The sequence below is a fragment of the Artemia franciscana genome, chromosome 11 (assembly GCF_032884065.1).
Source record: "Artemia franciscana chromosome 11, ASM3288406v1, whole genome shotgun sequence".
Lineage (NCBI taxonomy): Eukaryota > Metazoa > Arthropoda > Branchiopoda > Anostraca > Artemiidae > Artemia > Artemia franciscana.
The window spans coordinates 43,027,449-43,171,627 of record NC_088873.1 but is presented as its reverse complement, the minus strand read 5'-3'; the positions used below and the strand labels follow the sequence as shown (position 1 = coordinate 43,171,627).

The window sequence follows — 144,179 nt, the reverse complement described above, 5'->3', positions numbered from 1 at the left end:
TGCTTGACCACTCTGTGCCATTTCCTGGGATCAGTGTGCCTAAGACTGTCCAAAAATTTCTCAGGCCCTTAGTCTTTCTTCGCACTTCTCGTGAGAGGTAATGTAATATTGCGATTTCTTCGCGTTTTGCCAATCTCCTTCTTGGAAAAGCTTGCACTTCTTTTGGATAAGTTTCTTGGTTTGGGGGGTTATCCACGGTTTATCACTTTCACATCTAGTGAAAGTTTTTTCAGGAAAAATCTCAAGGTATTTGGCGTAAAGCTTCGGTGAACAGTTGGCATTTATTATCGAGGCTTCCGTCTCCATATACCTCTGGAAAAGGGTAGGTGGCTATCCATCAACAATAGGTGCTAATTGCCGAGTCGGGACTTGTCATGTTCAAAATTAGGTTTGGGTATTGAAGCGGCAGCTGACCAGAGCACAACGTTGTGATCAGAATTGGCAAATGGCCCAAGAGATTCAGGGATTTGGTAATATGTCTAACAGTTAGTCAGGATTAAATCCAGTATGCTGCCGGAATCCTGTGTTGAGAAATTTGCAACCTGCTTGACGGAAAGGTACGACACTAGCCAGCTTTTCTTTGTTTGGTTGAAATCCCAAGCCAGAAACAATAGCAGGTTTCCATAAACAGCACAAAGGTGGTCGACCATATTTTAGAGGTATGGTACAAGATAATGGTGGTTTCTTGTGCTTACAGGGTAATATATTGACGCAAAGATGAAGCATGAGTAAGCACGCGGCATGGCTAATGGTTTGAACCAAACCCACACAGCTTCGAATTCACGTAGCTCCTTCATGAGGATATCTTTACGCACGTAAAGGGTTACTCCACCGCCGAGTCCCTGGTTCCCAAGAGCTTGTCTTGTTCTGAGATATAGGGCATGACCGGTGAATTTTCCTGTCAATTCATTCAGGTTCAAAGTTTCTGTTATGGCTGCTATGGCAACATTGCTCTGCCGTAATATTACGTTGATCTCATCTGTTTTATTACAAAGAGAACGGGTGTTACAAAGCAGGAATATGGGAGAACACTTCTTTGTATTGTACGCGACAGGAGACAGAGCTGGTGGGGACACCCTAGAGCTCTTTGGGTGTGGGTCTGCGTAATATCTAGCGAGATAGGGCAGAAGTTTCTAATTTGAAACGTTTACTTCTATATAGAACCAGTCTCTTTGTTGTCGGCAATTGGGCGTTCTGGCAGAGACAATTGTCTCAATCACTTTACTTGGGTGGTCCCTTTGTCTAATTTTAATTTGAATTCCAGCCCTTTTCCTACGCCGCCTTCTTATTTTTTTGTCCGTACAGAGTAACGCATCCTGGCGAAGCCTTCAGCAGTCCAAGTTTGCTCAAAGGAATGAAGGTAGCTGGCGCTAGTGGTGAAAATGGATGAAGCCTAATTTTAATGAGCGTTTTCACTAAACTGCTGATACCTGTGACATCAGCTTGCGGTAGCCATCTAGTGGAACTTTCAGGAGTCAAAGTAGATGGCGCCATCACCAAGCGAGGTAAATAAAATTCGGATAGGGTGATCTTCTCGAATTTAATTTTCATGATAATGGAACTAAACGAAAGTCAGGAATACTAAATCTTTGGTTACTTGCACAATCACTTCAGGAAACTCGGAAAAACCAACACTAAACAATCTAAACTAAGATGACAAAGGGTCAGCTATTTCATAGCACCATCCCATAAGCGTGAGAACAACTTACGAGCCTGAGAAAAGTTACAAGCCTGAGAAAATTTGCCTTATTTAGAGAAAATAGGGGGAAACACTCCCTAAGTCATAAAATCTTAACGAAAATCACACCATCACATTCAGCGTATCAGAGAACCCTCCTGAAGAAGTTTCAAGTTTCTATCAACAAAAATGTGGAATTTTGTACTTTTAGCCAGAAGACAGATCACGGATGCGTGTTGAACTATTTGTTGTTTTTTTTTCAGTGGTGATCGTATCCAGTGGTCCTAGAATGTCGTGAGATGGCTCATTTTAACGAGAATTAACAGTTTTAGTGCCCTTTTTAAGTAACCAGAAAAATTGGAAGGCACCTAGGCCACCTCCCACCTACATTTTTTCCCAAAAGTCACCGGATCAAAATTTTTAGATAGTTATTCTGTTCCGCTTAGTCAAAAACCTAATTTCAACTATTTATTCTATAGCCTTTGTGATTTAGGGGTCATTCTTAAAGAATTGGGACAAAATTCAAGCTCTAGTGCAAAGAGCATGTATTGACGAGGGGGCGAACCTCTCATATACGTAATTAAAAAAACAAGTTTTTTTAACTGCAAGTAAAAAGTGACATTAAAACTTAAAACGAACAGAAATTATTCCGTATTTAAAAGAGATTGACCCTCCTCAACAACTCACTCTTTACGCTAAATTTTGACTCTTTCTCACAACTCTTACTTTTTAAAACAATAAAAACTTCCGTCGGAATGAGCCCTCTCGCGAAATTCTAGGACAACTCTGAAAAAAAATGAATAAAATAAATAAATAAAATAAACATGCATCCGTGATGTGTCTTTTGGCAAAAACTACAATATTCCACATTTTTGTTGATGGAAGCTTGAAACTTCTACAGTAGGATCCTCTTGTACGATGAACCCGATACGCTGAATCCGATGGTTAATATTCTATGACTTTTAGAGTGGGTGTTCCCCCATTTTCCAAAACAAGTCGAATTTTCTCAGAATCGTAACTTTTGATAGGTAAGACTGAACTTGATGAAACTTTATTTGAAATTAGCATTAAAATTCTATTATTGTTTAAAAGTTTTTTTTTATTGTTTTAAAAAGTAGAGTTGTGACAGAGTCAAACTTTAGCGTAAAGAGCGAGGGGTTTAGGAGGGGACAACCCCATTCACATACGGAACAATTTCTGTTCGTTTTGAGTTTTAACGTCACTCCTTACTTGCAGCTAAAAAAAACTTGTTTTCTTTATTTAATGTTAAAGGAGGTTGAGTTTTTTTAACACAATTTTGAAAAAGGTTCTGATACCTCGAATTCTTCTTGTCTTTTTTAATGGTGTTTGCTTCTCTTTGCTAATGGTGTATATGTATGTTTTTATTTGTATACTGTAGTCTATTTGTTTATAGCTGTGCACAATGTTTATCCTAAATAAGTATGTCATTGTATGAGGTTAATGGAAAAATTCTCCCATTAACCGTTAATAGAACTTATCTAAGCCCATGCACAAAAGAGCAACTACGGCAGGCAATATTTGCATATGGTCCAAATTAGCAATTTCATTTTTAGTTATGTTCACACATGATTTTAGATCATTCAAAATTGTGTACTTCCATTGTTTTAATCAACACCTGTAACTTCTTTGACTCCTGTTATTACTTAAAAAAATCCAGGGAGATTCCTATAGTTACTTCCCAATAGCTTTATTTTTTATCAACTACAGTATTTTTTATGATAACTGAAATTATTGAACTTGGCAAATAAATTGCAGTACCAAACAGATACTGTTTCTGCATCAACATATTCACGAACCTAAGGTTACCAAGAAAGCCTATGTTTCTTTTCCCTCTTTTGGCACTGATAAAAAGGGAGTCAGAGGAATTGGGAGAGGGGCAATTTGTAAAACTACATGTTTTTTTCCGCCTATAATGTACCAAAGATGACTTTCAAACAAGTTTGGGAGAGCCTCCCCCCTCCCCCGTAAAAATGAGTATGTGCATCATTTGTGTCAAATCTATATTTTTATATTTAGCTGTAATTAGCTGTTTATTAGCTGTAATTCAATTTGGAATTACTTTAAATCTCTGCTATATTTTGCGATCTCATCTATTGCTTTGCAACTATGTTCCCAGTAGCCTAAACTCTATAAATAAAAACTGCTACCGCACAGGAACAGTTTCGATAAATTACAAAAATAACCAAAAATAATAAAGAAGGTAGATAATTTCATTAAACCCATCTATAAACAAGAGCTAATAGCTCATATGGCACTTGTGACGAGGCAAGAAGAGCTAAGAGCCAAGATCTCATATGGTATGAGCTCTAAGAAAATTCTAAGAATCAACAGATTGATTTCAGAAAAGGAAAATCAGAGGCTTAATGCCGGTCAGGATTTAAAATAAGAGCTTTGAGTCAAGATATCCTTCTAAATATCAAATTCATTAAGATTCGATCACCCACTCATAAGTTATAAATACCTAATTTTTTCTAATTTTTTCTCTCCCTTTAGCCCCCCAGATGGTCGAATCTGGGAAAACGATTTTATCAAGTCAATTTGTGCAGCTCCCTGACACGCCTACCAATTTTCATCGTCCTAGCACGTCCAGAAGTACCAAACTCGACAAATCAATGAACCCCTCCCCCCAACTCCCACGAAGAGAGCGAATCCAGAACAGTTCCGTCAATCACGTATCAAGGACATTTGCTTATTCTATCCATCAGGCTTCATCCCGATTTCTCCACTCCAAGTGTTTTCCAAGATTTCCCCCTCCAACTCCCCCCAATGTCAAAAAATCTTGTCGGGATTTGAAAAAAGAGCTCTGAGACGTGGATTCCTTCTAAATATCAAATTTCATTAAGATCCGATCACCTATTCGTAAGATAAAAATACCCCAATTTTTACGTTTTCCAAGAATTCTTTTTCCCCCTCAAACTCCCCTCAATGTCACAGGATCTGGTCAGAATTTAAAATTAGAGCTTTAAAGCACAAGATCCTTCTAAATATCAAATTTCATTAAGATCTGGTCACCCTTTTGTAAGTTACAAATACCTGAATTTTCATATTTACCAGATCCAGATCGGTTATGTCAGTCACATATCTTAGACAGGTTTTTATTCTTCCCATTCAGTTTCATCCTGATTTCTCTGCTTTAAGTATTTTCTAAGATTTCCGGTCCCCCCCCCCCAACTGCCTCCCCCCCCCCCTGTGACGCTGGATCTGGTTGAAATTTAAAATGAGAAATCTGAGTTACGAGGTCCTTCTAAATATGAAGTTTCATGAAGATCCGATCGCTCCTTCGTAAATTAAAAATAAGTCATTTTTTTCTAATTTTTCAGAATTAGCCCCACCCCCCCACCCCCCGAATAGAGCGGATCCGTTCCAATTATTTAAATCCCTTATATAAGACTTTTGCTTATTTTTTCCACCAAGTTTCATTAAGATCCCTCCAATCTAAGCGTTTTCCATGATTTTAGGTTCCCCTGCCCCAAACTCCCCCCAATGTCACCAGATTCGGTCAGGATTTAAAATAAGAGCTTAGAGACACGATATCCTTTTAAATATCAAATTTCATTGAAATCTGATCACCCTTCCTAAGTTTAAAATACCTCATTTTTTCTAATTTTTCAGAATTAACCCCCCACTAACTACCCCAAAGAGAGCGGATTCGTTCCGGTTATGTCAATCATGTATCTAAGACTTGTACTTATTTTTCCCACCAAGTTTCATCCCGATCCCTCCACTATAAGTGTTTTCCAAGATTTTAGGTTTCCCCTCCCAACTCCCCCCCCCAGTCACCAGATCCAGTCGGGATTTAAAATAAGAGCTCTAAGACACGGTATCCTTCTAAATATCAAATTTCATTGAGATCCGATCATCCGTTCGTAAGTTAAAAACACCTCATTTTTTCTAATTTTTCATAATTACCCCCCCCCCCCCAACTACCCCAAAGAGAGCAGATCCATTCTGGTTATGTCAATCATATATCTAGGACTTGTGATTATTTTTCCCACCAAGTTTCATGCTGATCCCTCCACTCTAAGTTTTTTCCAAGATTTTAGGCTTCCCCCTCCCAACACCCCCCCCCCAAATGTCACCCGATCCAGTGGGTATTTAGAATAACAGCTCTGAGACACAATATCCTTCCAAACATCAAATTTCATTAAGATCTGATCAACCGTTCGTAAGTTAAAAATACTTCTATTTTTCTATTTTTTCCGAATTAACGGGCCCCCCACTCCCACCCAGATGGTCAAATCGGGATGTCAATGACAATCATGTATCTAGGACTTGTGATTATTTTTCCCACCAAGTTTCATCCCGATCCCTCCACTCTAAGTTTTTTCCAAGATTTTAGGCTTCCCCCTCCCAACTCCCCCCCCCCCCCAATGTCACCCAATCCAGTTGGGATTTAAAATAACAGCTCTGAGACACGATATCCTTCCAAACATCAAATTTCATTAAGATCTGATCAACCGTTCGTAAGTTAAAAATACTTCAATTTTTCTATTTTTTCCGAATTAACGGGCCCCCAACTCCCACCCAGATGGTCAAATCGGGATAACGACTATTTCTAATTTAATCTGGTCGGGTCCCTGATACGCCTGCCCAATTTCTTCGTCCTAGCTTACCTGGAAGTGCCTAAAGTAGACAAATCGAGACCGACAGACAGACAGACAGACATTTGCGATTGCTATATGTCACTTGGTTACCAAGTGCCCTAAAAAGACAATTATAACAAAATACAATTGAAAATGTTTGAAACACATTGTTCAAATGATAAATGATATCAATATTATTTTTCATTGCCAGAAATGAATTTGGTAAATGATTCAGTAACAGCAAAGACTTATAGAGAAGATCAATTATTCAATAAGTGAGCTCTGGCCCAACAAATACACGACACTTCTATTCCATTAGAATACAAGGTTTTATAACCTTCCCAAACAACTCAGCCTGAGGACGACAATAACTAAGACTAGTGTTAATGATACTAATAACGCTTTCATATTCCCACTTTCATCAGAAAGTAAGGCCAAATAATTAGTCAAGAGGTCAATACATGGGAGAGGGGGGAAAATGTAAGTTACAAAAATAGATTAATTATACGAAAATATAAGGAATTATAGAAATCACTTGAAAAGCTTGAGATTTTGGGGAGATGGGAGGAGCTACAGCCCGGAGGCCCACAAGCTCTCATGTCACACCTGAGTAAGATGAATATTAAAAAGAATTGACAAAAGTTATTGCTTTATATACTCTAGGTTGACAAAATGAATTATAATTTGACACTAGTAAACATTAAGGTCACAATGACTGACGAGGAAGACAAATCAGACGATGTAGTACCTATTTTTTTTCTTGACTTAGCTCAAGCACTAAGTAAAAAATGTTCTTTGTAAGGCTGATGAACAGTCTTTTATCTACGAGAACGCCAGAAAAATCAGATAAGAAAGGCAAATTTAATAATTGTAATAATTAATTTAATCGTGAGTATAAAAAAATCATATGAAGGCTCTTTAAAATTCTAAAGATGCAAACTCTCCCATAAAGGAAGAAAAACGTGATATGAGCATGAAAAAAAACATGACTGTAGTCTTCCCCCTCCCTTGGTAAGCCAATGCAAGGAGCCAATATTTAAAGCTGAATCTCTCCCGGTATTGGAGGAAGTAAAAATAAAACCTTGCTATTCACACAGACAACCTGCAGAGCATCCTCTATGAGGCAACCATCCAGGGACTCGAGGCAGTTGTTGACCAGGATTGGGAAGAAGCGGAGTGGATGTTAAACAGGAATACCATCCAAACACAATGAATCTCTGTAACAGTTCACATAGAGATGTATCCTTCTATTATACATGAAAATCAATGACAAAAGGCTCTAGATAGCTCAATCACATATACAGCGACCGTCATCAGCCGATTTGTTCTTTCTTCGTCATGAAAAGGAAGTGTGGTCTTCAAAAATACATAAAACATAGTATAGCTACACCAGGAGCAACACGTCTTTAAGGGGCCATTCTACCACATATTGCTGGTAATTCAAATTAAGGCAGCACAAAATGGATTCATGGCAATTATCTATGAAAAGATCTGACTAAGTTAGTGTTAGTTAAAAAGTAACATGTTATTAAAGCACTTGTAAGGGTGGAAAATTACCCCCTTTCCCTCCCAAATGTGGAGGTTTGGTGCTTACCATCTTTTAGATTCCATGATCCATCAAAATTATGTTGAAGTGGCCGAAAAACACATCCATCTTTAGTGCCTTCACATCCCAGCTGACTATTCTCCGTTTTACCCCAACAAAACATTGCAGTCAGCAATCAAGTCTGAAACAAAAAGAAAAAGAAAAGATTGAAGGATTAAGAAAGGGAAAAAATGGCCTCTGTCTTGAAAAATCTTTACTGTTTCCTCCTCTATATGCCACTAATATCCTACTTAATATTGAATGCTTCAATAACTTGAACATAAACTGAATTTAGTTTGAATACTACAATTTGGATGATTTGAGTTCATTTATATTTTGAAATTAGATCAAATTATAAATTTTTTTTCTTTCTTTCTTGCACTAAAGAAAAAATATGTTTATATATATATATATATATATATATATATATATATATATATATATATATATATATATATATATATATATGGCAAACCTGAGCCCCAATGGTATAAAATCGGTAATTTTACAAAAATATTTACTCTTTCACAGTACCTTAGAGCCTAGATGAGTACTTTTTCTACAAACAAAGGCCTAACAATGAAACTTCGAAGATATGATTTAAAAGTGGCAAAAAAGTGAAAATACAATGATGATTCTTTGGGAAAACTTAGTCATATTCAATAAAAATCTGTCAAACTTATTCATTTACTCTAAATAACGATGAAGAAATTTTGTCAATATTTTTGTTATTGATAACAATATTAATAAGAATGTACAAACATTGAAAATATTAGAAAATTCGATTTGCAAGTTAAATGTTGCAAAGGAATCATATTTCATATTTCACTATAATTTTCAAATGAAAAAAAGTTCCTGCAAAACAAAGCCTTGTGAAAACTTGTTTTTTTTTTCCTATAAAGCAGAAAAACTTCGAAATTGTACCCATGATGAAAAAATTTTCATAGGGCATCCAAGGGATTTTGACTTTTTTTCTGATCAAAAGAAAACTTTTCACAAGACTGGAAATGTGAATTTTATTTACCCTCGTTCCTCCAACAATTCCCAGTTTTCTAAAAAAAAAAACTCAAAAAGCACCTTCTATATCACATTTCTTTAAATACATCAGTATTTTTCAGTGTTCTTATATATTATTGGTTTACACCCATACCACACTTTTGCAAAAGAAATCACATTATTCTTTCAGCAACTGTCATAAATAGAAGCAAAATTGCCCTGGCTTGAAAATTTGATTAATTCTTATTTGGTCCTGTGTAAAATTTTAAGCAAGAAAAAAGAATAAATAGTTAAAATCTGCCAGATTAGTTCTCTAATGAAATTTTAAGCCAGTAAAGATTTTTTCTTTTTTTAGTTACAGAATTTTTTTCCAAGCAATACCTCAATTTTCTCATGGTTGAAGTCATTCATACACAATTATTTATTTAGACATTAGAAATATTCCAGGGAAATTAATTTATTAATGATTGAGACTGTCACATATGTTTTTACAAAATCTGGTCATTTACATCTACTCCTATTCCTTGGAACACATTTAATCATGTGAAACAATACAATATCCCAAAGGAAACTTAATTTCTCAGGGATCTTAATTTTACAAATAGTTCAAGTATCTTTGGTAAGAGTATTTTGATGAATGAATATTTTGACAGTATAGAAAAATAACACTAAAATTGAGAAAGTTTTCCATGTTTTCAAGAAAAATAGTCTAAGGGTAGATTTGGGTACTTTTTTGAGCAATTGTATATTATGGTCCTCACATCAGAAGAGACTTCATAAACACCCATATTTCATCCACAAATTATTTTGGTCTTGTGACATGGAATGGATAATTGTAGAAAATATAGAGATCATTTGATCACAAATTCTATCATAAAATGGCATTTCAAGTGCCAAAAATAATAAGAGGGCGTCTAGCCATGCTTTCAAGACCTATTGTATACCACGCACGTTTAAAGTCCCAAAAGTTGTTTGAATAGAATTTCATATAAGCTACTCATTTCAACAAAAATAATATTACACAAAAATCAAACATGGCATCTTATAGTTATTCATAACAAACCTTATAGCTAAGATTTGTATCACCTTATTACTATTCACAGCGAAAATTGCGCTTTTCTTATTATCTCCAAACCAGTATATCATAGGAGAGAAATAGGATAAGAAACAAATATACCATTTCTATTCAGCATTCTTTCAAAATTCATAGAAAAATTATAGGCCTACACTCAGTAATCATAAAACAAAATAAGGAACATAAAATAAGGAATATAATGGCAGCCTAGGTCTACAACTTTCAATTGCTTTGAAAGTTTACTTCAAAACTGAACAGCCACTACAGATTTACCCTGGAAATTCTTTTGTGTGAAAGTATTCCATCAGGGTAGTTGATTCATGACAAACCTTGTCAAATGCTTTGGACAGATAAAGAAGAATCATGTCAACAGGAAGACCCTTATCAAGCAGTAGTCACTAATTTATATGTTTGGATGAGGTTAGTGTCCACAGATCTGAATCCATGTTGTGATGTGGAAAGGATGTTATTGAACTCAAGATGTTCAATTTGAGCTTTGTTGACAAATCTCTCAAGCACCTTAACAACTGAAGAAGTGATGCTTATAGGATGATAATTTTCTGCAGAGTCTCATTGTCCCTTTTTATGGATTGGGGCTATATAAGAGGTTTTCCAATCATGCGGTAGTTCCCCATTTTGAAGAGATAACCCGAGCAGCATGCACAGGGGAGAACTGAGAGCTTTACAACACTCATTACAATGATGTGGATGTACTATCCACATGTTACATCCACATCATAGTAGGATGTGGATCCTACAATGAAGTAGGATCCACAAATATTAATAAATAAGTCAAAGGGTCTGGTCCCTTTGACTTTGTTACATCAAGTGTTTCCAAGCTCTAGATTTCACTTAGAAACACTTAATGAGGAAGGGAATTGTTTTAGGCTGTTTTCTAAAAAAACCCTTAAGTGTTTCTTTTCCAGAGCAAGGAGTTTTTTTTTAATTTAACCAAGAGTTATTGATGTCACTGGTGATAAGTATTGGCCAGTTTACAGATGAAAGTTCCTGCTGTATTGCCTCATAGTTGGTGAAAGTCTGAGGACAAAATTTAGGTTGAGGACAACTATTTAGAGACAACACAGACAGAACAACTAGGTGGTTGCTACTAGCAATTGGCAGTAAATAATCATTACAAATGAGGGAATCAGGATCCCACCTTCTCTCCCTGAAGAGCCTTACAATATTGAGCTGGATACATGGACCAGAGCCAAAATACTGAAAGCAATCAAGACCCTAAAAAACTACAAAGCCCCAGGTGAAGACAACCTCCCCCCAGAACTATACAAACAATGAACTGAGATCACTACTGAACAGCTCCATGGCATTCTCAAAGGAGTGTGGAGGACCAACTCTTTTCCAAAAGATTGGAAGACATCAGTCATCCTCCCTTTCTATAAAAAAGGAGATAAAACTGAATGCAAAAATTACCGCAGAATAAGTCTCATAGACATTGCAGTCAAAATATCTGGAATCATACTCTTGAACCACTTCAAAGAGGCAAGGGAGGAAAAAACTTGAGAAAATCAAGCCAGCTTTTGACCAGGTAGATACTGTACTGATAAAATCTTTGCCTTTCACCTCATTATCAAGCAGTTTGAAAGGTACAACCTACCCCTGATCTTGATGTTCCTGGACTTCATTGCTGCCTTTGACTCTGTCACTTGCAAAAAACTTTGGAAGCTCCTAGAGAATGACAGAATGCTGCTGAAGTTTGTTGAACTGATGAAGGCATACTATGATGCATCAGTGAGCCCAGTTGGAGTCTATGGCAAAGAATTCCTGGTTGAGTTTGAAGTAAAACAAGACTGTGTCCTCTCTCCAACTCTGTTCAATTACTGCATCAATTGGGTGCTTGAAAATGCTCTGTCATCTTATCCAGGAGCACAGATTGGACAGAATCTCTTGCTGACTGACCTCAACTATGCATATGATGATGACTTTGATAGACACACCCAAGTTACAATTTTTTATTAGCAATGAAGATATCAAGCATACACTTTCAATCAAAGATATATCAACCATAAAAGGATTTACAACACTAACTTGGATACTGTCTCTTACATAAACACCAACTCTTCTTTGACAATTTGGGTGCTCTAAGTTGCTAAATAGTTGATATCCCCAGATCTGTAGGGATGTTTCAGTAGCTGCAAATAGACTATTTTTAGTAACAGTTCAACAAAACCAACAACATCTGCAGCTTCTTCCTTAAGAAACACTCTGAATCAAAGAAACATTTTTGTCAGACAGTCAACATTGCTTGAAAGAATGCAGAAAATATTTCCAGAAAGGGGCTTTTGACACACAAAATGTGGCTGTTGAGACTCAGGGGTAACTCAAGATATGGCACTTAAAAACTTGAATCTGCTGAACTCTGACATGACATGAACATTATTAGATAGAACATTTGAATTATCATCAGCAGAACAAAAAAAAAAATTAGATGAACATGAGAAATGTTTGGAGAAGGATTGGATGAAGCTTCACAAGGAATATCAACTGATGGTTTATCAAAACAACCAATAAAACCAGGCAATGGAGAAACAAAACTATTTACATGGAGAGACAATGATGTAACTAGGTTTCCATTGCAGATTGGTTTAGAGGGGGCTGGGGCTTCCCAACAGCAATGAGCAGCCTCCTATTTTGCAACAATTTGGCCCTTGAAGATCATGGGGTTAGGCTCACTTGAGCTTGTTCTTCTTTTCAGCTCTTCAGCTATGGCCTTTCTCCTGTTTTGGATGCATCACCACTAAATTGTATATCCTTGTAGAGCTCACAGGAGCAGTTGATGGTTAACCTTTAGATGTCCAAACTTGGGACAGTAAAAAGGACAAAAGAGCATGTAGATGGCAGAGTTATTAGGGATTGGAAGTCTTCTCATATTATTGATGTGAACGTCTCTGAGCTCGTTCTGTGAACGTCTCTACTTTTGATCAAGATAAAACTTGTAAATTACTGTAATATGTAAATAATTGAGTATACAGCTCAAGATAAAAACCCAGCCAGGTCACTGGGTTGTTGAGACTCCATGCCTCTCCCTTTCTTTGGAAAAGAGGAGATGGATCTCACTATCAAGATTCTGGGTAAGATCATCTTTGATACTTGTTATCTCTTGAGGAACTGCTGTCTGGACTTTGGAACACATTTCAAAGAGCAAGCCTTTTTCAGACACCCAGGTTTCTAGTGCTGATGCTTGTGATTTTATTTCAACTATAGTTTGTGACATCTCAGCTTTTAGAGACGTTTCCAAGTATTTTAAAGATGAATGAAGAATTTCTTGGAAGGCTGCTTGATATGAGAATTTGTCAATGATCTCATTTTCCATGCTATTTCTTGTCGCTTGTACAACATTCTCAACACTTGGATTTTCAGTGTTAAATGATTTTGATGGGTATTTATATGCTGGGCATTATATACAAATATCTACATGTTTGGAGATTTTTGTGATAAGCACATATTCAGGTTCAGGCATGTCTAGACCCTTGGTATATATCCACTTGTTGCACCCATCACAAAGAATGGCATGAGAATCACCTTCTAATGCAATTATGCAGGCAAGCCATTTGTTGGATCCCTTTTTTGGACTAATATTAAATAACAGTAAGTAATATTTAAATCATAGAATATGTTGTCTGGCTGTGTTGTTATGATAAATAATATTATATCTTTGTTGAAACTTCTTTTTCAAGAAAAGGCAATACCTCTTTACAAAGGAAGTATGTAGAACCATAGCTGATATTTGTGGTATAAGTAGGGTATACTTTACTTATTGTAAGCTTATTGCAGATAAACAATTTGGCTACATATTGCAACTGAGTCAATTGGTTTTTAAATTTGATCAACATAGTGGAAGTGAATAAAGACTTGAGAGCCAAGTCATGGCTATTTAGAGTAAAAACAAGACAGATAGTTTCTGTGATGGGTATAACTAGTATTGCTTTTTCAGTTGTTTAGAAATGATTCAAGTTCACTTGTCAAAGATCATATCTAGACTAACATCCTTCCTAAGGCAAAAATAAGGTAAATACAAATAAATTAAGGGTAATTAAAATAGTCCATCAGTTCTGTGAGCCATTTGAAGGCAATTAGAGACAAAATTATGATTCAAATATTTATTAACAACCATGCCTACAGGACTTTGAAGGCAAGCAGATACCTTAGACTGTTCAAGGGGAGCCCCTGTTTCCTAAGGGAGCCCCAGTGGATTGTTTTCCTAGTAAATTTTGAGCCAAGAATGTACTCTAGGAAGGTATTGCCAAGTGTCCATGTTAATCCCTTTTCATTTCTGTGATCAACACTTTGTGTCTCATTCATTCAATACTTGTCTTTTGCTACTATTTAGAGTTGGGCTTAGGACTGACTGACCCATGACCACTGTTCCCATGGAACCATTCCCCACAAGTATTAGAATTTTACCTTAATTTATAGTTATTAATTAATTTTTCTGCAGTTTTAGCTCTGAGAATACAATCCATGTTGTTTGAGCAGAATTTTAACCCATATAAAGTTTTTTTGGTAAAATTCTAGTTGATTGACTTTTGGCTATCTCAGAAAGAGGTTAGGCTAGAAAAATGAAACTTTCAGGGATGGGTCTAAAGGCTAAAATATGTCCCAGGAATATATTTAGAAGTACCACCTCTACTCCTTCTCCCTCTAGAGGGCCCTGAAATTCCCCTAAATGACAGGTCTATACATTTAGAAATTTTGACAAAGCAACATTTTACCTTAATTTTCAGTTAACAGTTTGCCTTTACTCTGCATTTAGTTCTGAAAACGCAATTTCTGTTATTTGAGCAGAATTCTGAGCCATATCAATATTTTTTTTTCAAAATTTGGGATATGTATTTGTATATCTTTGAAACCTTATAAATTGTAATTGAGCAAAGTTGTGAAGCTGAAAACAATTTTGTTGTACTTCATTCTAGGAGAAGATCTATTTTGCAAGGTTTTACTTTTATAACACACTTATTTTTAAAGGTCATCAAAGGTCAGGGCTCTCTGGAGGGAGAGTGGAGGTGAGCACTTGAAAATACCTTCCTGGGACAAACTTTACCCTTTAGACTCATCCATGAAAGTTTCATTTTCCTAACTTAACCCCTTTCCAAGATAGCCAAGGGTCAATCAACTAGAATTTTACCAGTTTTTTTCTAAATTTTGGCTACTTACATATCTTTGAATCCTTACAAATTAGGATTGAGCAAAGTTGTGGAGCAGAAAAGTTTGCTTGTTCTTAATTTAAGCTAAAGATCTGTTTTGCAAAGTTTCATTTTCATAAAGCTAAATTTATTTCTTAACCTAATGCCTTTCCAAGATAGCTAAACTAGTATTATACCAAAGAAAATCAAAATCCTTTCAAAGGTTGTTTTCCCATTTTTTTTTTCATGGGAGGGGCTGTCACTTTATTGAAGGTGTTGGTAGCTGGTTAACCTTAACTTGTAGCTTGGAGCAGTCTAAGGATTTTAAAACCCTATTCCTTTGTTTGAAGCTGTTTAAAATCTTTAATCATAGTCTAGGATTCAATTTCTTACATTGGATGGGAGGAGAATTTTAGCCTAACTTTTTGCTATTTTAGTTTTAGCATACCTTAGTTTGAAGAATGGGTCAAAATATTTAAGACACATCTTCTCTAGACTACCACAAAAACAAAGATTATTAAAGCCTATTACATCAGATATAGAATTTCTAGCAACACAGGCAAACCTGTAGCAAATAATATGGATAAATATAATTTGTCTTAAATTCACTTCAATAATTCCTTTATTCTTTTCATCTAGTATTTTACTCCATGTTTGTTAACTTGTCTGATTACTAATCTGACTAATCCAAGCGTTTTATGAGCGTGTCCGTAAGCTCAAGTATGCAGAATAAGGCCTTTTTTTGCGAAAACCAAAGAGACTGTTTTAGCTCAACCACTTGGTGTGGTTGAGCTCAACTGCTGTTTTTGCATGAAACAGTGACAAACCAGGTTGTCATGAAAAGTGTTTTTGCGTGAAACAATTGACTGGTTGAACTCTAGTTTAACCAGAACTGTCATTGTTTTAACCTTAGGGTTCTACCATTCGTAGGGTGTGTTCCAGCTGACAGTTTTCTAGTAACTGCACGGTAACTGTCCATTTCTAACTGCAGTAGAGCCAGTGGGAACGGCACAGTAAGCTGACTAGCAGTAGCGTCATTTTCGAATTAAATGCATGTGTTTAAATTTAAGGGACAGTTTAATGCTGATTAGTATAATTTTTTTATTCCTTCTGTTTCAGAGAATTTAGAGAGGTTCTAAGCCAACCATGGGCATTTGGCTATCACAAATGATTTTGCTTAAGTGAGCTGGTGAAAAATAAATAGATCATATACTTTTTCTCTTTTTTTATTATTTGAAGACTAGAATATCACATAACTAAGCATTCAAATAGCTTGATTGTATCTTAAGCATATACAATCCCTGATGGAGTTTTGTTGATACCTGTCTTAAATTGATTTGTCTAAATAAAATGGGCCTATAGCATTTACAGGATAGTAGTGGGACAACTATAGCAAGTTTTTTTTTCAATATTCTACTTTTTTAAAAATAATTATTATTCTCTGGTCAAATTTGTGTTCCTTGCTAAGTGGTAGGCACTCTGGGCTGGAATGCTTTGTCCAAGGGGTACAGGACCATGAAAATTATAGAAACAGTGCCTGGAGGGGAGAAACTATTGATTATAGGAGATTTAAATGTGCACAATGGTCTTTGGTGTGGATGAGGAAATGATAATAGAAATGGAAAAACAATCCTTGAATTTTTAGTTAAAACATCAGATATCTGCCTGCTTACCCCAAAGGATTTACCAACTAGAATCAATAACAGAACGGGAAGATCAGTGACCATAGGGTCAGCTTCATTAGAAGCTTCATCATTTCACTCCAAAAGTTTCAATAATAAGTGATAAGGAATCTACCCAATATAGTGATCATTTTCCCATTTTGGTACATATTTCTCTAGATAATAGTATATACACAAATTATGAAGAACCTAGTAAAGTTAATTTGAAGAAAATTAACTGGGAAGCTTTTAAGAATAAATTACAAGAAACAGACATCAAGTCACAAGTGAACTGTTATGAAAATGTCGATGGGAAAATAGAGACATTTCAAAATTCACTCCTAGGAATTGCACAAGAACTGACTAAATAGTGAAAGAGTTCCTAGTCACTGTAAACTGAGTTTTCAGTGGAACAATGAATGTACAATTGCAAAGAAACAGTTATTAGAGGCAAGAAGAAGGTACATGCAGTTCCCAAACTTTCTAATGTGTCAAAGACAATATGCAGCCTTTGGTCATCATTTATTGGGTCATCTGCTGTATTGATCCAACCAATCCCAATTTGATAAAAACACAAATATTTAGACATTTAGTCAAAATTTAAGATTCTTTAACTTAATCATGACAAACTGGTACTGGTAAAATTCTAGTTTAGTGACTTCTTACTATCTTGGAAAGCAGTTAGGTTAGAAAAATGAAACTTTCAGGGATGGGACTACAGACTAAAGTATATCCCAGGAAGGTATTTTAAAGTACCCACATCTACTCTTTCCCCCTCTAGAGGGCCCTGAAATTTGCCTACATGACAGGTCAATACCTATTGAAACTTTGACAAAACACTTTTTAACCTAAATTTTCAGCTAAAAGTTGCTTTTTCTCTGCCTTTAGTTCTGAAAATGTAATTTCTGTTATTTCGGTAGAATTCTGAGGCATATCAAAAATTTTTTCTTCAAAATTTAGGAAATGTATTAGCATATCTTTAGAACCTTATTAATGGGATTGAGCAATGTGAAGCTGAAAACAATTTTGTTGTACTTCATTCAAGCAGAAGATCTATTTTGCAAGGTTTCACTTTTATAACAAATATAATTTTAAAGGTCATCAAAGAATAGGACCCTCTAGAGGGAAAGAGAGTGGAGTTAGGTAGTTCAGAATACTTTCCTGGGACATAATCTGGCCTGTAAACCCATCCCTGAAAGTTTCATTTGGTAGAACTCTAGTTAATTGACTTCTTGCTATCTTGGAAAGAGTTTAGGTTAGGAAAATGAAACTTTCAGTGATAGGTCTACAGGCTAAATTATGTCCTGGGAAGACATTTTAAAGTACCCAACTCCCCTCCTTCTCCCACTAGAGGGCCCTGAAATTTGCCTACATGACAGGTCTATACCAATTGAAATTTTGACAAAACAACATTTTACCTTAATTTTCAGTTACTAGTTGCTTTTTCTCTGCCTTTAGTTATGAAAATGCAATTCCTGTTATCTGAGTAGAATTTGGAGCCATATCAATGTTTTTTTTTCAAAATTTAGAAAATTTATTTGTATATCTTTAAAACCTTATAAAAGGAATTTAACAAAGTCATGAACCTGAATATAATTTTGTTGTACTTGAATTAAGCAGAAGATATATTTTGCAGGGTTTTAATTTTATAAAACACATATTTACAAAGGTCAGGGCCCTCTAGAGGGAGGAGTGGAGGTAGTTGCTTCAAAATACCTTCCCAGGATATACTTTAATCTGTAGATTCATCCCTGAAAGTTTCATTTTCTTAACCTAAACTCTTTCTGAGATAGCAAGAAGTCAATTAACTAGAATTTTACCTTCCCAACCTAACCCCTTTCCAAGATAGCAAGAAGTCACTTTACTAGAATTTTACCTTAATGCTTATTACACCTTAAAAACGAATCTATAATAAAACAATAAGTTTGAAAGTTTGATGCCAATGATTTAACCCATTTAGGGACCAAAAAACTGAAGAGAAATTTATTATTTTCAAGGATATATAAAGTGCTTAAAACAAAATGTAAACTAAACAGCCAAATTTGTAAATAACAAAAAAAAAGCATGAAGTGGTAACCTATACTCTTTAATTTAAAGTAAGAAATATACACTATCCCATATTTACCAAAAAGCCTTGTTTTACTTGATCGAGAACAATGAATTTGGATTCAGTACGCAATGCAAGGTATATATTTGCACATTAATTGGGTGGAGTCTGACCTCTGTTAATATAGGCTAATCATACACACCAAAGGCCTGCAGCTTTTGTCAGCCTAGTTTTCCATTAAAACAAGTTGACTATACATCTATAAAAGGTACAAAGAGCTTTATACTTACCAGTTTTATTTATTTTACTAGTCTCAGCCAGCCAAAGGGCTGGCTGAAACGGCAGCCCAAGTGCTAAGGCAAAATGTCCGAAAGCTTGATGATGGTGATGGAGGGAATATCCGAACAGAGTTGCAACGTTTTCTGTCTATGAATATGTTCCCGGAGTATCGTAAATGTCACACTTAAGCCCTGTCTTAATTGATGTGTTGGCTTGCCTTTAATTGGTAGATTAAATAAGCCGTGGCTTTTTGACTTAAATATAAAGAATTGTCAGTTCATTCACATCAGCAAAATGAATCCTTGTCAATTCTATTTTCTTTGAAGCCATCCAATCCTCTTTGTAAATAACGAGCGACATCTTTTATTTACGGTGAACTAAATTTCAGCACCCATGCTAAGAAATCTGTGGCTAGTTAAGTATAACCTTTCCAATTCGTCTCCTAAATCCATAAGCCTTCCGTGTAATGGACTTTTGGTTTTAAGCTCGAAGCTATAATGTCTATATCCTCCCCATATTAAAAAAAATACAACGGTTTTGAAAGACGTGCCACCAAACTTATATCCAGGAGGTCGAAGGTTTTCTATCCTTGAACACCAGCCTAGCTAGCTCTCCAAACACTTGTATAAAGAAAAAATTGATATGATACCATACAGCCAATAATATCATATGAGCTTAGCTATGCGAGAAACGGACAATCAAGATAAACTGATAATTTCCCCGATGCTGAATTTTGTTCAAAGGAGTTTTAACACGGGAATTAATAAAAATGACATTATCCGTTATGGTTTGGCCTCTTTTGATAGCACTGAAATTTTCAAAGTGAAGCATAATCTTTGAAGTAAGAATTTAGCAAATGACTGGGTCTTTAAGTGGTTTGGAACTAATGCAAAACTGAATAATCTGAAAACATTTTTGACCCTTTCAGCAAATGTGATGCTAATACTACCTACTTCCCCAATTTCGTAGTTTACCACCCAACCGATGTACCCTATACTCCAGAAGTGACTTACTCTCACCCCTCATCTAAAGGTAATACGTGTGAGCAACTTCTTTATGTCGTTTCGACTCAGTTGGCTGGTTACATTGAATACTCTCCTAAGCTTTCATCAGGTGCGATGGTGAATTCTATAATCTCTGTTGACGTTACTTTTGCAATAAACAAGTTACCTGCTGAAGTGAAAAATCCAGCAAGGTGTAAAAAATTACTTGATAGCCTTTCTGGTCATTATTCAATGACTAGTGTCTAGGCAAATCGGGAAAAATTAGTGATTAAGCTGGATAAAACCGTCTCCAAAGATTTCTGTAATGCCATACCAAATATATTGGAAAATGCTACTACAAAAGTCATCGCTTGTAAGTACCTTAGCTTGCTGTCTATTTCGCCGCTTACTTTGATGTTTTGCTTTTTAAAGGGTGCCCAGGAGTCGAAGAGACTGTGAGGTTCAGGAGCTCTTTTGCTGTAAAACAAAGTTTTGCTAATGCTCAATCGCTGGAGCTGTTACTAAGAGATGGTATGAAAGTCAAAAAATTTTTGTCTGCAAGTGACAATCATTACAATTATGGGTAGCATAAATAAATTGAAATCTAAAATATCATAGCAATGGATTTATTGTTGCCACATCCGATTTTATTTATTGGAATTTTTTTAGTATATATAGGTTAGAAAAATCATAATAGTGAACAAAATGTAGGATAACTGTAAGAAATATATGATGGCAACAAATTTATTTTCCATAAAAGAAAAGAAAGAGGAAACATGGAAGGGATTTACATTTAGATTATCTCAGAATAGAACAATCATCACAGGATAAAAGAAAAAAAAGAATTAGACAAAAAGTAGATTAAAATTTTTCTTTTGAATAATATACCTATCTATAAAAAACCCTCTTTCAACGATCATTTTCGGCAATATTTAAGAGTGGTTTGCAGGACACTCCTAGTTTTTCGTAAAAATTCTGTAGAGTTCTTTTGTAGCATAGTTGAGATTCTTCTATAGTATTTTCATTAGCGTTTCTATCTTGGAATTTTGCTCTGGCCTTCAAAACAGAACTTAGCGATACCCATCAAAAAACAACTAGTATTCCAGCTTTGAACACTTCTCCGTCTACCTGATTCTATCACCAACATAAAAGCACTGTTTACACAAATACGATGCTATTTCAAAAAAAAAAATCAATCAAATTAAAATTATGCTTTCTTTTCAGCATAAAGAAGACACAATTTTAAAAATTACGAGCATAAATGCACTCCTGTAAGTAATCAAACTGAAAGAATCGCTTTTACAATTAACTGCACTATAATTATATTTGAAGTAAGAGACTATTTTATTTATTTTATAATTATTAATCTATTAATTTAGCAGTATAGATTAAAAAGCGCAAGGATACTGCACTTCTTTTTCTAAGATAAAAAACAATGACGAATTCTAGGATTAGGATTATGAGCAAGATTGTCTTTCCAATTTATTCAATCTTTTTATCTGGGTCTCTTCTGTAAAACCTAACTCTAAGGACATGAAGTAGTAAGTATATGATAAGCTATAAGAAAACGATATAATAAAGTTCTACTTCAACAAGTTTTTCAATTATTATTAAAATAAAGGAAAAATAAAATGTCCTGGATTCTTTATTTTTACTGTTTTTTGAATCCAAAAGCGGTTTCTTAGCTTAGGAAGGCCATACAATGAACAAAAGGAGCATACATGCCATACAAGGAGCAAAAGGAACATACAGGCCACATAAGGATCAAAAGTAGTATACAGGTCATAAAGGAGTAAAAGAGCTTGGATGAGCAGTAAATTCTTTTAGTGAGGGGAGAGCAAAAAAGATAATTTATTCCAAAAATTTAAAGAGTTCTGTTTCTTTTAAAATTTGAGAAGGGGAGAGAAAGGAGCAAAAGCAAGAATTTCACGGATGATTTAATGAATTTAAGATTGAAAACCCTTGATTTTTATTTGAATTTTACAATTACTTGATGCCTGTTATGTTGCAACGACTTTTTATGTAAAAATAAACGCCATTACGCAAAAAGAGCTAAGAGCTCATATGGCACTTGTAACGAGGCGAGAAGAGCTAAGAGCCAAGAGATCACATGGTATGAGCTCTAACAAAATTCTATGAATCAATAGATTGATTTAAAAAGAAAAATAAGAGGCTTAATGCCGGTCAAGATTTAAAATAAGAGCCCTGAGTCACAAAGTCCTTCTAAATATCAAAATTCATTAAGATCCGATCGCCCACTCGTAAGTTATAAATACCTAATTTTTTTCTAATTTTTCCTCTCCCTTTTGCCCCCCAGATGGTCGAATCTGGGGAAAACGACTTTATCAGGTCAAATTGTGCAGCTCCCTAACACGCCTACCAATTTTCATCGCCTTAGCACGTCCAGAAGCACCGAACTCGCCAAATCACTGAACCCCTCCCCCCAACTCCCCCAAAGAGAGCGAATCCAGTACGATTCTGTCAATCACGTATCAAGGACATTTGTTTATTCTATCCACCAAGTTTCATCCCGATTCCTCCACTCCAAGTGTTTTTCCAAGATTTCCCCCTCCAACTCCCCCCAATGTCAAAAGATCTGGTCGGGATTTGAAATATGAGCTCTGAGACATGAATTCCTTCTAAAAATCAAATTTCATTACGATCCGATCATCTATTCATAAGATAAAAATACCCCAATTTTCATGTTTTCCAAGAATTCCGGTTTCCCCCTCCAACTACCCCGAATGTCACGGGATCTGGTCGGAATTTGAAATAAGAACTTTAAAGCCCAAGATCCTTCTAAATATCAAATTTCATTAAGATCTGGTCACCCTTTCTTAAGTTAGAAATACCTCATATTTCAAAATTACCCCCCCCCCCCCAAATTCCACCAAAAAGAGCAAATCCGGTCCAGTTATGTCAGTCACGTATCTTAGACAGGTTTCTATTCTTCCCATCCAGTTTAATCCTGATCTCACCGCTTGAAGTATTTTCTAAGATTTCCGGTCCCCCCAACTGCCTCCCCCCAATTACGCTTGATCCGGTTGAGATTTAAAATAAGATATCTGAGTTACGAGGTCCTTCTAAATATGAAGTTTCATGAAGATCCGATCACTCCTTCGTAAGTTAAAAATACGTCATTTTTTCTTATTTTTCAGAATTACCCCCCCCCCCCCCCAATTGAGCGGATCCGTTCCAATTATGTAAATCACGTATGCAAGACTTCTGCTTATTTTTCCAACCAAGTTTCATCACAATCCCTCCAATCTAAGCGTTTTCCATCATTTTAGGTTTCCCCACCCCAAACCTCCCCCAATGTCACCAGATCCGGTCAGGATTTAAAATAATTGCTTTTAGATCACTATATCCTTCTAAATATCAAATTTCATGGAGATCCAATCACCCGTTCGTGAGTTAAAAATACCTCATTTTTTCTAATTTTTCAGAATTACCCCCCCCCCCCAACTACCCCAAAGAGAGCGGATCCGTTCTGGTTATGTCAATCATGTATCTAGGACTCGTGTTTTTTCCACCAAGTTTCATCCCGATCCCTCCACTCTAGGTGTTTTCCAAGTGTTAGGTTTCCCCCTCCCAACTCCCCCCCCCCAATGTCTCCAGATCCGGTCGGGTTTAAAATAAGAGCTCTGAGCCACGATATCATTCTAAATATCAAATTTCATTGAGATCCGATCACCCGTTTGTAAGTTAAAAATACCTAATTTTTAACATTTTTCAGAAATACCCCCTCCCCCCCAACTACCCCAAAGAGAGCAGATCCGTTCTGTTTATGTCAATCATCTATCTAGGACTTGTGTTTATTTTTCCACCATGTTTCATCTCGATCCCTCCGCTCTATGTGTTTTCCAAGTTTTAGGTTTCCCCCTTCCAACTCCCCGCCCCCGTCACCAGATCCGGCCGGGATTTAAAATAAGAGCTCTGAGACACGATATCGTTTTAAACATCAAATTTCATTGAGATCCGATCACCCGTTCGTAAGTTGAAAATACCTCATTTTTTCTAAATTTTAAGAATTACCCCCCCCCCCCCGAATTAACTGTCCGAATTTTTCCGAATTAACTGTCCCCCCACTCCATTCTAGACAGTCGAATCGGGGGAACAACTATTTCTAATTTAATCTGGTCTGGTCCCTGATACGCACGCTAAATTTGGTCGTCCTAGCTTATCTGGAAGTGCCGAAAATAGCAAAACTGGGACAGACAGACAGACAGACCGACAGACAGACAGAAACTGCGCTCGCTATATGTCACTTGGTAGATACCAAGTGCCAGAAAAATTATTGCTTTGCAGTTTATGTAACTCATTTTTACACTGAATCTTCATGTTCCCTTATGTTTAAAGAATTCAGGAAAACATAGCGCTTTACTGAAAACACAAAACCAGCTAAACAAAACAGGATTCGGAACAGACAAATTCTTAAATAGCTTACAGAAAAAAAAAACTCATTTATAATGCTTTCAATAGTGGTCTATTGAGTTTTTAAAACCAATAGTGGTTTTGGGTTTCTACCGGTCATGAAACCCAAAAATTTTACAATAAAGTTTTATTTTTTTAATAAACTCAGGCAATCCTAATTTTGAGTAAAGTCCTAGTTTTTAAGTTTTTCAGTTGCTAAATTTTAAAGGGGAAAATCTAGTTTTTGCATGCAAGCACTGAAGTGCCTTCTTTTTTCTTCTTCTTCTTCTTTTCGCCACTAGAAGTGTGCGAGAAAGTCAATACTTATTTTTAAAAAATTGAAATTATCCAAGATTTAAACATGGGCAACGACCTGGGTACAACCAAAAGTCTTGACCACTAGATTATTACCCTTTGTTTAACAGCATTCTTTTTATTCTTTTTCTGTTTCCGATCACTCGTTGAATACGCACTAGAATTTATAACAATAAAGTAGCCTAGAACTCAAAGTTCTTTCACTAGCCGATACGTCTTTTGTATGCTCTTTTCAAATATAAATCTACATAAAAGAACATCGATAAAATCAAGAGCTTTTTTATTGAGCCTTTAAACATCTCTCTACGATATTACGAGTTGCCTACAAGCTTCATTGGCGTCAATTGGGTGGGGGGGGGGTGTTATACCTTAAAGGCATAATTAAGGATTAAAGGAGGCATATTAAAGGATTTATTGGTTTCCTCCACAGGTTTGCAGAATATTTTGTGGAGGGTGTTCATTGAAAATCAATCTTTCTTGACATTTTCATTAAAAAATTTGAAAAAGAATGAACTAGCCCCCCCAGATGTTAAAATTTATTTTTGTCCGTATACTCCATTTTTTTTTTAGTTGATACCACTAGGCCTGCCTGGAACAAGCCTAGCCATTTCAATTAGTCTAGTTTTGCTGGTCAGCAGACGACCTACAAAATTCATTAAGGGGACTGGGAGGGTGACTACACAAATGTTGCGGTCCTCAGGTTTGAGTTTCTCGACCATGCAGATCATGATAGTACCCAATCATTCTTTCAGCCTTTTAGCTCCAGAAGAGGCACTCCAAGACCCATGTTTAGGTGTCAATTTTCTCTATGATGACATTAACATTTCAAATCAAAGACGAAGGTATAGCATTGCCTGCAGAAAAACCCAAATGGCTGCAATGTTTTTTGTTTTTTTTTCCAGAGGCCTTTCATGTGGAACGGGTGTTCATATAACCTGCAGAGGGGGCCCATTCGATTGGAAATCCGAAGCTCATGTGCCCTATTTAAGAGTCAAAAGTGATCAAAGTCAAAAGTGAGCTCATGCGCGCCTTTTTTTTCCGCAAATGTATCCGATCAAACAGTCCGATCCGATCCAGATCGGCGGGCAAAAAGCCCCCCTCACACCCTTTTCACCAAACCAATCTGGTAAAAATTTTTAGACAGCCGTTTAAAAAAAAAATCTAACACTAGATAACAAAAGCTCCTGGGTTTTGGACTCATCCTCAGAGCCCAGTTTAAGCTGTGCCCCAGTGGCATATATGTTTTTTTTTGTAATTTTTGGTCGTACAAACTTCAAAAGCTGCTCATTCGATTGAAAATTAAGAGTTTTAGTTACTTCTTTATGATTGAAAATGGATCAGAGGACACCTACCCCCCCCCCCACAAATGCACCCTTGTTTCTCACAATGCATCTGGTCAAAATTTTGAGATTGGTAGTGTGTTGGAAATAGTCCAACGATCACAAAACAAAATTTGGGGATCAAATACCCCCCCCCCCTCCCAAATCATAGGGGAAAGATTGTAATTTATATCCTGTGGGTATAAAAGATTTTATGGAAGAAGCGATCGCGTAAGCCTCAGAGGGGACTCAATGAATAGAAAATGATAAGAGTCAAAATGATCCTTTGGCAACTACCCCCCCCCCCTCCCAACCCTCTTTTCTCGAAATATCTCTGATCAAATTTTTATGTAGCCACTACATTCAAAATAAACCAAGGATCATATCAGAAACTCCAAGGATAGCGCAGCCTTCTAGATCCTGGGGGCAAGTGTTGTAATATATGCCCCCGTGGCATATAAGGTTTTTATGGGAGGGATGATCGTATAAAATTCCGAGAAGCTAATTCAATTATAAATTGGAATTTATAGAGCCCTTTTTAAGAGTAAAGAGTGAAAGTAGGGTAACAAGCCCCCTCCCTCCTAGGCCCTTTTCCCCAAATGCGTCCGATTAAATTTGGAGATCGCCATTTTGTTCAAAGTAGTTTAAAGATCAAATAACAAAACTGGGTAGCCAACACGATCCCCCCAGAGCCCAGGGGAACTGTCGTAAGCTATGCACCGGGGGAATATTAGGTGTTCTGTAAGGGGTGGTTGTATAAACATATTTGATGTTTCATTTAAGTTTCATTTAAATTTAAGTTTCTAAATTACCTTTTTAAGAGTAATCAAAAGGATCGGCGGGCATATACTTCCTCCCCTCACACCCTTTTCCCCAAATACATCTGACCAAAATTTTGAGACAGCCATTTTGTCTGAAATAGTCCAACAATCAGATGACAAAGCTTTTGGGGTCCACAGATCTCCCCCCCCCCCAAAAAAAAACAAAGGGAAGAATTATAACTTATATCCGGGGGCATATAAGGTTTCATGGAAGAGGCGGTCGTATAAACTTCGAAGGGTACACAAATGATTAGACATTGAAAGTTTTAATTCCCTTTTTAAGAGTCAGAAGTGATCCGAGGACCATGCTAACTAGCCTCATACCTAAATCCCTCGAGCCTTGGGGCGGGTATTTTAGGCTATGGCCTTGGGGCATATATGGCTCTTCTGGAAGGGGTGCTCATATAAAATTAGAGGGGGTTCATTTGATTGGAGATTGAAAACTATAGTTCATTTTTTAAGATTTAGAAGCGATCAGAGGTCAACTAGCCCCCTCACACCCTTTTTTCCCCAAACCCATCCGATAAATATTTTGAGATAGACATTAGTTTTGAAAATAATTCTATTATCTGATAACAAACTTCGGGATCAACACAGTCCCTGGCAAGTGTCTTAAGTTATGCCCCAGGGGCATATTAGATTTTTACATAAGGGTTATTGGTATAGAATTCAGAGGTAGCTCATTTGATTAGAATTGAATGTTCCAGTTACATTTTTAAGAGTCAAAAGTGATCTGAGGGCATCTACTAAGCATCGGCAAAGTTTCTGTTTCTGTTTTGCCTAAGCCGTTTCTGTTTCTCTTAAAAAAAAAAAAAAAAAAAAAAAAAAAAAAAAAAAAAAAAAAAAAAAAAACAGAACAGAACAGAAAACAGACATCTATTTTTGTCGGAATTGTTCCTGTTTATGTTCTGTTCCTGTTCTTTCTTCTTCTTTTTTTAACCAAGTGCTTGCGTTTACAATATTGTTAAAGCTTGCTACCCTAGGGTGATTGAAAGGTCTTCATACTTAAGTCAGCTACTTTACCTTTGTGTAACCAGTGCTCTCAAGTTTTGCCTAACCCGTTTCTGTTTCTCTTTAAAAAAAAAAGAAAAAAAAAAGAACAGAACAGAACAGAAAACAGACATCTATTTTTGTTGGACTTGTTCCTGTTTCTGTTCTATTCCTGTTCCTGTTCTTTCTTCTTCTTTTTTATCCAAGTGCTTGCGTTTACAATATTGTTAAAGCTTGCTACCTTAGGGTGATTGAAAGGTCTTAAAACTTAAGTCAGCTACTTCACCTTTGTGCAACCAGTGCTCTCAATTTTTGCCTAACCCGCTTCGGTTTCCCTTAAAAAAAAAAAAAAAAAACAAACAGAAAACAGACATCTAGTTTTGTTGGAATTGTTCCTGTTTCTGTTCTTTTCCTTTTTTTTTTTTTTTTTTTTTTTTACCGAAGTGCCTGCGTTTACACTATTGCTAAAACTTGCTACATTAGGGTGATTGAAAGGTCTTCATAATTAAGTCACCTCCTTCACCTTTGTGTAACCACTATTCTCAAGTTTTGGGGAGAATTTGATGTAGAGCAAGTAGTTAGCCTATAATAACCGAAAATAAAAAATATGTTTTTAGAAAATCATTCTATACAAAAAATTATTTGATGCTGATTCAGCAATGTTAATTACTACTTCCATTAAACCTCAATGTTAATCTTAGCACAAAAAATCCCTTATTTTAAAAAAAAAAAGCCGAAAATGGCATCTGACCGAAACAAAAAAGTAAATGATTAAAATCGCTAAGGTCTAAAACCCCTGACCGGAGGTATACAGCCCCCACCCCAAAAACCCAAGAACTTTGTATTTTAGCATACATTGATCAAGCAATCCAATGTGCAAGAATAACTGATGTAACACTCGAAACAAGGAAGTTTCGGAAGTTTCTCAATGCCAACTTCAAAGCTTGAACTTCAGTTTGTTTTCCATTTCATTCAAAGCTGTTGTGCTTTTGTATTTGAAAGAACAGTTTGTTCCTTTTATTGTATACTCTGTTATTCAATATCTTAAGGTGGCAAGGACAAAATTGTGCTTTACCCAGCCTCTAATCAAACAGTTCGTGGTAACGAACTGTAGTAAGGAGCAACCCGGCTCAATAGAAACCAAAACTCTAAAAGATGGAACTTTGATACCAATAGCTACATCAAAAGAATCAAATTTTAATGCTTATTTTAAATATATAAGTTTCATTAAGTTTAGTCTTACACATCAAAAGTTACGAGCCTGAGAAAATTTGAGTTATTTTAGAAAATAGAGGGAAACACCCCCTAAAAGATATAGAATCCTAACGAAAATTACACCATCAGATTCAGCGTATCAGAGAACTCTACTGTAGAAGTTTCAAGCTCATATCTACAAAAATGTGGAATTTTGTATTTTTTGCCAGAAGGCAGATCAAGGATGCGTGTTTATTTGTTTGTTTGTTTTTTTTTTTTTTTTTTTCCAGGGGTGATCGTATCGACCCAGTTGTCCTAGAATGTCGCGAGAGGGCTCATTCTAACGGAAATGAAATGTTCTAGTGCCCTTTTTGAGTGACCAAATAAATTGGAGGGCACCTAGGCCCCCTCCCACGCTAATTATTTTTCCAAAGTCATTGGACCAAAGTTCTGAGATAGCCATGTTATTCAGCGTAGTCGAAAAACCTTATAACTATGTCCTTGGAGACGACTTACTCCTCCACAGTCCCCATGGGAGGGGCTAAAAGTTACAAACTTTGACCAGTGCTTACATATAGTAATGGTTATTGGGAAGTGTACAGGCGTTTTCAGGAGGATTGTTTGGTTGGGGGAGGGGTTGAGAATAGGGGGATATACTGGGGGAACTTTCCATCGAGGAATTTGTCATGGGGGAAGAAAATTTCCATGAAGGGAGCACAGGATTTACTAGCATTATTTAAAAAAAAAATGAAAAAATAAATATGAAAAAGTTTTTTTCAGCTGGAAGTAAGGAGCAGCATTAAAATTTAAAACTAACAGAAATTATTACCCATATGAGGGACTCACCTCCTCCTAATACCTGGCTCTTTATGCTAAAGTATTTTTAGTAATGTCAACCATTTATTCTACGGCTTTTGTGATTCAGGAGTCATTCTTAATGAATTGGGACAAAATTTAAGATTTAGTGTAAAGAGAGAGGTACTGACGAGGGGGCAAACCCTCTCATATGTATAATAAAAACATAAGAATAAAAAGTTCTTTACGTCAGCTAATTTATAAGTTACGTAAATCTTTTACTAATAAAAAGATTCGTAAAAAATTAAAAGTTCTAGTTGCCTTTTTAATTAAGCAAAAAATAGGAGGGCAACTAGGCCTCCTATTTAATTTTAATTAAATTATTGAGTTTTAATTTAATCAAAATTATGAGACAGCCATTTAGCCAAAAAACAAAAATGCAAATTTCGTTTTAATTATTCCTCTGCGGAGAGCCAAAATCAAAACAGGCATTGATTCAAAAATGTTCAGAAATTAAATAAAAAAAAACAAGTTTTTTCAACTGAAAGTAAGGAGCGACATTAAAACTCAAAACGAACAAAAATTGCGTCGTATATGAAAGGGCCTACTTCCTCATCAACGCCCCGCTCTTTATGCTAAAGTTTTTTACTGTTTTAAAAAGAAGAGTTGAGAGAAAGAGTCAAACTTTAGCGTAAAGAGCGGGGCGTTGATGAGGAAGCAGCCCCTTTCATATACGAAGGAATTTCTGTTCGTTTTGAGTTTTAATGTTGCTCCTTACTTTCAGTTGAAAAAACTTGTTTTTTTATTTAATAGGTTGTAGAATCGCCAGCTCAGTCGGAGTCGTATTGTTTGCATGTAGTTGATTAAAAATAGGATTGATTAGTGGAATTGGGATGGTTTCAAGGTGGTTTCTTTATGTAAGCCTCGGAATTACAGCGTGTAACTCACTCAGTATAGATGACAGGATGCAGCATCTTAAAAAGGGGGAAGATAAACAAAAAAAACACCTATTTTTCTTATAAAAACAGCTGTTTTCTGTTTTTCTAAAAAAAAGTAGAAGCAGGTCACACGTTTTTGAAGAACCTGTTTCTGTTTCTGTTCTATTTTTTTCATTTTTTTTTGTTTCTGAAACAGAAACAGAAACAGTGCTGGTGATATACATCTACCCCCCCCCCCCCCACACACACACACAGACCCTCTTTTCCTTAAATGCATCCGATCAATTTGATATACGTGTTTTCTTGAAATCGTCTAACGATCAAATAACTAAAACTTCAGGATCAAAATACCTTCCCCCCGAACTCGGGGGAACTAAGGATTGTAACTTGTGCCCCTGGGGCTTATGGAAGAGGTGGTCACATAAACTTTGGAGGGGACTCAAATGATTAGAAATTCAAAGTTTAAGTTCCCTTTTTGGGAGTCAAAAGCGATCCGATGGAAACTAGCAACCCCCCATCCACCATCCCTTTTTCCCCAAATGCATCCGATAAAATTTTTATACGGCCATTTTGCTCAAAATAGGCCATAAAATCATACAATAAAACTCCAGGAATAACACAGCTCCCCCTCCCAGGAGCCCAGGGGCAAGTGTTGCATATAAAGTTCTTATGGAAGTGGTGGTAGTATAAACTTTGGAGGGTACTCATTTGATTGTAAATCTGAATTTCTAGTGTCGTTTTTAAGTCAAAAGTGATCGGAGGGCAACTAAACCTCTCCCCCCTCCCGCAAGGACCTTTTTTCCCTAAATGTATCTGATCAGAATTTTGAGAAGTCCATTTTGTTCAAAACAGTTTAAAGATAAAATAACAAAACTCTGGGGTTGACACAACCCCTCAGAACCCGGGGCTTAAGACAGTGTTGTAAGTTTTGCAACGGGGGCTCATAGGGTTTTTATATAAGGAGTGGTTGTATAAACTTCAGAGGTGGATTATTTGATTAGAAATTGAAAGTTCCAGTGTAGTATTAAAAGTCAAAAGTGAACGGAGAGTATCTACCTCCCCCCCCTTCACACACACCCTCTGTTCCCCAGACGCGTTTCATCAAAATTTTGAAATAGCCATTTCATTTGAAATAGTCCAAAGATCAGAAGAAAACCCGTTCGGGTTAACATGCCCCCCATAGCCCGAGGGAAGGATTCTAACTTGTGCCCGGGGGGTTTTATCAGGGTCCATTTTGTCGGAAATTTAAAGTTCTAGTTCCCTTTATAAGAGTTAAAAGGGACCACAGGGCAACTAGCCTTCTGCCCTCTTTACCCCAAGTTCATCCGATCAAATTTTTGATATAGCCATTTCGTTATAACAAGTCAAAAGATCAGATAACAAAACTCCAGGGTCAACAAAAACACCTAGAGCCCTGGGGGCAAGTATTATATGCTATGTCCTGGGGGCATATAAGTTCTTGTGCGAGGATTTTGAAAATAGTTCAAAGATCAGATATGTCAGACCCCCCCCCCCACAAAAAAATTATAATCCTCTCACCATCTATGGCCCGAAACCCCTCCTTCCCCCCAAAAAATTATCAATGATTGGTTAATCATGGGAGCAGACCCTTGGCCCTCCCTCCATGGCCTGAGACCCTCCTCCAAAAAAAATGAAATTATTAACGACATTTTATTCCAAAAATAATGGGAGCTGACCCCTAGCCCTCCCTCCATGGCCCTCCGTTCTGCCAATAAAAACAATTAACGATATTTTTTCCCAAATAACTGGGAAATCTGTTTATAAGCTCTTTCCAAAATTGTTCGAGATACCTATATTTTTTGCAAAAAAATACGAGTTTTGCTACTAATCGTTTCCTTAACGGTAAAAGCATAAGGCCTATTGCGCATTTGGTGCTTTACTTAATAGAATTATATTACAAATATTTTCTTTTATATTTATTACAAAATCAAAAATAAAATGAAACTTGTAGTGAGACCAAACCAGACCAGCATTCACCAATAGGCCCGGTAGGTCCTACGGCTTTCACTATTCTCGAAGTTTCAGGGATACCCCGAAAATCTTGGAAAAACGGAGTGACAAAAACGATTGGGCCTAGAAGTGTCAAAGCTTCGAATCCAGCCCTGAGTGAAACAAACTCTTGAATTAGTAAGCTTTCAGCAATTAATATCATTACATATCAAATATACAGTTTATGTATGTATGTATGTATATATGTATGTATTTATAACCCATCATACACAATAATGAAGTGATGGAGTACATTGAAAAAAAAGCAGAAAAAGAAGAAAGAAACAACATTTCGTTATTACATTCAAAAATACAAACAAAAATAATTCCAAGTCAAAAAACAACATTTTGCCATTCATGGCCGGTTTGCTTATTGCACATGTGCACATTCAGCTTAGCTAACTTAGCACACGGGTCAGACAAGCTATATTTTTTCATCAAAATAGGAGTTACGGGTCCACGGAGGAACTCGCAACAGAAACTTGGCAAATTTGAAGAAAACGTGCTTCATCCTAAGATGGTCAGATTAACTAAATATAGGGTAAAACGGTACTAAATACAGAATATGTGGCAGGACGACACTATTGTGGGTTTCTCCTCCCTCCTTTGAAGTGTGGAAACCAGTACGACTGGAATATATCTCTTTTTCAAACGAAAAGTAAAGCGGAACGAGAAGTCTGACAATAAGATTTTCAGTTTTCCCCTTTTTGTTATTCAAAACTCTCGAACATTTGTTTGATACTTACGGAGTTGTCACTCAATAATGTCATAACCACAATAACACCGTATCCCTTCCTACTTTAGTGTTGGATTTAATGTTAAGGTGTTCTTACTTCTTAAAGCGTCAGTTTTCCTTCTTTTACTGTTGCACCTCTGCATTTTTATACAGGTTAAACATAGATCATCATTTTCGTGATCTGTGGGTGAAAAAGTGCTGCTGAGATATTTCTCTCATTTGCTTCACCGTCGCACAGATTTCCGAGATTTTCCGAGGTTGTTTCGAGGTCAATTTCCGAGGTTGTTTTAACATTCTAGTATGCTTAAGAATTAAAGCCTTAGAGTGAAGTTACATAGTACTATTGAAACTTACTTTGTAGAATGAATTTTGTCAACAACTAAAACGAGGTTATCTTGCTGTCGATCCAGCTTAACTTCATGCCAGCCAAGGTCATTTAGCTTTAATCCTCTTGGGGTCGATAATTCAGTTTCACCTGATCCTAGGTTTAATCTCACCTGAATAAGAGACACAAGTATTAATAAAATAAACAATATCAGGACATCATCAACGGATCAGAATTAATCTCTGATATTATAATAGGCTTCAGTAGGATGGCCGAAAAATGTGGTTTAATCCCATGATATGGGGACATAATTAAACAAGAATTAAAATGGTTCGTTTCCGTCTTATGGATGAAGGATAATAAACTACCAAGGCCTGTAGATCTTGGCTATCCATCTAGAACCACATGAGAATCATGTAGTGCTTCTATGAGATTTGGTAAATAATTCTGAGACCACACTGGCTAATTATGACAAAACGAGGAAACGGGAGAAAACAATACAAAACGGGGTAAATTACATGCAGCGCTTTTTTTCTTTCTTTTATTTAGGTTTGTCTTTTATCCTTTAATGTGGACCTATTTCTACATTTATTTTTAATTTTTTATTGCGCCGAGGTTAGTTGAGTGGAGGTCTCTGCCGAAATATTTGCTTTTGTTCTGTTTTTTCAACTGGCTGCGAATTACTCCTTTTTTTTCGTTCTCCCTATTTTTCTCATTTTGAAGATAGGAACCCATGGGAGGAAGAGATCCAAAGATCAACGAGGACATTGTGGAAGAGGAGTAGTGTTTAACTGGGTTTGCCTCTGGTTTCGTGCCGCATTGAGTTGTCAATAGGAGTAGGAGGCTAGAAAATATTATATAAAAAGAATAAACTTACAATGCTGTTCCGAACTTTTTCGCAGAGTATTACTAGGAAACCAAATTAACAGGAGATTTTTTTCCCTTAAAAAAAATGTGAAATTTGCGTATTCTCCTTCATACTAATTTCTTTAAAGGGATACTCATTAAAAACTTCGTCGACCTCCAAAAATAAACAAATAAGCTATGCAAAAATTAAAGTGGCTGCATAAGTAAGTAAAAAATCAAGTAGTAAGTGACTTAAATTGCCCTTGTAAAGAAAAAAAAAGAAGAAAACACCGTTTTACCTTTATTTTGTTAACAAGTCAAATTAAACTATAAAAAGAATCAAACATCTGCAATGTATTTTGTGCGTAGCATTAAAAAAGAGAAACACTAGAAGAGGTGCAACCGTTCCTAAGGAAAGGTAATTCCCCAAGGAAAGACCATTTTACCTTTATTTTGTTAACAAGCCAAATTAAACTATAAGAAGAAGCAAACATCTGCAATGCATATTGTGTGTAGCATTCAACAAGACAAGTACTACAAGAGGTGAAACCGTTCCCAGGGAAAGGTAATTTTCTATGGATTAATGAAAGAATTTTGCTGCTACCTTCCTCCCCCAATCAATGAAATCAAATTTGATAGTAACGAAAAAGTAGGATTCTGTTTTTCCTTGGTTATCCTTACTAACCCATCCGTCTTAAATCCTACCTCAATCCCAGTCTGTGTTCTTTAACAAACCTTCTGATCCAATTTCAATGTTTCTTTTAGAGTATAAACAATATTGAAAAAAAATTAAACTAAAAAATTTAATCTTGAGCGATCATATTGACTAGTAACCTTTACAGTATGGACGGATATAATTCTTAAATTACTATTTGCTTTCCTAGTTAGTTTTGTCCCTCCCAATAAAACAAGTTTTAGACACATAACTTCAGTAAACTTATAATTTCACCCGAAAAATTCAAAATAATTTCTTGTTGAAAAACTGAAAGAAACATTGCTTATGGTCTTTCAAAACTTAAATAAGAGTTAAAGTCGTTGTTTCACAAAATTCTTGGTGACAGAATTTTCAGCATAATAAAATTCTGACAAATATTCGTTAGGTTTATTCAATCAAAATTAGCCCATAAGAAATAGCTTTGATCTTCAAATTATAAAAACTAAACTAGGTTCTGCCTCTGCAACTTTTACTATTCCCTTATTTAGCCTCAAATGAAAAGGTAGTATAGGTTGTTATTATCCAAGGCCGTATCCAGGAGGGAGGAGTTTCAGAGTTTTACCCCCCCCCCCTCCAAATTTGTGCTTGATTCATAAAAACATAGTAAAAATATTTATGAACAAGTTTTCGATACATTTTTTTTGTGAACCCCCCTCCCCCGAAATCCCTTATGTCTGCGTAAGTAAACTACATGCCAGATATGCGGAATTAAGAAAAAAATCTCTCGAATCACAATATTTGTGGGGGTCACCTCGTAGTCACCTTTCTTCGAACTTGCCAGTCAACGGGACGAGTAAACTGCTACAGCTTTTCAGAAGAATGATATAAATGTATACAAAATTTTAGGTAGTGGTACTTATGAGAAGAACTTTAAACACAAATAATCTGTTTAGCCTAAGCTAAATCACCTTAGATTTTTTTTGCCGAGACCAGAACAAAACTTGTTCGAGACCAGAGAAACTTGCAGTGAGACCAGACCAGACCAAGATTCACCAACAGGCCCGCTACGTCCTACGGCTTTCACTATTCTCGAAGTTTCACGGATACCCCGAAAATCTTGGAAAAACGGAGCGACAAAAACGATTGGGCCTAGAAGTGTCAAAGCTTCGAGTCCAGCCCTGAGTTAAACAAAATCTTGAATTAGTGAGCTTTTTACAAAATAATCTGTTTTTGCCTAAGCTAAATCACCTTGGATGTTTTTGCCCCTCCCCCCAACTTTGAAAAACACTTTTTTTTTAAATATTGTCAATGAAAAACACCCTTTTAGGGTCATTTCAATAGATAAAAAGCTGCATCTCTTGATTAAAACAAATTAATCCTCCAACATTATTGGGAATTGGCGCCACTGGTCGAGATTAATAATAGCTCTGTTTTATGACAGCAAATGTATATGACACAAAGGGGGCATTCCAATTAACAAACAAATAGGTAGATCACAAAAAGACTGAAACCCAGGGTCCATGGTAAAATTAAGCCTCTGGAAGTTACCAGAAATAGATTACAAAACAAACTAGCTTTTGGAAGGAAGCGTGTGGACATTAACTAAGAGGCTATGTGCTTTACAGGTGACGACTTTGCACCTATACTGTCTACTGTTTCGCGATAGAGAAAGTAAATTAATAGAAAGTCATGTTGGTTGGGATTTATGAGACCATGCATTTATGCAAAGTGGTTTTCACACTGTGTGAATATTATTTTTTTTTTTAAATGATTAATATTCTTTTCGTTGAGCAAAGATGCATCTAAGAGAATACTACATATGACCCCCCACCTCCTCTTCCTCCCAAAGACATTGTCCCACTCGTAAAAGGGTAAAAAAAAAAGTACATATAAACAAATTTTGGATGTCTTTTGTAATATATGTTTTTGAAAAAAAAACAAAAAAACATACCCTCCCCAATCAAAAATCCTGGATATGGCCTTGACTTTAAGCATAATCTTTCATACTTAAGCAAGTTCTTTCACACTAAGAGAACTTAAAAATCCACAAAACCAGGATAAGCTTCGTCAAAAATCATTAAATCATCATAAGGAGACTATCTAACAATAAAAATCAAACAGTTCGTGGTAAACAGTTCGCGACCCGGCTCAATTGTAACCGGAACTCTAAAAACGGAATTTTGATACCAATAGATCTATCAAAAATCCCACCATCAGATTCAGCGTATCAGAAAATCCTATTGTAGAGGTTTCAAGCTCCTTTCTGCACAAATTGGGAATTTTTTTTTTTTTGCCAGAAGTTTATTAGTTTTTTTTTTCCAGGAGTTATCTTATCAACCCATTAGTCCTAGAATTTTGCGAGACGGCAAACTAAAAAAAAAATTAAAAGTTAGTGCAAAATTTCTTTAATTTCTGTTCTCATTTTCCCTCTTTTGTATCTCCTTGTTTGACAACAGCACAAGTCAAGTAAGAAAACTGTTTAGTCGCTACTTAGGATGCATTATACAACGACTACCATACTTAGCGTCGCAACCGGGTCAACAGCAGCTGAATTTGGTGGAAAAATTTGTGTGTCGTGTCGCAACCAAAAATCGAGGTTTACACCAGGTTAGTTATTTGTATAAAAAAAACTTAACGTGCAAATCAGACATTAGTCTCTGATAAACAAGAGAAAATTTGACATAAAATATCCCTGTTTTTTTATATTTTTTAAATCAAGATTGATGCCATTACTGTTACCTGTTGAAAAGCCTCGTCGTTTGAGAGTTTTCTGAAATAGCATAGCCCTGAAGTTGAAACCACCATCATACCCGTCAGCCCCCCCCCCCCCATTTCCCGCTTGACTCTGGACACCCCTGCCCCAACGGTGTCGGATAGCCTCTCTTATTAAAAAAAGTTGACATGTCCAATAAACACAACTTTGGGAATGGCATGATACACTCAACACCAAGGGCAGGGCTTTATATTATCTAAATTTCTCATCACTTGAACATAGGTTTTATCTGATCGATCTGAAAAAGTAAGCCATATACTTTGTTTTTTGATAATATTTCTCAATAAAACTTGACCTTCAGTTCCCAGGTCACGGCTCCTTTGAATCTAAAGCCGGGAATAGCAGCTCGCTTACGGGACCAAGAGGTATCTAAAGTCAAGCTGACAGGCAAAAATAGATGTCGCGAGGGAATCTCAATATAAACACGGTAGCGCAGCCATCTATATTTCTTAGCAAAATTAAATACCTAGCTGTTATAAATTCACATCTTTACTTCTTTCAGGGTGAGGGTATCTCTAGTTCTTGTAGGGGGAAGGGGGAATCAAGAGAGGTTTTCCCTTTGTTTTTCCTAGCAAAACAATTTCAGCAAGTATGATCCCACTAATACGATGCATGACATCAGTGGGCAGATTGCCTATTTTATAATAATTTTAAGTTTCTTAGATACCGAAATTAAGGGCTGCATAAATGTACCCTTTTTGAAGTTGAAAATGATTGTATTTTTTTCGGTGTATTTTTCGCCACCTCTTCAACTAAAATCTCTTTCTAGATGAACATTTTGAAATTTTGCAAAACATTTTGCGTAAAAAATCTCATTTTGAGCTTTTTTACGCTGACTTCTATAAATGTTGATCTGAACATTCTCGCAGAACTACGTAATAACTGACATAATATATTTCTTAATTGCAAGGCCAAGCAGACTGTTTTGCTGAGTTTTATGCTTCAGAAACTTTAAATAATTTTCCTAGAATATGCTACTTTTTCTCCAAAAAAAGTCCGTTTATCATTCGCACATGTAAACTCTTAAGTGCTGCAGGGACGCTATGTCTGTGCTGCAAGGACTCTCTTAAGTGCTATAAGGACGCTGAACAGCAAGCTCTTCCTGTGACTTTAGAACCAAAAAGCCCTGTCCGGGTAGCAAAGAGCCGATCTGGTTTTAACACCTGGAAAGATATTGGGAAACAACAAAACAGCAACAACAAAAAGAAACGTAAACCATTTTTATGATACTGATAGTCACCAAAAACACAAAAATTAATCCCCGGACGGCTCTTAATTTTAACGCACCCACACAACTTAAATTACATTATTATTATGAATATTATGCTCAAATTTCATCTCTATGTAACTTTTTGCTTTGAGAAACTGCTGGCTTCTCCTCGTGCAACAGTCGATGACAAGGTAGCCTTTATATCTGCTCAACTTCGCTCTTTCATAGATGGCTTGGAAAAAGAGTGTAAAGATGGCTCTGGATTCCCAAATAACAATCATTTAGATTCAGAAATACTTGAAGAATTTTGCAACATTGCTAGGTATCTATGGCTAATATTTCAGGTTATTGTGGTACTGCAGAAAGTGCCATATCACCTAGCAGAACTGCAAAACAAAATGCATATAAGATTTTTTCTTCTAAAAAGCTAAAACAAATTTAAACTACCACCTCCGCAAAAAAATTAAAATATGCACTAATTACAGCTTTATTTCATTTCTGCATTACGATATTGGACTTTATATCTTCTCTTTATCTATTTTTACATTTTTTCGACAAAAAAATTTTTTGTCGAAGACGTTTATAAATCTACACACACAGACGTCAGTAATGCATATTTGTAAAGCTCTCGAAATAAAACAACATTTTTTTTCACCCTTTAATTCCTACTTTCTACTATTCCCTGTAAAGATTTGCTCTTTCAGCCAGAAGCGGTTTTTTTTTTTTTTTTTTTTTTTTTAACTTAGATTTTCTTATAAGCATGTTAGCACATAAAGAACTTCACTCTTTCATAGATGGCTTGCAAAATAAGCTGCAAAGATAGCACCTGTACACCTTTTATTTTCCAAACAGAAGTCAGTTAGGTGCGGAAATACATGAAAAAATATTTGAAAAGTACTTGACTTTATGTGGCTTTGGAGGGCAAGAGCCCGTTTCGAAGTTTCTACGAGACAGTATCGGATGATTTGGCCTCATCCATACATTGCACTCTTGGTCGAAGGCAAAGAATCCAGAGGTTGGAAACTCGAGTAAAATTAGCCCAATTTGGACTAATCATTAGGATTAGCATAATCCATGAAAGACTGTTAATCATTAATCCAAAACGAAAATGTAACCTCAGGAAACAGCCAATGCTTTTCAGGGGAGGATAACTAGAAAACAAACAAAATAAACTTATTTTTATTAAGTTTAAAGGGGGGGAGAAATGTCCCCCCCCTCGTGGCTTACCAAAAGACAGTAAAGATAGCTCGGGCTTCGCAAGTAAAAGGCAATTAGATTAGTCTTGAAGAATTTTGAAATATTACTACGTATTTCTGGCAAATATCTCACATAATTATATTTCAGCCAAAAGTGCCAAATTTCCTAGCCATGCTAGAAAAATTCAGAAAAGCTTAATTATATGTATCCAGTTAGTCTACCAATTTGATTTAAATAAAACCTGAAATTTTACAAAAATATTCGGATTCTTTTTGCTCTTAAACGTATTTATTAATAATAATAAACAGAAATGACTATTCATTGGTGATTAGGGCTTACTTGATAATATTACTAAGTAATATTACTTAGTAATTGTAATATTAAAAATGGATTTACGTAAAAATAAAACTAAATATTCTCCCGAATATTGGATTTTGTTACTCTCAAGATCAAACGTTCTAATGACCTTTGGCCAAGGTCCTGTTCCTTATGACTGGGTTGACCTTATTTCTTGTTTTAAATAAAACTTACCTAATTTCTCATCCTTTTACGTTTCACTATAGTGAAAAAGGTATATGTTAATAAGTTTGGATTCCGAATAATCCCCGTATTATTGAAGATGCTAATAATATTCACCCTAAGACCAGTTTTGTTATTAAGCTTAGATTTAATATAATATAATTAGCTTATATAATTCCTAAAATGACATACTGCTTTCCGTTAAGCAAGATTAATTAACTTTCTAACCGTCTTATTAAGTCTAGAACTATGTCTGTTTTTAACTAGGCATTCTAGATTTGAAATTAGTATTAATTAGACATACACTCCTTCACAAGGCTGACTTACCTGGTCTTCACAAAATACAAACAAAGAAACAAACATATATTAAATCGCTACGACTTATACATTTCGACAAAGTACGGGGTAAGCGAGTTTCGAAGCCAATTTGTATCTGTCTATTTTCGATTTTGTTCAAGCTCGGGCATACACTTCAGCATTAAGTGTTAATATGTGGCGGTTCCAATGTGAGGCAAACACCTTTTTCCTGGAGGACATTATTAAGTGGCCACGCCAATCACGCAATGATTCAAGGCTCGGAGTTTCAAGTATTTTGATATAATCTCGTACTCCTTTTCTGATTATGATTGCTGTTGAATTTTTCTGCATAGCTCCAATTTCGTCCCATAAGTAGATGGTATTCTGGACGAAAGGGACTAGAACAGGCGAAGCGTGAGCAAATTGCGGTCTTAGATAAGATAGATAGACACTGTTGCTGTCTCGTCGAAATATATATATATATATATATATATATATATATATATATATATATATATATATATATATATATATATATATGTAGGTAAGCGTATTATACTTATTATCAATTCTGGTACCCCCCTTTTTTTGAGATCCTTTGAAATCAAATTTAGTCAGGTCTTCCGGGATGGTGAGAAGGGTGCTGAACTGTATGAGAGTCAGGAAGGTGTACTACGTGTAACAAGGTCGTAAGAAAGACGCATTTGCACTATCAAGAACGGCTCAGGAGCGACTAAGGCCCAGCGGCCACGGGACAACTGTTTCCGATTCGAAATCGGATCATTGCAGCAAGAGTTAGGATAGATGTGTTAAGGGCTTTTAATAGCTTATCAACGTGCTCGGGAAACTTTAATCAGATGTAAGCACAAATCCGAGTTCGGGGCTACAAACTTGAGTTTCCTCTTTAGGGGGGCAAACCTGATGATATTCAACGGTGCTGAAAGCTAATCTATATTCTTTAAAATCATAAAAGAAGGACTATGGGAGGTTATTACTGAACTGCAGCTCTATCACTTGGTTAGAAACTAAGAACTTAAGATTAAAATACCCGCTTGACATCTACCAACTTGAATCTTTTATCGGATTCTGCTGGAACAAAGCTGATCAGCCAGAGTCGATTGTGGGGCTCTGCACGTTATACTTTTCTATCCTAAGGTAGTGTCCCCTTCAAACCGAAAAGTGTTTGATTATTGTGTTCGATCTTCAGAAAACTGAGAAAAAACATACAAAGATATATTGGTATATTATAATACATAGACAGCTTTTGTGCCCAAAAGAAAAACTATTCCGTTCCAAGACCAATATCCTTAACAGTACTTATTGAATAACAATAATATCACATAATATTATTAAGTCAGTAAGAAGAATTCAATCAAAACCAATTTTGCCAGTTGAAAACCAGCTGAAAACTCATGAAACCAGTTCACATGCGAATGAAATCATGAAATCGTATACAAAAGAAAATTCGCATTTTTTTCGAACCTCCTTTGCCACACATTTTTTTTTAGATTTTTTTCAATGATTTCTCGTCAGCTAACTAAATTTCAACACGCATAGGTTGTCTTGTGAGAATCACTGCCACACTGCCACACTAAACAACAGTGGAGTTTTGTGGCAGCAGGGACAAAAAAATGTACACACACATACACAGATAAAATATATCCCTTTCATAACTGTTCTGCGCATTTGGTCGTACCAATTGAGCGCTGCACAAACGATTGCACAAACTGCACCAACCAATTAAGCGCTCAATACAAATATACACTGTTCTGAGCCTATTCAGCACGAAATCAGAGAAACTTCGTCTTTTCAAGTATGATACAGTGCAACAGATACTGAAACAAAAAATAAAAGAGCTTTTGGAACTGCAAGATGATTTTTTTTTTAGCATGAAAAACATTTGTGACAGTAAAGCCTTACAGCCTGTTACTGTCGCATGGATAGAACTCATTATGTGGTATATATCATAATGTGATAGATGTCAGTATGGCATCAGCTAGAGATGTCATCTAGTAGAATCAAGTTCAGAAAAGAACTCTTTGAAACCTGTGATAAAGAAATAATAATTTGACCTCTTGTAGATGCTAGCCAGATAAAGTAATTTTATCTAAAAACATGAAATATCTTTTTTAAAATAGAAGTTATAGACGATAAACAATTTTCTAAATTATAATTAAATCTGATCGAACATCGAACTCTTTACATAACATTTTTCTACGGTTAATTACTATTTTCTTAATATTGAAGATTCTGAAGATATTACTTAGTAAATAAAAACCCTCCTATTTATTTATAATATTTTCAGCTCTTTTTTTGCAGTGAAACAGACTTTGAGCGGCTGTTAGCCTTACATACTGAAGTTGAGCCGAATTGTTCACTGCAATTTTTGTTTGGAAGAAAGTTTTCTGACCACACAAAGCTACCACTTCCCGTTATTTGTGAAGAAGGAAGGCTGGACTTATTGAAAAAGGCATGCCTTTTAAATGGACATGGGTCACCTCATATCGTAGAAAAACCATGTTCCTCTTAGCAAGTGTGCCACAAAGGAAGGACTTAGGGGGCTATGACTACCCCTGTTAAACAAGATGATATTCTAAAAAGATACTATATAGGGGAGGTAATTCAGAAATAATCATGCTTGAATACAGGTAAATACAATCACCCCTTATTACCTACTCCTCCCCCAAGACATTTTTGGAAGTGCTTTTGCTTCCTAGTATCTATGCACATGGTATTATAGTTTTTGAGAGAATAAATTCGTTATTTATCTTTAAATTTAAACTAGGAACAAGGTATGAAATAAGATTTAAAAATAGTTAAGTCTTTTTTTTTTTGTTGATGATTGGGGTAAACAATGGCCTTCTGGACACCGAACATTTGGTACGAGTGTGACCAGTTCGTACTACGCATTACGGCGGCCTGTATGGTGCATTCGTTGATTCACCTAATAGAGGACATGACTCCATTTCAGACAGCACTAAAACCATCTCCAGACCAAGGACAGTAAGACATAGGCAAGAGTTGAGATGAGCCTTTGAATAAGTAAATTTATTTATCGAGTTTGACGGAGTTCAAATGTGAAAAGCAATATCTTTCTATTATGACTTTATTCTTCTTGAGAAGATTCACAGCAATTTTTAAAAAAAGAAAATTTTGTTGATTCATTATTCGTTCGACAAGAAGGAATTACCCTTTGAGCATTCAATACCCATGAAGGAACAAGTTGCAATATTTGTCTCAAAAGAATCTACAGAATTCTCACGTTGTTCATTTTGTATCCATACTCAAGACTAGTTACTAATTTATTTGTTTAATAAAACATCTTCAATTTGTTAAATACGCTGGAAAAAAAATTCCATTACGATGGATACTAAGGGCTCTAAGGTTTACGAACTTTTTAAAACTGTTTACCGCTCTTTTTGCTTGCTATACAATTTAGATTAAATATTAAAATACCAAGGAGAGAGAAAATAAATGATTGTTCAAACTAATTAAAAGGAAACTTATACAGGCATATACAACTTGAAAAATTAGGAAAAATCGGGAATTCATTTTCTAACAAAAAGAGCCTCCATATTTTTTACAGTAGCAGGTGCCGAATTAAAAACAAAAAACAAAGTGAGTAAATAATCAGCAAAAAATCCGCCAAAAGCACCCAACATCTTAGGAAGGTTTAGCCTTCCTTTGAAAGTGTAGTGGTGTTAGAAATGAACAGATTTGTAATATTTGAATTTTTACGCATGAACAGCATTGCCAAATAGAAATAAAAAGATTTACTAATTTATTTTCACAGTTAACAGTGGCAGCACTGGCCAAAATGTGATCATGCCCTAAAGGCTTCAGAATTTTGAAACAACCATAAGAAAGTTTTAGGAAATAGTAACGTTCAGACATGAACAGACCTAAATGGGCCCTGGGGACAAAAATGTTTTTATATGAATTTCGGACTTTTTTTATATGGACTTTAAAGAAAGTATTATCCGAAAAAACTGTTCAGCCCTATTAGCAACATTTTCACTCTTAGAAAAACAACAACTTCGTTCTTTTCCTTGATTCTTTTTTATTTCTAACAGCAGTGATAGGAAAACTGTCAGCTGATTTTTAGTTTTTTTCCAAGCAGTTACGATAGAGCAATTTTTAGAGATTGCCTTCTTCTGAACTTAAGGACTCCAAAATACGATCGGAAATTAAATATTTTTCTTTCAACTGAAAGCTAGGAACGTCATTATAACTTAAGATGAATAAAAATTATCCCGTATAAGAAGGGGCTGCCCCTCCCTGAAAAAAATAAAAAGATAATTGCAATGTTACTTCTGCATTAAATTTAAATTAAAAACGGGCAAAGATCCATTTAAGAATTTTTTTTTGATGAAAGTAAAGAGCGAAGTTGAAACTTAAAACGAACAAAGATTATCGCTTCACAGTCTATCTACGTATATCAGTAAACTAGTACAGATAAAACAAATAAACATATTTCCTTATCTTTGTAGGATTATAGAAAATTACTGCTTTACTGAAAACACAAAACAATAGGAGTTATAATCGAAAAAAAAAAACAAAATACTTCTATCTTCAGCACAAAACGAACAAAATTAAATGGGCTTACTAAAATTTATGGGAAAGTAAGTGTCAGCTTTTAATTTTATATCGTTTATTCGGATCTCTTATCCAAGATCTACAAGTTATCGTATGCTCACTCAATCAAAATAAAATGATAAAAAAATTATAATGGACGAGAAAGGATAGTCTTTTCAGGTATCGATTCCCCCAATATAAAAAATTAGAAAGTGAATAAAGGATTTAAATGAAACTTGATAGGCCATGTATATTAAGGTAAGATTTATTCATTATGGAATGCACATACAATATTACCCTATACTATTCCCTCTAAGGCTCGTTGGTTTGTAAAAAAGGGGGAAAGATACAAGAGTCAATAGCTGAGAGTAAAAAAATCCCTTACTTACTTACAGAGAGGAAACCAAAGGAAAAGTTGAAATGATGAAAATAAAAATAAGATTATAAACTATCGAACTATAAAGAAACTATGTAAAGTAAATTGTAAGAAAATAAAAAGCAAAAATGCAAAAAGAAAATAGACACAAATTTTTTTGGGTGATTTAATGCTATCTTTTTTCAGCATTTAAAATTAATAGATATCTTTGTTTTAAAAACTATTCTCGTTTTCCAATTCAGTGATTTTACAAATTTACTAATTTGTTTGCCCATATCTACTATTAGCAGGCATAAGCTCAATTAATTCGAAATTTCTGTAAATACAAGCGATTCCGCGTTTTCATACAAGTTGCGATTAATCATCATCGATTTAAAAAAAATAAACTGAATGGAGTTGTATTGAAATGTTTCTACAATTAGTTTACCAATGACCCCATAGAAAAAAATACCCTTAGATATTTTTGTCGACCTAGCTCGCGCTCCAACACTGGTGTCCTTGTGGCCCAAGTTAGACTCAGGAGTATGTGCATGGTTTGTTATTCCAAAAGTTTACCGGGATATCCCTGGAGTAAAATTATTGTTCTTTGCAAAGAAACTGGAGAAACTCTTAAGAGTACAAACTGGTGCTACTGTCGAATAAAAAATATAAAAAAAAAACAAAAAAAAACTATCTAGCATTTGGCAACCGTTTCTGACTCATTTTTTGACCTTAAATGATTCTTGGACTAAAAATACTGATTAACCAATAGAGAGAAATTGTATCTTTAATCGTGTTGCTCTATAGATTATTCATTTCAAATATCCAATTTTCTTAGAAATTCTTTACCTTTTTTAGTGAAGCTGCTAGACTCTATACTATAAGCGGCTCTTGTAGTTTTTAATCCTATTAGTCCCTACCTTCCCATCACCAAAGAACCACTCTGATTCTGCGTACAAAAGGTGATTAGAAATTAGGAATTTAGATAATCAAAAATGTTTGAGTGTTACAGCATCCATGTTACAGTAAATATCAAATAGCTCTGATTTACACAAAATTTTTAAGCTTTATTTTTGAAGTGCAACTTCTGACGTCACACTTTGACCGCTTTTAACTGGAATATGTGTCTAGTTGAATTAAAAATTCTTTTAATTTAGTTAAAAGACTACATAGCCATTGTTAAACAAGCCTATTAAGAGCGCATAAAAAAAAGTGAAAAAAAAGTTGCTACGCCCTTCCTCTATGAGACCTTCCCTTACATTTTAGTGACAAAACCTGCAGCTTCCTGCTAATAAATTATGACTGAAATCTGGTGAATATCAAGACCATTGCCAGAATCACCGAAGCAAATTTGCTTTCACCACATCAACGCGAAAGTGACTTCCAGCTCTCACTACCAGACAACTCATTTTATCAGCTACCAAGTACAACTCATTTTATTTCAGTGCCTAAATCAGAGGATTTTCTTTGGATGAGTCGGAGGAGAGGGTTGAAACATGATAAGGCTGCATATTAAGCCGATATTTTTGTATTTTGAAGAGGGTGGTATGTTCCCTCCTCAACGTCCCGCTCTTTACGCTAAAGTTTGACTCTTTCTCTCAATTCTACTTTATAAAATAGTAAATAACTTTAGCGTAAAGAGCGGGACGTTGAGAAGGGAACAGCCCCTTTCATAAACGGAGTAATTTCTGTTCATTTTAAGTTTTAATGTCGCTTTTAAGTTTTAATTCCGCCATTCATTTTTAAGGATGACAGTTCATTCCACTATTTATTTTGAATGATGACAATTCATTCCACCATTCAATTTGAATGGTGACAATCGATTTCACAATGTCAAGTTTTGTTTTTGGTAATACGCTTTGTTGTCAGGAAAAGGTCGTGTTAAAGACTAGAAAACCAAAAAAAAACCTAAAGAAAAGAAAACAATAACAATAACAGCCAGTGAAAAACAGAAAACTAATCCCTTATCAGGTACTGTACTATTAGAGATCCTATTAGACTGCGAAATATCATTTTGTGGATAGATATAAAAACCATTGGAATTAAAAAATTTCATTATAAATGGAGCTCAGATAAGTTTCTGAAACAATTGCTGCAACAGTAGCAATTAATTTCTTTGAAGGTGAACCATAAAGAAATGTGAGAATTAAACTTAGCCAGATTGGTTTCTGAAAGGTTCATAAATATAAGCATAAAATTCAATCACGCTGTTTCAATCAAGACAAAAATACATAAAAAGAAATTCAGATACTCATAAAATTTAAATCAAAGGAACTTTGAAATACTGAATAAAAGATATGGTTTATAACTTAATTATGTTGCACAGCAACTCAACTACATTAGTAGCTCTTCTTTAACACGATCATAATTTGTACCACAGTAGTATTAAGAATAGAAATTCAAGATACGTGTCTTCTATAAACTATATTCTTCAATAAAATAATCTGCTGAGGTTTATAATTAAAAAAGACGTACATTTTTGTTCACAACGTTCAAATATTCTGATTGTGATTGCAACGTCTTCTTTTATATGGCAAAATAATTCAAGAAACTTGCCTTCTATAAACTTAAATTAAGGAGGATAAAATAATCTGCTGAGGTTTATAATTAAAAAAGACGTACATTTTTGTTCACTACGTTCAAATATTCTGATTGTGATTGCAACGTCTTCTTTTATATGGCAAAATAATTCAAGAAACTTGTCTTCTATAAACTTAAATTAAGGAGGATAAAATAACCTGCAGATGTTTATAATTAGAAAAAGACGCAAATTTTGTTCACAACGTTCAAATGTTCTAATCATGATCACAACAACTGGTTCTATAAGGAAAATAAAACTTGCCTTTTATGGAAAAAGTTTAAATTAGTGAAAACCGAATAATCGGCAGAGATTATAAATCAACAAGAGAGTAAACTTTGTTGCCGACACTCAAATGTTCGAATTGTGGTTACAGCCTGTGGTCACATACGACAAAAAATATTAAGAAAACTTATGTTTTTTTTTCAACTGAAAGTAAGGAGCACCATTAAAACTTAAAATGAACAGAAATTATTACGTACATGAAGGGGGTTCCCCATTCCTCAACACCCCACTCTTTACGCTAAAGTTTTTTAGTACTTTTAAAAAAGCGTTTTAAAGAATTAAAGAATTGGGACAAAATTAAAACTTTAGCTTAAAGAATGAGGTGTTGAGAAGGGGGCAAACCTCTTCATATACGCAATAATTTCTGTTCGCTTTAAGTCTTAATGTTGCTCCTTAGTTTCAGTTGAAAAAACTTACTTTTTTCATTTAATTTCTGATAGTTTTTTAAAAAATGCCAGGAAATCTGACCTCATCTTCATCAAGAAACCCCCTCACCATGGAAATATCCTCTAGACTACCCCGAAAAATGACTCTTAACCACTCCGCGCGTGAAATTGACACGGAAAAGAGAAAACAAGACATATAAAAAATTTGTATAACGAAATTTACACATTTGAAATCAGCCTAAAAAGCCAAATTTTTTAATATACCTATTGGTATCAACATCCTTTTATTAAACGTTTTTAAGAGTTTCGGTTACTATTGAGCCAGGTCGCTTCTTACTTACAGTTCGTTACCACGAACGTTTTGACCTGCAGTTTTCTCATATTTTTTTTTGGTTGTTATTACGTAAGTGAGGGATTTGCCCCCTCCTCAGTATCTAACTCTTTAAAGTAAAGTGTTTGTGAATTTGTAAAAAGATTATTATTCTAATAAAAAGGTCCTTGTGTGTCAGAGTCATTCTTAAATAATTGGAAAAAAAGTCAAACATTAGCGTAAAAAGTGAAGTACTGAGAAGCGGGCAACCCCTTCATATCTGTAACAATTTCTGTTCGTTTTAAGTTTTAATGTTGTTTCTTACTTTCAGTTGAGAAAAACTTTTTTTTTTTTATTTGATAACAACCACAAGCCGAAGTCAAGCAATATCTTTTGTTTATTGTCACATAAAAAGCATAAGAAGCTGCTTAAGATAATATTAAATGCTAAGATTGGCCAAAAAATAACACAAAAACTCGTTGTTTATAACGGCCATTATTTGACAAAATTCTAACTTTAGCGTAAAGAGCAAGGTGCTGACGAGGGGAAGAAACTCCTTCATATACGTAACCTGAGGGGATTCACCCCGTCGTCAATACCTCGTTCTTTACGCTAGCTTTTGAATTTTGTTCCAATTCTTTAAATATACCCCTGAATCCCAAAGGCCGTTTAACTAGAATAAATAGCTCTTTTGAAATTACTAAAGATATTTTAGCGTAAAGAGCGAGATATTGACAAGGGGACCAGCCCCTTCATATATAAATTAACTTATGTTCGTTTTAAGTTTTAATGGTGCTTCTTACTTTCAGCTGAAAAAAACTTTTTTTTTTCAAATTTAATTTGTGATTGTTTTTTGAATAATGCTGGGAAATCCAGGAGCCCCTTCTTTGAAATTCTCTTCCCGCATGAAAAATTCCTCCATGGGAAGATCCTCCAATGCAACCGTCTTTCCCGACTCCCCCACCAGAAAAAATATAACTGAAAATGTCTGTATACTTCCCATTAACCAATACTATATGTAAACAATGGGCAAAGTTCATAACTTGAAGCCCTTCCCCCGGGAACTGTGGAGGATTAAGTCGCCCTCACAGACATTGTCCTAAGATTTTCCACTATGTTGAACAAAATGTCAATCTCAAAATATTGTTCCGGTGACTTTGGAAAAAAATGAGCATGAGAGGAGACCTAGTTGCCCTCCAATTTTTGGTCACTGAAAATGGGGAACTGGAATTTTTCACTTCCGTTTGATTCAGCCCTCTCATGACATTCTAGGACCATTGAGTAGATACGACCACCCTTGGGAGAAAAAAACAACAAATAAACACGCATCCGTGATCTTTCTACTGGCAAAAAATATAAAATTCCATATTTTTGCAGATAGGAGCTTGAAACCTCTACAATAAGGTTCTCTGATACGCTGAATCTGACGGTGTGATGCTCATTAATACTCAATGACTTTTAGGGGCTGTTTCCCTCTTTTTTCGAAAATAAGGTAAATTTTATCAGGCTCAACTCTTTTTATGGGTAGAACTAAACTTGATGACTTATATATTTAAAATCAGCAGAAAAATCCAATTCTTTTGCTGTATCTATTTGTATCAAAACTGCTTTTTTAGAATTTCGGTTACTATTGAGCCGGTCGCTCCTTACTCACAGTTCGTTACAACTAAATATTTGATTAAATTGCGAAGCACAGGGTGGTCAGTATAGGCTTAAAATTAGAAAAAGGGAGAAAATTTTGACCCAAAGTTCGGATTTTCAAATTATGATCACAACCTCTTATTTTACGCGAAAAAATATATATATTTTTCATTTTTTTAATTTGCCTTTTATATACAAGCTTTAATTACAGACAACAGGGTAATCTGAACAGGCCCAGGATTAAAAAAAGGAAAAGAGTAAAATCTGTTCCCGAAGTTCTAAAATTCGAATGGTGATTACGACCTCTAATTTGTATACGACCAAACAATTTAAAAAAAATTACAAAATTAAAGTACGGAGCACTGGATAATCAGTATAGGCTTAGAACAAAAAAAAGAAAAGCTTAGTTCCTGACGTGCAGACGTTCGAACTGTGATCACAGCTGCTTATTTAATATGGACAAAATTATTCAAGAAACTTACCTTTTACAAAGGTAAGTTTCAAGGTAAGTTTTACTTTTTAAAAGATAATTTGCTTTGTTTGTTGTTATATAGGTTTTGTCTACATATGAGATTCATTTCATTGTTGTTGTTTTTTCTCTTTTAGGAATCGTTAGTTAGGTTAGGATTTGTGTGCTTTCTTTGATTCCTCATGTTTCGTCCAAGCTAGGATTTCAACCCCTCGAAGGGGTTCCCCCAGGTTCAGATTCTTTTTAATAATAAAATAAGTTACAAAATGTTCAGAGCCCGGCTGAGAAGACAAATTCGTAATGCACGTGATGGAAAAAAAACTTCTTTAAATAAATACAACATCCATACTTCGCTACATGCAATTCATACAAGTGCAATTAAACATATTCTCCCGTCAATTGCCCGGTCAACAACACCGCCCGTTGACAAGTCCAGCGAAATAAACATAATAATAAGCTTTCTAACATAAAAGGCTTTCTAACCCCTCGGAAAAGGCTTCCAAATCTGAAGACAAAACATTCGGACTTTATTTTTTACCATATTACAAAATTTATATTGATTATTTTAAACATATGTAATCAATCTTGCATCTTTAGCTACTTTAAACTTTAAAACTTAGCTTTTACAAGTTTAAACTATGAAGCACAGGGTAGTCAGCACACATTTCCTCAAGAGTCTTGGCTAATTCAGGGTCACCTTTCTTTTCTTCCATCATTTGCTTCATACTTGTTATTTTTTCAAGCCATTTTCTATCTACAGCATCTATAGCCGCATTGGAATCTTCGTTTATCTTCTTGGCCTCATCAATACAACAATTAGTTAACTGCACCAATTCCTCCCCCAGCTTTTTGTCTAATTCAGATGTTTCCTTGAGAGTACCCTCTTTTTGAGCGGCCAAATTCTGCAAAGTAGAAAAAGTAAGGATCCATCTGGGGTCAAGCAAAAAGCAGGTCATCCCCTAAATGAGGTGAAAAAAATTATTAAGAAAGGATTAAAACAAACTTTATGAGAGGCGTTGAAGAGTACAACCTTCATTTGAAGGATTGGAGGCGGCGGGTCCTCAACTGGGGAGCTTGGTACTACTAAAAGTTTCTGACAGAAGTAGTATAAACCTCCTTGAGACAAATTCCCACAATTACCAACAATATTCCATATAAAAAATAATAGTTCAAATAGAGATAAATCCTTTTATTAGACAGTGAAAAAATAATAAAAAAAAATTACTGGCACGTATACAGTGACCGTCATCAGCAAACAAACTACCAACAATTATGACCATCATGTATACTGCGACATATATAACCGTCATATATAGATACAATATGCTGATGAGTATATCTTCTGATGAAAGTCACTGTCATCACCAACCATTATGTCATACACCAACAATTATGACCATCTTGTATACTGCATCATACATAACCATCATACCGTCATATATACATATAATATACTGATGAGTACATCTTCTAATGACAGTCACTGTCATCACCAACCATTATGTCAGGCACCAACAATTATGACCATCATGTACACTGCGTCATATATAACCGTCATATATACATACAATATTCTGATGAGTATATCTTCTGATGACAGTTACTGTATATATGATCGAAATATCCAGTATCTTTTATTGTTTTTTCACTCTCTAATAAAAGGATTTATCCCTATTTGAACTGTTATTTATTGACAGGGAAAGGTGTGGTCTTCAAAAATACCTAAGATTCAACGATAAACAATAAATAAATTTACAATAAATAATTTACAATAAATTACAACAATGAATTTACAACAAATAATTTACAATAAATTACAGCAATATATTTAAAACAAATAATTTACAACAAATTACAACAATAAATTTACAACAAAAAAACTTAAGCATAGTTTCACTCCTTGGCACGAAAAGAAGATTTTTCTCTTCTGGCCTCCGTGGCCAGAGGAGTAAACAATTTACCAACAAAAAACGAAAACTTATCTCCCACTTCGAAATTTCCTAAAATCACGATTTAGTTAGGAAGGTAGCGCATTTCATATTAAACATTCAATAGAATTCCAGTGACTAATTCTGAAATAAATATCAAAACTTGATCTAGAACCATCAACCCAAGGGGAAACCCTAAAAAAAAAAAATATTAATTAGTATTTCTTCAACATTCTTCGTGAAGATGCCAGAAAATTATTGGCTTCGTCCAGACTCTGGGAGCGTGTTCCAGGTCGTATTGCAATCAATCATAGTTGAAGTCAGACCGCAATGACGAAATATAAGGAATCAGCAAGTTTTTGGAAGTGCGAAGGTGATAAGATGACTGATGAAAAATAACCTATATTTTATTACGGTGGGCTGAAGGAGCATCAACAATAGAAAAGTCGATGAAGAACAAGACAGAAAATAAAGATATTTCAAAACAAGCAAAGGTTTAAATGAAGATCGGTTAGTATCCTGAATAATATTGCTTGCTTTATCATAATTCTTCCGGGCTTGACTTCAGCGACGAGTGAAAAGATGACATCCAAGTAATAGGACAATATAAGCATAAGACTGGACTAGGCTATAGAAAAGGATTCTAAGAACAATCCATAGAAATATGCGTTTTCGTCTTCTAAAGATTCTGAGATCCCGAATATTTTCATCGTGATCAGGTCAATATGATAATTGTCCCGTTATAACTTAAGAAAATTAGAAAGCATACTTCTCCAGCATTTAAAGGAAGGTAATTTACATCTAACAATAGGATAATTCTTTCAAGAAGGATTTTCACTTTCGAACTAAGATAAGTCTCGGCTCTAACAACTGTGCCAACAGTTCGATCATCAGCAAAAGCAGTAAATGCAACTGGAAAAGACGAGCGCTTGTCACAGCTATTGTTAGAAGCTGTTTGACAAGGAGGACAGAAAATTGTTGGTTTTTAATTTTTAACTACTTTAATAAGGTAATTACGATAAATTAAAAAGAGTATCGGCCCAATGACAAATCCTTGCGGGACGCCAAACTCTAATTCTGAAGGGTTACAAACGAGCAGATCAACCAAAATGAATCAACCAAATATTTTTGAAAGAAACCAAGAATAAGCAGTGCTTATTAAGAGCATATTATGAAGGAATGCTTATTAAGTACTCCCTCTAATATCAATATGGGATAGGCTTCGAAGAAGAATCTTGAGTGTAGATGAGTTATATGATCTATGTACATCGAGAATAGGATCAGTAGATATCAGACCAGAGTCAAGAGCTGAATGCAAGTAATTCAAGAGAACCGTACGTGCATGTTCAGTTGAGTGCTTTTCCCTATAAACCAAACTTAAAATCGTGGTAAAAAATATTTAAAATGAAGAAGTCAAGAAAGCATAGCTTCTTCGAACATTCACTTATTAATTTTGGAAGCAAAATGAATTTTTTATTTTGGAAGCAAATACTAAGTCTTAATAGATTCAAAAGTGTGCATATACATTCAATTTCAAGAAGAAAGTACTAATTTCAGATGGCAAAATCACACATCTAAATAAACTTAAAAAAACAATATTAAGATAGACATAATGACAAAAGTAAAAAAAATACAAGAACAGAAAATTTAGTCCTAAAAAGAAAACTAAATATAAGGACTATACAAGTCCTATATATAAGGTCCTAAATATAACGATAAAAAAATAATTTTACCTATAGATTGTGAATATCTGATTTTATCGATAAAAAGCACTGCTAAATTCAACTTTTTAGTTCGCTAATATATTTTCACGGTTCAACACAGACAAAAGTGTGATAATACCCTAAAAACTCACAACCTTGAAATAATCCAAAGGAATACCATGGAAAATCGCAAATTTCCAGCACGAATTTTGATACTCATGGTGTTTTAAAATATGAGGATTCTTCCCTTTTCGTAGTAATACTGCCTCTGTTGAAGTTTTATCAACCATGAATATTCTTTTTAGTATAATTAAAGCACAAAGGACAGTGAAAAGACATATTATTGTTCGAACTTGGGCTAAGCACAGCGCAGCCATATATCATATAAAGCAAATAGATCAGATAAAGCCTATCCATAGAGAAGAGCCATAAAGCAGATAAAGCACATCGACCAGATAAAGCACAGCCATAGAGCACAACCATATCCAATTGAATAGTTAAAGTACATCGAGCAGATAAAGTAGAGACAATGAGGAGAGACACATAGTAGATAAAGCACAGCTACAGAGATGCCCCATATAGCAGATAAAGCAAATTGAGCAGATAAAGCACAACCATATCCAACAGAGTAGTTAAAGTACATCGAGCACATAAAGTAGAGACAATGAGGAGAGACACATAGTAAATAAAGCACAGCTATAGAGATGACCCATATAGCAGATAAAGCAAATTGAGCAGATAAAGCACAACCATATCCAATAGAGTAGTTAAAGTACATCGAGCAGATAAAGTAGAGACAATGAGGAGAGACACATAGTAGATAAAGCACAGCTATAGAGATGACCCATATAGCAGATAAAGCAAATTGAGCAGATAAAGCACAACCATATCCAATAGAGTAGCTAAAGTACATCGAGCAGATAAAGTAGAGACAATGAGGAGAGACACATAGTAAATAAAGCACAGCTATAGAGATGACCCATATAGCAGATAAAGCAAATTGAGCAGATAAAGCTCAACCTTATCCAACAGAGTAGTTAAAGTACATCGAGCAGATAAAGTAGAGACAATGAGGAGAGACACATAGTAGATAAAGCACAGCTATAGAGATGACCCATATAGCAGATAAAGCAAATTGAGCAGATAAAGCACAACCATATCCAATAGAGTAGTTAAAGTACATCGAGCAGATAAAGTAGAGACAATGAGGAGAGACACATAGTAAATAAAGCACAGCTATAGAGATGACCCATATAGCAGATAAAGCAAATTGAGCAGATAAAGCACAACCATATCCAACAGAGTAGTTAAAGTACATCGAGCAGATAAAGTAGAGACAATGAGGAGAGACACATAGTAGATAAAGCACAGCTATAGAGATGACCCATATAGCAGATAAAGCAAATTGAGCAGATAAAGCACAACCATATCCAATAGAGTAGTTAAAGTACATCGAGCAGATAAAGTAGAGACAATGAGGAAAGACACATAGTAAATAAAGCACAGCTATAGAGATGACCCATATAGCAGATAAAGCAAATTGAGCAGATAAAGCACAACCATATCCAATAGAGTAGTTAAAGTACATCGAGCAGATAAAGTAGAGACAATGAGGAGAGACACATAGTAGATAAAGCACAGCTATAGAGATGACCCATATAGCAGATAAAGCAAATTGAGCAGATAAAGCACAACCATATCCAATAGAGTAGTTAAAGTACATCGAGCAGATAAAGTAGAGACAATGAGGAGAGACACATAGTAAATAAAGCACAGCTATAGAGATGACCCATATAGCAGATAAAGCAAATTGAGCAGATAAAGCACAACCATATCCAACAGAGTAGTTAAAGTACATCGAGCAGATAAAGTAGAGACAATGAGGAGAGACACATAGTAAATAAAGCACAGCTATAGAGATGACCATGTGATCATCTAATTATAATGATGTCTAATCATAACCATGTGAGCATCCCTAACTTCCAGAATCATGCTGCTGTCTAATTATCAAACAGTTCGTGGTAACGAACTAGTAAGGAGCGACCCGGCTCAATAGTAACCAAAACTCTAAAAAATTGAATTTTGATATCAATAGCTACATCAAAAGAATCGCATTTTAATGCTGATTTTAAATATATAAGTTTAATCAAGTTTAATCTTACCCATCAAAAGTTACGAGCCTGAGAAAATTTGCCTTATTTAAGAAAATAGGGAGAAACACCCCCTAAAAGTCGTAGGATCTTAACGAAAATGACACCATCAGATTCAGCGTATCAGAGAACCCTACTATAGAAGTTTCAAGCTCCTATCTACAAAAATGTGGAATTTTGTATTTTTTGCCAGAAGACAAATCACGGGTGCGTGTTTATTTGTTTGTTTTTTTTTTTTTGTTTTTTTTTTTTTTTCTTTTCCCCAGGGGTCATCGTATCGACCAAGTGGTCCTAGAATGTCGCAAGAGGGCTCATTCTAACGGAAATGAAAAGTTCTAGTGCCCTTTTTAAGTGACCAAAAAAATTGGAGGGCATCTAGGCCCCCTCCCACGCTCATTTTTTCCCCAAAGTCAACGGATCAAAATTTTGAGATAGCCATTTTGTTCAGCATAGTCGAAAACCATAATAACTATGTCTTTGGGGATGACTTACTCCCCCACAATCCCTGGGGGAGGGGCTGCAAGTTACAAACTTTGACCAGTGTTTACATATAGTAATGGTTATTGGGAAGTGTACAGACGTTTTCAGGGGGATTTTATTTTGTTTGGGGGTGGGGCTGAGGAGAGGGGGCTATGTTGGAGGATCTTTCCTTGGAGGAATCTGTCATGAGGGAAGAAAAATTTAATGAAAAGGGCGCAGGGTTCTCTAGCACTACTATAAGAAAACAATGAAAAATAAACATGAAAACGTTTTTTCAAATGAAAGGAAGAAGTAGCATTGAAACCTAAAACGAACAGAGATAATTACGCATATGAGGGGTTCTAAAAATACTTTAGTATAAAGAGCGAGGTATTTAGGAGGAGATAAATACCTTGCTCTTTATGCTAAAGTATTTTTAGTAATTTCAACTATTTATTCTACGGCCTTTCTGATTCAGGGGTCATTCTTAAAGAATTGGGACAAAACTTACGATTTAGTGTAAAGAGCGAGGTATTAACGAGGGTAAAAACCCCCTCGTATACATAATAAAAATATAAGGTTATGAAAGTTTGTTATGTAAGTTAATTCTTAAGCTACGTGTATTTCTTACTAATAAAAACGTTCATTAAAAATTAAAAGTTCTAGTTGCCATTTTAAGTGACCGAAAAATTGGAGGGCAACTAGGCCTCCTTCTCCACCCCTTGTTTCTCAAAATCGTCTGATCAAAACTAAGAGAAAGCCATTTAGCCAAAAAAAGAATTAATATACAAGTTTCATTTTAATAATTTATGTGCGGAGAGCCAAAACCAAACATGCATTAATTCAAAAACGTTCAGAAATTAAATAAAAAAAACTAATTTTTTTAGCTGAAAGTAAGGAGCGACATTAAAACTTAAAACGAACAGAAATTACTCCGTATATGAAATGGGTTGTCCCCTCCGCAATCCCTCGCTCTTTACGCTGAAGTTTGACTATTTGCCACAATTCTACTTTTTAAAACAATTAAAAGCTTTAGCGTAAAGAGCGAGGGATTGCGGAGGGGACAACCCATTTCATATACGGAGTAATTTCTGTTCGTTTTAAGTTTTAATGTCGCTCCTTACTTTCAGCTAAAAAAATTAGTTTTTTTTATTTAATAATTCTATATAACCAGTCTAACCATAGCCAAATATAACCAAGTCTAATTATAACCATGTAAATATCCCTAGCTTCCAGAATCATGTTGCTGTCTAATTATAATTCTATATAACCAGTCTAACCATAGCCATATATGACCAAGTCTAATTATAACCATGTAAATATCCCTAGCTTCCAGAATCATGTTGCTGTCTAATTATAATTCTATATAACCAGTCTAACCATAGCCATATATAACCGAGTCTAATTATAACCATGTAAATATCCCTAGTTTCCAGAATCATGTTGCTGTCTAATTATAATTCTATATAACCAGTCTAACCATAGACATATATAACCTAATCTAATTATAACCATGTGAATAGCTTCCATCATGTTGCTGCAGGTACTCTTTGTTATGATAATTGCGAAACTATGTCATTGTGGTGCATTTTTACACATAATTCTTTAAAACTTTTGTCCTAGTAAAGGGTTAGGAATTGGCCTTAAGAGTTCTGAGCTGATCAGGAAACCAAGACCATACATGGCCACGTTCTATACAATCTATACTTGCAGCTTTTTTTCGGACTTTTTCGTAGCAAGATGCAGCTTTTGTCCAAAACTGCATTTGTTTTGATATTATAAATTTGTTATGTTTGCATTTTAACGCCTTAAGAGTTCATTAAGTCATAAAGTTATATTTAGATCATACCGGAGTATGTATTAGTCTGGTAGCGTGGTAACTCGGTAGCGTGGTGGCCGGCCCGACCTAAAGGGTCTTTACTGTCGGAGGCATACGGGTCCGCTTTGGGGCTAGTGAAACCTTGCAATATCCTACCCAAAGCGAGCCCTACAAATAACACTCAAGATATAAAAAAACTTACTTTATTATTCACTTTACTATAGTCCGCTTTCCAATTCAATATCTGATATCGTTCTAGTCTCAATGAGATCTGCTCTGGTTTAAGTCTCTTCAAGATCTGCCTTTTTTTTTCCAGATCTCCAGAACCCATTTCGACAACTCTCTTTCCGCGGTTTCTTATCTCATTAGGACATCCGTAGCTCTCGCATACCCAGGGGATATCAATTCGTTACAAATTTAGTACTTAGATGTAGGAATTTTTTTAAATGAGCCCCTAAACGTTTCTCTATGATGTTTTACTAGAGGCGATGAATAGCAGAAAAAGAATAAAAAAGAATAAAAAAAGATAAATCCCTTCTTCTCAAGCAAAAAAGTTTTTGGCAAGACGGGCAAGTTGCCCTTGTTGGCCAAGACGGGGGACTGCAATTCTCCTAAACGGAGTTTTCAGATATAATGATTCCAACGGTGCAGTTTTCATTTCGATCTAACGCCACTTTTGTGGGGTTCAGGGCTATATTTCGGAATTCCCGTAATTTTTTTTTCTAACGGACTTCGATCATTAAGACTAATCAAGATAACTAGTAACATTCTCAAATCAGATTCTGAACTTCAAATCAGATAATAACTTCTCAAGTCTATACGAAGCGCTTGAGCCGCACTAGAGACGGACATCGACCTCCAGTTGAATGGAGGGGTCGTGCAACCCTTGGGCTATCTGTTCGCTATTTTTTTTTTTTTTTTTTTTTTTTTTTTTTTTTTTTTTTTTTTTTTTTTTTTTTTTTTTTTTTTTTTTTTTTTTTTTTTTAGTACTGTCATAGAAAAGTTCCTTTTGTATCGGTTTTCTTTTGTTTCTGTTACTCCAATTTATTACCATGTTGGTGGGTCAAAAATAAATTATTTTATAATTGTACGAAATAAGCAAGGGTAAAGAAAAATCCTTGTCAATTTGACAGATAGTCACTTGGTAGTTTTTTTACGTCTTTCAAAATTTTGCATTACTATTGGCTAGGGTTTGATCTTTACTTGGTTGCTCTGAAAGAATAACGTGGAAAGGCCTCCGTTTGCAGTCTTTCAGTTTTTAGTGGAAGCCGGCACCAAACTTAAATATAAAAAAAACCTAACTTCTTTATAAGTATTTTTTAAGAAAACGAAGCTTTTTACAGTATTTTTTAGAAAACGCAACAATTTTATTGTATTTTTTAAGAAAACACAACTTTTTATAGGACATTTTTTTAATGCAACTTTTTATAGTTGCTTTTACAAAAACGTGACTTTTTATAGTAATTTTTAAAAAACTTAACTTTTTTATAGTAATTTTTAAAAACGTAACATTTTTATAATAGTTTTTAGAAAACGCGCATTTTTTATTGTATTTTTTTAAAAATATAGCTTTTTATAGTAATTAAAAAAAACGTCGTTTTTATAGTGTTTTTTTTTAGAAAACGTAGCTTTTGTATAGTATTTTTTTTTTTAAACCGTAAAATTTTTATAGTAATTTTTTAGGAAAACGTAGCTTTTTTATAGTAATTTCTAAAAAACATCATTTTTTATAATAAAAAACACACGTTTTTTGAAAAAAAAGTAAGTGAAAATCAGCCATCATAAAGTTAAAAACACTAAGCCCCAAACAGTTTAAGAAAGTTAAGCTTTCCTATGAAGGTTTAGTTGGGGTTTTGGAAATCAACAATTTGACAATGTTCGAATTTTCACGAACGAAAAGCGTTGTCAAATTTAGATAATTAATTTTCCAACGTGGCAAAACTGACCAAAAGGTGACAATACAGTATGATAATTATATTATTATTATAGAATTATAAAAATTGTCTATATACATAAATTATATTATAAAATTATATTATTTTAAAATATTAAATATAATATATTATAATTTTATATTAAATATATTATAATTTTTTCTTAAAGTAAGATTTAGGATTATTAGCTATGATGTTTCGTAGTTTAGCTTATCTATGTTAGCATTGTTGATGTTTCCGAGCGTATTTCGGAATTTTCATCTAAAACATGTGATTTAAGATGTTCACACATCCTGTTTGATGATTTAGCTTGTCTCTGTTAGCTTTGTTGGTGCTTTGGTTGGCTGCGTTGTTCGTTTCGAAGGTTTTAAATACTGGTTTCAGGATTATAATATTTTAGAAGTAAATGTTTACCAGCGTCATCGGAGCTGCGGTGGTACTGATTGTTTTCGTGACACATCAAGTCACCATCTTTTCCAGTTAGCTTAACAAAACGTCCCAAAGGACTTTTTTAAACCGACTTTTGCAATTGATTGGAGCCTCTAACCCCTAGGACGTTGAACAAAACAAAATACTTACAGAATAAGCATCTCATCTTGTTTGAGAGCACTGGCCAATGGAATTCTTCTTAGCCAGTACGATCGAAAAAATTTTTTTCGTTCCTGCCCTGCTTCTTGTGAACTGTATAGGGGAGGCTACAGTTCGATGATAAAATCCAAGGACTCTAAAGCAATTGATCAGGTACGATCACTCTGTTTCTCAATTCTATCGATCTAGCTTACGATAGCATTTTCGCAGAAAATGTTTATATTTTCGATGTTTATACTAGGCTTGGGGATTCCTTAGACCTCAAATCTGCCTGTGCCCCCAGATACACCCAGGGCATCAAGAAGGAGCCACCAATCTTCCCATAAATTTGCTGCTGCCAGTGTATCCTCCCAATGAGGCTTGATTGAGGAGTTAGTTTTCACAGATCTGTATGTTACGTTCAGTGCATGGTGTTTCTGGGTCTGCCTCTGCGGCATGTACCGATGGTTGCCAGTGGAGCTCTGAATGCGGTAATCAGGGATTGTCCATACGTGGTATGTAGAACTCATAATTTTAAAACGGCCAAAATCTTAGAAAACCACGGTTCTCAGGCATGAATAGACCCAAGATCTATCCAGGGACATACATTTATTTTTATTTTAATGTTCTGTGTATTAAAAAAATAAAATAAAGAGGATTCATCCTCTTTCGTAACAATACTACCTCTCATAAAATATTAAAACCAATATCATTTTTAATGCAATTAGAATAAAATATCTAAAATTCTTAGTTTGTTTTCATTTTTGCTTCTAGTCGACGTTATTTACTTACTAAAATTTGTGAAAAAAAAGATTATTGGCAGTGTTTCCCACACATATACAGGGAATGTGCTTCCCATAGACACATCCTAAACATACATACAAGGTATATTCCATCCCGTACATACATATACAAACATAGGATAAACACTGCTTAAAATATGAGATACTTACATTAAGCATTTCATTTAGTTTCTGGATATTCTGCTCCTTGTTATCAACTTCCTTTCTTAATTCTGCATACATTTTGCGATGACGCCCCAGCTCCTCTGTCTGGAAGATAATTGTTCATTTATCGTAAGAAAAAATGGTTCCCCAAAAGTCCTCTTTCGTTCAAAGTTGCCACCCCTAGTGATTGATCTCTAGTGACAATCCACCACTAGTAACTATGGCTTTCTCTTAACTTGGCGTAATGTTTTTACTACTTACCAAAGTTTTTGTGTTAATTATTTACAAAACTTCAAAAACTAGACATAGATCATTGAATTATTAACCATCAGTTTCCCCAATAATTTGGAGAAAAATTGTTATATAGCCCATGCCCTTTGACTCTCTGGACGTGGTTCCTTTTTTTAAGATTTTTTTAAAAGATTTTTACGATGACGCCCAAGCTCCTCTGTCTGGAAGATAATTGTCCATTCATTTGTGTTAATGAATGAGAAAATTTTGAAAATCAAAAGGTTTGTAAAGGTTTTAGACAAAAAAAAACCTGCCAACCTTTTGTTTGTCACATTCTTTATTTGAATTGTACAGGAGGCATATTTTCAGCGGTTCCTCTACATTAGAAAATAAAACCTAATACAACTTCAAACAAATGGCAAAATAGTTTTGGCAAAAGTGGCAAAATGGGGCTATAGTTTTGGCAAAAGTGACGCAAGGCTGGATAGACATGAACCTGTGACCAGCCACGTACGAAAGATTTATTTCAGGGAGTGGGGGGGGGTGCAACGATAATTTGAATAAGAAATGTCCATAAATAAAGAAAATATAGGATTTGAGGAAGACCGGGTCTCAGTAACCCCCTTCCCTACTTACACCCCTACCTCTGAAAGTGTCTGAATAATTGCAAAAAAAGACATTATTTCTGTTGTAATTTGCAGCATTCAGCGTTTTAACGCCTTTAATAGTTTTCTTAACGATATTAGAGTATATTAATGATTTAATAGTAATTTAAACTATAGTTTTGTCGTTAAAGAGTTAAGGCAGATCCATCTTCAAATTCTTCTTCTGATTATCCTTAATACCCTAGGCAAGGAACAAAACACGATAACCATTTGAGTTTTAATTTTGCTCTTTACTTTCAGTTGAAAAAACTCGTTTTTATTTATTTAATTTCTGTGAACATAATGTCCTGTTTTTTAGCTAATAAATCTGCTTTACCTGACTGAACTCTGATCTTACCTCTGAGATTTTTTTTTTTTTTTTTTTTTTTTTTTGAGGCGACTTTCTTACTTTTGAGGTTGATTTTTTCATTCTTTAAGATTAGTGATCTAAGGACTAAGAAAAAATGTAATCAATCCTCTCTCAATAGCCTTTTACATGGCAGAATGGTGCTTCGCTTGGCAATATGTGGCATAGGGTTCAATTCCGGCCAGCGAGAAGTTAGGCGACCGGCATACTACCTATAATTGTAAAAACAACCCAGCAACTGAAGCGAAAAGTTGTTTTTCTGTTTCTATTCGCTTATTCGTATTTTTACTACTGAGATGCGTATTCAAATTTTATTTTTCAGCCTTAGGCATGTTCAGAGTTGTTTTTATAAGGTCAAACAAATGCAAAACAGTAACTCTGAAAATCATTTCTCTTCACGAATAAAATCTCAATAAACAGGCCTAAGGTTCAGATTACGTCCTGAAAAAAAAAATTCAAATTCTTTATTTATTCTATTTTTGATTTCATTCGAACAATTTGAGCTAACAAATATACATTAAGTATCGCTAATTTTCTGCCTCAAGGTCGTTTCTGATATTTTCACAGTCCTAAGGTAATTGCAAAATACAGTTGGCTAAGCTGTTCTAAAAGGGAGGTTCCCCCTTCTAAAAGGGGGTCTAAAAGTGGGGTTCTGCACAAGTTGCGGGGGTCTGCCCAGTAAACTGTTTTTGACATTTTTTTTTTTTTTTAAGAAGAATCAAAATATCAGTACATTTAGACATAACACGAGCAATATGTATACAGTACTTAACAATATAATAATAATAATAATTTATTTATCACCCACTTCACAAAACAGAGGTTAAGTAGAGTAAAATACAAAAGAAACAAATTTAATCACATAGAGAAAAAAGACGGATAAGGCAATGAAAACATCATAGCCTATAAAGCGCTTCAATAGCTAGCTTCGCAGATAATTTTTCGAAAGCACCAGTAATATCTGTCGCACAATACTTTTTAACCAGTTTTGTATTCCGGTAAGAACGAGGTAGATATAAAAGAAATTTGCAGTACCGGTAATAATTTATGCGAATACGTTTTAGATCACCAGTCAACAGAAGTGGCCTAATACTAGAACAGAAGAGCACAGAATAATCACAGAAATTTGAGTAAAGCCGAGTTAGCGATCTTCTCCTTATTCAAATTTTCAGCCTATTCAAATTTTATTTTTCAGCCTTAGGCATGTTCAGAGTTGTTTTTATAAGGTCAAACAAATGCAAAACAGTAACTCTGAAAATCATTTCTCTTCACGAATAAAATCTCAATAAACAGGCCTAAGGTTCAGATTACGTCCTGAAAAAAAAAATTCAAATTCTTTATTTATTCTATTTTTGATTTCATTCGAACAATTTGAGCTAACAAATATACATTAAGTATCGCTAATTTTCTGCCTCAAGGTCGTTTCTGATATTTTCACAGTCCTAAGATAATTGCAAAATACAGTTGGCTAAGCTGTTCTAAAAGGGAGGTTCCCCCTTCTAAAAGGGGGTCTAAAAGTGGGGTTCTGCACAAGTTGCGGGGGTCTGCCCAGTAAACTGTTTTTGACATTTTTTTTTTTTTAAGAAGAATCAAAATATCAGTACATTTAGACATAACACGAGCAATATGTATACAGTACTTAACAATATAATAATAATAATAATTTATTTATCACCCACTTCACAAAACAGAGGTTAAGTAGAGTAAAATACAAAAGAAACAAATTTAATCACATACAGAAAAAAGACGGACAAGGCGATGAAAACATCATAGCCTATAAAGCGCTTCAATAGCTAGCTTCGCAGATAATTTTTCGAAAGCACCAGTAATATCTGTCGCACAATACTTTTTAACCAGTTTTGTATTCCGGTAAGAACGAGGTAGATATAAAAGAAATTTGCAGTACCGGTAATAATTTATGCGAATACGTTTTAGATCACCAGTCAACAGAAGTGGCCTAATACTAGAACAGAAGAGCACAGAATAATCACAGAAATTTGAGTAAAGCCGAGTTAGCGCTCTTCTCCTATAGTGTCCACGATTTGCTACAATCTTAGAGTAACCGAGCCTCAGCTTATCACTAATATCTTTGACAGCACGAGACCGGAGAGCATTCATAGAATCGCAAACTATTATACCAAGCCAACGAAACGATTTAACACGAGGAATACTAAAACCACCGCAGTATAGTGATTCTGAACAATTATTACCGTTGAAAACAAGAAACTCGCACTTGTCAATATTTAGGTACAGGCCGATATCACGGAAAGCAGAAGTAATTGACTTCACTGAACGGGCAAGACCAGACTCAGTTTGACTAATCAGAAGAAGGTCATCCACATAAGCCAGATATGAGATATCAGATAGTCCTAGTAGCCACGTAGTCGAGATTTACAATACAAGCATTAAAAATATACGGCGAAAGAACTCCCCCTTGTCTTACACCACAACGAACAGGGATATGACCAAAATAAGAATTATCTAATGACTTAAGGCGAAGGTAGGAATGGGAGTACCAAAAACGAAGCACGTGAATTACCGACGGATTTACTCCTCTCTGGCATAATGCTGTCCATGCTTGAGTATGACAAATACTGTCAAATGCTTTACGACAAGTCTAGGGTTGCGAAATGAAGTACGCAACGAGTGCGATGGGCATCTTTTAATAAAGAAGTCAAAGCACGGTGAGCATCCTGACAGCCTAGCCCAGATCTAAAACCAAATTGATTATCATCATTTAGAGCAAGCTTAGTGATATAAGGTAGTAGGAGGTGTTCAAAATGCTTGCTAAGAGTACAAGCTACCGTTATGGGCCTATAAGAACTACAAGAAACCGGATCTTTTCCTTTTTTTAGAAGTGACGTAACGCTACCGCATAAGAACGAGTCGGGCACACACGAACTAATTAATCACATTTGAAAAAACAGTTGGAGATGAGATACCAGTTCAAAAGAATTCGGAACAAGATTCAAAACACTAATCCCATCAATATCCAAAGATTTTGATTTTAAACCCTTAATACCTTTAACAATAGCCCACTTTACAACTGGAATCACATGTCTCTGACATAAACGTGACGACAAATTTTTTTTCAAGTAAACATGAGAAACGATTATGCACTGCATAATTAACTTTCGAAAATATTTTTGAATAATGTTCGATCCAAGATGGACGAGATATAATATCACTAGAACTTGCATCCGGAAACTGCACGAGAATGGCGTTTATATTCTAGTTTCGTCTTTTGTTTTAGATCAAACACAGTACCCCGAGAAGGTCGACCACAGGCAGACCAGATTCTTAACCAGAATTTGGCCTTATTCTTGACCTTTCTCAGCAAAGGATCACATTTCCAAATTGGTTTTTGGGTATTCCGCCTGACAAGGATCAGCGGGATGGCCACATCTTCAGCTTGCTTTATACATAAGATAATGACACGATAATAGCGATTCAAATCAGCACGAGCATTGTCAATAATAGGGTACGCATTTGTGCAAAGAAGATGGAAAGGGACACGTACGGTGGACAGTAGAGCTCCAAGTGTAGCAAGGTAAAGAGGCATGTTCGCACTAGACCAATCACGTTTTTCAAACCACTTATGCGACACTGAGGAATGGTTCAAGTATATGTCAGAAGTAACCATAATATCAAAATACAGAGGTAAACGATCATAATCTCTCTCATCTTCATCAACATGTACTGCTGAAGTTTTTTAATGAATGGTAGCAGATACAGTGGTCTAAATTTGAGACAGAACCACTGCAGTGGATACATGTAAACCTGAGGTCTTTCGTTAGGACCTTAAATATTGAGGGTAGACACTGAAAAAGCGCTTCCTTTCGTGTCGAGGAAACGGTGATGTCACAGTTTAAGTCGCCTATAAGCACCCACTTGTATCCCAGACGCTCAATACCAGATATGAGAGTCTTTAATTTATTGTAGGCATTTGCATAGCTGGAGAAGCAAGAAACAGATCTTCTATCATGGGGCAAATAGGCGTTGATTATGATCAAGTCTGCAAGCCGGATTGCAAGATAGTGTTCACAGGATTGGTAGCAGTTAGGAGACAAATAGCTAGGCAGAGATCGCTTAATTATACAGACAAGACCGCCAGAAGGCCTGCCTCGGGTACGTCGGGCATTCGTGATGAAAACAGCATGTTGATAACTTCGCCTTAGAAAGTTTACACTGCAACTTGGCAGCAGGTGTTCTTGTAAGAGAACAACATCATGATTAGCTAGTTTCTCATCAAGGCTTAACACTTTATCCTTTGTCCCATTGATGTTGAAAGAGCACACTGAGACTTTATACTCATTCATGATTGCAAGCGAGAAGGTCGTGAAACTTTGGAATTAGCAAAAGCCTTTAGTTTGGAGCAGCGAAAACTGTAAGCAACATGATCTCCACTACAATTTGCACACTTTGGGGTGTTACTGCAAGGTGAGTCACTGGAGTTCATATGGGGACCAGAGCACCGTGAGCATTTGTAGTTTTGATCGGGACATTTTGCAGCAAGGTGGTCAGGGGATTGACATTTCCTGCAGCACCTAGGAATTCGCCGATATCATATGATACACTCGGAATAGTTCATAGCCTATCTTCAGTCCAGATTTAAGGGCCGAGGAAAGAGAAATTTCGTCTTCGAATGTAATTTTCACACAATTTGAGCTCCCAATTCTAATAGCGTCTCGAACACCCCTGCAATCTTTAAGAGGCACAAGATCAAGATCTTGTGCAACGCCTTTCATGATACCAAAAGACTTTTTCTCCGCCATGTTTGCTTCACAATCACGAAAAACCGAGCGCGCAGATTTGCAAAAGTCAGCAACGGCCATGCTATCGATCTTCACAATCAATTTATCACCAGAGGCTCGCACAGTATCAATGCACTCGCGACCAGAAATACAGTCAATTCTTTCCTTCCGTTTAGATGCATTATCGATTTCACGCGGTACATTCATGATAATAACAATGGAATGGCTTATATCACTACCAGTAGCACTGCTCGGGAGGCTGGGGAAATTCACATCATAAGCTGACATTTTCTCATTAAATTGCGAAAGAGTCTGTTGAATTCCATTAAGCTTAGAAGCTATCCTGGAGTAAGCAACTGCTGGAATACAGGGAACTTCGGCTGGGGAACGGATAACAAAGAAAGGCATGTCCTCAGAAGCACTCTGAATTTGAAGAAGTTCTAACATGTCTTTCAAATGATTCAAAGCTGCGTTTGAACCCGTGCGCCTTGGATAGGGCTTGGTCGATTTCGGCAGCGAACCCCCCATAGGATTTTCTTCGATTTGGCAATATCACTTGACTCGAAGAATTCGACAGCAAATTTTAAGATCACTGTAGCTTCGACACCTTTTTCATTATTATACTGCAAAAAGTTCAGAACCGGGGCATAAACAAGCAGTCCGTATCTGAATCAGAGTCCATTTTCATGAAAATAGTCTGTTAATCCAATTCCGAGTCAAAAACATAACCATGGGCAAAACACGTCTTAACCGCACAAAAGCTGAATGGTAGTTGGCTTAATGCTAATATAGAAAAAAAGGTGAAAATAAGGAAAGGATGACAAAGAAAGACCAACAATTTTTACCAGTATCTTACAATTTCCTGAAATTTTTGCATATGGTCATGCAAGAATATCAGCTCCATTTAATCAAAAAGCAAAATCCATACATTCAGGTGATGTAAGTTTCTCTAAAACCGAATATATCTATCTGAGATTTTTCTGAGATTTCTGAGAGAGTAGGTGTCGGCTTCTATTTATCTGTCATTTATTTGAATCTCTTATTAAAGCTAACCTAACCAGTAACTTACAATTTCCTGACATTTTTGCATATGGTCATGCATTGCTGATTCCATGAATTGCATGTCGAATTCACTTTGCTTAACTATCTCTTGACTCATATCCCTTTTTGCGCTGTCTTCCTCTATTTCTTCTTCGATCCTAAAATTGAAGGATAAATGAGAAAAAGTTTTCCTTCTTTTAGTGCGAAAGAGGGAGGGGGGAGAGAGCGAGAGACAGAGAGAAAACAACAAAGAGAGATAACGCGGATATATTTCACCAGGGGACAAGATTACCTACTAGACCAAAAACAGTTGCTTCAATACTAGCTTACAAGAGGATTATTTCGCAACAGAATAGTTAACTAAGTTTCAATTTTCATTTATTATTGTTAACTTTATTTTATAATAGTTAACTAAGTTCAATTGTATTTATTATTATTGGTGTTGGTTTTATTTGTTTTAGTTTAGTGTTTCTTTTCTTTTTATCTTGTGCTGAGGACGCCTAGTTTGGATACAGGCGAAATATCCGCGTTATTTTAGTCTTTCCTCTCTACTGGCCGTAGTCCCGTTTGAGGTTTTTTTTTATGGAGTTTTATCTCTCTTTGTTGTTTATTGTCATGTCTGGCCAGTTCGGCTTAAAAACTTTCATTCGACAGAGAGAAACGAAAAAATATAGTAATAAGATTTCGCTAGGAGAACTATGTCATTAGAATTCATACATTAAGAAGAAAAAAATATACAAGACAAAAGCAAATGGACCGCATACTTGCCGTCCAATATTTAGGGGTGATACTGGACGATTTTTATGGGGAAGGAGGGCGACAAGAAAACAACCAAAACTTATGTTTTTAGGACAAAATGTTCCTGGAGGGGTCCTTTGGAACGATCTTAGGGGAGATCATCTTTATCCAACCCTGTGTCCAGACGTGATTTACGGGAACTAGCTTACGGTTGAAACATTCACTTAAAATACAGTTCTAGCAGGGTAACAAAAATCTGAAACTATACCTTCAGTTAAAAATGACAAAGAAAAGCAACAGAAACCAATTAAAAAAGAACAAGACATGCTCTTAAATTTAAACCACCCCCCCTAAAAAAAAATTGAAAAACAAGAGCTAAGAACTCATATGGCACTTGTGACGAGGTTGGAAGAGCCAAGAACTCATATGGTATGAGCTCTAGCAAAATTCTGAGAATGAATAGATGGCTTTAAAAGGAAAATCAGAGGCTTAATGCCGGTCGGGATTTAAAATAAGAGCTCTGAGTCACGAGGTCCTTCTAAATATCAAAATTCGTTAAGATCCGATCACCCGCTCGTAAGTTAAAAACACCTCAATTTTTCTAATTTTTCCTCTCCCTTAAGCCCCCCAGATGGTCAAATCGGGGAAAACGACTTTATCAAGTCAATTTGTACAGCTCCCTGACACACCTACCAATTTTCATTGTCCTAGCATGTCCAGAAGCACCAAACTCGCCAAAGCACTGAACCCCGGCACCTAACTCCCCCAAAGAGAGCGGATCCAGTCCGGTTAAGCCAATCACGTATCTAAGACATTTATAAGCGTTTTTCAAGATTTCCAGTTCCCCCCTCAAACTCCCCCCAATGTTAACAGATCTGGTCGGGATTTGAAATCAGAGCTCTGAGACATGGGTTCTTTCTAATTATCAAATTTCATTAAGATCCGGTCACCCGTTCTTAAGCAAAAATACCTCAATTTTTCTAATTTTTCCGAATTAACAACACCCAGCTCCCCCAAAGAGAACGGATTCGTACCAATTATATCAATCTCGTATCTACATCTTGTGCTTATTATTCGTGCCAATTCTTGATTGTGCCAATCAAGTTTCATCCTGATCTCTCCACTCTAAGCGTTTTCCAAGATTTCCGGTTTCCAAGGTTTCTGTTTCCTCCCTCCAACCCTCTATGTCCCCAGATCCAATTCAAATTGAAAATGGAGCATCTGAGACATAAGATTCCTCTATATATCAAGTTTTATTAAGATCCGATCACCCATTCGAAAGATTCCTCGATTTTCACGTTTTCTAAGAATTCCGGTTTTCCACTCCAACTCAGTTCAATGTCACCGGATCTGGTCGTAAAACGAGAGTTCTAAAGCACAAGATCCTTCTAGATATCAAATTTCATTAAGATCTGATCACCCGTTCGTAAGTTACAAATACCTCATTTTTTCTAACTTTTCCGAATTACACCCCCCCCCCCCCAACTCCACCAAAGAGAGCGGATCCGATCCGGTTATGTCAATCACCTGTCTTGGACTTGTGCTTATTCTTTCCAACAAGTTTCATCCTGATCTCTCCACTTTAAGCGTTTTCCAAGATTTCTGCCCCCCCCCCCCCCCCCTAGTGACACTGGATCCGGTCGGGATGTAAAATAAGAGATCTGAGTTTCGAAGTCCTTCTAAATATGAAATTTCATTAAGATACGATCACTCTTTCGTAAGTTAAAAATACCTCATTTTTTCTAATTTTTTTAAATTAACCCTCCAACCCAACTCTTCCAAAGAGAGCTGATTTATTCCGGTTATGTCAATCCTGTATCTAGGACTTGTGCTTATTTTTCCCACCAAGTTTCATCCCGATCCCTCCACTCTAAGCATTTTCCAAGATTTTAGGTTCCGCAACCCCCCCCCCCCCCCCCATCACCCTCCAACTTCCCTTTCACCGGATCCGGTCAGGATTTAAATAAGATACGCTAAAGTATTTTTTAGTAATTTCAACTATTTATTCTACAGCCTTTGTGATTCAGGGGTCATTCTTAAAGATTAGGACAAAATCCAAGCTTTAGCGGAAAGAGTGAGGTATTGACGAGGGGGCGAACCCCCTCATATACGTAATAAAAATACACAAATATAGAAGTTCGTTACGTAAGTTAATTCGTAAGGTACGTATATTTATTACTAACAAAAATGTTCGTAAAAAAAATCTATTTGCAGTTTTAAGTAACCAAAAATTGGAAGGCGACTAGGCCTCCTCCCCCACCCCTTTTTTAATCAAAATAGTCCGATCAAAACTATGAGAAAGTCATTCAGCAAAAAGGAAAAAATAGTGTGCAAATTTCGTTTTATTTATTCATATACATAGTTTTTTAATTGTTTTAAAAAGTAGAGTTGTGACAGAGAGTCCAACTTTAGCGTAAAGAGAGAGGCGTTGATGAGGGGACAGCCCCTTTCACATACGGAATAATTTTTGTTCGTTTTAAGTTTTAATGTCGCTCTCTTCTTGCAGTTAAAAAAACTTGTTTTTTTTTAGTTAATTTATACAAAGACCTTATCATTATATCTTTTAATCTTATTGTACTAAGTTAAATACCATCCAGCCACTGGTCTCGCCCAGTAGTTGATCATAAGCCAGGGTAATTTGTTGAATACGCTGCCGAGGTTAGATAAATTGAAGCCAGTAATGGCTGCCAAATCATACTGGGAGGGCTTCAAACCCCCTGGAACTACGAAATGTCGACCGTGGCCCAAGAAAAGATGCCTTGCGGAGCAATCCAGGGTAGAAGAAAGAAGCTAGGACCGATTCTAAAGATCAGGTGTTGGTTGCTGCTGATGGTTAACGAGTGGTGAGTGGCTCTCAGGATAGGGGGAAACAATGGGAAACATCGAGATAACCATTAAATGTTCATCTACAAAGTGAAAAAGACAGGGAAGCCCTGTCTCAAAGTACCATGCCCTCGGGGGGAGGGGAGGGGGCACCAATATCCCAGCAATTATTGTCTTATTTTATTTTTTTGCTGTGGAGGCAATGGGCATGCATGGCCTGAACCTTGAGTAAATTTTTTCCGTCCTTCCCCCCCCCCCAAAAAAAAGATAATAAGTAAGTTAATTGACTTAACTAAGTAGATGAGAAGTCGGAAACATATTGATTAGAATACAAAAGTACTTAACATATTTCTTTGTTTAGAATGTAACTAAGCAAATTCTCTTTTGTATGTATGACTTTTAACTCACCCTCTCTGGATTAAGTTTTGTTTTTCTTTTTTTTTTGGGGGGGGGGTGAGCCTCTCGGGGTATTATTATAATTTATCAGTATTTTCGTTTACTTGTAAGATTTTTTCTTTTACTCTGCCTCTTTCTGTTAAGTGTTTTGTTTTGTTTTTTTGACTAGGGGGGAGGAGGAGTCGAGCCTCTTAGGATATTATAACTTATTAGTGTTATCGTTTATTTGTAAAGTATATGGTATCGAAAAGGAAAGTATTGTAGCAGTATATGGAATTTACCACTCCATCAGACAAGTTTTTGCTTTCCGGGCTGTTGTTACTTTTTACGTTTTTTTATATATATAATAAATTTCTTACTGCCTCTCCATATCGATGAATAAAAGAAGTGGGAGCCTGGTGGATATGAGTTGACTTCAAAAAAAGATTTTCGGGTTTGCCAAGCTGATAAATTTTTTCCTGGGAGGATAGGGGAATAAAATTTTGTGTCAGAAAATTATATTGATCTCTAAATTGCAAAATATTGTGCTTCTTATTCAATTTTCTACTCTTGGGGGGGAGAGGATTGTAAAATTTACAATTGTCCTTCATAAAAATTATATATGTTGTTCTAAGTCTTTCTCTTCTCATTGCTTACTTTTAAGATAAAGTTTGTTCCTTATAAAGCTATCACCCTTTGATTTTCATTAAAAGTAAAAAGGCTCATAATAACAAACCTTTTGATTTTATTCAGTAATTCATCCAAGCGTTGCTTCTTTTCCAAGAGAATACTTCGTAGCGCTGGTTGAACAACATTTTTCCATCGTTCGAGCATATTCGAATTTCCTATGTACTCCTGTGGGTCGAAGCTGATATCTCCTGTTTGAGGCATTAACCCAATGGAACGGGCTAGCGATCGAAAGTTTTGAACAGCAGCATTACACTTGAAAAGAAAAATTATATCTATTTATTCAACAAGGACATATTAAGGGGGGGGGGGGGTAAACTTCCTTACCATACTAACACACTATAGTCCGTTTAATTAAGGGAAGTAGTGATTAGTAAAATTAGACTTAGATTTGACTTTATTAAACAAGAAACGATATACATAAATCTTATATAATGGAGACAGGGAGACAACTCGTTTTGTCTGTAAAATGATGAGACTAAACTGTTAGTTATGTATGAGGGTTCTCCTCCCTCAAGTACCGTTTAAAATGACCAAAGCTCGAGTGTTCTCCATTCGCTCATAATGTTGAGCCAATGAGTATTTGAAACTGATAGGATTAAACAAGTTATTAAACAAGTTTTCGAATATCATGTTTAGTTTTGTTTATTTATCACCAAAACATCACAAGGTATCAACAGTTACTCTTTATGTATTCACTGCACCCGAGAAAAGCTGCTGGTGTCATGCTTTGTCCAACAGCTGATAACATTCTAATCTTTAGTTTAAATTAAAAAATTACCCGAGGAAAAAATAAAGAGAAGATAAATAATATACAAGATTAACAGATATACTCATCAAGTGCACAGAATAACAGCAAGAAAAAAATTTGCAAAACGTCAATAAAAATAAAACTTATGGAGCCAATTCTTAGTCTACGAACAGGTCATTTATTAATATTTTTTCGTTTTGATAGGTCTCACAAGTTCTCATATTTCTGTCACTTCTTACTAGTTCTCATATGTGCCTTTATGGTAATTAAAGGATTTGCTCTTTTTTGGCAGTTTTTGATTGGTTTTTTGTTATAAAAATGTCATTTTGAAATAGGTTTAATTCTTCGTACGATTTTATTCAAAAATTGTGCATCAAAATTTCAGGGAGTCAAGCCTCTCGCAATTTCTTATGCTAATTCTAGGTTTTAATACTACCCTTTCCATTACTTTGAAAATTATTTTTGGCAAACAGTGTCTAAAAGTTGTCATGCACAGGCTTTTAGTTACGTGTCGTGTTTTGAAATTTTACGTGTCGACATTTGAAAAATGTCGTGCATAGAAATTTTAATTAATTAGTTTTTTTTTAATTAATTAGTTTAAAAGTTGTCATGCACAGGCTTTTAGTGAGGTGTCGTGCATTGAAATTTTAAGCAGTACAACCGAGTCGGGATTTGATGGGGGGACAGGGATTTTTTCATGAAGGTACAAAGAAAAGTATTTGTGAATTCCAATTCTGAGAGGGGGGAGGGGGGATTTCTGTGTTTTTATATGTGTCTTATAATTTTAATATGTGTATAATGTTATAATTATAATTATATAATTGTGTTAGAATTTATGTCTGTTTATAAATCCTAGGGAGAATTCCCAGCATTTTTATAACCTCATTGACATTTTGAAATTTCTTTTTTTTTTCCTAACTAGTAATATTTTATTGGCTGGCTCTTTTTTTTATTTTGTGTTTATTGACTCGAAAATGTGAATTCGGCTCATCTGGGTCTATTAAAGGAATTTTCCAGAAATAAATCTTATTTTAAAGTTGCCGTAAAAATCCGAAGACGTATATACAAAACCTATAGCTTAAAGTGTCTACATTGTTTTTCCCTTCTGTAAATCCTTTAGGACCCTAGGGTGTATAAGCAGTACACATTTGTGTTTGTTGGTTTTAGTTTGGTTGTAGCCTTGAAAAAAAGTTTTAATTTTTGTTTAAATCCTTGAAAACTTAAAGAAGTTGAAAAATCCAAGCGAATTTCGCCTCCCAAGTCCCTAAAAAACTCACATAGTACTAGGTAAAGCAGCTTATCATTCTTTAAAGTACTCAGCTTATTTGGGCGTTTTCCTTTTTATTTCCTCTTTCCTCACTTGGAAAAACGTTTTTCCCGTTTCCTCACTTGGGCGTTTTCTTCTCTGTTATTATTTTCCCTCAGCTTACAGCCCCTTCGACAATCGAAAGAATCATCGAGCTCAAATTTTTTTACCTTTTCAAGAGCTTTATTATAAGAGGTTTCAGAGAGACCGATTTCTCTCTCAATAGACGGAGGTGTATCTTATTCTGAATCCACCTCACTCAAAAGCTTATTTAACTTTCACCTTTCCCAATAACTAAAGAGGTTTTTATTTACCTTTTCAAGAGCTTTATTATAAGAGGTTTCAGAGAGACCGATTTCTTTCTCAATAGATGCAAATGTATCTTATTCTGAATTCATCTCACTCAAAAGCTTCTTTAACTTTTACCTTTCCCAATAACTTGGGAGGTTTTTATTTACCTTTTCAAGAGCTTTATTATAAGAGGTTTCAGAGAGACCGATTTCTCTCTCAATAGACGGAGGTGTATCTTATTCTGAATCCACCTCACTCAAAAACTTATTTAACTTTTACCTTTTCCAATAACTTGGGAGGTTTTTATTTACCTTTTCAAGAGCTTTATTATAAGAGGTTTCAGATAGACCAATTTCTCTCTCAATAGACGCACGGGTATCTTTTTGTAAAGCCACCTCACTCCAAAGCTTATTTACCTTTAACCTTTCCAAATAAATTCGAAGGTTTTTATTTACCTGTTCAAGAGCTTTATTATAAGAGGTTTCAGAGAGACCAATTTCTCTCTCAATAGATGCACGGGTATCTTTTTCTAAAGCCACCTCACTTCGAAGCTGAACAAGTTGTTGCCGTTGGCTTTCAAATTCTAACTTTGTAAATGGCTGACTTTCTTTGGCTTTCTTTAATTCATTGATTTGGCCATGGAGATCAAGTAATCTATTACCTATAAAAAAAGGACAGTACATTAATGATCATGATAAAATCAATACGAAAAAGCACAATTTAAAATTACATTTAGAAGTGAAGCTAAATGTACGGTGCTTGGGCAACGTGAGGTGTTGCACCAATCTCAAGTCGGATTCACCGAGGAAAATTTGGCTCAGAAAAATTTCGGATTGGCTAAGAAAAACTGTAGCAACAATCAATGACATTAAGATAATAATAATAGACATAAGAAATACCAAGGATGGACTATCTTATATTTGGAATGAGGGACTAGGACCACCAAAAAAGGATGAATAACATTTGTCTCGACTTTGGAATAGAATGGAAGACGTTGAAATCCAGATTTGAAACCAGGCAGTCAGGAAGTTAGAGACGTTGAATTTTATGTTCAGATTAAAGAAGTGTTCAGTAATAATTATTATTAAATGAAAAAAACAAGTTTTTTTAAATGAAAGTAAGGAGCGACATTAAAACTTAAAACGAACAGAAATTACTCCGTATATGAAAGGGGCTTTTCCTCCTCGACACCCCGCTCTTTAAAATAAAGTTTTTTATTGTTTTAAAAAGTAGAGTTGCGAGAAAGAATCAAACTTTAGCGCAAGGAGCGGGGTGTCGAGGAGGAAAAGCCCCTTTCATATACGGAGTAATTTCTGTTCGTTTTAAGTTTTAATGTCGCTCCTTACTTTCATTTAAAAAAACTTGTTTTTTTTCATTTAATTTCTGAAAGTTTTTGAATTAATGCATGTCTGATTTTGGCTCTCCGTACATAAATTATTAAAATGAAATTTGCATATTAATTCTTTTTTTGGCTAAATGGCTTTCACTTAGTTCTGATCAGACGATTTTGAGAAATAAGGGGTGGAGAAGGAGGCCTAGCTGCCCTCCAATTTTTCGGTTACTTAAAAAGGCAACTAGATCTTTTAATTTTTAACGAACGTTTTTATTAGTAAAAAAAGTACGTTACTTAAGAATTAACTTACGTAACAAACTTTTATATTCTTATATTCTTGATTATATATATGAGGGGGTTGGTCCCCTCGTTAATACCTCGCTCTTCACACTATATCTTGTTTTATCCCAATTCTTTAAGAGTGACCCCTGAATCAGAAAGGCCGTAGAATAAATAGTTGAAATTATTTAAAAACTTTTTAGCATAAAGAGCGAAGTATTTATCTCCTCCTAAATACCTCGCTGTTTATGCTAAAGTATTTTTAGAACCCCTCATATGCGTAATAATATCTGTTCGTTTTAAGTTTTATTACTTTTCCTTACTTTCAATTGAAAAAACTTTTTCATGTTTATATTTCCATTGTTTTTTATAGTAATGCTAGAAAGTCCTGCGCCCTTTCCATTGAATTTCTCTTCCCCCATGAAATATTCCTCCAAGGTAAGATCCTCCCATATAGCCCCCTCCCCTGAACCCCACACCCAAACCAAAAAAATCCCCCTGATAACGTCGGTACACTCCCAGTAACCATTACTGTATGTAAACATTGGTCAAAGTTTGTAACTTGCAGCCCCTCCCCCAGGGACTGTGGGGGGTAAGTCATCCCCAATGACATAGTTATTACGGTTTTCGACTATGCGGAACAAAATGGCTATCTCAATATTTTGATTCGTTGACATTGGGAAAAAAATGAGCGTGGGAGGGGGCTTAGGTGCCATCCAATTTTTTTGGTCACTTAAAAAGGGCACTAGAACTTTTCATTTCCGTTAGAGTGAGCCCTCTTGCAACACTCTAGGACCACTTGGTCGATACGATGACCCCTGGGGAAAAAAAAAAAAAAAAATAAACACGCACCCGTGATTTGTCTTCTGGCAAAAAATACGAAATTCCACATTTTTGTAGATTGGACCTTGAAATTTTTTCTGTAGGGTTCTCTGATACGCTGAATACGATAGTGTAATTTTCGTTAAGATCCTATGACTTTTAGGGGGTGTTACCCCCTATTTTCCAAAATAAGGCAAATTTTCTCAGGCTCGTAACTTTTGATGAAAGAAACTAAATTTGATGAAACTTATATATTTAAAATCAGCATAAAAAACCGATTCTTTTGATATATCTTTTAGCATCGAACTTCCGTTTTTTAGAGTTTCGTTTACTGTTGAGCCGGGTCGCTCCTTACTACAGTTCGTTACCACGAACTGTTTGATGCAAATATTATTTATTATTTAAAACAGAAACATGGTGTTTGATAGAAAAAGGCTGACATCAGACGCAGATAATTCTTGCCCTAAATGTAATTTAGCAGTAATGGAAGTGGCATAAATTCTAGCAGGGTACCAGCAGCTTACTCATTTACGGGGTAATTTTTTTAAGGAGATATCCTGGGATTCCCGGGGACCCAACAGATGACTTTGAAAAGGAAAATCTTGCAGGTTTGCAAATATATTAATGAAGTGATAAAAAAAAGTTTAATTTAATTTGAAGAACGAATTTGAACTTAAATGGCAAAAATTGGTTTAGAAAACTTGCATTGAGATTATTTATTTTTTCTTCTGTATCACCCACTAATATTATATCACTGCATCTTTGAAAACTTGATTAATTCAAGTTTGTATTTTTTCCTGTGTTGTTTATTTGGGAGGGGGAGGGAAGAGATGATTATTTTTTTAAGTCCCTATATTGTGATGTGTGGTTTAGGATACCTTTTAGTATGACCTTATTCAGCTTATAATAAAACTTATTATAAGAAATGATAAGGTAATAAGAAAAAAGTACAGCCTATTTAATTTTCTTTTGAAGAAACACTGACAGGGGTTTCAATCTAAATGCAATGGTTGTACTTGTGCAAAACACAAAAACCATAATTATGTACTTAAGAACTACTTTGGCTACTTTTGCTTGAAACACTACTTAAGACTTCACAATACTACTTCATAACAGCCTGCACTGCGACTTCCCAACACTGCTTCAAAACAGCCTTAGCATCATTACTTCAATAAACTTTAACCAGGACTGACAAATAAAATGACGTGAGATGATAAAATTGTTTCAAAAGAATAAAATAATTAAATACATTTAAGGAGATTAAGAAGACCTTTAAGGCTTGCTGCCAAAAAAGCAAGATTAGATTTGAAACCTTGTATTTAATTATTCAATTTTGTTTGAAAGAAATTTATCATCTCATATCATTTAATTTATTGGTCCTGGTTGAACTTCGTCGAAGTAATGATGCTAGGGCTGTTTAAAAGTTTTATAAAAACATTTTTAGTTTCAAAGTTTGCATTTTAATGTAAGTTTTTTCTTCTGTATCACCTACCAATATTATATCACTGCATCTTTGAAAACTTGATTAATTCAAGTTTGTATTTTTTCCTGTGTTGTTTATTTGGGAGGGGGAGGGAAGAGATGATTATTTTTTTAAGTCCCTATATTGTGATGTGTGGTTTAGGATACCTTTTAGTATGACCTTATTCAGCTTATAATAAAACTTATTATAAGAAATGATAAGGTAATAAGAAAAAAGTACAGCCTATTTAATTTTCTTTTGAAGAAACACTGACAGGGGTTTCAATCTAAATGCAATGGTTGTACTTGTGCAAAACACAAAAACCATAATTATGTACTTAAGAACTACTTTGGCTACTTTTGCTTGAAACACTACTTAAGACTTCACAATACTACTTCATAACAGCCTGCACTGCGACTTCCCAACACTGCTTCAAAACAGCCCTCGCATCATTACTTCAACAAATTTCAACAAGGACTGATAAATAAAATGACATGAGATGATAAAATTCTTTTAAACGCAATAAAATAATTAAATACATTTGAGATTAAGAAGACCATTAAGGCTTGCTGCCAAAAAAGCAAGATTAGATTTGAAACCTTGTATTTAATTATTCCATTTTGTTTGAAAGAAATTTATCATCTCATATCATTTAATTTGTCGGTCCGGGTTGAACTTCGTCGAAGTAATGATGCTAGGGCTGTTTAAAAGTTTTATAAAAACATTTTTATTTTTAAAGTTTGCATTTTAATGTTTTCTATATATTTTTTTATGGTGTTGTGCTGAAGACGGCTCTTGGACATAGGGTCAAAATATCTACTGTCTTGAGTTCCATGGCCTTGAGAAAAACTTTCCCTATTGTTTCTAAGTATGTTTGTTTATTCCTGTAATAGTTTCTTCTTTATGTTGTTCATACTTATCACGGGAAATCCCCAACTCATACATGAATTTGGACCAGGCAGTCACCACCCACACTCTCCATTGAACAAATAAGAGCATACAAAAAAATATACATAAAATAATATATAAATATATAAAATATCTGAAGCATAGAAACATATAATATCTAAAGCATAAAAACACATAAATAATCTCGATTTGTCTTTTTAACTTTTATGGATTTAGCCTTGAATTGGTACCTGATCGTTTTGATTGAAGTCGCCCACATTACTAATCGATGTGTTAGTCATTACTAAATATTTTAACTTTCTCTCATTTGTCGTATTAGTCCCATTTAGTTAAGGGACTGAAAACACCAATTCTGGGGAATTTTCCCCTCAAATTGTATTATATATCTATTCAGGATTCATTCGAATGTCATTTTATTGTGTTGCAAGTGAACCTTAATACGACTACCAGGGTTCGTCTTAATAACGAGTCATAAGGATTCTTCACCTTAGAAATATGCATAAATATTTGCATAGTGATACAAGACTTGCGCATTTCCTCTTCTTGTGGTTCACTTCAAAAGGTTAGATTTCGTCTTTATTGTTTGTTTTTCCTGAGAAATGAGGACAACTTGACGGAGGTCCTTGTCGAAATATTTGCTTGCTTTCGTTTTCATAATTTACTACTGGATGATAAAATCCTCGTTTTTTCTCCCCTATTTGATTTTAATTTATTATATGCTTTCTTTTCTTTGTTTCCTATTTCATGTATAGCCAATGTGGTCTTAGAATGTATTTGCACAAAGGTTCTAGGCGTTTACACCTTTAAAAACACCCCCAGCATTTACCCCCCGGAAAATAATCCCCGTGGAAAACACTGATCCCTTGGAAAATAAGGCTTTCCAAATTTGAGAATTTTATTTTACTTTGTTTTTTATTTTCCGTAAGGGGAAGGAATTCCGCTGTGTAAAACTCGAGAACAAACCGGTTTCTTCGTTCGTTTCTTTCAGCTTAGCGTGAGACAAGACAAAGATAAGTGAGGGAATAGATGGAAAATATACAATTTGGGCTATATTTTAGTACAAGAAGGGGGGGGTAAAGAATTTGAACAGTTTGAAGTCAGAAAACAATTCTTGCTTCATAATATGCAAAATAGTTGTACCTAACAAATTTTACATGCAGACCCGCTATCCTCCCCCCCCCCGGCATAGCCTAAGTTTGTTTCTAAAGTAAGGAAGAAACTAACGAAGAAACTGGTTTTTTCTCGAGTTTTACACATCGTAAACTTGAGTAAGTAGCGTATAATACACAAGTACCCGAATTTTTCATGGAGAGAGAGCCGGATTTTCTGGTATGGTTTTAAAACGATCAGAAATTAAATTTTTAAATTTAAAAAAAAAGTTTTTTCAACTGAAATTAAGGAGCAACATCAAAACTTCCAAAAGAACAGAAATTATTGCGTTCAAGAAAGGAGTTGCCCCTTACACAAGAACTTGCTGTTTACGCTAAAGTTTTGACTTTTTGCCCTAATTCTTTAAGAACGATTCCTGAAACACAATCCCCGTTTATTTAGAATAATAAGCTTTGTTTTAAAATTCTATAGAAAAAACTTTAGCATAAAGAGCGAAGTCATATGGATGAGTCAACCCCTTTCATATAAGCAATAATTTCTGTTAGTTTTAAGGTTCGATGTTGCTCCTTACTTTCAGTTGAAAATCTAGTTGTTTTCATTTTCCTTGGGGGTGAGGGGGTATTTTTCGGGGGGTATCTTCCTCGTGGGGTATTTTCCAGGAAGCTGGAAGCACCAGCCACCTGCATAAAGATGCACAAATTTTGGACGGCAGATTTTGCCGTGACTTAGTTTCATTTCCACCTCTTCTTTATTAGTTTCCTTAAAAGTAGATATTAGACGACAAGAAGTGGCCACACCTTTCTCTTTTACCGCACCAGTGGCCATTCTGAACTTGTAGCCAGGTATTACATCAGCATTAAGATGAATAATAAAAATAGAACGGTGTTTTGACGTTAATGGCACTGTTCGGCTTACTCACGTTATTAATCTAAAAAAAAAACTTTTCCAGAAAAAAAAAATTCAGAAAAATAAATAACTTTTTTAAACCAAAGATGAGCAGAAAAAAGTTAAAAGAAACTACACTTTTTCTTCTTCCGAACAAGTGGCAATTCTGAATCTCTAGCCAGGTATTGATTAAATATTATGACAAATAAAAAAATTAGAACGGTTTTCTGCTTTAACGTTATTAAATAAAAAGAAAAAATCAAATGAAAGAAAGCGCGACATTAAAACTTAAAACCAACAGAAATTATTCCGTTTACGAAGGAGACGGTCCCCTCCAAAGATGCGCTTTATTTCCATTATTTTATGTCTGCCACGTATCTTTGTAACCAAATCACACTATTTCTTAAGCGGGTTAGTTATGTTAAGCGCTAAGAAAGACTAACGAGGAAATTTAATTTCTGGAGAGACAAGCAAACATTAATAATGCAAATACAGATAGATATATAGGAGAGATAAAAACAGACAAATACGATATTGCCTTTTGAAAATCTGGTTGGCTCCTCAACGTGAAAATCTGAGCCAGTAAAAAGAGCCAAAACAGTTTATTTTTGCTTTAATAATCTTAATTGGAGACCTGTAGTACAGCCAGTTTAAGCTAATATTTTTTTAAAGGAACTGAAAACTTTTCTTTCAATATAAGGGGAAATATTAGACCTTATGGAGTAAAAAAGGAAAATCTCACGTTTTTCTGCATTCAATTGTTTAATCCTTTCAATTACCGCCCTTTGCTCTTTATTGTATTTGTATATGTCTTCTAGGTATTCCTGCAGCCCATTTTTGTCCTTAGTGAGGGCTTCACATTCTGGCGCTAAGCCCGATTGTTGCTGTAAAATATGCGAATAGACATTAGAAAACAAGAACGGAACAAAGAAGCATAAAGCTAGCATCAGTAGTTTAAACATAAAAACTTGTAAAAGCTTAACATGTGATAACTTAAAAGAAAGTGTAATCACCCTAAAGTTGACTCTAATCATCCTATAAGAGAAGCTAGCATCAACGAGGTAAGTATGAATAACCTTTAACTTACATCAAAAGTATAATCATCCTATAACAGCTGCTATTCATCCCGTAGCAGAGACCAATCATCCTATAGCAGAAGCTTGGATTTCTAATGTCCACATTTGCTCCTCGGCATTTCGCTTTTCATACCATATCTTACCCAAAACACAATTTTAACTAAGGTAATCCATATCTTTTTCTGATACATTAAGGTGAGATGAATTCGTTCATTAAATGTATAATTTTATTCATTATATCAATTTGGATTTTTTTTTTTTTTTTTTTTTTTTAAGGAAGGAAAATGCGAGAATGTGAAATTAACCAAATAAGACGAAAAATCAATTTAATTTTCGATGAAAAATAATATTCTTATTCTAAGAATAGAATTATGAAGAGGCGTTAGAACACAAAAAAAAAATGGCATAAAGGTAGGAACAACAAGGCAAGCATAAACACGGGTAGATCCACAAAAAACCCTAACTTACAACATAAGCTTAATCATCCTTAATCAAGCTCCTCCAGTAGGAGCTAATCGTCCTACAGCAGAAGCTAGGATCAACAAGGTAAACATAAATACGTGTAGGAGCACAATAAGCCCGAACTTACGACAAAAGATTAATCATAGCATTACAGATACTATTCGTTCTATAGCTGGGGCTAGTCATCCTACAGCCGAAGCTTGCCTGAAAATGCCAACATATATACGTACAGAAGCACAATAAGTCCTAACGTACAACAGAAGTATGATCATCCTATAGCAGGAGCTTGCATGAACAAGGTAAATATTTTGTGTAAAAGAATAGTAAGTCACTGCTTCTGACAAAGGTATAATCATCCAATAACAAAAGTTAGCAGGTAAGTCACGGGAAATAAATAAAATGGCACAGATGCAGTCGGTTCTACACGGAATTGAAAGAAAAAGGAATTAAAGCAAAAGAAATAAAAGCAATAAGTTTCCAAATGGAAGGAAAGTTTAAAGTTACAACTTAAAATAAATAACAACCGAAAGGAGTTTGTTGCCCTCCCTTTTTAATGAAGATATTTTGATCACACTTTATATTAAAAAAGGGACAGTTTTAGCGTTAGCTATCTTTGTCACGATACTTCAAGAATGAATCGACTTATATAGGTGTACTGTCTTCAGTATATAAATTTTTTTTCAATTTTATACTTAGCCGAATACACCTTAACCACAGTTGGAGTCTAGTGATATAAGGTCTTGGTTTGCAATGTAAAAAACCATGCAAAATTATAATTAGTAACCTGTAACTTCAGACGATCATCTTTGATTTTTGCCAATTCTTCCCTTTTGCTCCGAACGTTATTGAGGGAAGACTCGAATGATTCTTGAGAAACACCAACTCCATCTAAAAAGAAAAATATATTCATTGAAGGCTCAGCAAGTCTGTGGTTTTTTAAACAGTAGCAACTGGCAGTTTACCTTAGTTTCCCCCTTTCTCCTACCTCTAACTCTGCCTCTCCTTCCTCAAACTGTGTTACTCCTAGCTCCAGCTCTCTTTCTCCTTCTCCTAGCCTTGTCTCTCTTCCCTCTAAGTTTCTTTCTCCATCATCTTACTCTATCTCTCCTTCCTCCAACGCTGTCTCTCCTTCCTTTAACTCTGTCTACCCTTCCCCTAGCTTTAACTCTCCTTTCTTCAACTCTGTCTCTCCATCTTCTAACTCGTCGCTCCTTGCTCTAGCTCTCGTTCTCTTATCTCTTACCCTGTCTCTCCTTCTCCTAACTCTCTTTCTCCATCATCTAACTCTGCCTCTCCTTCCTCTAACTTTGCCTCCCCTTCCTCTAACTCTGTCTCTCCATCTTCTAACTCAACAAACAAGTAAGAGAGATAAGACTAAAAAAAAAAAAAAAAATTCAAACGAGACTGCAGCCAGTAGAGAGAAAAGAGTTAAAAGACTAAAACAACGCGGATATTTCGCCTGTGTGTAAACTAGGCGTCTTCAGCACAAGATAAAAAGAAAAAAACACTAAACTAAAAACAAATAAAACTACCACCAATATTAATAAATACAATGATGATCCACGTAGGAAAAAGAAGCTATTAGAGTTACTTCAATGAGAACATCAAAGCAACTGAGGAAAAATTAAAAAAAAAATGAAACTAAGTTTTAAAGCGACATTTTCAGACCTCCAAGCGGTTGTTTGTTAACGTACCATACAACGTACGGTTTAACTTTTTGAATGTAAATCCAGTAGTCGTAGTAAATTAGATCCCCACATTCAATATAATCCACATCCAACTGTAAATTTGATCCCCATATTTAGCATCACTTTCATCACCACCAATAGTTGTACCACTGTCTTTCCCACCTTCACTTACATCTTGACGAAAAGCATCGTTATGTATTACAGGATATCCCAAAAATAAAATCGCCTTGCTGCAAACCACTCCCTTACCTATCTACAAAACGTAAAGGCTTTCCCTGAAGTTTTCCTGGAGAAAATTTGGTTCTCCAACATCTCCCCAAGAACTGAAGATAACAAATGATTTTTATTTCATATTAGCGTTTCATATTAAAGTCATATTAATCTTAATTTTAGGGAGATCTTGCAGTAGCAATTTTTTTTCGGGGGGAATCCCAAAAGCACTGGTGTCCAGCAAGATCATTTGTTATCTATGAATTGTTTGTCCCAATTTAAATCTAAAACTTAAATAATTAAGTAAAGTTTTTCAGGGTTTCCCAAAAGCTTTCCTGAAGAATATGTGGTATACCGAAGTCTCTCCGAGAGCTAATGTTAACATAAATCAATGATGTATATTTCATATTAACGTTTGTTTACCTACGAACCTTAATGTTCAGGGGGATTTTGTAGAACCAAATTTTCTGTGTGAGATATTTGGGGAATCCCGGAAGCACTGATGTGCAGCAAGATCCCCATGGGATCTTGTATATCCCATGGGATATATTATATCCCATAGAATATATCCCATGGGATATATTATTCCATGGCATAAACAAACTGGGATATATTATTCATGAATTGTTTATCCCAGTTTTCAAAATAAAACTTAAATAATTAAACATAAACTTTTTTTTTGCATAATCTCAGTAAACAGACCGCAAATTGTATTTTCGGATAACTAAACCTAATACATTACAACTAGTAATTTATATTTGTGTTCTGAGCCTTATTGTTTTTCTTAATTTTGCAATATGGCTATGCTCTGGATTGCAAATCAATTGTTTCAAGTTGTTTCGGAGTGGAACAGGGGCAAGGGTTAACGACTATGAAGATTTCCCCTTTTAGTTACAGCAGCAAAATAAAAAAAAGTGACAAAGATCCACCAAAATCATTTCTGGCACACACGGCCTCGAATTAACGTTTCAGTTACTGGGTCTTTTCTACAGGGGTAGGTGGCTCCCGACCTTGTCTCCTGACCCTGCGGCAGCGATCGTCGATCCCTGAGCCCCGTTTTGCCAAGCAGCACATCAATCCACTGTCCTACCACAAAATATATCAGTTAAGTGCGTAATTTGAATAATATTCCATGTTTCCTGTAAGGGAGGGGGATGATGCCAGAGCCTTCATCTCCCCGAAAGTTTTCAAGCTATTCTAGAAAATCAGCTTTTCAGCCAACAGAATTTTTTTTGTTTTACATTTTACTGTCCAGTTTTCCAAACTTTATTGTTTTAAACTCATTAGAGTCATTTACTTCAAAAAAGCTTTCATATTCTTTGACAAAACCCGCAAACTAAGTGGCACCGAGAAGAAGATAAAGCTTTAATATTAGTGCCTTTTATTAAGTGGTGAAGTCGTATTTCGCAGGCTGATTCGGGAGAGACCAGCTGAAATACTTTAGGAAGAGAATTTAGCAAGGGTTTCTCTCAAAGTAAATCTGGACAGCCTTACCTTACCACAACTTACCATAACTATCGCTACAATTATAACAGCAGAAAGTAGTACGTTGAGTGACATACCCTGAGAAAGCCTTACCTTACCACAACAATCGCTACATATGATTTAAAAAAGTCGTTCCGTGATCGACTTACCCAGGAAAAGCTTTACCTTACTACAGCTAAATAAAAATAGCGCTATAACCATAACAGAAGAAAGCCATTTGTTGAGCAACTTACCAAGGAAAAGAATCCATTCATTATATTCAGCATCGAAATTTTCTTGTCCTTTCATCCATGGTGCATATAAAGATCTCACTTTTTCTTGAAAACTCTACAAAAAAATAAAATACAACCATTAGTAATAATCATCTGAATATGAAATAAAAAATAAGAACTTTCCTTTATGATATAAATTATATATAAAATATAGTACTAATTATAATTATATATTATTGTGTTATATATATTTATATCTATATATATAAAAATAAGTTGTCTGTCTGTGGATGGATCAGGTGACGTCACCTGAAAAAACTGGATCAGGTGACGTCAAAACTGAAAAAACTAAAAAAAGGCAAAAACTACAAAAAAAACTAATAAAAAAAATAAAAAAGCTAAAAAACTAAAAAAACTAAAAAAAGGCAAAAACTACAAAAAAAGCTAAAAAACTAAAAAAACTAAAAAAAGGCAAAAACTACAAAAAAAACTAAAAACTAATAAAAAAAATAAAAAAGCTAAAAAACTAAAAAAACTAAAAAAACTAAAAAAAGGTAAAAAACTAAAAAAACTAAAAACTAAAAAAAAACTAAAAAAAAAGGAAAAAACTGAAAAATAAGCTAAAATAAAGGTAAAAACCAATAAAAAACTAAAAAAAAAACTGAAAAAACTAAAAAAAGGCAAAAACTACAAAAAAAAACTAAAAACTAATAAAAAAAGTAAAAAAGCTAAAAAACTAAAAAAACTAAAAAAAGGTAAAAAACTAAAAAAAATAAAAAATAAAAAAAAAATAAAAAAAAGGAAAAAACTGAAAAATAAGCTAAAATAAAGGTAAAAACCAATAAAAAACTAAAAAGAAAAAAAGGAAAAAACTAAAAAAAATTTTCATCTAAAAAACTAAAAAAAACTAAAAAAGGTAAAAACTAAAAGAACTAAAAAAGAAAAAAATAAATGACGACACTCAAAGAGAAAGCGACCAGGACAAAAGGAATGTTCGATTAGCAATCAACAAAGCACCGGGACACAGGGAGTATAAATGACGACCAGGACATAAGTAAAAAAAAAAAACTATCTATATATATAAAAATAAGTTGTCTGTGGATCTGTGGATCGTGGATCAGGTGAATGACGACCAGGACATAAGTAAAAAAAAAAATTAACAAAACTAAAAAGAAGGTAAAAACTACAAAAAAACTAAAAAGAAAAAAAAACTAAAAACTAATAAAAAAACTAAAAAATCTAAAAATCTAAATAAACTAAAAAAGAAAAAAAAAGGAAAAAAATAAAGGAGAAAAACAAAACTAAAAAACGAATGTATATACAGACCGGTACACCGGGATACAAATGACGACCGGGACACAGGGAATATAAATGACGACCGGGACACAGGGACACAACTACAACGGGGACACTGGGGGAAACAGGGGGATATAAATGACGACCGGGACAAAAAAACTAAAAAGAAAAAAAAACTAAAAACTAATAAAAAAACTAAAAAATCTAAAAATCTAAATAAGCTAAAAAAGAAAAAAAAAGGAAAAAAATAAAGGAGAAAAACAAAACTAAAAAACGAATGTATATACAGACCGGGACACCGGGATACAAATGACGACCGGGACACAGGGAATATAAATGACGACCGGGACACAGGGACACAACTACAACGGGGACACCGGGGGAAACAGGGGGATGTAAATGACGACCAGGACACCGGGACAGGGAATGGTCGATTAGCAATCACCATCAACAAAGCTCAAGGGCAATCATTAGAATCATGAGGTATAGATCTGAATACAGATTATTTTCCCATGGACCATTATATGTTGCATGTTCAAGAGTCGGTAAACCTGACAATCTATTTATATGCAAAGACAATGGGACAGCAAAGAATGTTGTATATTTGCAAGTTTTACGTAGTTAAAACCATATATATATATATATATATATATATATATATATATATATATATATATATATATATATATATATATATATATATATATATATATATATATATATATATATATATATATATATATATATATATATATATATATATATATATATATATATATATATATATATCTATCTATATTCACAGGTGGGACATAGGGACACAACTACAATGGCGCGTAACTATTATGGCGCGTAACGACTTACGCGCGCGGGGGGGCTTGGGGGGGGCGCGAAGCGCCCCCACCAACTAGGTGTTGGGGTGGCGCGAAGCGCCACCCCAACAGCTAGTATATATATATATATATATATATATATATATATATATATATATATATATATATATATATATATATATATATATATATATATATCCCTTTCCTATATTGGACTGTAAAATTTCAACAGAATCCCCCTAAACCACGGTTTATTGCTGGAACAGCTAAAGGTCCAACCCGCATTGCTGCTACTGACCTCTCTTTAATTTTAAAGGAAATTATAAATAAACTTAAAACCTATTGTTCTGGTATTAAAAAATTTTCGAATTTTAATCCATATTGGAGTGTTAATAATTCACTGCAGGTGATAGATTCTTTAACAATGGTTTCAGCTAAAAGAATTGAGTCTTTCGATTTTGCGACAATGTATACTAATTTATCACTTAATGTAGTGTTTGATAATTTAAAAACTGTTATCAAGAAATCTTTCCTCTTATCTAGTAAAAGGTTCTTAAAAATAGACACTTATAATAAAAAAGCTATATGGACAAATTGCTTTAATACTACAGTTAACTTGAGATGTTACAGCTTGGATATGATTTTTGAGTTATTAGAATTTGTTTTATACAATACTTATATAAGATTTGGGGGTGATTTGTACAAGCAAATTGTGGGAATTCCCATGGGGGTGGAATGCCAGCCCATTTATAGCTGACTTGTTTTTAAGTCAACTAGAATATAAATATATGATGGATAAGAATAATCCAATTAATTTAAAACATGTTTTGTCCAATAATAAGATATTTAGATGATATTTTGGTCTTAAATTGTAAGGCTTTCATTGATATTTCTAAAAATATATATCCATCAGAGCTTATTCTTGAGCCTAGTCATGGCGTTGGTCATGAAGATCATTTCTTAGATTTGAATATTAATATTTGTGATAATAATAAATTGAGTTTTAAAATGTATAATAAAACGGATGATTTTGATTTTGAAGTGATTAGTTTCCAATTCCCTGAAAGTAATATACACTCAAATATCACATATTCAGCGTTTTTCTCACAGTTACTTCGTTATGCAAGGATTTGTAGTAATTATATTGATTTTAAAAATAGATGTAAAATCTTAAGCCAAAAATTGATATCAAGAGATAACTTTGATATCATTGATATCAATTGATAACTTGGCAATTTAAAAAATTTAGTTTTCATTATAACGAACTTTTAAATAAATATCAAAAGAATTATCTAGAAATACTTAAAGAAATTTTCAACTAATTTCGGAGGTTCGAGAAATGTTGTCGCAGCGCCATTTATTTTGAATTGTGTTTCTAACTGAGCGGATTTTTTTTTTTTAAATTAGCCACATGGTAAAGATGAATTCTATAATTGTTTAGTTCATTCAGGTTTTTTGCAATGTGTTAATATTTGTGATTTGGTAAAATTTATAATATTTAGTTTACCTATTGTTGCTAAAAAGAGGGATATGTTAACAGGATAAGCTTGTTTTGGTTTTACTTGGTTGTTTTACATTTGCTGTTTTTTTTTCTTTCATAGGCATGTATTTTGGGGGTGATAACTGACACGGGGATGCCATGGATATTCTGTGGTAGCCACAACACTGTGCTGGGTAGAGAATTTAAAGTGGCGAAACCCTATATAGGCCAGTGTATTCTCCTGATGAGCCCTTGTGTTGGGTTGTTGCCTCTGAATTATTTGTCAATATTATTTTTTCTATTGTTTGGTAAATGACGACTTATACTTATTGACGACATGACTGCCTGTCCATGGATTATTCTTTATGGTTGATTGTGTATGGCTATGCTGTTTGACCTATGTGATTGTATGGATGAGTAGGGTTAAGGCCTCATTCAAGTGCTGGTCTATATTAATCACTAATTTAGGAAAACTCTTCCTTTTCTCCTTCTGTCACTTTTTTTTTTTTTTTTTTTTTTTTTTTTTTTTTTTTTTTTTTTGTGTTTGTGCTGTTGCATTGGTGATTTCTCTTTTCATGATATATATATTATATATGTTATATATATATTATATATGTTATATATGTTATATATATATATATATATATATATATATATATATATATATATATATATACATATACATATATATATATATATATATATATATATATATATATATATATATATATATATATATATAAGTATATATATATGCTATGGTTGCATGCACTTCACTGGCGTTTCTCCAATTTTTCTTTTAGATTAAAAGGCAAAAAGTAAAGGCGAAAAGAGAGTTTAAAGGCAAAAAACTAATATAAAGAGTTCCATAAAAATAAGCTGTTACAGTTATAATAAATATCCCTTTTCGGTTCGCATTACTCTTTAAAAATGTTGTTTTCCGATCCTTCAATTCCGCTCATTGCATTAAAATCCCGTCTGACATTCAGTATTAGTTGAGTCAGCCCTAGCTAAATTCAATAAAAATTCAGTAGTTCGCGAGAGTGAAGGATGACTGATTTTATTATTTGGGTGTGAACTGATTGAATTGAATTTCCAGTCCTCCATTTAATGTTTTCCCCAATCAGTAGAATTATGTTTCCTGATTGGTTAGTCCTTCTCCCTTGGTTGCAGTTTTCTAAGAAGTTTTGAGTTAGTTCAATTTTGGTCGTCATCGTTGTATGGCAATTAAAAGTGAATTTCTTTCTTATTATGCGAGCAATTATTTTTTAGCTTGAGGTAGGTTGGCAAAGTTTGTCAGAGGTGGATAGCCTCAGCTTGGTAGAAAATATTTCCTAGATAGTGTGAAAGTATCCGAGCATTGCTTTTCGCAGTCGTATATATAGCCGAGCGGGTTTAGGCAAATGACGATAGGCTATAAAAAGGGTAGATTTTAGGTGAGTTCTCATTACCATATTAGCTGGCTCTTTGCACTAAAGTTTTTAGTACTTTTCAAAAAGCTTCTTATTGTTCTAATTGCCCTTGTTTAATAACCGACGCTTGTTTTCTTGGAGTCCTTCTTAAAGAACTGGGACAAAAGTCATACCTTAAGCGTAAAGACCGAGGTATTAAGGACGGGACAACCCCCTTATATACGTAATCATTTCTGTTCGGTTTAAGTTTTAATGTTGTTCCTTACTTTCGGTTGAAATTTTTTAATTTAATTTCTTTTTGTTTATTAAATAATGCCGGGAGAACTGGCTACTCCTCCACGGAAAAATCCTCTAGACAACTCGAACTCGGTGAAAATTTACCCCGGGCAGGTACCATCAACATCTTCAGACGTAAAATTGAGTTGGCAAAGAGAACGCAAAACAATTAAAAAGAATTTCATACAGGAATTCTGGCAAATTTCTTCAGTGCAAAATTTGTCCTAAAAAGTTCCCCCATGAGAAATGTCCCTCTCCGTGGAAAATTCAACCCATGGGAATACTCCCGGCAGAAAATTCACCCTTCCCCTCCCACCCCAAAATGAATGCATACTTCCAAATATTCAACACTACACGTAAACAACAGGCACATTTCATAATTCAAATACCTTTCTTCAGGGGCTGTGGGGGTCAAGTTATCTCTAAAGGCTTAGTTATTGAACCCTTCAACTACACAAAAAAATCACTATCTCAAAGTTTTGACCGAACTGTTTTTGCGAAAAAAGGAGTGTGGGAGAAGGGCCAGCTGCCCTCCAATCCTTTTGGTCACTGAAAAAGGGCACAAGAACTTCTAATGTCCGTTCAAATGAGCCCTCTCCCGGTATTCTAGGACCACTGGTTCGATATAATCCACTGGTTCTAATCCAAATAATCCACGATATGGACCACTGATTCGATATAATCACCCATGGGGGAAAACAAATAAACGCAAAACCATGATCTTTCTTTTGGGAAAAAAATGTAAAATTCCATATTTTTGAAGAATGGAGATTGAAACTTCTACAGAAGGGTTCTCTGATACACAGAATCTGACGGTATGATTATCATTATGATTCGTGGCTTTTAGCGGATGTTCCCTCTTTTTTCGATAATCAGGCAAATTTTCTCATCTCGTAGACTTCGATAGGTGAAACTAAACTTAATGTATTTTATATATTTTGAATCAGCATGACAAACTGATTTATATATATATATATATATATATATATATATATATATATATATATATATATATATATATATATATATATATACATATATATATATATATATATATATATATATATATATATATATATATATTGCTAAAGGGAGGGATATATTAAAAGGATAAGCTTGTTTTGGTTTTACTTGGTTTTTTTTTTTCATAGACATGTATTTTGGGGGTGATACCTGACGTGGGGATGCCATGGATATTCTGTGGTAGCCACAACACTGTGCTGGGTAGAGAATTTAGAGTGGCGAAACCCTATATAGGCCAGTGTATTCTCCTGATGAGCCCTTAGGTTGGGTGTTGCCTCTGAATTATTTGTCTATATTATTTTTTCTATTGTTTGGTAAATGACGACTTATACTTATTGACGACATGACTGCCTGTCCATGGATTATTCTTTATGGTTGATTGTGTATGGCTATGCTGTTTGACCTGTGTGATTGTATGGATGAGTAGGGTTAAGGCCTCATTCAAGTGCTGGTCTATATTAATCACTAATTTAGGAAAACAGTCTTCCTTTTCTCCTTCTGTCTCTCTCTCTCTTTTTTTTTTTTTTTTTTTTTTTTTTTGTGTGTGTGTTTGTGCTGTAGCATTGGTGATTTCTCTTTTCATGATATATATATATATATATATATATATATATATATATATATATATATATATATATATATATATATATATATATATATATATATATATATATATATATATATCAATTGGTACCAAATTCCGTTTTTTTAGATTTTTGGTTACTATTGAGCAGCGTCGCTTCTTACTAGCAGTCCATTAGCATGAACTGTTTGATAAAGCGGGGGGCTTTCTTCACAAGGGCTCTAACAGCATCGTACGGTAATTATACCCAACAAACAATAGTAAACAACAACAGAATATTCAGCATTATATACCCCCCCCCCCTCCCGCACAAGGCTATATGTACACGAATGCAGGGAGAAAATTTGTCCTTAAGGAAAATATTAAAGAAAGTTTGTCCAGGAAGCGATTCTTGACCCCAGGTATGAAAAAGCTCCAAAGCTGACAGTAGCAGAATTCGATAGAATTTAAAAAGCTGCCAAACAAAAATTTCAAATCTTCCAACAAATTTCACCAGGCAATGAAACTGCTAAGTAAGATCGCTACTATGCTACCCCACTTTTTCCACGGCTACTTGGCCTTAGATAAGGTATCTAGAAAGAAAACTGAAAAAATTGCAGAAATATTTTTAAATATGCATTTGAGCCTATCAGCTGCCGAGTCAATTGAGACCAATTCTTCAAACATTAAACAACAATTTTTAAGGTCAAAGTACTTGAAGGACACTGTACTTAGTATGAATCCAAAACTTTCGATCTGGTAATTTTCTGTAATTCTTCTATACCAATATCTATACTTACCATCTTGATTCAAAATCGTATATTAATTTGAACTTACGCATTACCAAATACTAGTATCTAAATTTTAGTTCTTACTGATCAATTTTTAAAGTGTGTTTTTATTTAGATCATTACCGGTCCATCAAATTTTATCGATTTATTGGTACTTTATGCCTTTATTATTATTAGTTTATTTTTTTATATTTTATTTATTATTTTAGTACGTTTCTTGTTCCTTGCACTATGTTTATATGATAATAATTTATTTTTGACCCGCTACAAAAAATCAAGGCGGAGTATCAATAAAAGAAACAAAACAAACACTACACAAAACAGAAAGAACAAGAAACTAAAGCAAACGAGTAAGGCCACTGTGGGCGGGTAGATACTATGTTTATATATGTTTATATACTATGTTTATTTATTTATCTGCAGTTTTCTTTTGCATATGTTGTACAGCACCAAAAAAATACTAGATCGTTTTGCCAACAATCTTGTTTAAGTGGCCCATTTGACTAAGTGCGTACTAAAATGAACTTGCGAATATTATCCTTTCTTCAGAATTCTTCACCTTGGATTTTGCCATTCCGTTTATCCCTTCACACAGAATCATACGACACTTAGAAGTCTTACGTAAGAACTTACGTCAACCTTACCGCCAGATGGAACGAAACACAAGAACTTTGAGAAGAGCAAATTTCAACTTTGGTTTGAATTCTTCAACGTCAACGAAAAACAACAATTTTACAACAATTTGATACTCAACTTAAACAATCTACCCTATTACATTTTTAAATTTACTTTGCATACCTAAGAACCTTCATACCTACGAAATTATATCAATTTTATTTGATTTTTGTACTTTTTGAATTGTTGAGGAGTAAATTGTAGTGTGTATTTAGTTTTCGTAATCGTGCTTCTTTTTAGTTAAACTTGATTATAGTTTTCCTTTTATTTTCAGGTTTCATTTTCTTGCTTCATTTTAGTTCCTCTTAAGTTCACGTAGTTCTTGTTCCTGCTTATTTTAATTTCTAAATTTTGTTTGTCATTTGCTCTGAGGACATCTTGCTAGTTATACAAACCAAACCCCCATGTGTTTATCTTCAATGCATTTCACTGGTCTTAGGACCATGTTTATAGCTCTTTTTACTATTTTTCTTTAAAATTTGAAATTATGTTCAAAATACACATATGATCCAATAAATATAATAAAAAAATACATATAGCAGCTTTTAGGACGTCAAAAATCAATAGTACTTAATTACTAAACAGTACTAAATTTCATGTTAATGGCTGTGTATTCACAAACCTTAATTCTTGGTTAGCATAAAATTAATATCGCTTGTACAAAAAAAGTAATATAAAAAATTAATAAATAACTAAATAAATAAATAACTGAAAATAAATGAAAAAATAAAAATGGGAAAAATAAAAAAATTAAGTATATAAATAACTAAAATACACAAAAAATACCAATTTTCTTTTGGGGAAAATTAAGGGAACCCCCAAGAATTTGGACATAGCAGAAGCATTGGTGTGGGGTAGCGAAAGCAGTTTTGCAATGGCAAACATAAACTATACTAAATTAGTAACCAAATCAAAAAGATACGGTTATGGATTTAGATACAGAGAATTATCTTTCGAAATATATATCCTTAAGTTAAGAGGCTAAACTGAAACTCAGACATCAGCTAGGACTGTCAGTGATCAATTAACAATTAGTGAAATATGTTTTCTATAATCAGTATGATAACTTTTAAATAAAAGCTGAGGGCAATAAACAAAACTAAAATCAATCAGATTAGGTTCAAAATTGCATTGTCGGGAAATCATTCATTTTAAATCCTCTAGTGACTGCCGAAACATATAGGCCAATTCACAAAACGGGCCCTAGTTCAATTATTGATTTCCAATTATGTTGGGGTATTCGGTATACTTCAGAAACTCCTCCTTATATTAGTCTAAGGGACCCCTCCTGACAAAATTCTGTCACGACCCCGTCCTGATAAAATACCCTTTTCAGTGCTTTTGACCCTAACACTCTATTCGTTCGCCCATCCTAGTGGTCAGACTTATACGGAGCTAATGAATCAGTACTTAGAAAAAGTGAAAAAAGTATCAATATTATTTTTAATATTTAACTCTCCTTATCCTCCTTATAACTCCTTGTAACTCTCCCCTATGGATTGGGAGTAGTTGACGACAATATGTGTTGTGGTGATACCAGCTATTGAAACTTTACCAGCGAGTAAAGTTTCAACACCCCAGCGAGCAGGACTTTTGATCCAGGGAAGTCTAGCGACAAACAAACACCCCAGCGAGGGTGTTGGGTGTTACAACACCCCAGCGAGCAGGACTTTTGATCCAGGGAAGTTTAGCATCAAAACAACACCCCAGCGAGGGTGTTGGGTGTTACAACACCCCAGCGAGCAGGACTTTTGATCCAGGGAAGTCTAGCGACAAAACAACACCCCGGCGAGGGTGTTGGGTGTTACAACACCCCAGCGAGCAGGACTTTTGATCCAGGGAAGTTTAGCGTCAAAACATTCCAGGTCGCGATTCGATGACCACCATGATCAATTAGGTTTAGTCGTTGGTGAAAACTCGGTCCATTGGCAGGCAGGGGTAAATAATCATAAGGGGGTAATGCATCCATAATTATAGTCATGGTGACTAAATCAATGCCGCGAAAACCATACATTAAACTTGATTGAATTTTATTAACAACCCGTCTTACAATCAACAAGAAAAAGCGGAACACAAAAAAGAAAAATAAAAAGAAAGAGAAGCAATTACAGTCACTGCCAACACTGGAAAAAAGAAAAAAGATACCACGCAAAAAAAAGAACAAAAGCTAAGAGCTCTCATATGGCACTTATGACGAGGCAAGAAGAGCTAAGAGCCAAGAGATCATATGGTATGAGCTCTAACAAAATTCTATGAATCAATAGATCGATTTAAAAGCAAAATCAGAGGCTTAATGGCGGTCAAGATTTAAAATAAGAGCTCTGAGTCACGATGTCCTTCTAAATATCAAAATTCATTAAGATCCAATCACCCACTCGTAAGTTATAAATACCTAATTTTTTCTAATTTTTCCTCTCCCTTTAGCCCCCCAGATGGTCGAATCTGGGAAAATGACTTTATCAAGTCAATTTGTGCAGGTCTCTGACACGCCTACCGATTTTCATCGTCCTAGCACGTCCAAAAGCACCTGACTCGCCAAATCACTGAACCCCAGCCCCCAACTCCCTCAAAGAGAGCGAATCCAGTACGGTTCCGTCAATCACGTATCAAGGACATTTGCTTGTTCTATCCACCAAGCTTCATCCCGATTCCTCCACTCCAAGTGTTTTCCAAGATTTCCCCCTCCAATGTCAAAGATCTGGTCGGAATTTGAAATAAGAGCTCTGAGACATCAATTCCTTCTAAATATCAAATTTCATTAAGATCCGATCACCTATTCGTAAGATAAAAATACCCCAATTTTCACGTTTTCCAAGAATTCCGGTTTCCCCCTCCAACTCCCCCCAATGTAACAGGATCTAGTCGGAATCTAAAATTAGAGCTTTAAAGCACAAGATCCTTCTAAATATCAAATTTCCTTAAGATCAGGTCACCCTTTCGTAAGTAACAAATACCTCAATTTTCAAAATTACCCCCCCCCCCAACTCCACAAAAGAGAGCAGGTCCGGTCCGGTTATATCAGTCACGTATCTTAGACAGGTTTTTATTCTTCCCATCCAGTTTCATCCTGATCTCACCGCTTTAAGTATTTTCTAAGATTTCCAGTCCCCCCAACTGCCCCCCCCCCCAATTACGCTGGATCCGGTTGAGATGAAAAAAACAAGAGATCTGAGTTACGAGATCCTTCTAAATATGAAGTTTCTTGAAGATCCGATCACTCCTTCGTAAGTTAAAAATACGTCATTTTTTGTAATTTTTCAGAATTAACCACCCCCCCTCCCAATAGAGTGGATCCGTTCCAATTATGTAAATCACGTATCTAAGACTTCTGCTTATTCTTCCCACCAAGTTTCATCCCGATCCCTCCAATCTAAGCGTTTTCCATGATTTTAGGTTCCCCCGCCCAAAACTCCCCCCAATGTCTTCAGATCCGGTCAGGATTTAAATAAGAGCTTTGAGACACGATATCCTTCTAAATATCAAATTTCATCGAGATCCGATCACCCGTTCGTAAGTTAAAAATACCTCATTTTTTCTAATTTTTCAGAATTAACCCCCCCCCCCCCCCAACTACCCCAAAGAGAGCGGATCCGTTCCGGTTATGTCAATCATGTATCTAGGACTCGTGCTTATTTTTCCCACCAAGTATCATCCCGATCCATCCACTCTAAGTGATTTCTAAGTTTTAGGTTTCACCCTTCCAGCTCCCCCTCCAATGTCACCAGATCCGGTCGGGATTTAAAATAAGAGCTCTGATACATGATATCCTTTTAAATATCAAATTTCATTGAGATCCGATCTCCCGTTCGTAAGTTAAAAATACTTCATTTATTCTAATTTTTCAGAATTCCACCCCCCCCCCAACTACCCCAAAGAGAGCGGATCCGTTCCGGTTATGTCAATCATGTATCTATGAAATGTGCTTATTTTTCCCACCAAGTTTCATCCCGATCCCTCCACTCTAAGTGTTTTCCAAGTTTTAGGTTTCCCCTCCCAACTCCCCCCCCCCCAATGTCACCATATCCGGTCGGGATTTAAAGTAAAAGCCCTGAGGAACGATATCCTTCTAAATATCAAATTTCATTGAGATCCGATCACCCGTTCGTAAGTTAAAAATACCGCATTTTTTCTAATTTTTCAGAATTAACCAGGAAAAACGACTATTTCTAATTTGATCTGGTCCGGTCCCTGATATGCCTTCCAAATTTCATCGTCCTAGCTTACCTGGAAGTGCCTGAAGTAGCAAAACCGGGACCGACAGACCGACAGAATTTCCGATTGCTATATGTCACTTGGTTAATACCAAGTGCCATAAAAAAGATATTAAGGGGGTGGATACATGACAATAATGAAAAACAAGTCCTTCTCCCTACAGAAAAAAAACTCAAATAAAATTCTCGAATTTGGAGGCCTTGTTTTCCACTAGGAGGTATTTTCCGGTGGGGGGTATTTACCGAGGGGCATTTTCCGCGGGGGGTATTTTCCACTGGAGGGAGTTTTCCAGGGGTTATTTTTCGAGTGTATTTCACGCAGAGGGATATTTTCGACGTGGAGGTATTTTTTGGGGTAGGGTATCTTCCAGGGGGAGTATTTCCCGGGAGCTATTGTCTACAGGGGGAGGGTATTTTCCGAGGAGGTGTTCGTTAAACTTTTTCAGATAAATCCTTACTTTATTTCCAAAATAAAATATAGTTAAAGGGTCCGAACTAGAGTTAATTTTTCACTGGAATATATTGGAAATACTACCACTACCACTAATGATTCACTACGAAAAGGCAAATGAGGACAACATAAAAGCGCACTTTTCTCCTCTACCCCAATCTATTCAAAGGTTCACTCTCTTCCCCATCCCAAGAAATTGGCTAAGCCACATTTTGAAGGATGGCAGAAAAATATACATAAGGTGTGAAAATTTTTTACAATCAATGTACTTACCCTTCTGACGTAAGAAACAACGTCATCATCTGATGTTTGATCTGGAAGAGGATCTACCAAATCAATGAGCCAGGCAAATAAAGCAATAAACTGCCCCGCAGAATGAAGAGCCCCAACTGAAAAAGTAATCATAAAATTAATATCTCTTCCAAAAAAAAGTAAACAAAACTTGAATTAACTAAAAATAAAAAGAAAACTGAATATAAAAATAAGTAAAATAAAAAAAAATAACTAAAACCTACAAATAAATAAGATAGAAAAATAATTTACGAAATTTAAAAATTAAATGTAAGCATAAAATTAATTACTTATAAAACAGTAAACTAAAATTCTAGTTAATAAATAACTGAAAATCTACAAATATCAATTCAACAGGGATGAATCCTTCTATTTGACAGTGAAACAACGAAATGTGTTATTTTAGTTTATCTGCAGAAGACGGCCACTGTATATATAACCGAAATATCCAGAGATTTTTTGTTGTTGTTTTACTGTCAAATAAAAGGATTTGTCCCTATTGAACTGTTATTTGTATATCAAGGAAAGGCGGTGTGGTCTCTGAAAATACCAACTAAAAATAAAAAACTAAATGACAAAAATATACTAATACCTAAAATTTTAGTCAACGATTTTGTTAAGTACAGGCGGAGAAAAAAAACTTTCTAAGATCCCAGCTAGCTGTAAAGATTATAGAAAGCATCTAAGAACGAAAATTCAGGCTGGTTTCTCAGAGAAGATAACAATTAAAAAAAGCGAAAAAGAGAAATACGAAGGCCATCTATCGATTATCAGTTGTCCCACAACGCTGTTTATACTTTTCAATTCCACTGCCAAGCGCCTCACATGATTTTTGGCATGAATATAAGTCAAAATACAAAGCCATCAATACCTCATACGGTTTTTGACATAAATATAAGCAAAATTCAAAGCCTCTAAAAATGAATTTGTAGATTAATGGAGGAGATGAGTAAGATATTTGAGAGTTCTTAATTCTTGAGCGTCATTTTACGCTTTATACTTATTAAACGATCTACATATTCTAATTTTTTTGCAAAGCAAAATTCTTCTGCTCCCGGAAGGAAGAAGTCATCCTAAGATGCAAAAGCCTTCTCCCTGACGAGTCCATTTCGATACTATTCACGTTATGTATTAGGCCAATTATGGAAAATTCATGTCCTCTCTTGGCTGGCAATCCAATTAGCCACTTCGTTCCTCCTCATGTGTCCAAAACCAAGCAGTTCGTGCAGAAATTTCTAGCAACTCTGATGCCTACGGTCAATCCTTAACCAATTTGACGTGGCTTCAATGTCCGTGTTCTAAAAATACATGCATTGCCCTCCATCTGAGGAGGTACCAAAACTTTTTCTAGATATAATAGAGGCTTTATGATCAACTTGCCATAGAGCTCGATAGGACTACCCTAGGGCCCACCCTGCCAAGAATACTTGAAGACAAGTTTTTCGTCGCCAAATGGAATGGCTTCCCAGGGGTAATCCCGCAAAATCCTTCTTTGGAGGCTTTTAAGAGAAGCTAGAATACACACCTTAAAAGTAATTAGCGTGGTAATTCCCAGGACTAGTGGCTTATCACTTGTGACGGAGCCATGAAGCATGAAAAAAATAGATAAAATAATAATAATTACTTTAGATAAAGATGAGTGGTGATTTACTTAGTGTATACTTCTGTGTTTCTTGGTCAGTTCACATTATTTTGTGGGATTCTATAATGTGCAGTATTGTTACGTATAATTCTTGTATATAATTTTATAATTCACACTATTCATACGTATAATTCTTATGTATACCATTTTATTTATAATTCCAAAATTAACTGCATAGTTAACTGCTTGTGTATAGTTTTATAATTCAAGGCATCCTTAAGTATATTTCTTATGTTTCATTCTGTAATTCACTGCAATCTTATGCATAAGGCTATGTATAGAATTCTTATGTATAGTTTTATAATTCACGGTATTCTTATACATAATTCTATAACTGAGAGAACACTTATATCTAATTCTTACGCATAGGATTTTTGTGCATAATTCTGTAATCCGCAGTATTCTTATGTATACCATTTTTATACATGAAGCATTCTTATGTATACTATTTTATACATAAAGCATTCTTATGTATAGCCTCCTCATGTATGATTCTATTATTCAAAGCAGTCTTATGTATATCATTTTTTCTTATTTATAATTGTATTGTTCACATTATTCACGGGTATAATGCTTACATGTAGCATTCTTAAGTATAATTCTCAAATTCAAAACATTATTATGTATAATGTACAGCATTTCATAATGCATTTCTTAATGTATAGCATTTTATTATGTAAAATATTCTAATGTATAATTCTATAATTCTCAGCATTTTTGTGTACAATCCTTATGCATAGTTCCATTATCTACTGTGTTCTTATGTATACTTCTTGTGCATTCCATTTTCATGTATGATTATATAATTCAAAGGATCCTCATGTATAACTCTATAATTTACAGCATTCTTAAGCATACTTATTCTTAACTATTATTTAGTATAATTCAGAGAATTCTTACGCAAGGTATTCTTATGTATAACTACGTATTTCACAGAATTATTCTTAATTCTTAATTATTCTTCATTATTCATTATTTATTTTTATTATTCTCATTATTCATTATTCATCATTATCATTATTCATTATTATCATCATTATTATCATTATTATCATTATATCAATTATCATTATATCATTATCATTTTATCATATTATCATATTATCATTTTATCATATTATCATATTTTATCATATTATCATTATATCATTATTATCATCATTATTCATTATTTATTCTCATTACATTATTCTTCATTATTCTTATTCTTAATTATTATTTAGTATAATTCAGAGAATTCTTACGCAAGGTATTCTTATGTATAACTACGTATTTCACAGAATTCTTATGAATAATTCTTTTAATGCTTAGGTATAGTTTCACATCAGAATGAGTGGTCCAAAAATCACTTTTGAAACCAAAAAAAAAAAAAAAAAAAAACCATCATGGACCCAAATAGTCAACTACAGGACATCAATAGTTACATGATTGATCTCAACTTATTATTTTTTATTTTATTATCATATTTATTATTTTTTATGACCACGACGAAACTCGTTACCATTTTATAAATCGGCACCAAAAAAAAAAAAAAAAAAAAAAAAAAAAAAAAAAAAAAAAAAAAAAAAAAAAAAAATTAAGCTAAAATCAACGCCGAAAAAAGCTATGCGTGTCCGGAGCTTTATTTGGCATAATATTGAGAATGTTTTGTATCATGAGATAAACATTAGTGAATAAAGAAAAAAAAAATTGTTCGGCCAAGACCTTCACTCAGTTATCCACAGTGCAAAAAAATAAGAAAAGATATAGAATATAAGTTATCTTTTTTTTCCAACTGAAAGTTCTTCTTTTAAGTTTGTTTTAAGTAATTTATCCTATTTTATAGTTGTTTTTTTTCTTTTCTTTATGAACTAAGAAGGGCGAAGTAGAGGTTTCAGACAAAACATTTAAATTGGTTGTCACTGCCTGAAATATTCCCTCTCTTATTTGTTCATTTTTTTCTGAAGGCGTTGTTTAGTCAGTGTGGTCTAAGCAATGGCGTCAACAGGGGAAGCAGGAGAAATGTCTGTCATCCTTAGATTTAGTAAAATACCTTTTTTTGGAAAATACCGCCTAATTTCCATGAATTGACGCCTCTAAGTCTTAGTATTTATTTTATATTTACATAAAATTACCATAACCTTATAGATAGAATACATACTTGACGCAAAGCTTGCTTTGGTGAACGTTATGTGATGACAACCAAGTCTTTTCAATAGTTCAGGAACTTCTTTTTCTATTTCATGTAAATTTGGAAAAGTCCCTTCAAAGTGCTCCATAAACATCTGAAAAATAGAGGATATATATAACCAACTCCAATTCCGACTCTATTCAGAAAAAAATTACTAAAAATCCGACTCGACGACTCAGACTCCACAGCCCTGTTTTAAAGCTTCATTTAACTAGATTCTATAAGTTACCAACTCCAACTCATTTTCAATATAGCGATTCCATTCAGCATTTACTGAAACTCCGACTTCACGACTCCAACTTCACAACCCCGATGTCAACCTCTTCTTTTATCAAGGAGGCACACTCGTGCCTCTATAAAGAGGCGACACACGACAATGTTAAGCGATCTTCGGTTCCAGTGGTCGCAGACGGATGGGGAGGGATGCATTTCTTAGCCCGAGCTCCAACTAAGAAACCTGCAAAATTTCATCCCCCTCCAACTTTTTCTTCATGGGGAAAATCTGGCCGAAAGTTTCGACCTGTCAACCCAAGCCCCCCTTTAACGTTGTCCGATCGGGCTGAAATTCACAAGTTAAGGTCCCCTAGGGCCCAGGAGCTTATCCGCGAAATTCAGGAGCTTGATCCGATAACTCCTTCCCTGTTTTCCAGAAACCACGCATAGCCACTTAAAATTCATTTACTTTTTTTCCTAGACGCCTACAGGTCACATCCGACATCGGATCTGGGTGTACGAAGACTCATTCGATGCGGAATTCTCCGAGTAAGTGCCCATGAAAGTTTCGTAGGAAAATCTTAACCCCCCGAAAGTTTCGACCCTCCAACCCCCCCCCCCCCCACCCCTTTTAACGTTGTCCGATCGGGCTGAAATTCACAAGTTAAGGTCCCCTACGGCCCAGGAGCTTATCCGCGAAATTTCAGCTTGAACCGATAACTCCTTCCCTGTTTTCCAGAAACCACCCATTAGCTATTTAATTAACGGATTTCTCTCCATAAGAGCCCATGTTAATTTGAAATTTTTAAAAGCTATTGAGAAGTTATGTTTACACACATGCAAGTTATTAGCTCAGTTGGTAGAGCGTGAGACTTTTAATCCTCGGGTCAAGGGTTCAAGTCCCTTACAGGCGTTTTTTTTTTCACAACATCAAAAAAATTTTGATAACACCTGGACAGCTTATCATTTGAGAGATAACAGAATATTAGCTTCTTATGAGCAAAAGAAACATTTCGGTCATTCTATCTATTTTTTTTTCTATTTTATACAATGATTTAAAAGCGGGGGGGGGGGGTTCCTCTCCTAATTCCTGTACGAGGAGTACAGGAATTATTAAATTACATCCACCATGGATTGTAGAAAAACGTACAGAATTAATATGAAAAAAAATTAAACCTGTACAAAAGAGTCTTTAAAAGCGGGGGGTTTGCCTCTCCTAATAGTCTTCTTATAGTCCTAATAGTCTAATAGTCCCATGTTAATTTTTGAAATTCTTAAAAGTTACGAATATCAACATTCAAGTACATCAAAATAATCAGCTCGGCACGGCGAGAATGACTGCAAGCATCATAAAAATCCAGCTCCATTCCAGAAAAAATTTTGATAACACCTGGACAGCTTATCATTTGAGAGATAACAGAATATTAGCTTCTTATGAGCAAAAGAAACATTTCGGTCATTCTATCTATTTTTTTTCTATTTTATACAATGATTTAAAAGCAGGGGGGGGGGCAGCCACCCAAGTTCCTCTCCTAATTCCTGTACGAGGAGTACAGGAATTATTAAATTACATCCACCAAGGATTGTATAAAAACGTACAGAAATAATATGAAAAAAACTTCGTTTTCTTAAAGAGTTAAAGAGGCTGCGTCCCAAAGTCGAACCTTAAAACGTACAGGAATTAGAAGAGGCAGTTGGGGGGCTGCCGCCCCCCAAACCCCCAGCTTTTAAAGACTCTTTTGTACAGGTTTTTTGTTTTTTTGCTAACCCCCAGCTCTTGGCTTCGGAAAGGCCCTCTTTTAATTAACAAAAAATTGAAATGAATGAATAATGGAATAACTTCGAAAAATGTTAAACACAAGAGGACAGGAGAACCATTGCGCCGAAACTAGTAATTAGTAACAATGAAGTCCCCACCCCAAAAAAAAACCTGTACAAAAGAGTCTTTAAAAGCTGGGGGTTTGGGGGGCGGCAGCCCCCCAACTGCCTCTTCTAATTCCTGTACGTTTTAAGGTTCGACTTTGGGACGCAGCCTCTTTAACTCTTTAAGAAAACGAAGTTTTTTTCATATTATATTATAATGGATCGATGAAGCCTCATTTTTATATAGTTTATTACACAATACTAGTAACCATTTTTCAAGTAAAGACCAATAATAAATTAGTCATATTTGAATAATAAGACTCATATATGAGTCATAACAGGATCGACAAAATTAAAAAAAAACTGAAAATTTTAATACTTGAAAAAAAAACACCTAACGTTGGACGTTCAGTGCATTAAAGGTTTAAAAACTTTAAAATAATAGTCTTTCTTTCTTGGCAGCCGGTCTGGTACACCTTTTAGGTATACATTACTTGATTTTATCTAATATTTCATTAAATAGTTTTGTTTTATTAATTATCATTACACACGGCATTAAAAGGGCATTCACAATTTCCTTGAACCAAGTGGTTGAAGGTTTTGACTTTTGAAAAGTCGAATCATACGCGTGATGTACGTGATGTACCCAGAGGTCGAATCATGCTGTAGCAATGCACTGCAGGGCCGACGCAGGGACCTTAGTAGTCAAGATGCGTCGTTAATCTGATACAATACAATGTACGATATTTACAAAACAATGTACGATATTTACAAAATATCGATATACAATGTACGATATTTACAAAACGATATTTAGAATAATTTAGCTTTCAAATTGAAAGGATGGTGGGCGAGTATTGTGGGAATATGTCAACAGTGTCAACATGTCAATATGTAAACATGTCAATATGTCAACATGTCAATATGTCAACAGTGGAACAGAACATAAGCGCAACCACGTACTTCAAGAAAATCAACGATTTCAAACTCTGCCATTGTTTAATAGCCTATCAACGCTACAGTTCTTTCAATTCTATTTAAATGATCGTAGAGCCTTGTGGCCAAAAAGATATGAAACAAACATGATGTGAAGATATCTTGCATATTCCCCCGACAAGTTAACTTCAGGGGATCTTGTTTTACGTGGTGTATTATATGAATTACGTGGTGTATTATATATCATTTAGCTTTCAAATTGAAAGGATGGTGGGCGAGTATTGTCGGAATATGTCAACAGTGTCAACATGTCAATATGTCAAGTTCAAGTTCATTTATTTATTAATCGCACATACATGTATATACAAATGACATAGGCCAACATGTCAATATGTAAACATGTCAATATGTCAACATGTCAATATGTCAACAGTGGAACAGAACATAAGCGCAACCACGTACTTCAAGAAAATCAACGATTTCAAACTCTGCCATTGTTTAATAGCCTATCAACGCTACAGTTCTTTCAATTCTATTTAAATGATCGTAGAGCCTTGTGGCCAAAAAGATATGAAACAAACATGATGTGAAGATATCTTGCATATTCCCCCGACAAGTTAACTTCAGGGGATCTTGTTTTACGTGGTGTATTATATGCTGTATAGTGTATTTAGCATTTAATAATGACTGAATGAATCAGTGCCGATAAGTGGTTGTTTCTCTTGGACCAAAAACCCCCTATCTACATAAACCAATTTTAACCCCCTTTAATATGGGGCTCCCTTTAATAGATGAACTGAATGCTGTGTGAACTAAGTGCCAGATGTAGCTATATTTCTTGCTTGAGCAGAGTTCGTAGGGGATTTGCAATATTCAGCACGTTTTTGTTTAATATGTAAGAATGTAATTTAATTTATTGTATAATTTAACTAGTTATTTAGTATGTTTAGATCTTTTGAATGTATAAACTTTGTAATGGACGTTAATTGTGTCCTGTGGTGGGGCAGTGGGCTTAATCTCAACTTGGTAATACGTGATCCAGAGTTCGAACTCGGCTCGTGAATGAGTTCAATAGAAGGGAGTTCAATGGATGAACTCCTTTAATATAAGCCACGACAAGTACAATCGTAAATACTTTCTGAGGCACGACAAAAATCAACGACAAAAATCCAATGCGGGCATATTAGAACTACAAAATATTGTACCTGCAACCACCAAAAAGAGGAGTGAAAAACACGGGAAGACTACCGAGAACAAGACTGTGTCATCTTCTATTTCTATTTATTAATCCTCTTTTTGGTGGTTAATAGAAGAAAAATAGAAGCCTATATGTTTCGCAGGTTGTGGTGGGTTTTAAAAGCCCATTAACGAATTTTACTAACTGGTCCTTTTTTTTTTTTTTTTTCTTTTTTTTTTCTTCTTTTTTTTTCTTTTTTTTTTTTTTTTTTCTTTTTTTTACTCGCAAAGATTGGAATTTCAGTAGAATCATAGTAAAAATCTTCAAGAAATATGGGCCCTATGCACTGTAATTTTACGGACTAGTCCTTATCGCTGATTGGCAAGCAAACCTTACCGGTAAAGGCATCAGTTTCAATACAACCATAATAAAATCTTAAAAAAAAACATGGGCGTTAAGCACCGAAATTTTACGGACTAGTCCTTGTCACTGACTGGCAAACAACTCTTACCAATAAAGACATCAATTTCAACGTAATCACGATAAAATCTCAAAAAACATGGGCATTATGCACCGAAATTTCACAGACTACTCCTTGTCACTGATTGGTAAACAACTCCTACCGATAGAGACATCAATTTTAATACAATCACGATAAAATCTTCAAAACACATAGGCGTTATCCACCGCAAGTTTACAAACTAGTCCTTTTTACCGATTGGCAAGCGATTTTTACCCACAAAGCTAGCAATGTCAGTGAAACCAAGGTAAAAATCTTCAAAAATAAGGACACTATGCAACACAATTTTACAGACTTTTCCTTTGTATCGCCTGGCAAGCCGTTTTTACAGGTAAAGATCGCAATTAAAATCCATGAAAAAAATTGAACTTGACGCGACGCAGTTTCACGGACTATATTTTTCTTGCCAAATGAACTGGCAACTCATGGCTGGCAGGTAAAAGTGTAGCATACACTAGATGGCCATATAATGCCTTAGATACAGCTCAATCGGCTAAAAACAGCTAACAGAGCTCCAGTCTTGCTTGGAATTCTTTCTACTCTCAACATCTGTCAATTTTTCGTAAGATAGAACTCTCAAACAGTCCCAAATCGGTTTGGTTGCCCGATTTTTAGTAGCGGTTTTCTTTTCATAGATACGTCTGATGTACGTAAATTGGAAAATAATTTCAACTAAGTGTTTGTAGCAACACAATAAGAGGTTGAACAGCAAGGGAATTTGAATTACGTAGTTTGAATTTCTTTTCATTATCGAAAGTATAACAGTTCAAAAGGATGAAACCTTTTAATCGACAGTGAACAGATATATAATTTTTTACTGGATATTTCAAACACATATACAGTGTTCATCTTGAGCAGTAAAACTCTACTAAAAGTTATCTACTTTTCATCATCAAAATAGATGGTGTTTTATCACAGTTGAAAAAAGTTTGGAAGAATAAAAAGATAATTCTGCTGCATACCAACAAGATTAGAATATTGGAAGCTTCAGTGATACCAGTGGGCAAGCATAGTTCTGAAACGTGGGTACTCCGAAAGATGGAGGAAGATTTATTAGATATTTCTCAGAGGAATTGTCTAATGATGGTTTTTGGGTGTCCATTTGATTGATCGTATTTCAAAAAGTAATTTGTACGAAAAATGTGGCTCTATCCTACTTTCTAAAGCTATGACGAGAAAGGTTGAAATAGCTAGGACACAATTTTTGCAGATAAAGGATTACAGATTGCCGAAGATTGTCCTTTTCAGCCATCCATCTAAGGTCAAACAGACAGCAGATCGTCCCTCAATGGGGTGGAAAGAGGTCATCAGAAAGAGTTTAAGAGAAATTGGAACTCCTTGGGAGGGTGTAAAGAGGGAAGCTTTAAATAGATTGAGGTGGAAGAGGAACGTGCACAGCTTAGTTGGCCTGAGAAGGCTTGGTGCTGCAGTGAGTTGTTAGCAGTAGTAGTAGAGTCAATCTGGTCAGCAATTGCAGACCGACAGGTTCTTGTTGGAACGACAGAATGCTCTGCTGATGATAAGGTTGATTTACAAAGCGCACGGAAATTGTTGGTTCATTAGGAATCTTAGGCGTTTTCTACTGACAAACCGGATTCTTAAAACAAGATTGACAGTTATTAGTGGGACAAAGAAGTTTAAAACTTGATTGTTGAATTGCAGTCTGTGGAACAAAAAAGGTTATAAACTCAACTTACGACTAGGCAAAATCAATAATCCTAATCCAAAATCTTCTCTTCAAACATAGTTGTCAAATTCCCAACCTAGCTTATGAACTTACAATCCTGATTATCAGTGTAACAGAAATTACATTATCTTGATTATCAGTGAACGGCAAATTTACAATTCCGATCGTGATTTTACAATCCAGTTTGTCAGTGGCAAAGAACGCTTGATTCAATATATCTTGCCAGAAGGTGAAAAAGAATTAACAGCATCGAAAAGATCAGCTTTAATATTTAGCTTTAACATTAACAGCATCCAGAAGATCAACTTTAACAATAAAAGCATCCAGAAGGTCAGCTTTAATATTATTTAATATTAATTTCAGCTTTATTTAATTTCATTAATTAAGTAATATTTTATTAATTAATTAATTTTACTAATTTAATTTAATTAATTAATTTAATTTAATTAATTTTATTAATTAATATTTAATTTCAGCTTTAATTACCCTACCTTAAACAGTCCAACAAATTCTTTTTTGTCAAGCCTGAGGGTTCCTCGGAATCTCTCAGCAGCGTCTCGAAGTCCACTTGCATCCAAAAAGTCGTGAATTTTGACTAAAAGCTTCTTTTGCACAGCTTTGTCATGGTAGTTCACACCGTCTTTTGCACGACCCCTGCGACAGAGAAGGATTTAAACCATGCATTAAATTAAATCTGCAAATTGAGAGGGACTAGGGGACTCAAAAATCTCAAAATTTTTGATTACTTAAAAATGCAACTAGAATTTTTTTACGAACATTTTTCTTGGTAATAAATAACAGGTAATTTAATAACAGTCCCTCTCAATTTGTAATTTAATAACAGGGGCGAACCCAAGGGGAGAGGGTAAGGGAGATACACCCCCCCCCCCAAAAAAATGGGAAATTTGTCCCGTAGGATCGACATTCTTATAGATCTTGAGTAATACAAAAGGATAATGTACGCTGTAAATCTTGTTGTAATGAGGATAAAAACTGAATGATATATTCATTTTTATAAAATAAAGTTTAGAGCAAAACTGTCATAAAAGCTAACCAAATTAATTATGAGTTCTAATCCCATTGATGTAGGGTAATGTATGCACAACAAGCAGGTAATGTGTGATAATCTCCACACGAGAATTTTTGTTTTGTGAAAATGCAGTTGGGAACAATGCCAGGCTACTGTCAAGTAAGCAACGTGCTGTTATGACCTCCAGCTCCTAAGACACTTGAGCTTCGTTTAAATCACGCGTGTGCTTTTTCAGTGTTTATATGAAAGTCTACGCCCCTGTTTGTTAATTAGGCGTCCATCCTTTCAAAAAGGAAATAAAAATTTCCAAAAAGACCTTTCCAAAAAGAAACACTCGGATGATAGCAGACCTTGGTTGGTTAATAAAAGCCTTAGTTTGATTGAGAGGTAATTAAAATACTTAAGGGGGCAAGGTTATGATAGAGCTTCATCTACGAGCGGTCAGTTTCAAGGTTTTGCTGCTATACTCTGTGAAATTTTTCCCCGGTTAGTCTGTGTTCACTGTGCAAGTCACTCCTTAAACTTAACCCTGTGTCATTCGTGCAACATACCCGTTATAAGAAATTGTCTAGGAACTTCGAAAGAAGTAATTAATTTTTTAGGATTTCACCCAAAGCTCAAACAAATTGTTCAAGAAAGTAATCTTATCACAGGGACAAAAAGAATAAGATAGAATACATTTTGCGAGTCTAGATGGGTGGAGCACTTGAAAGCAATTATTTAGTTTAAAGATATGCTCATTATTATCTGTAAGGCTATGAGGGAAATTCAAGAACATTCAGATTTTAAAACTTCAAGTAGAGCTTATTCTTTGCTATCTGCTATTGAGATGCAGTTCTATTGCAGCTATAGTTACTATTAGTAAAGTTTTTAGTCTGTCTCGCAGTTTGTCGATATCTTTGTAATCAGAAAAAAAATAGATCTTGTATACTTTCTTCAATGTGCTGATGAACTTAAGAGCAAGGTTAGAGACATGAGAAAGAATAATGAAGCTATGTTTCATCCACTTTTGGCTGAAGGAGCTGAACTGTGTCAAGATTATGAAATCGGCATTAGAATGCCCAGATGAGTTCCAAAATAAACGTATAGGAATCATTACGCAATAACGTCAGCGGATCCTGAGACGTATTACCGACTTTCTGTGTTTATCCCATTTATAGACTATTTTCTGCAGCAGCTGTATCAGCAATTCCTTAGTCCTGGAAAGTAGCTGGAATCACTGCAATACCTACTTCCTCAGAACTGTTTTTCCCTCGAGGAAGAAAAAATGTTGAATATATCTGATATATGTATCTTGATTCAGACAGCTAAAGAGGAAGTTTGCAAGCTGCGTTAGCTCTGTGGAGGAGATCCTAAGTTAATTTTTATGAAGCCGCTTAAAAAGATGTGTGATTATCCCATTTATAGACTATTTTCTGCAGCAGCTGTATCAGCAATTCCTTAGTCCTGGAAAGTAGCTAGAATCACTGCAATACCTACTTCCTCTGAACTGTTTTTCCCTCGAGGAAGAAAATATGTCGAATATATCTGATACTTTGACTAATTTTGGGTATCTTTATATAGACAGCTAAAGAGGTAGTTTGCAAGCTGAGTTAGCTCTGTGGAGGAGAATGTAAATTGCAGTCGGGAAATGTGGCACCAAAATATTTCATAACGTGCTTAAAAGAATGTGATAACATTTCCCCCACTCTACACCAAATTTTGAGGATTGGTGCAACAGTTCCCGTTACTACGGCTACGTGCGAGCATCCTTTTTCTACTCTGACAAGAGCGAAATCTTATACCAGGAGTGCCTCAGGTAAGGGACGGCTTAATGGATTGGCTTTATTATCCATACACAGGGATGTCCCCGTCAACGCAGAAGACTTATTGGAGAAACTAGCATACAAAAAAAAAGGCAGCTTGATTTTATTTTACAATTACATGTTTACAGTGTTGTCTCAATAAAGAATGTACCGTATATTCTAAAAATTTCGTTTTTCACCAGTACTACCATCCCCCAGCCAAAAATGTCCATTCCCTTCCAAAATTTGTCGCTCGGTTAGCCTCTGTTTCATATAAATCAGACAACAGAACTGCCCCTCCCAAACCCCAATTTTAAACTTTATTTGCAGCCATATTTGAGCACTACTGACCACCTCCTTAGAAAAATCTCTGGTGGCCTGGAAATTTTGGTTTACTTAGCCTGGACCGATTTGTACAATCTAAGGACTTCAATTCTTGAAACCAATTTTCCTAAGAAGTGTCCAGCATTTTAAGTTTTTCTTTTGATTTTCCAGCCATCCGGTCAAAAAGCAAAGAAGAAAAAGCAGATGGTTGAAGAAGAAAATAGACGCGACAATACAATTTCGATTCAAGAAATTTAGATGAGCAAAAGAAGGTATTTTTCAAGGTCTAGGGGCAGGGGTAGTTTTTTTTTATCTTAATTTTCCAATGAAAATGCCATAAAAAGGCATTTTCCAATGAAAATACTACAAAAAACGGACTGCATTTTCATTGACTGTATATTTTTTCTGTACTAGACCTACTTCTGTTTTTTTGTTTGTTTTTTTAAGAAAAGGGACATATTGTCTGTTTTTGTCTTGGCTATTTTCTTCTATTTCTGTTGTTCAAAAAGAAAAAAAAGAGTTTTTTCATTTTGAATGATTTTGGAAACAAAGTTTGGTAAAGATTATGAACTAACTAAAAAATATTAACATAATTTTCTGATCAACCATAATAGATGTCTGATTATGAAAATGAGGATGGATTTTTTGTAAATTCTTTTGGTTTCACGTTTTTATTGAACATATCTAGTAGATCAGGCACCCAGATTCTTAGACCCGTACAATCCCAATTCAACAGAAATACAAACCCAAAATTTTTAGAAAAACACCATATTTTTCTATAATATTCGCTTATAAAACCTCCCCCTCTACGAAGTACGCGGCCCTACACAATGAACTCATGTACATAACATGAATCCATCATTATGATCTAACCCCAAAAAACTTTACAATGACGCATTACTCCTCCGAATGAATACGGAAGTGCTCATATTCATATAAGGTATGATCAAGGAAGGGGGGGGGGTAAATTATACCTCCATCTCCAATGTCTGAAAACCGTTGAACGATAATTCCATTGTTTTTTATTCTCTCGGTGATTCGCAATAAACTTTTGACTTATGAAACAAATCTCAAACTAAGGGGGGGCTCTCTTTTGCCCCCCCCCCCCTGATATGATTCCTGATAGGGAAGAATTGAAAATCAAGTTATGCACCTTGCTTGTGTTTTTAGAGCCAGAATCAAGTTAAACAATTTAATCAAGTTACAAGTTAAAGGAATTATAATAAGCATTGTAAAAATTACCGATAAATCTAAGCAAAAAAGGAGACAAAATAGCATTGATATTTGGAGCTTCCGAACTGTTTATTTTTTCTTTGTTCAGAATAGACTCTAATGAGCAAAAACAAAAATGTTTTTTTTTAATGACGTATCATCTGAAAAGTAGAATTTTTTAAGAAATTAATTTACATATAATAATAAATTACTATTAAATTAATAATAATTAATAATTTAACATCTGGAATAACTAATAATCAATTGGTTCTTATTCCAATGGAATAATTAATAATTTTTACCAATCAATAATTATTAATAATTATAATTATAATAATAATTATTAAAAACATTAATTGATTAAGTAATAATATTAATTTCATATTTTTTAATAACTAATAATAATTATTCCAATGAGTTCAGAGAGTTCTTAGTTCAGAATTTTATTCACCAATAAATACGAAATGGAAATACAATACTCTAATTCCCCCTCGAAAGGCTCCATGGCTAGGGATACAAGGGTGATACAAAAAAAAATACAATATAAGCATCAACCAAAAAAAAAATAGAGCAATAGCCAAATAACATATAAGATAAAAAAGAAACATACCTGAGGCCTGGGAGTCAAAGTGCGGAGAGGACAGCCATACACCATGAACAAACACTCAGGGGACATCAACTCCCCATAGGAAAAGGAAAAAAAAAATGCTATTCTGTTTGATTCTTTACTAAATGATCCTTAAGAATCCTTTTAAAAGTCCCAAAAGAGTGGCATCTCTGTACTGAAGAAAGTAGTGAATTCAAGACCTGTTGACAAGCAATGAGGGTATTCAAATCTGATCCAGTATTGGAATAATAATTCATTATAATAATAATAAATAATAATTAACAAATATAATAAATTACTGAAATAATAAAATTACTATAATTTGTCCAGCCTCCTGAAAAGTACCTAAAACCAAAAATACTTTTTCAATATTCCTCATATTGCAGTTTTAAATAGCCTGTGCTTCTCATTTAATTCAAAATACTTTTGAATTAAAATCTCATAGTTGTGGGCATCAAGCCATGGCCAATTGTAGAAAAAGCCGAGACAGATTGTCCGATTGAGTGAGAGGCTACCCTTTGTTATTGTTGCTACTTACTTATTGGCACTTGAGAAGCCCAGTCCAGAACCAGGAGTGGCAAATACAGTTGATCTTGGTGTCTGAAATGGGGTATGGGCTACTGCGTTTGCAGATGGTCGTCCATGATCAGCAGCAAAGCTGCCTGTCCTTTTAAGCTTAAAATTCGATGGTCCGCCAAGTTGTAAGTTATTTGTTCTAGGGACTGGAAGACCACTCTTTTTCCCACTTGCGCTGCTAAAATTTAAATTATTAACATTAAATCCTTATCATACCAAATATCTAAAATCAGCTAAAAATTACTTTTTAAAAGATAAGCTAAACTGTCTGAAAAACTTTTATTATATCAAATCTTGCTGGATCGATTCGTTAATAATTACGAAAAGTATGACTGAAATGGCAATTGTCTTAGAAAATACATTCGTGATGCTTATGACTCATCTGGAATTTGAAATCGCTCATTTATGATGCTTATGCCTGATTTTGAGATAATTCCTGAGATAAGAATTGTCTAAGCAGATAGATCTGTTATGCTTAAGACTTATTTGGAGTTTGGAGATGCTTATGACTCATTTGGAGTTTGGAGATGTTCATGACTCATTTCAAGTTTGGAGATACTCATTTGTCACCCATTTGTAGAAAATTAGAGAAATAGGGATTGTCTAAGCAAATACATTTTAGATACTTGATTCATTGAAATCGGCATTTGTTTGGGCATTTAGGGCAATCATATGGATTAAAACAGAGGCAGAGGAAGTAACAACATAGCAAAACTGGGGATTCTTGGGGGGGGCAATAGAGCTCAGTTAAATTTTAGCATGTTTTTCGTCATAGTCACTCTTTGTTTCACATCCTCAAACTAACTGTTAAATCATATGCAAACAATATTGGCAACTCAGCGCTTGAAAGTAAGAAATTTATAAAATTATTTATACAGTGAAAAAAGAAATCACCAATGCAACAGCACAAACACAGAAACAGACACACACCACAAAACCAAACACAAAAAATATAAACTATAAATAAATAATAGAAAGTTTTTAATAGAAAAATATGAGACAGTGATGAGATTTGTCAAATAAAAAGTGAATAAAAAGATTTGAAAACAACTTAGACTTTCAAACTTCTTCCAGATAAGTATGATCTAATTAAACCAAGAGCCATTCCTCGAGTTCCTATATTTTTCAACTTATCGAAAAGAAAAGCACGATCAACTATACTGAAAGATTTTTGATGTAAAGAAAACTAGTTGCTGTCAAATGACTAAACATTAATAACTAAAATTTTAGCCACAAATGACTAAATTATATAAAGTATCCTGCTTTCTTCATGTATCTATCGATCCAAAAACAAAACTCATTAAACAGTTTGTGGTAACGAAGTGTAAGTAAGGAGCAATGCGGCTCAATACTAACCGTAACAAAAAAGGAATTTTGACATCAAAAGAATATCAAAATAATTAGGCTATTTCTAAATATATAAGATTTATCGAGTTTACTGTTACCCATCAAAGGCTACGAGCCTGAAAAAATTTGTCTAATAATTAAAAAATGGAGAAAATTCCCCTAAAAGCCTGAGAATTTATATAAAAATTACACCAGCACATTCTACGTATCAGATACCATACTGTAGAGGTTTCAAGCTCCTATCTACAAAAATGTGAAATTTTGTAGCCAGAAGAAAAATCACAGATGCGTGTTTATTGGTTTTTTTTTTTTTTTCAACAGTGATTTTATCAAATCAATCGCCCTAGAACATCAAGTAGAGGCTCATTCGAACAAAAATGAAAAGCTCTAGTGGCCTTTTTAAGTGACCAAAGAGATTGGAGGGCTGGCCCCCCTTCCTTACCCCTTTTTTCCCAAAATCGTCCAATTAAGGTTTTTAAATAGCCATTTTGTTCTGCATAGTTGAAAAGTACAAAAGCTGCGCCTTTGGTGATAATATGACCCTTTACCCCCCTGGGGAAAGGTCTTCTAAGCTATGAAATTTGCCCATTGTTTACTTACAGAAATTGTTATTGGAAAGCTTGTATGCATTTTTCGGGTGGGGGTGATTTTTCTGTTTGAGGAATTTCCGATGGGAAAAATTGTTCCTGAGGAGGGAAGCTTTCGGGGTGAACTTTTCACGCGATATTTTGCACTGGGGGAATTTCCTATGTGTGATTATTTTTATTCGTCTTACTTTCTTTTGGCCAACTCAATTTTACATGTGGAGATGTTAAGGGTAATTGTCTGGGGTAAATTTTCACTGGGATCGAATTGTCTGAAGGATTTTTCCGTGGAGATTGGTCCGAGCTTCCTCGCATTATAAAACAAAAACATTACAAACTAATTTTTTTTAAGTTTTTTTTTCAACTGAAAGTAAGGAGCAACATTAAAACTTAAAACGAAACAGAAATTATTACTTTTACGAAGGAGGTTGCTCTTCACGCTAAAATTTGAATTTTCTCCATGTTCATTAATAACAACTCCCGAAACACATGGGTTATTTAGTTAGAACAATAAAAAATTTTAAAGTGCTAAAAAACTTTAGTGTGAAGAGCTAGGTGTTGAGGAGGGGACTACCCTTTTCATATACATAATAAGTTCTGTTCGATTTAAGTTTTAATGTTGCTCCTTACTTTAAGTTATGAAAATTTGTTTTTTTTTAGTTTAATTAGGAGAAAGAATTATTGAATACTCATTAATGAGAACTACTTGAGGATAGATTAATTAAAGAGAACAAACAGATTGGCAATATTACAATGACCATTAATTACATATTTGCCAAATAGCAATTACCTTTGCAGAGTTGGAGGATGAAGGGGGAAAGAAAGAGATTTCTTCAAAAAGTGGGGGATGGTCCATTTATCGGTCAAATTTTTTCTTTTTTTGAGAGGGGAGCTATTTATAGGACCAGGGTAGGATATTACGTCTATAAATATCTTCTAGGTTATTTGCTGTCTGTGGCTTGGTATAGAAGTTTCAGGACAGTTTTTCAAAGGTCAATTATCTTTTACAAAGTTTGATAAAAGGTCTTTCTGTGATCCACTTTAAGACAAATTTCTGTTATAGCAGCTGTTCTTGTGACATATGTGTTAGTTTCTGATCTGTTAAGACCTATTCGTTCTCTTAAAAGGATTAAATCCCAGCTTTTGAACAAGTGTGGAAAAAGGGTTATATTCTGAATCAATTAGAGACTAAATTTATTATGTTACAACAAAATATTACCTGAATGCATTCGACCGGCTAACAATAGCCTAACGCGCGTCCGTACCTGCCTTGATGTATTTTTTGTTCATTTATTAGACAAGATTAATTGGAAAATAGAGAATTGTAGTGAATTTATCAGTGGCAAATTGAAAAAAAAGAAGAAAAACTGAAGCTTTTTTAACAGCAGTGCTGGACTGAGATTGATTTAAGCTGTTTGTCGTGGTTATATTTAAAGCTTAGATAAACCTTTTTGAGGTAGGGGATTTGCCATTTTTCGTACCCCTCCAGCCCCTTTTTGCTGTTATATTTAGTGTTAAGAATGGTTGGAAAAAGAAAGACGGTCAAACATGGAGAGGAAGCTATGGCGATTATATCGGCATAGGATAATTCAGTTTTGAACGACTCCCCAAGAAGAGTAGAAATTGTTTTACTGAGGTCGTTAGCTAACAATATTGACAAAATTTTGGCCACGATTCAGTAAAATACTGAAACTCTGAATGATTTATCTGGATCAGTTAAGTCCATTGAATCCCGATTATCACAATTTGAGAATTCTGTTGCTACCTCCCAAAAAGAAGTCTCCGAATTAAAACCTAAAATAGCCACTGTTGAAAGTGAGTCAAAAATGATAAAAAGTAATTCATCTCTATTAGCGGAAGAAAACGTTCGCTTAAAATCTGAGTTATCTTTATTGAAAGGGAGTACTATGAGAATAGAAAGCAGAGATACCGCAAAAAATTTATTGCTTTGGAATGTCCGAGGTTGAAATCAAAGGGAATAGTTGTGGGCATCAAATCATGGCTAGTTGTAGAAAAAGCCAAGACAGATAGTCCAATTGAGTGAGAAGAAAACCTGGCATTAATTCCCCCTTATTAGGATTGTAGAAAAAGGAGGTTAGTTCATTTGTTAATAGATATGTCTATCTATTATCCGTCCAAGCGTCATTGTTATGGCAGTAGAAACAAGGTAGATAGTTAATGATGAAGAATCAGCAAAAAAAAGGCTTTGAAAAAGTAATTACTGATGGAATAGGCTTGAATTTGGAATATTCAGTGGTAGACGTTAACCGAAGAAATTTTTTTTTATCAAAGTGGAATTTGCAAAAAAGAAGCTCGAATTCTTATATTGAAAATGCTAGGAGGTTGAAAAATATGTCAGTTTTAGAGTATTCTAATATCTTTGTGACGGATCGGTCCGAGAAGTTCGCAGGAAATTATTTGCTGTGAGGTAAAAAATTACTTAACAGCGGAGTTAATCGTGGTGATGTTTGGGTAACGAAATCGATCCCGCCACTTTTGTATATACGCCAGTCTCCAAACACTGAGCCTGTAAAAGTGAATGTTGACAAATTAAATAAGGATATTATGGATTTCAGTTTTGGCTCTTATCTTTCATAGAGTTGATATTCATAGAGGAAGTTCTTATTTGGAATTCCTAATTTGGAAGTTCTGTGGAAGGCTGAAATGTTTTGCTTTTTTTCAGTTATTTTCCTTCAGGGTTGGACGCACGAAGGGATAAATTTAATGAAATGAAGGGTGGTAATAAAAATACGAGTGAGCAAAGTTTTTTGTGTGTTTTTTTCTTTTTTGTTCATTTAGTTGTAATTTGGAGAGAGTAATTTGGAGAGAGGGTTGTTGCATTCTGGTACTAAGAGTGTTATGGATTCCCTTGTTGTTTTTTCTTTCGTATTTCATGTTGAATTGTCTTAATAATAGGCTATCACTACTTGAGAAAAACCCAGTAGATTTTTTTGCGGATTCTGATGTTGTTTTGAGAGATGGTTTTGATGTTATTGGCGAAAATATCCGTGAAAAGAAATCGTCCAAGTATGTTTTTTTGATAGTGAAATTGATTTTGCCATTTCTTGTGCAAAATTGTGTTGATCTGGTTAATGGTTGTTTTAAAGAAGGTCCATTCCCAAGTGCCTTTAAAAGAGCAAAAACTATACCATTATTTAAACAGGGTGACCCAAAAGATTTTAATAGCTACAGACCGATTTCTCTACTGTCAACCTTTTCAAAAGTGATGGAAAAATTAATATTTGTGAAAGTGTAGAGTTTTTGAGTAAGAATGGATTTTTTTTAAATCAGTTTAGTTTTCGTAGAGGTTATTCTACTGAGGATGCTATCCACTTCGTTACTACAACAGTAAATGATGGTCTTGATAATAAACTTAAAGTTGGTTCAGTGTTTCTAGACATATTAAAGGCGTTTGGTATTTGACCAAACCATTTTGATCTTATTCCATTTGACCATTTGATCTTATTGAAGAAACTAGAAAATGGGAGGTATTCGCGGGAATGCGATGCGACTGTTTGCCTCTTGTCTTAATGATCGAGTCCTTTATTGTGAAATCGGAGGTACATCAATGGATTATAAGGTAAGATGTGGAGTCCCACATGGGTCCCCCTTGGAACCATACTGTTTGCAATACATGTAAATGACGTATATTTAGCACTTAGTGGGCTGTATATCGATGTTGGAAGGGCCCAAAGGCAAAGAGACCCTAATCAAGATTTATTGCCGTTTGCCGATGGTACATGTCTTATGGTGGCAGCAAGAACAGAAAGTAGATGAGGGTTAATCACCTTAAGATAAATTAAAGAAATCTCATTGGATAATTTCTTCTAGATCGTCCCATTATTATCCTTAGCTAAAGGAATTAAATGTCAGATCTTACCGTATTGCACGTGTACTGTCTGTGAAATATCTTGGAGTAATAGTAGATGAGACTCTTAGTTTCTCAAAGTATACACAATGTATATCATCTAAAATTGCATGGAATGTAGGGATTCTAAGGAAGTTGAAATATTTTGTCCCAGTTAATATACTTAGATTGATATATTTTTCTATTGTCCATCCTCATTTGATATAATGCTGTTTGGTGTGGCCACCTACTTTTCAACGCATTTAAAGTCATTACGTGTTCTCCAAATTTGGCTCTATTTCTGTTTGATATATTGCATAAAAATGCACTTGATTGTTTTGTTTGTGTGTTTGAGAGAGATGAGCCTGAATATGAGACAAGGAATTCGCCAGCGATTAGAAACCAACTAAAAGGCCTACAAAGTCTGCATTTTTGATTTGCCATGTTCTTCCTTCTATATGGGAGTCCCTTCCTTATGATAGTTCAAGAGACTGATAGGCCGACTTTTCGTGGGCGGCTTAGGGACCATTGTTTTGGTATTTCTGATTTATGTTTTTTTCTTTCTTTATATATAGATAAAGTAGGGAAATAATGCATAAAAGTGTTGTTATATTAGGTTAGCATAGTACAGGGTCTCAAGTGGTGACTTTTTTTGCTTTTTAGGGGAATCCATTGATAATTAATTTGTTTTCTAGTTTCAAGAATGGCCGCACAAGCCATAAGGCTTTTTGGCAAATCTTTCTTGTTTTGTTTTCTTTGCTCTTGTTTTTTTAAATAAATTCTAAAAAAAAAACAAGCTTTGGAAAGCTTACTACACTTGGTATAATAAACTAATCAAGTAAAGAAAATATTAAAAATTAAAAAATTACAATAAAACATAAATACAAGCAAATTACAAAATAAATAAATTATGACAGTAGAAATAAATAAAAGGAGGTATTACCAGAAAACAAATTATTTACCATATTGTTCCCTAACATTGAATATTCCATTGAATTTACCACCTTTTTTTCAAAGTTAACTGAAGAGCTTTCCTTGCAGGGGGGGGGGTCCAAGGGAAGAATTTTACATGGAGGAATTTTCCTTGGGGGAAGGAATGTTACATGGAGGGGGAGCCGGATTTCCCCTAATCATTTAAAAACAATCAAAAATTAATAAAATTTGTTTTTCTTTCAACTGAAAGTAAGGAGCAACATCAAAACTTAAAACAAACAGAAACTAAACACAAACAAGAAACAGAAGGAGAACCATCAATAAGCAAATGAAACTCAAAACGAACAGAAATTAAAATAAATAGCCAAGTAAAACTCAAAACGAGTAGAAATTAACATGATCTGGGTTCAGAATGATTTCTCCTCATTAGAAAGAGGACTTGCCGACCTGTCAAGGGACTTTTAAGGTTGGAAAAAGGGACCTGAGTGGAAAGAGATTCCAGACTAAAATTTCATGGCGAGTCCCCCCCCCTAATAAAATATATTTTTCTGACTAGCAAAATCGTAACAAGATGAATATAAAGAAATTTTTGATGCGTTTTTACCTAAAAAATTGTACCCCCCTCAAAAAATCTTTTGTAGCCCCTCACACCCTAGAAAAAGGTCCTGAATATGACCCTGGTCAGGTTTCAGAAGTCTCGCCATTCATGATTAGAATACTCCTGAGCTTATGAATCAGAAACAGTGACCAAGTCACCCAAAGACTCATCATATTCACAAGCTTTGGAAGGAACTCATTTTCCTGTTAGATGGGTCAAATATCTTTGTTACTTCATATTTTATTTTATTTATATTTTTCATTTTCAGTTATGTTTATTTAAAACAAAAAAGGAAGCAACTTCAAGACTAAAAACAAGTAAAAAAATACATAAAACTTCAGCTTGCAAGCTAACCCATTCATTTCTTTGACTTTTATGAGAGATTTGTGAAGTTGCTTATAAGATTTAAATTCTTCTTTTATTAAATAAAAAAAAGTTTTTTTCAACTGAAAGTAAGGAGCAACATTAAAACTTAAAACAAACAGAAATTATTCCATGTATGAAAGGGGTTGTCCTCTCCTCAATGTCCCACTCTTTATCCTAAAGTCTTACTCTTTGTCACAGTTCTACTTTTTAAAACAATAAAAAACTTTGTGGAGGATTCAGTTGTCCCCAAAGATATAGTTATTAGGTTCTTCAACTATGTTGAACAAAATGGCTATCACAAAATTTTGATCCAGTAACTTTAGGAAAAAATTAACGTGATAATTTGGCCACTTAAAAAAAGCACTAGAACTTTTAATTCCCATTGAAATGAGCCCTCTTGCAACATTCTATGACCACTGTGTCAATACAATCACCCCTGGAGAAAAACAAAACAAAAAACAAATAAAAACGCATCTGTGATCTGTTCTCTGGCAAACAATTTTTGTTAAGATTTTATGACTTTTAGGGGGTGTTTCCCCCTATTTTCTAAAATAAGCCAAATTTTCTTGGGCTCATAACTTTTGAAGGGTAAAACTGAACTTGATGAAACTTATATATAAAAAATCAGCATAAAAATACAATTCTTTTGATGTAACTATTGGTATCAAAATTCTGAATTTTTAGAGTTTTGGGTACTATTGAGCTGGGTCACTCCTTACTACAGTTTGTTACCACCAACTGTTTGATATGTCCTCTAACGCAAGCTCAGCCTGCTCATCTTCAGTGGTATCCAGCAAATAGTTGTCCAAGTTCTCAAGCAAACTGCTAGAAATTTCATCAGCAGGCTAGGGGGTTGGAATACCCCCTTCCCCCCCCCCAAAAAAATTGCCCAACTAGAAAAAGCATAACAAAATGAATATAAATAAATTCTTGATGCATTTTTACCTAAAAACTGTACCCCTTTGAGAAAATCATTTTGTCCCCCCCCCCAGAAAAAATCCTGAATATGACCCTGGTTGGGTTTGAGAAGTCTTGCCATTCATGATTAAAATATTCCTTTGCTTAGGAATCAGAAACAGCAACCAAGTCATCCAAAGACCAAATCCTTATATTGCTCTAAGCTGCAATTTAAGGTAATCATATTCACAAGCTTTGAAAAGGAACTCATTTTCCTGTTAGACAGGTCAGTCATCTTTGTTATTTCATATTTTATTTTATATATTTTTCCATTTTCAGTTATGTTTATTTAAAACCAAAAAGGAAACCAACTTCAAGACTAAAAACAAGTAAAAAAAATCCCTAAAACTTCAGCTTGTGTGCTAACCCACTCACTTCTTAGACTTTTTTGAGAGATTGGTAAACTTGCTTATAAGGTTTGAATTATTCTTTTATATTTCCTCTAAAGCAAGCTCAATCTGTTCACCTACAGCAGTATTCATCAAATAGTTATCCAAGTTCTTAAGCAAACTGCTAGAAATTTCATCAGCAGGCTAGGGGGTTGGAAGCCACCCACACAAAAAAAGGTTGTCCAGCTAGAAAAAGTAACAAAATGAACATAAACAAATTTTTGATGCATTTTTACCCTTTGTACCCCCCACTAAAAATTGTTTTGTATCCCCCTCTCCCAAAAAAATCCTGGATATGACCCTGGTCATATCCTGGGATCCATTGCTCAGCTAACAGCAGAACCAAATGTCAGCCACCTTGTTGAGACCTGCTGAATGCAACTATTTTATGGAATGTATTTCTTTTCTGGTATCTTAAAAATCCTTGCATCATAGAGGCCAACTATCACTTAAGATGACAAAAAATTTGAAGGGCTCCTCATCAAATTCCTGGAGCTCTTTCATGAACACATTGTGCACTACATGAATGTTACACATTCTAATGTTCAAAAGATCTTTCAAAGACTTTCTTTTTCAGTGTATTCATTTGCAACCATACTGTTTTATTGACATTAGACAAAATGCTACTTACCATAGTTAGTCTTTCAAGAGGTTCTTGCTCTTAATGCATGATATCAGCTTTTTTGTAATGTCTTTACTAATTGCATGTCCTATAAAATCAAATGTCCAGCAAACATCAAACAGGATCAAAAGTTACTCTAGTCTGTAGCTCTTTTTTCCTTAACTGTTTGTAGTTACATTGGATTTAAAAACAAAGTGGGTAAAATTCAAGTTAATTGACTTCTTGCTATCTTGGAAAGGGTTTAGGTTAGGGAACTGAAACTTTCAGGGATGGGTCTACAGGCTAAAGTATGTTCTGGGATAACTTTATCTAAACTCATTAACATCCCAAGTGGTAGCTCACCAGGGAACATGGCTTCAAAGACTGTCATATGAAACTGCAAACATACAAGCCTGCATTCCCTACACAGCCTAGCCTATTAGGCCCAGGAGCCTAGGTCTAGCATTTTTACTGGGGGTAAGAAAGTCCATACCAGGGGAGTCAAGAGATATAGGCTATATAATAATTTTTCTTCTCTAACATATTTTTGGGGCACCTCCCCCCCCCAAAAAAAATGACATCATTGATTAGGCCTATGAAGTAAAAATAATGTTCTTAACATGCTTCCTTCTCAATAGCACAAAAATAACAAATTATATTTTATTACTTACACTGCACTAGCTCTACTCCCAAGAGAGGAATTCCTAACTGGAATAGACTTTCTTTTAGCGGGCTCTGAACTCTTGCGCATGGTTATTTTAAATTAAATTTTGGCGAAAAAGTTGCCAATGTCGATTTTCAACGTGTATAAAATATTCATCGCCGAATATCTGAAATATTTTTGTGTACAATAAAATTACCCGAGAAACTAAAAGGAAGAATATATAACTAACTATTGTGTCCAATAGTTATTTGGATGTACAATTCACAGCTTCCATATAGCTAAAAAATGCCAATCGCTTGTACTTTCCATTTACACAACAACTAAAACAAATTTAAAACACCAATAAGAAAATTGATCAAATATTTGGATTTGAAAATGTAGATGTGCTTTTTACTTGTAAGTATAGTTTCATACCAAAAAGCATATCAACAGGGCTGGTGTTTTATGCTGATTTTAACTATATGAGTTCCATTAAGTTTAATCTTACCATTCAAAGGTTATGAGCATGAGAAAATTCGTCAGATTTTTAAAAAGAAGGAAACACCCCTTAAAAGTCAAAGAATTTTAATGAAAATTATACCATCAGATTCAGCGTATCAGAAAACCCTACTTCAGAGGTTCCAAGCGCCTATTTGAAAAAATATGGAATTTTGTATTATTTTTTTTGCCAGAAGAACGATCACGAATGTGTTTTTATTTGCTTTATTTTTTCCCCAGGGGTGATCGTTTCAAACCAGTGGTTCTAAAATATTATGAGAAGACTCCTTCAAACTGGAATTAAAAGTTCTGGCACACTTTTAAAGTGATCAAACAATTGGAGGACAACTAGGCCCCCTTCCACCGCCTCTCTTTTTCTCAAAATCATCTGATCAAAATTTTGAGATTGCCATTTTGTTTAGCATGGTTCAAAGATCAAATAACTATGTCTTTGGTGATATCATGACCCTTCGACAGCCTAAAATTAACCTTGACTTGATACTCATTTAATTGGACAATCTGTCTTGGTTTTTACTACAATTGGGCCATGACTTAACTTTTCCCACAACTATTCCCTTTAAAATTCAAATCTGGAAATCACAATTTCCAGAGAAATTGAAAGGGGGACACATCAGCTAGTTGGGACGAAAGTTTATAGGGGCTGAATTTTTTCGGGAAATTTTACACTGGGGAATTAGCCTGAACTCCTTCTTAATTCTTGTGAAATTCTTCTTACGTCCAGCCTGTCCATTGCGAACTCAATTTTACGCGTGGAGATGTTAAGGGTAATTATCCAGGGTAAATTTTCAGTATTTCTTCCTTTGACTGGACTTTCTTTTACTAAATTAAATAAAAACAAGTTTTTCAAATGAAAGTAAGGAGCGACATTAAAACTTGAAACAAACAGAAATTACTCCGTATACGAAAGGGGCTTTTCCTTCTCAACGCCCCGCTCTTTAGGCTAAAGTTTGACTCTTTCTCTTAACTCTACATTTTAAAACAGTAAAAAACTTTAGCGTAAAGAGCGGTGCGTTGAGAAGGAAAAACCGCTTTCATATACGGAGTAATTTCTGTTCGTTTCAAGTTTTAATGTCACTCCTTACTTTCATTTGAAAAACTTGTTTTATTTATTTAATTTCTTAACGTTTTTGAATCAATGCATGTTTTGATTTTGGCTCTCCGCAGAGGAATAATTAAAACGAAATTTGTATATTTATTTTTTTTTGGCTAAATGGCTTTCTCATAATTTTGATCGAATGATTTTGAGAAAAAAAGAGCGGGGGAGGAAGCCTAGTTGCCCTCCGATTTTCGGTTAATTAAAAAGGCAACTAGAACTTTTAATTTTTTACGAATCTTTTTATAAGTAAAAGATATACGTAACTTTTAAATTAGCTTCCGTAAAGAACTTTTGTATTCTCATGTTTTTATTACATATATGAGGGGGTTTGCCCCCTCGTCAGTACCTCGCTCTTTGCACTAAAGCTTATATTTTTTTCCCAATTCATTAAGAATGACCCCTGAATCACAAAAGCCGCAGAATAAATAGTTGAAATTACTAAAAATACTTTAGCGTAAAGAGCGAGGTATTAGGAGGAGGTGAGCCCCTCATATGGGTAATATTTTCTGTTCGTTTTAAGTTTTAATGCTGCTGCTTACTTCCAGCTGAAAAAAACTTTTTCATATTTATTTTTTCATTGTTTTTTTTAAGTAATGCTAGTAAATCCTGCGCTCCCTTCATGGAAATTTTCTTCCCCCATAACAAATTCCTCGATGGAAAGTTCCCCCAACATACCCCCCTCTTCTCAAACCCTGCCTCCAACCAAAAAATCCTCCTGAAAACGCCTGTACACTTCCCAATAACCATTACTATATGTAAGCACTGGTCAAAGTTTTGAACTTGTAACCCCTCCCACGGGGACTGTGGGGGAGTAAGTCGTCCCCAAAGACATACTTATAAGGTTTTTCGACTACGCTAAATAAAATGGCTATCTCAGAATTTTGATCCGTTGACTTTGGGAAAATAATTAGCGTGGGAGGGGGCCTAGGTGCCCTCCAATTTTTTTGGTCACTTAAAAAGGACAGTCGAACTTTTCACTTCCCTTAGAACGAGCCCTATCGCAACATTTTAGGACAACTGGCTCGATACAATCACCCCTGGGAAAAAAAACAACAAAAAAACAAACAAATAAACACGCATCCGTGATTTTGATTTCGTGCAAATTTTCTCAGGCTCGTAACTTTTGATGGGTAAGACTAAACTTGATGAAATATTTAATCATCATATATAAAATCAGCATTAAAATGCGATTCTTTTGATGTAGCTATTTGCACCAAAATTCCATTTTTTAGAGTTTTGGTTACTATTGAGCCGGGTCGCTCCTTACTACAGTTCGTTACCACGAACTATTTGAAAACCAAACCCGACAGTTGTTTTAACTTAGACAGAGGAGCACATTGCTGAATTTTGGGAAGATTCCATGGTTTTAATAATCCATTAAATTTTAAATATATAGATCAACATTGTGAATTAACATTTCTCGGGTAGTCCTCTTGATCTCGTCTCACTTGATGGTTCAGTTTGTTAAGTGGGTCAATTGTTAATACGCGTTCTTATTACGGCTGAAAAGCCGTAATAAGAACGCTACGGCTGAAAAGCCGTTAGGTATTATGAGACGGCTGAAAATGCCTATTGTAAACAGTCACATTATATTTGGTATTTCGTAATCACCTTTGTTTTGTGTATTCTTAGGTGCGTAGAAGGTACTAAAAATGACTCCTTAGGCGGAAATAACGTACTCGTGCTTTTCAAATTTGCAATGAACATGATCTTACTAATGTAAGTTTCTTACCGAAATAAAGGCTCTTAATGTGCTTTCTCAAAATTGTAACCTGTCTAGATCGTTTTTTTTTCACGCCAGAAAATCTCAAGATGCCAATTCTCCCCTCTCCCCCCCAAAAAAAGAAAATATTGAACCGTTTTTGAGAAAAATTTGAACATACATAACTGCATAAATAAATCACTTCGCTTACAAACTACAAAAACATTTATTGAATATGAACTTACTTTTTCGAATATGAGTACATAAAACTGTAAATTATTCTTAAACAGTCTGAAAATCTGATTTTCCCTTGTCTTCAATTCCAATTGGCATCTGCTGAACTATTTTATCTATTCCTGATTCATTTTTGATACCAGGTAGTTTTTTATTAGTTTTAGCCTGGAAAAATAATCTCTTTCAAGGAGAAACACTTGCAAGAATTATTAAGACTACTTAACAACGTCTAAAAATATAGAGTCTATTTTGATGGCAGCGTGGGGTCTTTTCAAACGTAGGGCCCGATTAGACCCAATTGCCCTTATCTGGCTTTAGTTGAAAGAATTTGTATTTTATTGATTTTTGATCGTAAATTCTGCTCATTTTGGGGTTTATTGTTATTCTTTACTTTCACAACAACAGCGTACACCTGAAACACTTCCAGAGATCGTAAGGGAGAAGGTACCAATTTGACATTTTGGTTGCGTCTTTAAAGTGTTTGTACCCCTCCCCTCCCTCCAAAAAAACTTTGCTGGAGAATATCATTTTGCTACCTTTTTCCTGAGAAACATTTCCAACGAAGGGGGGGGGATTATTGGCATGATTTTGAAAATAATCGGAAAATAAAGTCTTTTTCAAATGAAAGTGCGCTAATAAACATTTTTCATCCAGGATAATCCACAAGGTAATTTATGGATGGAATTTTCAGTTAGAATGGAATTGTCTTGGAGGAATTTTCCTGGAGAGGGGGAGGGGTATTTTTACGTGTAAAAAACTTTCCATAGAGCAATTTTTCCATGGGTAAAGGAAATTTAAGGAGTTTTTCATGGAGGGGGAGCCTGATTTCCCGGTGTTATTGAAAAGCAATTAGAAATTAAACTTGAAAAAAGTTTCTCCAACTGAAAGTAAAAAGCAATATTTTGACTTGGATTGCAAGTTAATGAAAGAAGAAGCAAAATATTTATTAAATCGTTTGAATGAATTTGATAGCGCGGAAGATCAAAGTCTGAAATTGGCTAATTATAAAGATAAAAGAAGAGAATATAAAAGTTTAATAAAAAGAAGAAAAGAGTACGAGAATAAGAAGAAACTGGACATTGCTGATGATTTTAGAAATAAAGACTTTAAGAAGTTTTGGAGCTATATAAGGAATGTTAGTGGAAGGGGAAATGTTAATACCCAGGCTGTTCCGGAAGCTGATTCATGGCCTGATTACCTAAATAATTTGGAAGGTGATTGTGCAGATCTTCAGGAGGTAGCGCATACCCCAGAGATGGTTATTTATCCTATGAGGGAACATGATTACGATTTAGTGGGTGATGTGAATCGCCAAGAGATTAAGTCAATATTTAAGAATTTAAAAGGTGGTACTGCTGCGGGTGTTGATGGTATACCAATATTGTTATTTAAGAATTTGCTTTCCATTTTGATGCCGATAATTGTTCTTCTTTGTAATAAGGTGTTAACGTCAGGGCAATGGCCAAGCGCTTGGAAGAAATCATTGTTTATACCACTTTTTAAGAGAGAAAACCCGAAGGCTCATGAAAATTATCGTTTAATAGCGCTTGTCCCTGCTTTAAGTAAGGTTTTGGAGAAAATATTAGATACCGGGCTTTCCAATTGGTTAAATAAAAATAATTTAATACATGAGGAACAAGGAGGTTTCAGGACAGGGTATGGGACGACAGATAGCGTGTTTATTTTAAAGGCATAAACAGATAAATATGGAAAGGGTAAAACTTGTCTTTATGTGGGATTTCTGGATCTCCATAAGGCTTTTGATAGTGTCGACAGAGAGTTATTGAATGATGCCATGCTAAATATTGGCCTTCCCCATTCATTTATTAGATTGATAGTGAGCATGTATACTTGTGTGGGTGGAATCATTCAAGTTGGTAATAGGTTTTCGAAGCTTTTTGATATTAAGCGGGGAGTAAAACAGGGCAGCACCCTTTCACCTAAGTTGTTTAATATTTTTATTAATGATATTGTTAACTTTCTAGAGAATGGATGGGCTCCGAAAGTTAGCCTAGGGACTCATAAACTATCTCTCTTATTATTTGCAGATGATATTGCTTTGGTGGCTAATAAACCGCAAGATCAACAGACTCTTTTGAATCTCATAGAAGAATATTTGCAGATAAAAAAATTAAGGCTGAATACTGAAAAGAGCGAAGTTGTTATTTTAAAAAAAAAGGAGGGTTGGGGGCGATGAAAAATATACATTTAAATTTAATAATAAGGAACTATTCATAAGTAAAAGAATAAAATATATAGGCTTTATCTTATCTTATCGATAATGGAAGCTTAAGGAGTCATGTTGATGAAATAATTAAGAGAGGTAGGGTGGCCATGTCAGCAATATTTAGAAACCCGACGATAATGGGGATTAAAAACCTAAAAATGCATAAAAGAATATTTAACACAAAAAATTTACCCGTGATAGAATATGGAGCAGAGATATGGGGTGGAGAAACGGTGCAGCAACTGGAGTCCCTTCAGCTCCGGTATTATAAAAGAGCGTTTGGTCTACATCAGACAACTCATTCACAGATTCTGAAAGGTGATATGGGCCTGTTTTCTTTAAAGCTACGTAGGTATATTTTAATGCTTAGATTCTGGTTGAAGTTAACTAAGAGTAATGAAGATAGACTAGTAAGAGCGGTATATGAAGAGATGTTGAAATGTGGTTTAAAAACATCGTGGCCATCCCAAATTAAATCATTACTAGAAAAAGTAGGAATGCCTTATTTATGGAATAATGGTCTTTGCTCTAGTGATGTACCAACAAATTTAGAAAGCCAGGTACGATTTATATTATAGAGTCAGGAATCCAGCATTGGCAAGGGCTGGTTTTAGATTCTAGAACCCTACAATATTATAATCAGGCAAAACCTAGTTTTGGAGAGGAAGTTTATTTTAAATTTAATTTGCCGGCAATGATTCTACGTCGTTGGATTCAGCTTAGGGTGAATTGTCTTCCAATCCAGAACAGGCAACAAACTTTCGACAAAAATAAAATGATAGTTGGTCCTGATAGGCGGTATGTTTGTCCCCTTTGTAATGATGATGATGAAGACTTGGATCATTTTCTCCGGAAATGCCCGGTGCTCTTGGATTTACGGGAAATTTATTTGCATGGGATTAATTTGGTGCTTCCGGGTATTCTACAAAATAGTAACCCAACCACAATATTTCGAGTGGGAGAATATATAGATAAATCCTTGATAAGAAAAAAAAGTTTTATATGACTATTTTCTTTTTTTTTTAGATTAGGCACTTTTTGCGTTGAATTCTGTTTTTTGTGCGTGTTTGTAATTCGTACTGTTGTTAATTTCCTTGCTTGTTTGTTATTTATTTATATTTTCGTGTGTATATGGCCCATGGGTTTTTGAAATACACCTATCTATCTATCTATCAAAACTTAAACGGACAGAAACTATTACGCATATGAAAGCGGGTTCCCTCTTCTCAAGGCCTTAGTCTTCAGTCTACATTTTTGACTTTTTGTCAAAATTCTTTAAGAACGAATCCTGAAACACAATGGCCGTTTAATATGGATAATCAGCTTTTTTTTAATTTCCAATCACCTGTTATGAAAGAGTGTTGGAGGTCCCAGGGGCTTCTTGCTGTCCGGTTCTAAGCCGGTTTAAGTACTTCGGTATAGACTTGAGAGGATGTGTTAGTCCCCGTCCTACATTGGTATCCGGGACCATTGCTTTTCCTAAGGTCAAAATAATTTCAATGATTTAAAGAACATGAAAATTAGAACTTGGATTATTTTGACGTTAAAAAACCACAATTGTGCCAAAATTTTGACTGACGAATTGAGACAATTTTAACAGGACTTATTAGGAGTTTCAGAAACTCATACCCAAGGGGTAGGAAGCATGAAATTAGGTTATGCAGAATTTGTTTACTCAAGCAGGACAGATGGGGCACATAGACAGGGAGTAAGGCTCATGATGAATAAGGAATTTGCTAAGTCTTGTTTAGGCTGGGAAGGCATTAAAAATATGAACACTAATCGCTCATTTCATGTCTAAAAATTAAGGACATCAGTTATAGTAGTATGTGCCCCTGTAGAGCCGACTGACGAAGATACTGTGATTCAGATGATTTTTAATTACAGTTACAGAAGCAAAAGACAGGGTCCAAGGTGAAAAATGGTATTTTGGTAGGATATTTTAACGCCCAGATTGATAGAAATAGGGGTAGATGGTGTTCTAGCCTAGATAAATTTGGTATAGGAAAAGAAAACATCAATGGCAACAGACTGTTGCAATTTTGTAGGTATAACAATCTGATTATAACAAATACGGTGTTTAGTTATAAAATGACCCATAAGTTAGCATGGTATTCACGTGATGGTAAGAGAGAAAGCCTCATTGATTATGTTCTTATAAAACGAAGATTGGCAGGATCAATACAATATACTAGGGCATATAGGAGTGCTGGTTTTGATATTAAAAGTAAAGATCACGATCTGGTAGTGTCTACAGTTAATTTAAAGTTGAAATTTCGGAAGAGTAACTACCCCCCCCCCCAGAAGTTATGATATTAAGATACTTCAGGATGAGAATTTGATAGAAAATTTTCAGGAACAGTTGAATAATAAACTAGAGTTTAAAATTTGACAAAGTGAAGGATGGATGGAACAAAACAAAAGGAATGTAATAAAAGTGGAGAAACAAAAAAAAATATGAACTAAGGAGGTGTGAAGTGGAGGCCATGGATATAATTGAGGATCTGGAAGATGTAGCTATACGGCATACTAGTAAAATATTGTACTGACGTGTTAATAAATTGAGAGAGAGAAGTCAATCTGGACCTGTCCCAGTTAAAAATAAGAACGGGGCCACAATTAGTTATAAGGAAAGAGTTAAAGAGAGATGGACGGAACACTTTGAGATGTGCTAAACCGAGATAGATTTACAGCAAAAGATATAGAAGAAAATGAAAAAGTTTGTGATACCTTGAATGCGCAGGAAGATTTCTTTTGTGAGGAAGAATTAACAACAGTAGTAAAAGGATTAAAAACAATATGGCTTCAGATGCTGATAGTGTGGTAAATGAGTTCTTTAAATATGGTGGCTCTGAGGTTAAAAATATGGTGGCTCTGAGGTTAAAAATAAGTTATTGAAGGTTATGGTTATGATTTTTGAAAAATGGGAAGTACCTAGCGATTTTAGGACAACCTTAATTTAACCACTGCATAAGAAAGGTGATAACAGTGAGTGTGGTAATTATCAAAGCATTAATCTGTTCTATGTAGGTAGCAAATTGCTTAGTACTAAGAAACTTTCTAGACTGAAAGATGCTGTAGGCAAAGTTTTAAGATAAGAACGGTGCGGTTTTAAAAAAGGTAGTTTCACTCGACCAATTTTCACTCTTAGGTTAATAATTGAGAATTGCCTGAGTTATCAAACACCTTTAGTCCTCAGTTTTATAGATTATGAGCAAGCGTTCGATTCTGTTGATAGAAGAGCTTTAGTAAAGGTTTTATCCTTGCATAGTATCCCTCTTTAAATGGATCATTTTGATGGATATGTCTGAAGAAGCAGAGGAAAAGCAATGGGAGACCATGGAATCAAATAGGGAGGAAAAATCCTCCTGGACTTAGATTTTGCTGATGATTTATGGAACTTAGATCAAAACGTGAACAAAATGAATGAAATTAAATAGATTTTGCGAGTTCAGGGTGCTAGAATTAGTTTGAAATATAAACGTTAAAAAACTAACTCACTAAGGCTAGTAATAAGTGAATCTTCAAGGTGACGTTGGGTAAAGAAAAGATTGATCAGATGGACAGCTTCACTTACCTTGGTAGCATTATTAGTAAAGCCGGTGGGGGCAGTGAAGATGTTAAAAGTAGAATAGCCAATGCTCAAGGTGTTTTTTCACAGTCAAAAAAAATGTAAGAATAGGAGGATAAGTCTGCAACCCAAGATAAGAATATTGAAAGCTACAACGATGGCAGTGGTCAAATATGGCTCTCAAGCATGGGCACTCCGAAAAGCGGATAAAGATTTGCTAGATATTTTCCAGAGAAATTGCCTACGGATTGTTCTCGGTACCCGGCTAGCTGATCGTATTTCAAGCACTAGGCTGTGCGAAAAGTGTAGTTCAGTCCCGCTTTCCAGGGCTATTATGAGAGAACGTTTGAGATGGCTAGGGCACGTTCTGCGGATGAAGGGTGACAAATTGCCAAAGATTGCTCTTTCCGGCCAATTGTCTAGGGCTAAAGGAAAAGCAGGTCATCCCCGGTTGGGGTGGGAGGATGTCATAAAGAAAGATTTAGGGGAAATGGAAGCTTCCTATGAGGATGTACAGAGGGGGGCTTTTAATCGATTGGAATGGAGGAGGAGCATGCGTAGCTGTGTTGGCCTCAGGCGGCTTTGTGCCCTGGTGAGTTGTTGTTAGTAGTAGTAGTAGCATTAAATGTTATAAATATTTGAATAGCAAATAATAAATTATTGAAAACATCAGTGCCAGCCCGGAAGTGCTAAGGTTTCTACCAATTTCTCAAGTGGAGGTGGAGAGAGAGGAGAGAAACAATAAAAAAAAATTATGCACAGTTAAACATCAATGTAAAAAAGGCACAACTGAATTATAATAATATATGTAAATGTCTATAATTATATAGTTATTATATAATATAATAACTTGGTGGAAAAACCAAGCACAAGTCCTAGATAGGTGATTGAAATAACCAGAACGGATCCACTCTCTTTGGGAGAGTTAATTCTGAAAAATTCGAAAAAATGATGCATTTTTAACTTAAGAAGGGTAATCGTATCTTAATGAAATTTCATGTTTAGAAGGACCTCGTAACTCAGATCTCTTATTTTAATTTTCGACCGGATCCAGTGTCATTTGGGGGGGGGGGGACCGGGAAAACACTTAAGAGTGGAGAGATCAGGATGAACTTGGTGGGAAGAATAAGCACAAGTCCAAGGTACATAACTGACACAACCTGACTGGATCCGCTCTCTTTGGGGGGAGGGGGTAATTGGGAAAAATTAGAAGATATTAGGCATATGTAGCTTCAAACGGTTTATCAGAAATTTGATATTTAGAAGGATCTTGTGCTTCAGAGCTCTTATTTTTAATCACAACCAGATCCGGTGACATTGGGGGGAGTTGGGGGGGGGGGAAACCAGAAATCTTGGAAAACGCTTAGAGTGGAGAGATGAAACTTTGTGCGTAGAATAAGCAAATATCGTAGATACGTGGTTAATGTAACCGAAATGGATCCACTCTATTTGGGGGAGTTAGGGGGTTCAGCGCTTTGGCGAGTTTGGTGCTTCTGGATGTGCTAGGACGATGTTAATTGGTAGGCGTTTCAGGGACCTGCACAAATTGACTTGATAAAGTTGCTTTCCTCTATTCGACCAACTGGGGGGGGGGTTGAAAGGAGAGGAAAAATTAGAAAAATGAGGTATTTTTAACTTACGAGAGGGTGATCGGATCGTAATGAATTTTGATATTTAGAAGGACCTTGTGTCTCAGAGCTCTTATTTTAATCCCAACCGGCATTAAGCCTCTGATTTTCCTTTTAAATCAATCTATTGATTCTCAGAATTTTGCTAGAGCTCATGCCATATGAGCTGTTGGCTCTTCCGATCTCGTCACAAGTGCCATATGAGCTCTTAGCTCTTGTTTTTTTTCATGAAACAAACCAAATTTTCCCATATACTGACAAATAAAATTTCCAAGTAATTTGAAAAAAATCTTTTGGGTCTTTTCTAACATTGTCGTCTTAACTTTGTTTTCGGTTCTTTTGTGTCTCTTGGTCCAAAGATACGTAATTCTGCACAATAACATAAACAAAGTGGTGCACCTTCAGCTGAAATTTATCTCAAAATTATGAAATTTTATCTTTTTTTCTTGAAAATTATCACTGAAAATTATCTTCTTTTTTTCTCTTTTTAATCGAAAGCAGAGTAATTCAGTGAAGATCATTTATAAAGAAGAAAAAGAAACACAAGGGCCACAAATTTATTGTGTCAATTGATCCATGGTTCCCGTTTCTTTAGCCTTTTGTTCCTTTCATCTTTTTTTTCTTTTTGTGGAACCAAATGAAACAAATGACAATTAATTATATACTGCTCTCTTTTGTGAATTTTTGATTACTTAAAAATCCCGATTATTATGCATTTCAATTTTGAAAATGTGAACTTCTGTTGCTTTTGAGATTATCAATCAAAGAGGATTTTTTTGGGAAAATAGCAATTTGCCTTTTTTGCCTTGTGTGGTTCCACATAGGTCATTGAATGAAAAGACAAGCTTCACTTTCAAAAATCGAAATTACAAAAAAGACTAAATGAATATCCAAAGTGCTAATTTAAATATGAGAGTTAGCCAACAAAGAATAGCTCTGGTTCTTCATCAAGCTTTCTTTTTTAAATAAAAATCCCTATTGTTCCAAAGGCCTTCTTGTAGTCTAGAAACTAAGAGGCTTTTTCTAGAATAGGTTGGTAGATACTAATATATAGATAATGTATAGATAATGCGTAACTAATATATAGATAATATACAGGTTGGTAGATACTAATAGATACTAATAATAGGTTGGTAGATACTAATTCAGAGCCGACTTGAATGAAAATACTTTTGCACAAACCCCATTTAAATGGTTTCACACTTGTATGCACTCTTTGTGCGTGTTCAAACTGTCCAGTCAAGGCAAGCACTTCCTGCACAAATCATCTTTTAAACAGTTTCTCACTTGTATGAACTCTTTGGAGCTCATTCAAAAACCTTAATGTAGACAAGGATTTCTTATATACATCACATCTATTACAATCAAGCAAATATGTATCACTACTTTTCACAGGATGATAATGAAATTGCTATTGAAAGTAAAAACATGAAAAAAAAAATTGAAAAAAAACTAGTTCATTGTACTAACAATTGGTTGAAAGTTTTCTCACCTATAGTCAGTCTTTGATGGGTATTCAAACTGCAAGCTTCCAAAAAACATTTCTCACATAGATACTATTTAATTGGTTGCTCACCCATATACCCTCTTTGGTGCTTGTTCAAACTTCCTGCTTGAGAAAAGGTTTGGTCACAAAACATCATACTTAAAAGATTTCTCACGTGTATGCAATCTTTGGTGCCGGTTCAAATTTGATGCTTGAGAGAAGGTTTTATCACAAACATCACACTTAAACGGTTTCTCACCTGTATGCGTTCTTTGATGGTCGTTCAAATTTGCTGCGTGAGAAAAGGTCTTGTCACATAAATCACATTTAAATGGTTTCTCACCCGTATGTACTCTTTGGTGCGAGTTCAAATTTGCTGCATAAGAAAAGGTCTTGTCACATTCATCACATTTAAATGGTTTCTCACCTGTATGCACTCTTTGGTGCTGGTTCAAACCTGATGTGTGAGAAAAGGTCTTGTCACATTCAGCACATTTAAACGGTTTCTCACCTGTGTGCACTCTTTGGTGATGGTTCAAATTTGCTGCACCAGGAAAAGTTTTATCACAAACATCACACTTGAACGGTTTCTCACCCGTATGGCTTCTTTGATGGGTATTCAAATTTGCTGCGTGAGAAAAGGTCTTGTCACATACATCACATTTAAACGGTTTATCACCCGTATGCACTCTTTGGTGCCGATTCAAATTTGATGCTAGAGAAAAGGTTTTATCACAAACATCACACTTATACGGTTTCTCACCCGTATGCACTCTTTGGTGTCCGTTGAAATCGTGCACTCGAGAAAAGATCTTGTCACATATCTCGCATTTATATATCTTTTTCTCTTTCTGAGTTCTTTGATACCTTTCCAATTTCCCATACTTTTTACTTTGAAGGCGACTTTTCAAACCTGTTTTCTTATTTTCTAAACCTTTTCCATCAGATTTTGATGCATATACAATGGAGAAACCGCTCATAGATGGGTTCTTTGAAACAACTAGTGATGCATTTTCCTGTAGGTGAAGTCCAGACACATGTGGTGAAAGTTGACCTAAAAATTTAGAGTCAAAAAAGAAAGCAAAACAAAACAAACTGAATAAATAAAAAAAATAAATATCTCCCAAAGTGCTTTGAAAGTCTACAGAGTAAAAAAAAAGTGTATCTTTCAATAGGTTTTAACAACTAATGTTATATTTAATCCCTCTTGTTCCCCTCATGGTGAAACTTATATTAGCTTTCAAGATTAGTTATTCCTATCAGAGGCCTATAGAAAAGGCCATAAGGCTTCAATATTTTATTATTTATTTATTTTTTTCCCCAGAGATACTTCATATGAAAGGGGTGGCAGTATAACCTTTGGAGGGGGCTCATTTAATTAGAAATCGGAAGTTCTAGTGTCCTTTATAATTGTCAAAATTGATCGGAGGGCAACACACCCCCCCCCCCTCCATTCCTTTTTTCCACAAATGCATCCGATAAAAGTTTTGAGATGGCCATTTTGCTAAAAATAGTTCAAAAATAAGATAATAGAAACTTCGCAGCAGACACAACCCCCTAGGGCCTCGGACAGGCGTTGTAAGTTATATCCTGGGGTCATATAGGATTCCTGTGATAGGGATGCTTTTATAAACTTTAGAGGGGGTTCATTTCATCAGAAATTGAAAATTTTAGTTCAGTTTTTAATAGTCAAAAGAGATTGGAGGGTAACAACAACACCCCCTCCCCCTCCTACGCCTTTTTTCCCAAACCCATCCGATAAAAATTTTGAGATAGCCATTTTGTTAAAAATAGTTCAAAAGTCAAAAAACAAAACTTATGGGATGACACAACCCCCAGAGCCCTGTGGAAAGTGTTTCAATTTATACCAAGGGGGTATATAAATTTTTATGGAAGGGGTGGTCGTAAAACTTCGGAAGGGGTTCATTTGATTGCAAAACGGAAGTTCTAGTGCCCTTTTTAAGAGCCAAAAATGATTGGAGGACAATAAACCCCCATGCCCCTTTTTCCCCAAATGCATTCGATAAAATTTTGAGATAGCCATTATGTTAAAAATAAATCAAAGATCAGACAACAGTAACTCCTGGGTGGACACAACCTCCCAGGGCCCAGGGGTAGGTGTTTTAAATTACTCCCTGGGGACACATATGGTTCTTATGGAAGGAATAGTCGTATAGAGTTGAGAGGGGGCTCATTTGAATGGGAATTGAAAGTTCTAGTTCACATTTTTAAGAGTCCAAAGAAATCGTAGAGCGAATAGCCCCTCCCTCCTCTCAGGCCTTTTGTTCCACAAACCCATCCGATAAAAGTTTTAAGATAGCCATTTTGTTAAAAATAGTTCAAACATCAGATAACAAAAAATCCGGTGTTGAGACAACCCCACAGAGTCCAGGGGCAAGTGTTTTAGCCAAGGACATATAAGGTTTTTATGTTAGGGGTGATCATCTAAACTTCAGAGGCGGCTCATTTGATACGAAATTGAAAGTTCCAGTTATCTTTTATGAGTCAAAAGTGATGGGAGGGCATCTAGAATTGGTGGTATAGACTCCAAAGTCTTATGTCATTGTTAGAAAATTATTTTGAAATAGGAAGTTCCGAAAGACTTGAAACTTTGGCAATCAAAAACGAACAAAAATTGATTTTAAAAAAATATTCCGAAAAAGAAGTTATTTAAAGACAAGTAAAGGGCATATTAAACTTAAGATTGGAAAAAACAGAAACCTACAATGACTCAAACTCAAAAAACCAGAAATTACTATAAAAGAATAAATTAAATCCAAAACAAACAGAAATTAAATATAAAATCATAGCAAAAAACATACAATAGGTACTAACATAAACCAATAAAAAAATCTTAAAACGAGGAAAGCTTAAATTGAATATGCAAATCAAGCTTAAAACGAACAAAAATATTTTGCTTTTGTAGTATAAATGAAACCTAGAACAAACAGACTAAATAT

The 144,179-nt window shown here is 34.9% G+C and overlaps 2 protein-coding genes and 1 long non-coding RNA gene across 9 annotated transcripts in view; 1 reads left to right on the top strand and 2 right to left on the bottom strand.

Moving 5' to 3' along the window:
• Positions 1–37,866: 37,866 nt before the first annotated feature.
• Positions 37,867–44,271, top strand: LOC136033259 (uncharacterized). Its single transcript, XR_010618894.1, has 3 exons — positions 37,867–38,013; positions 39,542–39,711; positions 43,722–44,271. It is a non-coding gene; the product is annotated as an uncharacterized LOC136033259 (long non-coding RNA).
• An 8,236-nt stretch (positions 44,272–52,507) lies between these two features.
• On the bottom strand, positions 52,508–128,914 carry LOC136033258 (kinetochore protein NDC80 homolog). 2 transcript variants are annotated; one of them, XM_065714006.1, is made up of 13 exons: positions 128,785–128,914; positions 118,454–118,669; positions 113,450–113,612; positions 106,533–106,656; positions 102,733–102,848; positions 89,471–89,564; positions 86,639–86,742; positions 85,059–85,200; positions 77,972–78,177; positions 75,218–75,423; positions 70,574–70,703; positions 63,515–63,613; positions 52,508–52,903 (listed from the first exon to the last, which is right to left on the bottom strand). In XM_065714006.1, exons 1-13 carry the CDS (start codon positions 128,862–128,864, stop codon positions 52,625–52,627), a joined length of 1,959 nt encoding a protein of 652 aa, XP_065570078.1. In that variant the 5' UTR covers positions 128,865–128,914; the 3' UTR covers positions 52,508–52,624. The 2 variants fall into 2 exon arrangements, with proteins under 2 accessions (XP_065570078.1, XP_065570080.1); XM_065714008.1 differs by having other exon boundaries at positions 118,454–118,666; positions 128,785–128,888.
• An 11,362-nt stretch (positions 128,915–140,276) lies between these two features.
• The window catches only part of LOC136033256 (zinc finger protein 239-like), a 19,379-nt gene continuing 15,476 nt past the window's right edge, over positions 140,277–144,179 (bottom strand). For all 6 annotated transcript variants that reach the window (XM_065714000.1, XM_065714002.1, XM_065714003.1 and 3 more), the window contains one exon: positions 140,277–142,273. In XM_065714000.1, coding sequence (XP_065570072.1) covers positions 141,363–142,273 — 911 coding nt within the window. In that variant the 3' untranslated portion in view covers positions 140,277–141,362. The remainder of the gene's footprint in view (positions 142,274–144,179) is intronic.

Bases quoted from the DNA above. Each gene is read 5' to 3' on its own strand.
- LOC136033258 (XM_065714006.1), bottom strand. From the start codon at position 128,864: ATGCGCAAGAGTTCAGAGCCCGCTAAAAGAAAGTCTATTCCAGTTAGG. The intron at 86,743-89,470 runs GTAAGTTGCTCA...TTTTCTTTTTAG, and splicing joins TGAATGGATTCTTTTCCTTG to ATGGAGTTGGTGTTTCTCAA. The intron at 70,704-75,217 runs GTTTGTTATTAT...CTTCAATTTTAG, and splicing joins TTACTGAATAAAATCAAAAG to GATCGAAGAAGAAATAGAGG.